Source organism: Patiria miniata, unplaced genomic scaffold, assembly GCF_015706575.1.
Source record: "Patiria miniata isolate m_02_andy unplaced genomic scaffold, ASM1570657v1 HiC_scaffold_1, whole genome shotgun sequence".
Taxonomy (NCBI): Eukaryota; Metazoa; Echinodermata; class Asteroidea; order Valvatida; family Asterinidae; genus Patiria; species Patiria miniata.
This window is the reverse complement of record NW_024037047.1, coordinates 30,506,822-30,613,963: the sequence shown is the minus strand read 5'-3', so window position 1 is coordinate 30,613,963 and position 107,142 is coordinate 30,506,822. Positions and strand designations below refer to the sequence as shown.

Below are 107,142 nucleotides of genomic sequence, written 5' to 3'. Positions count from 1 at the left end.
CCATCAGTTTGAGTTAAAACAAAAATGTAGCTTTTTTTGTATTAATCAATGGAGCGGGTAATTTGACCTCAAAAATTTGCGAGATTTTACAAGAATACAGTACTTCCAGGCACCATGAATAGGATCTACAACGTGTGTAACGTCCGATTTTGGGGTTTATTTTATGTCCTGACCTGGCCCATCCAATCAAGGGGGCGATAAATGGGTACACGTATTTCGAAAGAAAAGAAAGCATTACAGTTTACAGCATAAGGGAGAATATTATTAAGGGAATAAATGTGCGCTCCGGAGGTTTTTATCACTCTGTTTAAGACTGCTTAGAGTCTGGGTGCTGATAATTACCCGAGCCGGAGGCGAGGGTAATTATCAGCACCCAGACTCTAAGCAGTCTTAAACAGAGTGATAAATACCGACCGAGCACATACTTATTCCCATTCATAAATACCTTTTCGGTAAACAAATTTCAAATAATTCGTTCAAAAAATCCCGATTTTGTGCAACAAGTTCACTTCATGCTTTTTGAAACATCCCTCTAGCAAAATAATGGAGTGTTCAGCTGGCGAGAAAGATGTAAACAACCCTTTTATGGAGATTGACGCGCGTGTAGCATGTTCTGCGCGATGTCGCGCAGAACGCACCTGATGGGGCGTTGCATTTTGATTTTAGAACTATAAAATTTTGACTCGCTGGTAGTGTTGCGCATGCCTACATGAGGATTGTGAATGTTCAACCAATAAAACGGTAAGAGTCACTGGATTTTTAGGAGTCCATATTTTATTGTGACACTGGAAAAGTGTTTAAGACCAGCTAGCCATGTCTTTATCATCCGTTTAAGACCGGCCACGTGACGGGCTCTCGACCAATAGGAATAGCTAAACTGTCTTAGGTATTTATGAATGTGAATTGATGACTATTATAAAGTTGAAATGGTTGACCTCAATTTCTGTTCAATTGATCACGCAGTTAACAACTGGGTAAATTTATGCTAACACGGGGGTCTGTGACTAGACTAGTCAGTGTTTGGTACATTCACAGAAAAGTGAAGGCGAAGCTTACATGCACTATTACTGATATATTAACTTGATATGTTTTAAGATTGTCCTGTGAGAAGTGCAATATCTTCATTTTGTTAAACTGCAGCTACTTGATACTCTGATCCAAGGAGTCAGATCTCTGTTATTTGTTTCATGAATATTTATATCACTGAAATGGTCTTTTTAATCTTAACCTAAATACAGGTTGAGTCAAACAGAAAGTGATCGAGTTTTTTTTTTTTTTTTTTTAATATGTGGCTCACTTCATTTAATAAAAATGACATAGGAATAAAATACATGTTATTGACAACTAACTGTGAACATTTCATGTAATTTAATGGTAAAAAAAAAGGTAAAGGGGACGAACCCGTGTTCACAGGAACGGAGTGCCCATCTCTCTTGCAAAGTGATTGGGCCAGACTCGAGTCCATGAAATGCTTCTGTGGGGGGATCGCACCTGGGTTGAGAGGAGTAATTGAGGTAAAGCGCCTTACTCAAGGGCACAACACGCATGGCCACGGTAGGGCTCGAACCCACAATCTCACGATCATGAATCCTGTGCTCTACTGCAGTCTGCTAGACCACATGTGCCCACAATGTAATTTGCATACTCTAATCACAAGTTATCTCTAATTTAAAAGAAATACCACACAATTCTGCTGTCCACCACTGATCATTTACCGATAGCCATGGATGAAAACAGACAAAATCACCATCATCATTTCAGAAAAAGACTTACCGTTAGCACGGAATTTTCTGCAACAGTAAGCAGGGATTTTTTACTAACGGTAAGCAGAGCCATGGAATTGGGCCATAAGCATTGCTTTGCAGGCTTGTTTTGTTTGTTGCTTTGGGTAATGCGCTCATTTCATTTTGTTATATTTTCCAAAATACTTTATCGGCATGTTTTACTTTTATTTTTGAAAAAAAGGGGGGAAAAAAGAGTTCTACGTGTTCAATATCATATGTACTTTATGTTATTGCATGAAACTATATAAATATCTATACTCTGTGATGTGTAATTAGCTGGTTAAAATCTACACACATTATAAAGAGTGCTTTGTAAAGATATAATTCATAATTTACGAGAAAGGTTTTCACCAAAGAGAAATATTGTTGGACGTTTTTATCATCGTCGTTTTTGTAGAGATGTATTTTAGAATTTATCTTCAAATGGAAAGTGGTTTCTTCACATTTTTTGTACGAAATAAACACATTGCCTCATCCTGTACGTCTTGTTTGTGTAATTTCCTGAATTATTTTTTTTTATCAGATTTTTTTTCAATTATTTTGTGGAAAAACTTTGAGTGAATACGTGTACTTTGATATTGAACTTGTGTGTCTTTTTTTTTAACGAAATTAAACACTCCTGAAGTTTGACTGAATTTATATAACCGTTGAGGGCGCTATACTTCACTGCCGTTCAAGACGTTCGCTCGTACCCCCGCCCTCCTGTTTGCAGGGCGGGTACGAGCGAATTCAAGACGTCAAAAATAACTTTGGTGTTAATTTCACCCCTATTAAAAATCATTGGACTACGGGAAGATTTAAGGGTTTTTTAGTAGTATATGCATGTACATGTACTTGTAAAGTGAAATCTCACGAAGCGTGACAGTTTTATTCTACTGTCCACCAGCACTAGTCCGAGTAACTTGGACCCAACTTATCGCCTTTTTACATTCGGACATACCTTTGGTGTGGCGATATAGTAGTACTATCGCCAGACCATGTCCGAGTGTTAAAAAGGCGATAAGTTACTCGGACTGCACCAGCACCAAGTTTGAAGTTTTTGACTTTGAGTTGGTACCAAGTTTACCGATGAATTTTGTAATGCAATCGTTATCAATTTAAAACGAAAATTTAAACTGAAAGATTTCATTTGGTACAATTTCCATAGAAATAAATTGCCGGCTGGCGCTCATTATTTTATCCCTCACGAAGACTCGGTAACAAATTGTCCTAAGCTATAAGTTGTAGTTTTCGCTGCAACCAGTGTTTTCCTGATTCACTCTGCTAAATTGAACTAAAGAAAGTTAAAACTTAGAAAGTTAATATTCAAAACATGTCAAGGTTTACGTCAGAATTGCTCTCTTTTTTTTTACGGCGAACTCTTATTTCCCCATCGGTTTTCACACCCGGGGGGGGGGGAACTTGGGTTTAATATCGAGCACTTTCCAGACAAGTTTTGCCTCCTTCCCCGGAACCAAGAGCTAGGGTTACTGACGATCCGGTACTAAAATTTTCTTTGAAAAGAAGGTGATGCATTGGCGATAAATGTTGGCGATTTGTCATTAATTCCCATAAAGAGCTGCCAGGCTAAACTCACTGTCGGGTAATAACGGCAGCAAAGGGCGCACTCCACAAAGACATGAACCGATCGCCCAGCTAAATCGACTCCAATCAATTTATTTTTCAATCATGAAGCTTTCCTTTTGGCAAGTCCACACACACATATCCCGGAAAGAAACGGGGGGGGGGACGTATCGCTATAATGCTTTTTTTTTTTTAATAGTTGGTGGGTGTTTTTGTCGGCTTTTCGGCGTGAACACAGTCACAAAGCGATCGGATTACAAAGCGCGGAATTGAAAAGCCACAACTCGCCATCCAATTACACTGGTTGAATGCCTTCAATTCTCCGCGGCAAGAGGCTTGGAAAGATGGCACGAAGAGTAGTAAAATCTGTTTCCTGTGCTGATGTTTGAAATCTCAACGTTGTGGAGGTCAATTTAACCCCAAATAAACCATTTAGATTTAACCCCTATAAAACTCAGCGCCAAAAAGGTACGACGTGCCTTCGTTTATCATCATTGATTCAATTTGATTTACTTGCTTCATTTGAATGTGAGAGTATTGTTGATTTACATCAGTTGAAATTAATAATGAATAATTGCCTTCAAAATTTCATTCATTACTAAGTTACCTGAACCTGAACAAAATATGTTGCCTGATGTTATTTTTATGAACAATGAAGTTGTTATTAAAAAAAAATCTATATTAAAGTACAATGAACCATTGATCCATATACCAAATTAAAAACCACAATTCCGGGGGGGGGGGGGTATTAGAAAAACAGAATCCTATATTTTCGCACTATGTTTTTGCCCTGGTTTTGACAAAGTGATAAATTACTTCATCCAGCGGTTTTCTTTGATCTCTGAAGCAGAACCATTGTCGTAATAAAAACTCAGTAATTTGTGATTCTATCCGTGGGCACCGCTTCATGACATGCAATAAACTATTAAGGCCACCCGGTGTCTTTTTGGAATTTATTCTGATATCTAGCTTTTATAAAAGAAATTTTGGTAAAAGAAAAAAAAGGGCGGTGGAGAAAAAAAAATATGCCGAGTAATATAATTCGAGGGCGGTCATTGTACATGTTTTTTTGATCACCCGGCCTCGACTCGCGCATGCACAATGTGTATCGGCTCGAGTGATAAAAACGGAACACCGCATTTTGTACACACGCATTGTACACATATTACGTATGCATACAAACTGTATACACGTACGTCCGTACACACGCCGTGTCGCCGCATCATATCAACACATAACATTTTGTAGTGAAATCGGGTAGCTGCGTTGAGAAAATGTTCCCGAAATAACTGGTTCTTCCTCCAAAATCTCCTAGTTTTCCTGCTAGCGGAAAGAAGGGGAGCGATCATCGAGGATCTATTCTAACAGCCCGGTAGTCTCCCAACTCTTGGATTTTTGTGTGCGTGCCGTGATTTTGACGAGGAGAAATATGGCCGGGCTCGCGAGCTGGTGGTTCTTGGTCGGGGTCTTGGTATTCACCGTGCACGGAGGTGAGTTGTGTACCGTGTGGTGTGCGTTTGTTACGGTATGTTCAGTGGCCGTGAACACGGTGCCTAGTCGTGGTCGCTGCGTGGTAAAGGCTGAAGTCTTGTCAGCAAAGTGCCGTTTCGTGCATGGTGTGTGGGGGGCATTTCGGTTTTTGAGTTGTTCATGCATGTGTGCGTCCCTTAACATCAGGATCAGATGTCGTTTGTCATGTTAGTCTGGAATACATAGCGAAAATTTAAATGTTTGAATTGTTTTTGAAATTTGAGATGAGAATGTGTTCTGATCCGTACGTATGCAAAACAAACTAATCTGTCAGATCAATATTGGCATCAGGGCCACTTTGTTGTTAAATTCTTAACCTACTTTTAAACAAGATTTTCTATTTTTGAAAATGTTTTGATTAAGTGCAAACTAGATATTTCACACAAATGTTTTAATAGTCATTGCATTTGTACGTAAAGGATTAGTTGACAACCAAGTAAAAATGACATTTTTTTTTCTATTCATTTCTCACTTTTTTTCATGTGAAATTTAAAGATATCCGTTATTAATCTTACAATATTTACTTTTCAAGTACCAGCAGCATTTGACCAGTCATGCCAGTTGCCATTTGCTAAAAACTTTTCATGTTTATTGAAAAGTTTATTACATAATTTTAATACAAATATACTGAGCAGAAATAATTTTTTTACGAGAGGTGTCAAGTATCAAAATTAATTGTTGGAATAAAAACAGCTGTGACGACTTCATCTATAGGAATAGCACTGATAATATGTCAACAGTGTTTGCCGATAGCTCAAGAGCGGTATGATTAAACGTAACTTGGTGTGCACATTTTACACCTATTAAAAAAATTGTTTCACCAAATCTGGAAAAAATTGTTATTCCTAAACCGCCTTTACTTTTTTGTCCAAAACTATGCTGCCTTCGACTAATTTTGTTGAGGATGTATTTCACCTTCACTTCAGTGTATGTTTGCTCAGTTTCAAATTTGTATACCCGCTTTTTCTTGTGAAGTTATTCCAAGTAATTTCCGCTGCAAAGACCATAGCGTCTTCGTGTCTAGATCCCTCCCTCAACTGTCTCCATGAAGAAAAGGATTCAGGCAATAATCTACAGAGCATCTTGCTTCCCTTGGCCAAGATTAGTGTAGTTTCTTGTTACATCTCCGCCCCTGACTAGTAAAGGAAAACACTTCTTGGAGTGGATTCCGGATTTGACCTTCCCCCAGGGACTAAGAGTGGAATGTATCCATACTGGTTATTATTTCAGGCCTGTTGTGGAACCAGTGTTCTGAGTTAGAGATCTTTGTTGTGGTTAAAGGGCATTTGTCTTCAACTTTTCTTGGGAAAGTTGTCGTACACTTTCTTTCGTAAGACACTTTTTTGGATAATTTTTTTGGGCGTAGTTTGCAAACTTGGTTTGGTTTTAGACCACCGTTCTTTTTTTTTTTTGAAACTGTACAAGTGAACTCAATGTTCAACTTAACCCAAAGTTCAATGCATAGCCGGCCTACACAGCAGAGCCTAGAAATGGGCGACTGTTTCTCCATCTGGAAAGGTTTTATACTCAATAGGAGGTATTCTAGTAATAGTGAGGTGTTGACATTCTTACAACGCCGACTTGTTCAGGAATTCGGATTCCTAAGTTACTGAAGGTTTCTTGACTCCAGAATTCCGTGACTGACGGAGGAATTGTGGCCAAATTTAAACTTGATAGAGTTAACCCGGTTCCACGCTTATGAGGAACAGTATGGCTAGTGTTGAAGTTAATGGTTAAAAGAGTGCATTTTTGGATACGGTAAAAGAACAAAAGAGAAGAATGCATATTTTGAAATGACACATTTTTTTGTACTCAACAGAAAGCCTTTAAATATTGTACAAGTTTGTGGATTTCCCAGTGTAAACTTTCAGGATATTTAGTTTTCAAGTCTGATCAAACAACTTGGGTTGACACCCTCCGTGGTAGAATTTTAATGAGATTACCCTGCCTGTATTGTAAAGGGGTCCTCTGATCCTTCTTTGTAGACAAAAGAGATCTACATCCACAAGAGGAAAATCCCCTCTTGTTCGGCTGATCAATGTGGAAATTTCCCCCCATACCGAGTTGGCTCATCCTACCCTCTTGAAGCACTTGGTATTCATTGGGTAGGATCTTGAGCCCAGGGTACTAAAGGGGTGGTAATAAATGGTTGCGAATCAATAGACCGAGTCTCAAGTACCTGACTAGAAAGGGTTGGGAGATCCACCTTACTAGGGAAGAAAAAGTGACACTTCAGTGCATCAATGGTTTGGGTGGGGGATAATTTGTAAGGTTACATACAATGTGAAAATTAAAGGTAGAGTCCATCATTTGTATAATTTGTGCATTTGTGTTCGTTTGAAGCAACCGAAGTGCTCAAAATCTAAAGAATGTTGCTGAACAACTAACCTGATGAAGATTTAGCTCAGTGTATGCTGTATGTTCCCAGAAAACAATATTTCTGGGATCTCGATTTCAAATCAAAAGTTGACGAGTCTTGTTTTGAATCGCGCCCGAATTCAGCCGATTGCAGCTACGCGAGGTCTCGCACCGAACAGACGAATTATAGTAACCGGGCGCACATGTGCGTCCGGTCCGGCCAACCCGGGTTAAAACTCTTGCCAGGGCTCAAAACAGTAGTATTCTAGTACTGGTAACCGATAAACTTGGTTTGTACAAAACAATTGTGAAACGATGCAGGGTTGAACGCAGGGTTGAAAAATATTTTAAAAACCAAGCCCGGGCACTCGGGCAGCACTGGGCTGCTCAGGTTTGAGTTCAACCGGGATTGAGAGGCTCTAGTATGAAAAGGCCTTTTAAGATGGCAGCACTTGGCTTGAAATGAATGTGTGTATACACTGCCAGCCACTTCCAAGTGATTCAGATCATGGACCATTTAGATGCAGTCCTAGTGCAGGAATGTGGTCTGGTACCACCGGCACTGTCTGGAAATTGACACCTTTAAGGCCTCAGACTAACATGTTTGGAAGGTTAGGAAGTAAAGCTTGTGATGAGAGGGCCCTCACAGGAGTATAAGGGCTCGTACTGTGTGCGCATGAATCAAGTTGCTCTACAGTATGTTGCCCGGATCTAGGCAAGCCCCTCAGGGGGAACAAGTGTACAGTGAGTTATTGTGTGATTTGTGGTAGACCCATGGCTCAAAATCAGTGGAGCCGGCCATTGCTGTATAAATTTAGTTTGTGGGTATCAAAATGTTGTTCTTTCAAACTTTTGACATTTTCTGATTGCAAGAAGGAGGTCTGTGAATGAACAGTTCGTCTACACATCATATGCATGCACTGGTTTATGCTAGTTACCGGTTCATACCAGTACGCACGGTACATGGAGTAAACTCTGAAAGAAATTCATTCATTTTGAATGGCTGTGCACAAAGCAGTATTGACTTGGAGTCAGCACTTCACCCTCTTTTTTTACATTCACACACTAGAAAAATCTCGGGGTTGACGCAGGGTTAAAAACATGCAGCTTTTCAAACTTTTTCAACCCCACGCCAACCCCGCGTCAACCCTGAGATTGATTTCGCACCAGGTTGAACTTGGCCCTGCTTCCAACCAGTCTTGAGATTTTCAATTCCGGTTGAAAATTTCAATCGGGTTGGCACGAAAAAAAAGTGTGAAATGACGGGGGGGTTTAAAGGGAAAATACAACATTTGCAAACATCAAAAAATAAAGCTACCAAATCATTTTGAAATACCTTGCTGGACTGTTATTGAATGACAGTGTAAAGCATCCTGTCAAATCCTGGCACCTGGTATACTGTCATTTTCAAGAAAAGTGGTATTTTTGTATCAATTTCCAACGCTGATCGGCCGACCAGCGTTGGAAAAAACTGGCTTTTTTTCAAGTACTGGCCCCAGTTGACCATCGCACTTATTTGCAATCGGTTACACACCTATGAACGGGTAAAGGCCAGCTAGACTGGTTCCCTGACCTTACAATTCCCCAATGTGTGTAAACTGCTCTGTTTCTTCTTAAATGGAGTCAGGGAACCAGACTACAGGAAAATGATTGTTTTTCTTGGTTTTTATAGCATTTTCGAACCCAAAACCTCAAAAAAAGTCAGTGTAACTATATTTGCTATATATTTCCAACCCCCCAATTCCATCCATTTCTGAAACTTACAGCAAAAGCAAATGATGTATATTCCCTTTAAACGCAGGGTTGAAAAAGCAAAAACTCAATCCGGGGCGGCACTGGGTTCGCCCAGGGTTGAGTTCAACCCAGGTTGAGAGGCTCTAGTGTGAAATTTTTAAAGCTTTTTTGGGTAACTAAACTGATTAGGAGAGAACTTGTGCACAGAGTATATAATTAGGACTTGTAAATTAATAGAAGAGAATCTGGATTGCAAAAGAACCGACTAATCTTTAATCGTGTTGGAGTTTTGATTCATCTCCATTCCTCTGTTGTGGGGGGGGGGGGTATTTTCCATTTGGTCCCTGTAGGGATGCCACAACCAGGGCAGATACGATTTCACCGGAACTGTCAGCACATGATTGCTTCCAGAACTCCCGACATAATGTGTGCCATGCATTCAAAGTAATGTCACCGCCGAGTATTGTAAAGGCACATTGTGTGGATTATGTGTCTCACAGAGGTTGTTAAAATGGCTTCAGGCCTCCATGGTCTTTATCTCTGGCTTTGTTTTGAATTTGGGTGATTTATGATGAACACCCCGTTATCTGATATGTTTTTTTTTTATCTGTAAGATGTTTTTCTCAACGTCTTCCAAATTTAACTCCCAAATTTGACTCCCACAAGAATTGTATAGCGAGCAAGTATTATGAATATGTCTCCATAATTGTGATGATTAAAAAGCTGGCTCCTTGCCAGAGACAGTGGCTCAAGCTTTTGTATGGACTTGTGCCTTGGTTTTATTAGCACATTTGCAAATTATGCAATAGTCATGGTACTGTATTATGTATGTACTCTGGTTTTTCTGACTTCTTTCAGTAATGAACATGACACAAGCCTTTTACCGAATTCACAAAGCTTGTTTTGTACCGCTGGGAATCAGGGAATCACTCCCTCCACCTCTCTCTCCCTAGGATTCCATTCGTCCAAAAAAACCCCCAAAAACTGGTAAATTTTTCTACTTTTATAGAAATTTAGTTTACAATGTTCTACATTTGTACTCGCGAGTACTCGACTACTCACAATTACATGTACTTGACTGCTCACGATTACTGGACTACTCGCAAGTACTTTCTTTGCGAGTACTCGAGTAGAAAAATCCACTACTCGCCCAGGTCTAATGTTTTGCATGGCAAAGTGAACATTTTTAAACAAAACAATTGAGATTGTTGCATTCCGACTCGGTGAGACTATGATTCACCACCCCAGCCCTAGAAAATAAAAAGCCAATTTCATCAACTTGGTTTCTTTTAACCCTAACGTACCTAAATCCATCAAAATCCACACCCCTGTTTTGGAGGATTTCGGCGGAATCAGGATACCTCCATATTGAACAAGTGGGGGATTTTGGTGGATTCAGGACAATAAGCCTAGCGGTACTGCAGGATTTTGATGGATTTAGGATAGTCTCCATATTGAGCAGTTGGGGGACTTTGCTAGATTCAGGATCTCAACAGATTTACTCCCGGCTAACTGTTGGATTCTGATGGACTCGCTGGCCACCAACATATTTTTGCATGGCAAAATTGATGGATTTTGGTGGATTCAGGATACTTTCTAGTAAAATACCCAAGGGGTTCTCTAGAGGGTTAAATTAGGCTTTCAATGAATGCAACACATGCACACTGGACTGCAGATTTTTTAAATTTTTTTTGTGGTCACCGGCAGAAAAAAAAACCTTTACTGTGTAACCAGGGTGTTACCGTGTTGCATGTTTTTATGCATACCGATAGCTTGTGTTATTGATAGGACTATCCTTTTTGCGCTGCGGAACAGTTGAACACTGCTCGGTCAAATATCAGCAGGGGACGGGTGCCAAAGCTGACACGGTCACCAGCTGAGAGGCTGGTACTCTGACACCTTTCCAGACACAAAAAAATGTGACAGGCCGGATTTTACTTTTTTTTTTTTTTTTTTTTTTTTTTTTTTTGGTGGTCCACACTTTTGAACTCGTCATGGAAAGGCACCAGGGTATGATCCATTTGTGGCTTTTGACACCCCAATGCATCAATTTTTTTTTTCTTTTTAGTGGTTGTTTGAGTTGTTTGTCAACGAATGATTTGGCCAGTATTGTGTTGCAGTATGATACAAAAAGGGCATTCAGACAGCTCGGGCGCCTGAAAAGATACATAGGTTTTTATGTGTAGAAAGGCTTACCAGATCGTTCAGAAGAATGCCTGAAGCATACTAACCAATTTCCAAAATTGTTGCATTCGCACAATCAAGGAAATAGTTCGCATGATTGAGGAAATAGTCGGCATGATTTAGCCACTGGAATAATTGTTGTCGCTTACAGGGCTTATTAGATGTGCAATAATCTTTAAAAACGCAATTGACTGTTTTTGGAATTTTATTCAACAAAAAATGTTAGAAAATGGACCACCTGTATTACTAAATTGCCAATTTGTTCCAAGATACCGGTACCACCAGTATGCTGATACATACATGTACATGTACATGTGTACTGCAGTAATTTATTGTCTATTTGGCCATGACTGGGCCATAGTCAGACTCCATGGCCATGGTGCTGTATAATTTGTGTGTGTACATGTAGCCTTGGTGCAGTATTAAAATAAGCATGAAATCAAAATCATTTAAGCTACCGGTAATCTTTAACCTTCCACTTAAAGTTTAACTCAAACTGTGGGCTTTGAAGCAATGTACCAGAAGGCCTATATGAGAGGATGTTTTGATATAATTTTCATGATTTGATTATCATTGCATCTTACATGTAAGCACCGTCTATCAGAATTTTCAATAATTGATGTATATCAGAAATATCCAATATCGAGAATATTTGATATATTGAAATCCCATGTAACTTATAAGTAAAAGTTAAAGACCATAAAGATGACACTTTGATTTCAAAAAGGGAAAAAAATTAAGTCCCAATTTTCCGCGGCTTTCTCTGGAGCATATTGCCCAAACTTTTAAAACAAATCTCAGCACTGACAGTTTGTCCAGAACAGGCAGTTTCTTTTGAGGTTTTACATTGGGGAGACCGCGAATTCCAGCGAAAGTAGAGCACAAAGCGACACCGCTGGAATTTCGCAATGTTTTTATTTTGAGTCACTAGCACAAGTTGCCGCCGAGTTTTATTTTATTCTACAGCAAACGTTAAACACAAAGTAAAAGCACAACAATCTGACGACAATCTGACACATTTTCAATATTTTTGATACCATTCCTCAATATCGAAAATTTCGATGTGTTAAAAAAATTGCTATCGGCGATATCGATATCAGAATAATATCGAGTAATATCGATATATCGACCGTGCTTTACTGTAAGTGAAACTCAAAATGTCAACCAACTTATATTTTTTCACCTTTCAAAAGTTATTTGTCTATTGACCAAGGGGTAAAAAGCATCGGCAGGCTCTCCAAACTTTTTGTCAAAGGTCAATGGCAGTAAATGATGTCAACATCAGGGCATTCTGTCCCTTGCTCTGGCTTGGAGGTGGCCCAAGTCAATCCATTTATTGCAGTGAATGGAGTTAGCTAGCTAGCTGATCTATAAATTCCTGACAACGGCAAACCATCAGTTTTCATTATACACTGGGGTCCGGCAGTGTTTCCCACTTCCCGGTATCCATTGTGTTGGTCCCCGACCCAAAAGGACTTCAGTGGTTCCCAATGCTCTGAGGTTTTCCCTTCTTCTTTGATTTTTATTTCATGGGTGTAAATTGCCTCCAAGTCACAGGCTTGGTAGACACAATGGTTCCTTCATCTAGCTCAAGCCTCCACCAGATGAAAAGACAGCCCCCCCCCTGGCTCCCTAGGGTACTGAAAAGCTGTGGCTTCATTACAAGAGGCAGGATCCATACATGGCCTGCCCAACACTTAATTTTTGGCTCATTCTGTCAAGTGTACTGTGTTCTTAGTTTTTTTCCCTGGACCTGAGGGGGCCGGTTTTGTCAGTTCCCTGCCGTGATTGAATATGATTGAGTACCTCCCCCCAAAAAACTGGCAACTCCTGGAGAAAATTGATTAAAACAAATCTCCAACATGATTCTGAGATTTTCTTTGAAACTCTAAGTTATATTCCTGCGTGACTGAAAGTTTCTCCCTGTATTTTTTGTTTTTATATCCCTGTGGCTTGAATTTCGATTCTAGGTTTCCAACAATGCAAACCTGCATTCCTCCCCCCCCCCCCAACCCCAAGAAAAAGTAATTTCTTATTGGTAGGTACCGTACACTGTAATATACCCAGCCATTTTTTGGCAGCACCTGTGGGAACCGCAGAGGAGAAAAGAGCAGTTTTGGATAATTGGAAACAGTAAAAAAAAAAAGTCATTTAAAGTGAATAGTGGAATGACTGTACGGCCCTTCCATTCATCTGTTAGCCTGGGTAACTGTTTGCGAAGGGCTTTTGTTGGGCGTTGAATGAAACTAGTCCGGGAGACTTTGAATAGGAGGCCAGTATGTCGCTAACAAAGCTCGGAAATTGACTAGCTAATAGGAGGGAAAGTCGTTTTTTTTTTTCAGTTTTTTTTTTTTTTTCAGAATGAGGGAAAGAGTATCAAATAAAACAAAAATTCCAACCTCGGCTGGTTTTGAATAGCCGGCTCTCCGTTCTAGTTCACTTCGCCGAAATTGACTTCGGCGGCGGCGAGAGTGGGGGGGGGAAATGGAGGAGAACGCCGGCGTTTGCAGGCAGGCAGCGATCCATGACGGCATCTGAATAAGCCCAGGAAAGCGTGTGACGGCTTTATTCATGAGTGCGATTGCCTAGGTATTAACAAGCGTCGGCCCCGGAATGAAAAATAGGGTGTATCCAAGACAAACTGGCTTTATGCTCTCGCAATTGTTTTTTTTTTCCATTCGGAAGAGAGAATTATAGAAACTGTTTATATTGTGTGGAACGGCCGGTCTGACTAGGCCGGTCTGACTATACGCCACTGGTTTAGCACCTGTTATTAACAGTTGGGGATGCATTTGTAAGCCCTCGGCTCTGTAATTTAGTATGAAATTGAAAAATCGGTGAACCGTGGCAAAGCCCTTCTGGCCCAAAATAACAGTATAAATCACAAAAGCAGGACAGAGTTTGCAAATCAAAGCATTACATGTATTACATTGTACCACTGCTTGTGGCTTCTTGCACATTGTTGGGTACGTTACAATATTTTCTCTATTTACATTTATTATATTTACTCTTCGGTATTTGAACATTCTTTCCACTTGAAGTCTAAGGTCTATTCTGTTTCGCTGAATTAAATTCAAATGTGAACAGAATGCGAATACTGATAACTTTACATGTTGACAGTAGAGAGTAGGATTGTGCAGAAATTTTAAGACCAGTGATAAAGTACATGTACCGGTACATACCGGTAGTTGTTACATGTTTAATTGATAGTCACACTTTTCATACTGTATACTGAGTGAAATGTGTGCACTTACATCTGGCTATGCTAGAACTCTACATGTTGCCGGATGATTAATTTTATTTGTAATGTCTTGGCTTCTAGGTAATATTCAGTAACATTGGAGATTTCACAAACTCAAGTTCAAAAGCAAAATGCTTCTTTGGTATCATACAGCCATTGGTGTGTTTATTAAACAATATTGTGGGTTCTAGACAGTTTCTTTTTCTTCAAAGTATTCTTTCGGAACTTTTCAGCAAAAAAAAAAATTAGATTTGAACCTCAGTTTTGGTTTTGGTTTTTTTCATCTCTGATTTGAAACATTTTAAACTTGAGCGGACAGTTTTGTACCTGTATGGCTATTCAACAGAAAAGCCAGATCATTATGACACTACCAGTAGATGGTAAAGCCACACCGTGCTTGGCTACCGAAATGGAGAAATTTCATACTCGGACCAGAGTACGGTACCAGGTCTTTATTGACAACACAAAATACTGAAAGTCACTAGGTCTGTACATGTACAAACCTACATGTATGCTTGTATACATGTATCGGTAGTTGTTGAAGCATTGCTTTGTACGTGCTCAAGTATACATGTACACGTTTTTTATAGTACAAATGTACATGTACATGTAGGCCTACTTATGAATCACAAACATCACAATACTGATCTCTGTAAAATTTGCTGCCTTAACCCTTTAATCCCCTACAACTTTCCAAACAGGAAATCAATCCCCTCTCCTCCCCCCCCCCCCTTCCTAAAGAAAAGAAAGACCATCTTGAATTTCCAGCGGCCTTCCTTTCTATTTGGAGAACCTCCACTGTCTGGAAACCAAGCCACCAAAATCCAAAGCGTGGTGAAGAAAACACTAGAAGTAGTAGTGAAACTTGAGTCTCATTGGAGGTTATTTGATGCACTGTTGCAATTACAGGGCCTACCCATTTGTTGTGGTAGTGAAAGACCCACCAGACTTCAAGGTTGGCTTCCTAATGTCTTGATTCAAAATAAAGAATCAGTAAAATTAGGGATTATTGGTGGACATCTATAGTACTTACCATAGTATGTCTTGCAACATGTACATTGTTGCAGGCATTGAAGACATTGTATCACATTTGTATCACTTTGTATTACATTTTCTTGAGTATGTATTTATTTTTGAACTCTCCTGCTTCTGAAAAGTCACAGAAAGTCAAAAGAATCAATCCTCTTCCCCTGCCATGCCTTTTACACAGGCTAGTCACCAACAGTCAGATCATATTTCAAGCAAGCACTGTGACTAGTCAAACCACAAAAGCAGGCAAGTGGTAGGCACAGCTGGCTTATCAATCACCTACAGTCAGAGTATCAAGTTACATTAACAGTCACAGCCAGTCATTCCTGCTTTTTGTAGGCTGGGAGCTTTTAACTGTTAAAAACAGTCACTTGACTGATTTTGACTTAAAGGACAACTTTGCACAGAGTGTATGTTTGCATAGGAGGGTTTAAAAAAAAGTAATTTTATAAATAATTAACGTACCACAAGTCCACAACTCTACTTTTAAGAAGAGCATTGTTTATTTTCACAAAATGATTTCTGAGTAAAAGCATTCAGGCTTTGCATTTTTATAAATTCAGTTTTTAAATCTGATTATTTTTTAATAATGAGTAACCACGTTATGTCCAGAAGCTCCTCGGCACAGTGTCACAACATTTACAAAACTTAAAGGGATGTTAATTAATTAATAAAAAAAACCTTTGTAAAATGCAGCCTTTTTCTCAAAAGAAGTTGTCTAAACTACATGCATCCCCCTCAAAAAAAATAACCACGTAGCAGCCACCCACGTGTTTCCCTTTTTTTAACCAAAGCTTCTGGACACAAAGCCATGGCTATAATATAATTTCCTATAAATGTCTCCTTAAAAAAAATCCAACAGCTGAAGTTTTTCAAAAATTGCAGAGGACAAAGCCACTGTCTTCCATGTGAAAGTGAGAGGTTTCAAAGTTGGCATTAAATCACTTTTGTGACCAAAGAGGCCTGGCTTGAAATTTTTACCATGCCCCCTCCCCTCTCCCCAATTTATGTTACCCCTGATTTCACAGTTATACCCCATAATTATTACCATGCAGGGGCAGTAATAAATGGCCTTGGAATGGCCAGCAATAAATTTTATTGCCCAAGTTTTTTTTCTTTTCATTTTCACTTCTGTGCACCAATCACAAAGAGTTTTACAACTTTGTTTGGCCAGAGTGTAATCCTCATTTTGTCACATGATGTGGAATGTTCCATTTGTAGCCGAGGGAGGAGGGGGGAGGGGCTTGTTAAACTTCATAATGCTTGGATTAGTGGAATGCAGAAATAAATGTAAGATTTTAGTTTTAAATATTGTTCTTCCCCACTGTTCTCTCAAAATATAAGTTAGTTGCATTTTTATTGGAAGTGCTATTTAAAGGGAATATACATCATTTGCTTTTGCTGTAATTTTCAGAAATGGATGGAATTGGGGGTTTGGAAATATATAGCAAATGTAGTTACACTGACTTTTTTGAGGTTTTGGGTTCGAAAATGCTATAAAAACCAAGAAAAGCGATCATTTTCCTGTAGTCTGGTTCCCTGACTCCATTTAAGAAGAAACAGATCAGTTTACATACATTGGGGAATTGTAAGGTCAGGGAACCAGTCTAGCTGGCTCGTACCCGTTCATAGGTTTGTAATCGATTGCAAACAAGTGCGATGGTCAATTGGGGCCAGTATTTGAAAAAAAAGCCAGTTGTTTCCAACGCTGATCGGCCGATCAGCGTTGGAAATTGATACAAAAATACCACTTTTCTTGAAAATGACAGTATACCAGGTGCCATGATTTTACAGGATGCTTTACACTGTCATTCACTAACAGTCCAGCAAGGTATTTCCAAATGATTTGGTAGTTTTATTTTTTGATGTTTGCAAATGTTGTATTTTCCCTTTAACATTTGTAAAATTTTATATTCGTGTAACACAATATTTGTCATTCACATGAAAATGAACATCCACTTGTTTACATCGTTGATGTGTTCATGTATTTGGTAACCAATTAAAAAAAAAACAATAATAAAGTTAAAGGTACACATAAATAATTTATAATAAATAAATAATTTTGGAGGCTAATCATCCTTACTCACAGCTGAGAAGCTGAATTGCGGAGGACGTGACTACAACATGATCGAGCCGCTGGCATGTAAAGCCGCCTTTGGCAGCCAGCCACATCAAGCCATTATCATAACCACGGAGCCACAGCCTGAGATCAAACGTGTTCAGTTTTTTGGGGGGAGGGAGGAAAACCTGAGGGCCCGGAGAAAACCTTCGTGGCACAGGAGAGAACCAACATACACCTCTACTCACATTTATGGTCCGCAGCCGGGAATCGAACCAGGGCCACAGTGGTGAGCCTCATGCACTAGCCACCCATGCCACACATGTAATACTGACCAGAAAGATATTTTTAATAAAACCCCAAGAATCAAAAGTCAAATAAAATTTAAGTAAATGAGTTTATAATAAACATTGTCATAATGTTGTTCACGTGTGAAATGCAGTGCATTACTACGTACCATTACAGTACACAGCCTTTTTTTCTTTCTAATTCTCAAGATACCGGTACCGCCATAGCAGCCGGCTTGTATCAACTCCGCCCATCAGACGACAATGACAAAATCCTAAATCAAAATTTATGTTCCTGAGGCACCAGCAGCTCTAGATCTCGGGTAGTAAACCTTCCACTTGAGCAAATTACACCGTCAAATAGTGCACCAAACCATAAAAAAAAAAACTGACAAAAAGAAAGAAGAAAAAACGAGTGAGAGACAAAATAGAGAGAACGTAATAAAATACCACAGTTGGTGCTTGGAGGGAGGGGAAAATATAATCTGCCAACTTTACCATCTCCGAAACTGACCTTTGATCATATTAGCGGCGGGCTGGTTTGCTTACCTACCGGGAGAGTTTGGAAAGGGGCGATAAAACCCCGTCAGCGACTACAAAGGCAAACGGTCGGCTGCCGCCCGGCCATGTGCAAAGACATCAAGTACAGCGCCAGTCATTTATTTTCCGCTCCGAAAGATTCATGGTCTTATTCATACAACTTTTTTTTGTGTTTCTCTTTTCTTTTTATTCGGTTCTCTTTAGATACACGACCCAAAAGTGCAGGTCATTATTAAGGCCACTTTTAGTTTTATTTTAGTGTTTTGGGTCTTTTTTTTTCATGTCGACGTTACAGACGGCAGACTTTTATCAAGGATGCGTTCATTATCTGTTGCCCTGAGACAGTCTAGACTGGCGCCGTCTTTGCCAGAGGGCTGCGAATTCTTATTACTTTCACACCTCGTTGTGGTTTTTCACAAAAACCGAAATTGGCGAATTAATAATAAGGCAAACTGGTGTCCACTGTTTGGCAGATAGGTGATAAAAGAATTTAAAAATGGAAATATATACAATGTACCGGTACATCTATCACTTGACCTCAGGACAGACTCAAATATTAATGCTGAGTTGCAGGAGAAAAATTGACAAATTCCAGTGAACTCCTTAAATACTTGATCTGTCATGCTTGTATACACGTATCTGTTCTTGCATATCGTTAACCATTTCTTCTGATCTCATAACTTTAACCCTAACCTTCCCATATCCTCCAAAATCCTCTTTGCAAAATGGAGGATTTTGAAGGATTGAGGCAGTATGGCAAAAATGTGTGGCTGATTTTGCAGGACGCACTGTGTCAAGGTCTTGGGCTGGAGCTTGTGTTGTTTATTTGCTCAGCCCTGTATAAATTTAGGCCTAGATTATACTTGAAATCCTCCGCACTGCTCCAGGATGTCACTGGCTCTGCCCCAACATATTGACAGTGATTACTGGAGGATTTTGCAGGATTGAGGCAGTGGTCACCCCTCCAAGGACCACATTCAAGAAATATCGGAGGGTTTTGCAGGATTGAGGTTGTATCCTAGTTAGCAAAAATGCCTAGGAAGTTAGGGATAAATTATTAAACATCGAATTGGGACCACATGGAAACAAATGTGCTATTTCAAGTATCATGTACATGTGTAAGAGGGTGAAATTATGGCCAAGCATTGAACATCACCAGCCACTTACAATGAACCATTTTTTCCAATCAAAAAATAGGTGTACACTCAATTAAAATTGCAATGTGAGTGCATTCTAAGCGCATCTAATTTTTGTATACATTGTAGTTCAATGTTGCCAGCAGTTTTGTGTCATATTCTACACTCGGTGGGGTACTTTTTTTTTTACAGGGTATTGGAGAGTAAAAAAAAAATAAAGTCCTCCAAAATAAATTTAAATTAGGAAATAATTTTCTGATTGCATTCATAATTATTGGTGACAGGGTCAAATCCTGTCAATCCCTCCCCCCTCTCAAATATAAAAAAACCCAAAAATCCTGCAATGGAAGCAGCTGGGACTCGTCACTGTGACAATTAATTTCTCATCGCCGTGGCAACCTGTGTGCCCTGACGACAGGCAGAAAAAAAGATGCCCTGCAGCCCGGAGGTACAGGGTTCATTGGACGGTAGAATGTTCCACCCCATTGGGTCATGTCCTTCCTTGGAACTCCTCATCGTCAAATCCTTTGTTCTCATGTGATTTGTTTAGGCCTAACATCCAACTCCTTTCCCTCCCACGTTACCAAAATATTTGTTTCGTGTCATTATGTTGTGATCTGATAATGTGCAGTGCACATGTTTTTCATGTGTTTATGTGAACAAAATTAATGCATCCATAGATATGAAATTTCAGTGTTTTTTTTTAATGTAGTTGGTACCTCCTTAAACCTTTCCCAATCCTCCAAAATTATCTTTGCAAAATGGAGGATTTTGCAGGATTGAGGCTATTATGACAAATATATGTGGCTGATTTTGGAGGATGCACTGTGTCAAGGTCTTGGGCCGGACCCTGTGTTGTACATTGTACATGTACGTTTATGCTCAGCCGTGCATAAATTTAGGCCATATTCGAAATCCTCCACACTGCTCCAGGATGTCACTTGCTCTGCCTCAACCTATTGGCAGTGATTGCTGGAGGATTTGGCAGGATCCAGGCGGTGACCAGTCACCCCTCCAAGGACCACATTCAAGAAATAATGGCTGATTTTGCAGGATTGGGGCTGCATGCATTTTTACATGGAGGCAGTTGGAGGATTTTGCAGGATTGAGGTTACACCCTAGCAAAAATGCCTAGGGAGCTAGGTTTGACAAAAATGTAAAACTTAACGGTGATTTGAGTTACCAGTGCATGCACTGGTACATAACCCACTGCCCCAACCAAAAAGTTAACAAAATTTTGGAGAATTTTTTCCAAATGTCATGAAGGTTTTTTAAGTACGTGTATATATGGACAAATGGGACACTGCACCTGATATATTTTGTTGTACATATTTGTAATGCATTTCGCCAGCACTTAAAATTTGAGATTTTTGTTGCCAAACATACATGTAATCATAATATTTGCTGCTAAAAATCATGGAAATTATACATACTTATAGGTACAATAACATGACATGTACATTTACCCTAGATACATAGATACATTATGTACAGTTTACATAATACATGCATAAATGCATGGCATTAATTTACAGTACTTGTAACAAAGATGTGCAGGTCTTCGCATAACAATCTTGGCATCTCCATACCTGGGGGAAGGGGGGGGGGGGGCTCTTGTCAAAAAAGGTCCCTCCTAAAGATATCTGCCTGTACATGTACTTCCAGAGCACAAAGGCCTTGAAGTGTCATCAAGTCAGCCCTTCCATAAATCCCTGAAAATAACAAATTATTTTTTCCTGTTTCAATTCTCTCAAAGTTCAACTGCATCCCTGCGCCTTGTCGAGTTCAATTTGTGAAGATATGAATCCTTTGCAGATCTGCCTGTTTGGGGGCGGGGAGAACACGGAGTTATTAGTAATACAGCAATTTTTTTTTTTTTTAGAAATAAGCTGATGAGATTGTTTCGCTAGGAAGATTTTAATAAAGGTATCATTTTTTGAATACTTGCCAAACCTGCCACTTTATTGTATGTGTGTGTGACAATCAGACGAGGCTACAATATTTACAGGAAATTTGTTCTTCGCAATCTTCAAGGAGAAAACTACATGTACCGGTACAAGCAAATTTTTGTACTGGAAAACGCATACAACGTTCCTTTCATGGCCAATATACCTACCGGTATACATGTTTATTGTCTGTAACTGTGCAAATCTACAATGTATTTAGTACCATGGAGGAATAAAAACACATGATAGTACATGTACATGTACATACCATACACTGTACATGTACCAAACATGTACAGTGGCTTAGCAGAAAAATGCTGATCACAATTTTAGTAGCACCAGGTAACACTTAAAGACCATGGGCTCCGTACGCCGACGAAAGAGGGCGTCCTTTTACCTAGCAACGATGTCCCATCGGCGGGACATTTCGCTGGTTGACGCGCACTGTTCCTTGTGTGTGACGCACGTACACCAGGGGATTTGTACTATGTACATGTACACGCAGTGGCCGCGCTTCGCGGCAAATGAGTCAGTCAGTCGGTCACCCCCAACTGTACTCTCTTTGACGGTGAGGGGGTACTTGTGAACGGAGCGGATAGGCGGTGTAGGCCTAAAGATGACACATTGATTAAAAAAAAAAATCTTAAGTCCAAATTTTCCACTGCTTTCTCTGGAGCATATTGCTGAAACTTACAAAAAAGGAAGAAAAAAATCTCAGCGCTGAGAGTTTGGTTTTCTTTTGAGGTTTTACATTGGGGAGACCGCGAATTCCAGCGAACGCAGAGCACAGAGCAACGTCGCTTGGCATTTTGCAATGTTTCTATTTTGAGTCACAAGCACAACTTGCTGCCGAGTTTTATTTCATTATTATACACCAAACATTAAACAAAAACTTAAAGCACAAACGGGAGATTCATTTTGACGATAACCTGACTCATTTTCAATATTTTTGATATCATTCCTTGATATCGAAAATATGTACATGTACAGTTTATAGATTTACATGTACCGATACAATGCATAATCTACCATTACGTCTAATTCCTATCATACACTGCTGGGTACATAAAATTTGATTTGCTTTTTCTACTTACCCACATGTAAAACCTACAAACTGACAAATAGCACCTACAATGTAAGTACCGGTATAGTAGGCCTAGTACATGTACATCTCAAACTGCATGGATGGTAAATAAATTAGGTAGTCGTGGCTATTCAGCTTTGTGCATTCCTGAACCATGTAGTCTGCAACTTTATACTTTTTGCAGATGACAGTCTACACAAGGTCAAAGGTTAAAGAGTTGCCATGTTGCTTTGATCATTTTGTTGCTTATAAATATAATCTAAACTCCAGCAATTTGTTTTGTCGTGTATCTATATTCTTCCCGGACAATTTTTTTACAAGCCTATTTTTTTTCTTTGTGCATTGCATTTATTAGTTTTATTGAGATACTATAAAATTGGAAATCAACCAATGAACATGGGTACCAGCTGAACTGTGACAAATTAGGGGTCATTGACTGGTCCCCACATCTTCAGTACACATATTGGTTTGCCATAGTGGTTGGGTACCATCGAAGGTCACACTGAAAATATGTACAATTATGTCATAAAAGCTGATAAAACCAAGGTACATGCAATGCAAGCTTAGGCCAAAAAAAAAAGTTTCTGGTATGGAGCTTGCCCAAAAAGTGGTGATTTTTTTGCTTCAAATGTCTGCTGATGACTGCAAATGGTGCCTGACTAAACTTAGTGCAAATATATGGAGTCCAGAGAGGCCACATAAAGCTTATTCTCGACCATAACCCAATCTAAAAACACGTTAAAATTGTGCAGCAGCAGGATTCCAGTCAAACCAGTGAGTTTGGCGGTTTTGAAACATCATCTTTCATTGAAAAAAAAACTGTTTCATTTTGCCGACGCGCATGGCTACGGCGACGCGCGCGCATACCAGAAACCGGAGACTTTTTTTTTTGGCCTTATGTACCGTACATCAATACAAATCAAGGCAAATTCTCGGTGCATTTCAGTTTTTATCAAGAATTTTGTTGTGGAAACTGTCAGAATTTTGTTTCAAAAATCTTGCCGCAAAGTTGCTACTGACGTTCCAATATAATTCCAATTAACTGGTTACTTGTACCATGTCCTTGCACAGTTCACGCTTTCGTGATTCGATCAAATCCGTCATACGCAACAAAGGGCTAATTTGCACGGCCAAACCGGATCCTTTTTTTTTTTTTTTTTTTTTCCTTCCTATTTTTCATTTAACTCAAGCACCAACAAGCAGCCCGCAGCTTTCACGAATAAAAAGTGCAGTGCCCACAAACACAACACACACAACCACTTGACACAAACGACATGCAAGTCACGGAGCCTTTTTTTTTTTTTTTTCCAGGGTGCGACACAAAGTAGCAGTTTTACACAAAAGAACTTGAAGTGTAAGGTAGCGCTTCACACTGGTTTGCATTGAGTCATGACATCACATTTTTCTGTCGCTTTATTTTTTTTTGTCTGTTTGTGCACACACACACACACACAGTGGGCAGCCATAAACCAGATAAACTCATGTTCGAACAAGACGCCCTGAATGAAAAAACGCCAAGTGCATATTTGAGGTCAGATTTTAGCGTCAGATAAAAAAAAAATTTGAGGGATACAACAGCGGCTGCTAGATGCAGAAGGCTACAGACGAGGGTGTGTTGTTGATACCCAAAAGGGCTAGCAATAATCATTAATCGGTTATCTGTATTCCAAAGGTCGTGTCATTAGTCAGAGGTTTCTGCCTTTTCTTTTTTTTCTTTTTTGACTTAGCTGTTGTGCTTATGCACACATGCATTGTGCTTCCATGTTCTGTACTGCATTTGTACAATGGGCCGGTTTGAACAGTGCACAAAAAGAAGGCCACAAATAGACTTCTTTAACCCTAACTCCTTAGGCCTTTTTGCTAGGATGTAGCCTCAATCCTGCAAAATCCTCCAATTGGCCTCATGGAAAAATAGCATAGCCTCAATCCTGCAAATTCCTCCATTATTTCTTGAATGGTCCGTGGAGGGGTGACCACTGCCTGAATCCTGCAAAATCCTGCAGCAGTGACTGTCAATATGTTGAGGCTTGGCCAGTGACAATCCTGGAGCAGTACAGAGGATTTCAAGCATAATCCAGCCTATATTTATGCATGCATGGCTGAGCAAAAACAACACAAGGTCCAGCCCAAGACCTTGACAAAGTGCATCCTACGAAATAAGTAACGCTGTTTTGCCATGTAACCTCAATCCTCCAAATTCCTCCACTTTGGCAAAATGATTTTGAAGGATTCAGGGCGGTTAGGGTTAAAACAAGAAATAAATACCGGTAGTAAGAAGACAAGGTGAAATTGACCTTCCTTATAAATATTCCCAGAAATTATGATTAAACATTCAGTAGGCCCTATATTTTTATATTAATTATAAAATCAAGACTGCAGAGATTTTACTCAACCAATGAGCTTAGTATTTGGTTCCAAAATTCAACCCCTGTACATTTTGAATACTATAGGCCCTAGTCAATTACTTTGATTACATTTTTGTAATGGATTAGTGACTATCGTCAAAGTTGTGCAAACAGAAATGAGTGGGCTCTTTTCTGGCCAGTCTCTTCAGATTTTTCAATCAGAAAAATTGGATATGAAATCCCCTTTAAAATCAACACACCCTCTCAAGAATTTTCACACCAAATAGACTCCATTTCAGCCAAGTCAACATACATTCTTGTCTGCCAAGGGCTAAGTGACGACAAACAAAAATACTGGCACGCATTCCAATTTTTATGCCATCCAGCACAACCCAAATTTTTTTTTCAAAGATGGTTTCTTTCGATAACAAAGCCGAAAAGAAAAGGAGAAAAAAAAAATGCCGATTGCTGATCTCCGAACAAAATAATAAAATTTACGATCCGCATCTTTTGGCCGTGGGTCCGGGGCCATCAATCACGTCAAACCTTGGCCATGTGTTTGATATCACAACTGGACCTAATTGGCCCAGCCCCACTCCCCGAGTATTAAAAAAAAAAAAAAATGGCAAAGTTTACCTGGCTGTTTTCTGGGCAAATAACGGGCGATAAATTTCCCCGATTTCATGCCGCAGACTCGCCATCCATTCCTAGTCAGATTTGAGGATGTCAGCCCCGTTACAAAGTGCCTTCCCTCAAGAACCGGGGAGGGGAAAAAATAATAACACTACCGGAATCGCCAAGCAAAGGTAGCGAGCCATGCACTTTTTAAAAAAGTACAATCAACCCGTCTTTTTTTATTATTTTATTTTAGCTTCTGTTTTTCCCCCCAAAGCGTTGATTACGTATTTGCACAAGTGTTTGCAGACCTGATGGCCTTCGTGTGTTTATTTTACGTTTGATATTTAAAAGAATGACAAATTGCTGTAACAACTCATTTCTCGCATTTTGTAGTGTCTGTGACGCAACAAGGGTTTTTTTTTTTTTTAAGTAGAGGAGTACCAGGAGTTGTTTTTTTTAACTGAAGGCTAACAGTATTTCATTTTTCAGAAAGCAATTGGGGCAAAGAGAGAGTCAGTACATTGTGAATGTTATTATTATTTTTGTAAGCTTTTTGGGGGTTTGTGAAACATCTGAAGAGATTTTTTACATGTTTGAGGTTGTCAAAGATGATAAGGACAGCATTACAGGGAATATATACAACATTTGCAAAACGTAAAAAAACAAAACTACCAAATTATTATGAAAAACTTGCTGGACTGGGGAGTGTTAGTGAATGACAGTCTTTTAAAACATCCTGTAAATCATGGCACCTGGTGTGCTGTCATTTTCAAGAAAAGTGGTGTGATTTTTGTATCAATTTTCAGTGCTGGTTGGCCGGCCAGCGTTACAATATTCAGTTAGTCCGCAAATCGATTACACACTTATGAACGGGTACAAGCCAGCTACACTGGTCCCCTGACCTTTGCTTTGCTTTAAAATACTAACCCCCCAAATCCATCCATTTCTGAAAATTACAGCAAAAGCAAATTACTCCCTTTAACTGTGATACAAGTGGTTGGAATATTAAAGCCAGAGTCCATCATTTGCAACTATCCAAAAAGTAACTGGCGTAATTATTGTTGAAAAACATACTTGGTTGACAGATAGTAAGGGGACTAAACTCCCTGTGAAATTATTCTTTCTGGCAAGCTGTCATTTTGAAAAAAATCAACAAAAGAAGGCCTTTTCAACGGTGCTTCTTAAGAAGCACCATAGGAAATTCAAATTAGTACTTTGTTTTGTTATTCAGCTTAGCGCGCGCAAGCATTGGCACGATGCACACACACGCACGGTTGCTATAATTCGTCGGATCAGTGCGCGACATCGCGTAGCTGCAATCAGCTCAGAGAACGTGTCTCGGACGCTGAATTCAGGCCCAATTCAAAACATGATTCAGCAACTTTTGATTTGAAATTGAGATCCTAGAATGCTCTTTTTCTCGAAATATACAGCTGAAGCTGAGCTGAAACCTCATCAGGTTAGTTGTTCAGCACCCTTCTTTAGATCTTGAGCACTTTTGTTGCTTCAAATGAACAAAATGCACAAATTACAAATGATGGACTATACATGTAGCTTTAATTGCTAAGACATTGATGGTCAAGTACAGTATGCAAGACTGGTTTACCATCATAAGTCGTTTTCACAGATCAACACCAAATGAAAACCCTTTTGGTTACTGTGGTGATACTTTTGAAGAGAAGCGATAAGGTACCTGCTGGAGTAACTGACACATAGCGATGACTGACCCTGTCACGCTCCAGTGCACAACAAAGATTTACACTTGACCCCTGACCTTCATACATCACTCAGGTTTTAGTCAGATCATTGGGTGCCTCTTGTGAGCATGGTTGGGGTTAGTGTGAAGGGAAAACTCGCAGACCTGTGCAAAAAACGAACAGAAGTTGATCAATTTTTATTTTAAGTTTCATGGGAAGGATTGGCATTGGGGTACTATGCATCAACAAAATATACAGGGTGGTCATATGAAACAACAACGCAACCTCATACTTCCAATATTCAGAGACCTAAATCATTGATATACCGGTATGTGCGGCTAGGAAATTTTGTTAGAAGGAATATGATACCAAGAACTCCCGATTTGGTTCAGTAGTTTTGATTCCAGTGCCATTTTTGTGAACAAAAGTCAGGGGTTAAGATTCATTTATTTTTGTAATCCTTTTGTTCACTGTGTATAATCCTAATTGGAGCCCCTGACTTTGGTTCACACAAAATGGCACTGAAATCAAAACAAATCGGGAGTTCTTGGTATCATTTTCCTTCCAACAAAATTTCCTATCCATATCATTATCAATACTATTGAAGGCCTCTGAATTGTCGAAGTATCGGTACATGTATCAGGTTGTGGGGTGTTTTTTTTTTACAACTCTGTATACATTGGTTCAACCCAGAGTTACATAAATGTAAAGGCAAAGTTTCTCAAAATGTCCACATCATTATTGGGGGGGGGGGGGGGGGGTGAAGAGAAGACAGAAATGTTAGTGTTGCCTGGTGACTGATCAGCTTGCAGAAATAACCAAATCAGTTGAAAGTTTGTGGTAACTTTTACAGACATCAGCTTTAATACCTTGTTGTGTTGTCAAGGCTGAACAGATTATGATAATGTTTATACCCCTTTCCCTTACAATTTCACATGTAGTACAGGGTCTACATCAATTATTGATGTAATGTGAACAGTCAGTTCCAGTACCTAGAAAAGATACATCGCATGTCACTCTTTTTGAAAAAAATGTTTGTTCTTTATCCCTCAAGGTGTGTGGAAAACATTATACTTGAGAATACAAGATTGTTAGGATTATTTGGTTCTACAAGATAACCTTTGCAATGATTGCACATGTTTGTTTGACCAAATTGAATCCAAGAACAAAGTAAATGTTGCAAACATCATGCAGAGGAATGTTGTAGGAATGAGTCAAACTCCTAAACCTGGTAATAGTATTAGCAAACAGAGCACTAGGCTCATGTGTGTACATGTCTTGCTGAGTGCATGTTTACACAGTGTTGTCAACCAGGCCTGTATCATTTTACCCCACCCCAATATTTATTGCAGGAAAAATGTAACAAAGGGGCCCCGTTTTTCAACATCCATGGGGAGTAAGTGGGCCACAGCATACCCACAAAAGTATCAATGTATCTGTTTTCTGTAGATATCTATTTACACAAAGACAACTTGGGGCATACACTATATTTTTGATATACTGCAATGTTTTTTTTTCTCTAAAAAACTTGTCCCGATTTTTAATATGTAAGTGTGTAAATCTGTTGTTGCCACGCTTTTTCAAGATATTGAATTTTTCGGTTGATGTAAGGAGGAATTTGTAAACACCATGTTACGACCGGCGTATACACTAGGCGAGTGTGAGAGATGTGTCGCAGATAACATGGATTCTTTACGGCATACCTAGGTACCAGTAATGTGGGGAGATGTATGGCAGTTTGGCAGGTGTTGAATGTGTTGTCAAAAAAATTTATGAGTGATTTGATTATTGCCGAGAGCTGGGCGCTGCATGGTGGGCTTGGGGAGTTGATCTTGCAACTGTGGTAATGGAAATTCGTTAGAGAAGTTAGATTAGAAAATGCATTTCAGCTAAGTACGGTATACATGTATTTGGGTGTTTGTTCTCTGTGCCATGTTATTGGGCCAAAAAAAGTCTTGGTTTCTGGTATGGAGCTTTCCCCGGAAGTGGTGCGGCGACACAGCTTTCTTTCTTTTTACTTTGTTTTTCTTCAAATGTCAGTTGACGACTGCAAATGGTGCCCGACTAAATTTAGTACAAAATGTATAGGAGCCCAGATAAAGCTTACTCGATCGTAACCCCATCTAAAAACATGTTAAAATTGTGCAGCAGCAGGATTCCAGTCAAACCAGTGAGTTTGGTGGTTTTGAGACATCATCTTACATTGAAAAAAAACTTTTTAATTTTGCCGACGCGCATGGCTACGGCGACGCGCGCGCATACCGGAAACCGGAGCCCTTTTTTTGGTGGCCTAACCCCCTTTTTCTGCTATCTAGTTACGTCAGATATCCCACAGATAAACACCTATAGAAACAACTTATCTAAAGAAATTTTATGACCATACATTACAGAAGATCAAAGTCTTCCAAAATAAGTTTCCTAGAGTCGTCTACTAATTTCTTTGTTCAATTTTAAAATTATTACTTGACAAATTCCTTGAAAAACTACAAATTAGGATTGTAATTGTTCCACTTTTGGCAAGAATCACTCAAGAAAATAAAAACAGCCGAACAGTTTTGAGGATTTGCTTTTTTGCTTTTTTGCTTTTTATTGATGTATACTCAAACTCTCGGAGTACAGTGATACTTTAAGTAAGCAGGCTTAGTTAAGAGATGACCTAAAAAGTTCTAACTTCTGTTGCTGAAATCAGGAATAACCCAAACTGACAGCTACATCTTGTAAACAGTCCCTAGAATGCCAGACCTAAACTTTTGAAGGGAAAAAAAAAACCCTAATAATTGAAACGGGGAGTGGAGGCCAATGTAAGAAACAGTCTGAGACAAGTGACAATAACAGAGCCTGCATGGTTGCTGTCCATCCAGTAGGAAATACGGCCACGACCGGTCACAGGTCAAAAGTCGTCAAGTTCAATAGACTCACTGGGGACTGGTAGGCCCATTGTGCCCCTGGTCCCATTGGGGCTTTTCTTGATTTCTTTCAGTAGGCGAGGAACTAGAAGAATCGGCGCTGGGGCTGAATATTGCAAATTGCAGTCTCCCCGAAAAATGATCTATTGGTGTTCGGAGACCCTCGTTTGGTTTCGAGTGACAAGGGTCGTGTCCATTTCGTAGGAGAAAAAAAAGAGTGAGGTACCGGTATAGAGAGAGAAATGGATGATGCTCAAATGCATTTGTGTTGTGTCAGTGGATGTGATGAGTTGTAGAAAAAGATCAGGTAGAATTGTAAAAGGGGTGTTACTTGTAATAGTGTTGGATTGAATGACCATAGATGACAGATTTTTTTTGAGAAGATTCATGTAGCTGACAGATTTCTTTTAAAACATGATGCTGAACAGTTTGCGAACAGATTTGGAATGTTACGGTTTGGTGAGATACATGCATGGACATGTAGGCCTTTGTGTACATGCACTCTTTAAATAATAAAAAGAAAATATTTAAAGATGCATTTGTTAGATACATTGAGAATGTTAAGTTATTGTCAAATGTCAAACACGAAAGCAAAGTGTTATTAGTGTGAGTTTGGAAGAAAAAGCCCTACATGTGAATGATGAACTGGGCTTGAGCCAACATTTTATAAAAGTGGAGCAGAAACTAAAACAAATCACAAACGTTTGTACTGAGACATTAAAACTGAAAGTCATTCTTGCTTGCTAAATTGGCTTATTTGTAAATAAAATTCCCCTTATATCAGTCTTAATCATGCATGCATGTTTTAATGATAACCGAGACAGATGCTTGCTCTTTCAGTTCTCCTGACGTTAACTGTTTTTCAATCTTTTCTGATACAGGTACAGAAGCCAAGTTCCGTCGCAGCGACATCCAGAGCGAACCCTGGGCCGAGTTTCCGGTGCGTTTCACCCCGCTCGACAGCCAATCGGTGCTCCTGTCCAAAATGGCGTGGAACTCCAGCAGCGCCTTCCAGTCCGGACCCAAGCCCAGCCGGGGGACGCTCTACGCCGACCAGATGGTGGGCATCATTGGTTCCCACTCCGGTGCGGTGGGCGCCGGCTACGGCCCGTTCGTTGTGGAGAGCAGCCTGGAGCGGCACGCCAACGATTCCCAGTCGCTGGGCTACGATGTCATGGCCGAGCTGGCCACCCGGGAATTCATCTCGCCCCACAGCTCACGGATCCAGGTCCTGTTCCTGTTGAAACCAAAGCATCTGGGGCAAGGTGGACCTGGGACACTGCCTTGTCTGCGCGCAACAGCCCGGTACTCTGCATCAGAGGCAACGGCTAGTTGTACACCATCAAGCCGGTCCCTGTCCTGTTTAGCGCAGATTGTCGTACCACCAGCATGGTGGCAGGATAAGGAATCCACCAGCATTCAGACGCTCACCGTATCCTACTCCGTGCACTCCCCATCAAGCTGCTCGCCGGGCGCCAGTGATCCACCACTGTTCCCCGAGCGTAGTCTGGGCAACGTGCAGTTCCAGCAGCATCAGGAAGTACTGACTACCGTCAAGGAAGACAAGAACATCTGGCTGTACGTGCCGAAGACCGACATAGCCATTGGAGAGAGATTTCAGATTTCCGTGGCCATTCATCGGAACTTTACGGCTCTCGGCTGTGTCATCAGGTGAGGAAATGCATAGTCTATCTTGTCCTCAATTAGAAATTGACCTTACAACCAAATATGTCGTGAAATTTCAAACAGCTTATAATCCTTCTCTGCCTGTCTAACAAAACGTATAAATCCACCATCACTGGATTTGATAATAATAGTAAGTGGAATTTATACAGTGAATAGTGCTTTCCACCAAGGGTAGGTTTCAAAGCACTTCACAATTATTAACCCTGTCCACTTTTCTGCAGCAGAGATCAGGGCAATCTGGTCGCCACCCTCATGTACATGTACAATGTACCATACCATGGCACGTGGGTTGAACTACATGTAGTCTTGGTTCCAAGATGCCCTTAGCGGTGGAAAGTCCACAAAAGACGCTTGCTAATTTCGTATCTGCTCAGAAATTCCAAGCAGAATCAAGGCCGTAGGAAGCGGTACGGCAGGTACGGCTATAGCCGTACCAATAATAACAGGCCTATTTTTTAAAAATGTATACAATGCCTTGCATGGCCGGCCCCAAGGGCAGATCCAGATCACATTTTTTTTGGGGGGGGGGGGGGGGATTTGGTCCCCCAAAAAGTGGGTCATAAAAGGGCCCCCAATTTTTTTTAATTTGTTTTTCGTTTCTAGATGCTCTGCGGTGCGATCTGAGGCAATTTCTTGTACTTGTGTTTTCTTAAAAAGAAGTGGTTTTCTAAATGAGAAAATAGCAAGGAAGAACCGGTTTTGTGCAAGCAAAATTCAGGGAATAATCCGTTGAATTTAATGTCTTGTTGGAAAATTCCAAAATCATTCAAAGAAAGTAATTACGGCTGTGAATCAGAGTTTATGAAGGGACGGAAAGTGGGATTTGCTATCAACAAGGCCGTTTGTCATTCTTTACCTTATGGGATGTGAATCAATTGGAGAACGAGAGACTCTGGGAGCTGATGTATTTTTCTTAGAAAGAGAAAAAAACTTAACAAATACGCTCGGAAGCTCAATCATTGTACATACAGTGATACACTGGTATCCATACCGGTGAATTAAGTCTTAAATAAACGGAAATCTTCCCTACAAGCTGGTTGCAAAAAAAAAAAATCTAAAAAATACATCAGCCCGCAGAGCCTCTCGTCCTCCAATTTGATTCACATCCCATAAAAGGTAAAGAATGAGGAACGGCTTTGTTGTTGCTGATAGCAAATCCCACTTTCCTTCCCCTTCATTAACTCTGATCACGGCTGCAATTTTTTTGAAATGATTTTGGAATTTTCCAACAAGATATTTAATATCAACGGATTATTCCCTGAATCTTGCTTGCACAAAACCGGTTCTTTCTTGCTATTTTATCAGCTATAGAAAAACCACTTCTTTTTAAGAAAACACAAGTACAAGTCTGAGGAAAACTAAAAGTCATGGTCAAATTCCACTTTAGTGCATGGCGACATCTAGAAAGAGAGTCAAGCTACAGTTTTGATGTGATGCTTGTGATGTAATTTATCAAATTTGATGACCCACCCACTAAAACACAAATACATTTCATTCAAAAAGTCAGGGGAAAGTGGCCAAGAAATGCCTCAGATGCACTACAGAGCATTTAAATCCAAAAAAGTTTTGCGAGGAGCAAATGTCCAAAACTTTTCACTACGATAGGCCAAATTTTGACGATTTAATTTTGACGATTTATGTAAAGTTCATAAAGTGACATTTACTGGTTAAACTTGCAGTTGTGCAGTGCTCCAAAATGTGTCTTGTACAAATTAGTGAAATTACGAAGAATAAAATTCCTATATTCATGCACATGTATTTCTGTACAAATATTGATAGTGTTGGGATGGGGAGTGGCTTTTGGTTACATTTAATTTGGGAGGGATTGGGTCAAATCCTGGATCCGCCTCTGCAGGCCTGCCAACTCTCACGCATTGAGCGTAAGACACACATATTTCAGGTTATTCTCATGCTTTAACGCCGACATGGAGTTTCTTACGCTAAAAAAAATTTAAAAGATGATTGACTCCAAACTTGAAAATGATGTTTAAATGATGATAGCTCAAAAAAGGTTAAAGTGGTCAGAAATTGCCTTAGATCGCACCACAGAGCGTCTAGAATCCAAAAATTATTGGGGCCCTTAGGCGGGCCCCGAACCCCACGCCGTTAGGGCTTCGCGCTGCGCGCTCGTATCAACTGAGCTCTCTGCCCTGAGATGAGCCTGACCAATATTTTTTAGCTTCCTACAGGCCTGAGCAGAATTGTGTGTGCATTTGCATGTTACGTAAGCATGTCTGGTTCCGTACGTACATGTACTGGCACTGCAGCTTGCAAGCAAGACTGTAAGCGTTGTTGGGTAAAATGTTGACCGCATGGACAAAGCAGTTAATTTGACAGCAAAGAAACTGGGTCTTGGAAGGATTAAAATCAGTGCATTCATCTATTTGGATGTGGCCATGATTCAATTGAACCGTACGGACAACCGGTTAGCGACTAGTGCCATCGATTGCACGTGTACGGTACGTCGCTCGACTAACAGTTTTCGGAAGAGCTCTTTTGTTTCCACCAATCTGCATGTGCTGTTATTTTGCATGTTAAGTCACGCCCTGTTGCAGTGCAAAATTCCCAAGATGTGTACGTGTACTTGTACAAAGACTGTGCCCTTGGATTCCTGCAAAATGGTGTGCAGGGCGATTAAAAAAAAACGATACCCAAATGTTGGGACCATGCACTTTCAAAATCTAGGACATGAAAGCCCAATTCATAAGCTTTCTTTTAGTACAAGAATCATTCAAATCACTCATGTACTTTTCAAGTTACGAAATTTTAAACACAACCACCGTTTTAAGGTTCTGTCCACGGATCACAAAAACAGTTCAGTGTTCTTTCAGCAAAAACGAAGACAAATCACATAGGGATATTATGTGTGAATTGTTTTCGTTATGCTGAAAGAACGCACACCTTTTTTTGTGATCCGTGGACAGAACTATAAAACGGTGGTTGTGTTTAAAATTCCGTAACTTGAAAAGTACATGAGTGATTTGAATGATTCTTGTACTAAAAGAAAGCTTATGAATTGGGCTTTCATGTCCTAGATTTTGAAAGTGCTACATGCAGAACTTCAATAAAACAATAGTCCCGACATTTGGGTTTCGGGTTTTTTTTTTTTACTCACCCTGTACGTGTACATGTACATGTACATGTATGTATTGGGAAGATTCGGGTTTCCAGCAGTTATTCACTTTTAATCAAATAAAATTCAACTACGGGAGGCAAATTCATACAAGACGTATACAGTCCTGAGTTGGTGCATGTACTGTACCGCACTTGTATTCTTACTTGAGGTGGGCATGCATTTTTAATACACTGTATTCGTCAAACTCGAGAGGTAAACTCATGAGTGCACACATACGATCTGCTTAGAGAGTAAAGCACCACTTCAGTTATTGTCGCATGCAGTCGTTTGGTTTTTTTCAGACCGCATGCATTTGCAGTGTAATATCTGCCTGGAGTGTTTATTTTCCTTCGGTTTACCAGCTTCAGAGCCTCTTGTTTTGTTTGGTAAATTAACCTGATCGGTTTGCCAAGTGTCCCTTACCTGCAATGGTATCACCTTACTAAATGTACCGTTACAAGAAGAGAGGCCGAGCACAGACCAACCAGGCACTTTGTAAATAAACTCTCTTCTGTGTTTCAAGAATAAGACCTTGTACCGGTAAGCTCGCTGCAGGAGTTGAGTTGATTAAGAAAGTTGTATTTTTGGGGGGTTACTAGAAAGGACGTAGACTTGTCTGAGTCATTTTCAACTTTTTAAAGTAGACTAAAAGTTGAAAAAAAAAATGAAAATTAAAGGTGTACACGGGTGCAAACTGAACATTGAAGAAGTCAAATACAATGTGCAAGGAATCTCTTAAGAGAATTTTTATTGAAAAATATTCAATTTGGGAGAGTTTTGGTGGAAAGTATTTGTAAACAAAGGCATGTTTGCTGCAATTAAACTAACAAAGGTGTCACATGCACGTGTTTGTTTTTAATGTTTTCAACTGTTTTATCCATACATCATGACAATTCAAGTCACCGACAGGCTAATTACATTGACAAAACCCAGATGCAGGTTTTTTTTATTCTTGGTGAAACAGTGCTTCTATAAGACAAGCCTAACCCCCAAGGGCCTTTTTGCTAGGAACCTTCGTCAATCCTCCAAAATCCTCCAAAATTTTTCACATTATGTTCAAATGAAGGTTACCCAGCGCCTCAATCCTTCAAAATTGTCAGACAGCCCTGCCTCTCAAATTGCATTCATCCTCAATCCTTCAAAATCCTCCTCCTTTTCAAACACCATCCTCAATCCTCCAAAATTCTCATGTGCTAACACACCATTCATCCTCGATCCTCCAAAATCCTCTTGTTTCTCAAACACCATCTATCCTCCAAAATTCTCCAAAACCGCCAGGAGGATTTTGGAGGATTGAAAGCACAAAGGCACAAAGAGATAATTTGTAGTTCTTGTACACACAACGGGGTTGGAAATAAAGAACAATTACAGTATTTGTTTTTCAAATTGGGTTGTTACGTGCGTAGACGTACATTGTAACAGAGCCCCTTCCGTACCGATCAACTTGCGCCTTGCTTTGCTCCACATTTCATCCAGCCCGACCACAAGAAGCCACACTGGGCCAGCCAAGCAAAGGTGGCAGGCCCCGGCTGTAGACCCAGCGAGTCTCGTACCCTGCCTCGCCAAGGGGAGCCAACTTGAAGCCGCCAAAGAAAACCAAACGTAGTCAGCGGGGTGGAGTTCAGACCTACCTGGTTGCTCTCTCTCGGTGTGCGTGGCTGGGTAGATTGGCAAGAAACACTGTTGCGATAACATTGATTTCTGTCTCTCTGTCTTCGGCAAGCTTACTCCCTGCTGCTACAGCCGCTGGGTTTGGGAATGTTGTTTTTTTGGTACCACTGGTTACACGTGACTAGAAATTGTTTGTCAATGACTTTGGGATCTAGGATGTGACTGTGGGTAGCTCTTTCTTTCCCCTCCCCTCCTTTTTTCTTTTTTTTAAACTCCTAGCAGAATCTTATTTTCCACTTAGACTAAGATTTTCATTTACAAGTAGTAAAAAATGAACTGTCTATCTTGTTTTATATTAAATTTAATTGGGCATGATGCATGATTTTTTTCCTTATGTGTATGAATGAGCCATTTCTATGATTTCTTTTGTACTGACAGGTATTTGGCCAAGCAAAAAAAATAAACCAGTTTGTCATCTTCCTTTTTTTTCCCAAGCCGCCTCTTTTTTATTTATTTTATGTTCTTCCAGGAAAATTGTAGCTACTGGTATGTTTGCAAGTTTAAAAACTGTTTAGAAAGCATACAACTCATTTAGACACAAAGTACATTGTATCAGCGAAAGATTAAAAAAAATGGAACCATCTCAGAATATCCGTCATCTTGAGAAAAGGGAGACGAAAACAAAAGGCTGCCTCCTCCCTTTTTTTAAAAAAGCCTGGAGGAGAAGTGTTTTATTTATTTTCTCGACCCATACCCTAACTGCCCTGAATCCTTCAAAATCCTCATTGCCAAAGTGGAGGAATTTGGAGTCCTGATTGAGGTTATCGTACATGGCAAAAGTGCGTTACTGATTTCGTAGGATGCACTTTGTCAAGGTCTTGGGCCGGACCTTGTGTTGTTTTTGCTCAGCCATGCATAAATATAGGCCTGGGTTATGCTTGAAATCCTCCGCACTGCTCCAGGACGTCACTGGCCAAGCATCAACATATTGACAGTCACTGCGGCAGGATTTTGCAGGATTCAGGCTGTGGTCACCCCTCCATGGACTATATGCAAGAAAAGTTTGAGGATTTTGCAGGATTGAGGCTACATCCTAGGAAAAAGGGGTTAAACATATAAACACAACATGTATCGTGATGTACATCATGTACATTGTATGTAAAAAAAAAGGGCACGGACCTTACATTACAATTATAATTACATTATAATTGTACCAGTACATCATTTGCAATGGTTAGTGATAAAAAAGCACAAACTGGTATTTCAAAACTGAGCTGACTTGTATTTTTCTTGTTCATTCCTTAAACAGGTCACTGACAGCGAATTGCCGTCCATGATCGTACCTTTGTTCTGTTTATCTGGTCCGCAAACGAATATTTATTTTAGCGTACGTGCATGCACATGACCCAAATATTCATGCAGCAAGTAATACAAAGAAAACACCTCTAAATCAAATCTGGAGAAAAAAGACGAAATGACAAAAAAAATTGTGTCAGGAATAGAAAGGTCTTTGTAATGGGCAGCTCATTGTATATTTGCAGATCAAATCATTGGCCCCCACAGGACTGGAAAAGTAGAAGCTGGGAGCGTAAATATTTTGAATGTAAAGATTCCGTTACAAAGAACATTGCACTATTCAAAGCTTCATTCAGCGCAAAATATGGCACGCATGTGTTGACATGAAATAGATGTTAGTGTTACTTAAAGGTAGAACAACATTTGCAAACATCCAAAAGCAAACTACCGAATTATTATGAAATACATATGTATGTACCTTACTTGACTGTAAGTGAATAATAGTCTCAAGCATCCTGTGAAATCATGGCACCTGGTGTGATGTCATTTTCAAGAAAAGTGGAATTTTGGCATCAATTTTCAATGATGGTCGGCCGACCATTGTTGGAAAAACTTATTTGTTTTTCCTTCAAATACCGCCTCCAATTTACTAAATTTAGTTACATGTAAAGTCCACATTTTGTTTGCAATCGGTCACACATCCGTGAACGGGTGCACTAGCCAGCTAGTCTGGTTCCCTGACCTGACAATTCCCCGACGTCTATAAATTGCTCCTTTTCGTCCGAAATAGGGTCAGGGAACCAGACGACATGAACAACATTTTTTTCTCATGGTTTTTCCAGCATCTTTGAACACAAATCTTAAAACAGATCAGTGTATACATGTGTAACAATGTTTCCTTTAAATTACTGGTACTACCGTAGACCCCAAATCCATCCATTTCTGAAATTACAGCAAAAGCAAATGTATAAATTTCCTTTACAGGTGTGCATACTTTGAGATATTTTTTTCAGCAAGAGTTTTGTTTAACTCTCTTATATGATGAAGTACTAGTACTTCATATGATTAAATTAAATAAGTCCCTGTACCGCCCCAGACTGCCTGTCTGTTGCCACCAGAACCCGCCCGAGCACTCAGTGAGTGAAATTTTATACAATCTAGTACAGGTGTTGGTGGATTAAAACAATTCATAATATTACAAAATCTATATGAAATTTATACTTTAGTGGGTGGAACCAGAAATTCTCAGGAAATAACTAAACATCTTGCATTGAAATTAAAATGATAGGCCTATTATGAAGGATCTTGTTTAAAAACAATAATAATTAACCTTTTGTAAGAGGCAAAGTTTCTTGTACATGCCGGAAAAACCTTCCAATAAATATAGACAAAATATCCAAAGTCTAGTCAATATTTTGGTAAGGAATTTCGATGTTTTTAAGCCTTGGCAGGAGTTTCTACATGTCACTTTGTGGTTGGTCAGACGGTCTGAAAGTTGGTCGGTAGGTCTGTCCCCGGAAAATTGACCTAAAACGAGCCCCCTAAGTTTCCCCTAAAATATAAGTACCAATTGACCAAAAAATTGACCAAAATTCAATGCCGTCGTCTGTACGCATTCTTGGCGAAAGTTTTTGGAACACGCCCCTTTGTCTTATCAAGCTTATCGCGCTTGTTAGGCTACAAACCTCCAGATGCTGCCATCCACAACCCCACCAAAAGAATGAGTAATTTTATTCATGGAACCAAATTATACAGGGTGAGTAAAAAAAACGAAACCCAAATGTGGCGACCATTGTTCTAGTGAAGTTCTGCATATAGTGCTTTCAAAATCTAGGATATGAAAGCCCAATTCATACATGTAAGCTTTCTTTTAATACAAAAATCATTAGAATCACTCATGCACTCTTGAAGTTACAGAATTTTAAACACAACCACTGTTTTAAGGTTCTGTCCACGGATCACAAAAAGTTCAGTGTTCTTTCAGCAAAACGAAAACAAATCACATGTGTGTAAATTGTTTTCATTTTGCTGAAATAATGCACACCTTTTTTGTGATCCGTGGACAGAACTTTAAAATGGTGGTTGTGTTTAAAATTCCGTAACTTGAAAAGTACATGAGTGATTTGAATGATTCTTGTTCTAAAAGAAAGCTTAGGAATTGGGCTTTCATATCCTAGATTTTGAAATGGGTAGATGCAGAACTTCAATAAAGCAATTGTCCCGACATTCACCCTGTGTTGAGAAGGTATTGCAGGATAGTTCAGGTTGCCTTCTTCAAAACCTCTGAAAACCTGTTCTTCTCCCCTTGGGCCTCAGGCTAGAAATGTAGAATATTCCACAATTTGTTTCTTGAAATAATATTAACCTACATCCGACCTCATGCAGAACCACATACAAATGTACGCAGAGTTCACAGAACTCTCCCAATATATTTTGTTCTCCTCCTGTTCCTTCCGTCCTTAAGTGAATAAGTGCTATTTGTTTCTGTCCTCCCTCGCAGGTCATGATATCAATAAAGTAAAACAAAAATGCCTTTGTTCGCCCAGTCCCTTCTTCCAATTAGGCGGCCTAATCAGTCTGTCAGGTGTAATTGGATCGTAAATAATTCACGGTCAGAAAGAAAAAAAAATTCGCTGGCCGAACTCGGAATCGGATTGGATTTTTTTTTTTTATTGGCTGAACTTGATAGATTCCAGTCCTCCGGCTTTTCTGTCCCTTTCCCTGACTCCCAGAATAACTTCCTTTTTTCTTGAGAGCGTTATTAACATGGTGTGTGGCTTTCACTTCTCATTGGAATCGCTCAACTCAGATTTAATTTCTGCCCTTTTTTTCTCCCCCCCCCCCCCCATCTCTCTATCTCGATAATGTAAAACCTTGTTAGCTTCAATCAGCCAGTAACTACATCAATTCCATTCTACTCTGTACACAGCAGGACTAATCCAATTTGTGGTAAAGCTTTTATTTTGTTTTTTCTTCTGGTATCGGTTCCACCTTCATCCGTTCTGGTTTGCCTTAATCCAAGCCCATCCAAAGGAGACGTTTTCTTGTGTTCTCGTTCACCTTGCAATTTCCGTCCCTGGAAAGCTACGTACAAACACACTCAGTTATTTTCCAATTAGGCTCGGGTGATTGGTTCAAATTGATACACTCGCAATGGGAAAGGATAGTGCCTGCCTTTCAAAAAGGAAAAAAAAAATTGAAAAAAAATTGGGGCATTACTGAAGAAAAAAAATTCTTGGCCTCCCAGGAGAAGGGAGAGTTAGTGGGCAGTCCCTTCGTCATCGTTTTTGATAATTACACGGTGCGAAGGAATCAGCAGGTGCAGAGAACCGGCTAAGGGAGGGGACCGGGCAACCCACTGCTTTCTGAGACGCGAACGCATCACCGCACCAGCAAGGGGCAAATTTGGATCTATCAACACTTAATTTGCCACATTTTTTTTTCTCCCATTCTCTGTAACACATCAGTTTTGTTTTTTTCAGAAACTGTTACACTTTCCAATTTTTTTTTGGTTTGTTTTATCAAATCCATTGCCGGCACACCACTGCTCAAGAATGTCGTGCACTTTTGCGCAAATATTTGTTATTGAGACTTGCTCCTTGGGCGATAATCATGCGCGCATTTGTTTTGATTAAATTTTGGGGACATTTACTGTAAATGTTGGGTGGGCGGAAACGGCAACATTGCCCCCGCGATTAGCAATCCACTCAAAGTGCGACTGTCATGAAGTGTGTACCTAACTCCCTGATTTACGAACTCTAATTTGCTTAGCCACCACCCTGTCACAATTTACATCCCTGGATTAAAAAAAAAAAATTGCCTCTTGTATCCTGTCTCTTTTTGTTGATCATTGATGCTTGGAATGAAAGAACCAGACTATTGTGCTCTGGTTACTTGTAAGAGTGTTGAATAGGCTTTGCGTAGCAATTAATTCAGAGCTTTTCATTTCAAGTGAATCGCTAAGCAGGCTTGTGGTCACTGGTTGGTAGGATTATACAAAAACACGGACCCCTTAGTGGGTATCAGATTAATAGATTAAAAAAAAACAGTCTTTTGAACTGCCTTGTTAACTCCTGTGGTGTACTTAGAGTTGAGGTCTTTCTTTTCATTTCCAAGTTTGGGGCTTCTTCGGAGGTGGATCACACATCCTGGAGAGAATCTTGGCCATGCAATAAAAAAATTGTGTTTCTCCTCCTTGGCAAAATAAGAGAGGCAAGGAGCACTAGCCAGCATTCTATTTTCAGCTTTAGTTTTGATAGGTTTTTTGGTGTGAATACTGATGTTTGAAAGTTCAAAAGAAATTGATGTTTGCATAAATTACGTTGGAGGGATTAAAAAAAACAGGTTTTCATGTGTGATGTTCTTGTCCTCATATAAAAGCAAAGAAATACAGCAAATTACCGGTACTTACAGTACATTATGAGTGCAGTGATGATATTGCTGTGTTACTCTCCATACAGAAAGTTGTGTTTTCTTTACTTTCTTATACATGTCTGCTTTCCAAAATTATTCTGTCATTTTAAGATGACTTCTTTTTAAAATTTAACTGTTAAGTTATTTGTACAGGTCTATAAAGTTCTTTGATTTTTATAAACTATTGAAACTACAAATTCAAAATATAAGAGAAAATTGGAGAAAAAAAAATAGAAAATAAAAAATTATAACTAAGGAAATACAGGTGAAAAAAGGTAATAGGCCCCTATCTGCCAGTACCCCCTCACCGGCAAAGAAGGTACAGTTGGGGGTGACCGAATGACGCCATCTTGCCTGACTGCAATTTTTGCCGCTAAGCATTGCCACTGCATTTCCATAGTACAAAATCCCATGGTGTACGTGCGTCACACACAAGGAACGGTGCGCGTGTCAACCTGCGAAATGTAGTATCCCGTCCATGGGACGTCGTTGCTAGGTAAAAGGGCGCCCTCTTTTGTTGGCGCACGGAGCCCATATTGTACAGAAGCAGGAAACTGAAAATTTGATTCAGTGTAAATGGAAAGACATTGGGAAAAAAATATAAAAGTCAAATGTAGAAAGAAGTTGGGAAAGTAAATGATTTGTTTTGAGTCTTGAAAATCAAAAGTTAGGCCATCAGCCTGGGGTTTGGTCAGTATCAAATCAGGGCATAAATGATTACAGTGCGCGTACGCAAGGTATACCGCCCCTAGAGTGGTAACAAGCATTTTGATGGACATTTTGAAAAAAAGGGTGATAGCACCCAAAAAAGCTGCCACTGCTGCAATGCTATCACATATTTCCCAACTCTGGAGGTGTATACCTTGCCAAAAATCGCTTTGACGATTATTCCCCTCATTTGATACCGGTGGCCAACATTTTGGACCGAGGCTGATGGCCTAAGTGTAGGCAGCTCAGCAAGACACATTATGTACCATACCAGTACCGAAGAATGGCACATTGTATGTGTATCATCTAATTATCTTTTCACAGGGTGACACAAGCTGTAGGCGAGTCATATCAGGCCAAAGTTCTTAATCCACAAACAAAAACAAACCCATTCCAAAACTTCCCCACAACTCAATGGTCAGTTGGTCAGTGGCCGTCTTTGATGTGGTCACTCCTCTGCACCTGCATGCTGACACTGTGGTTCATGACATGGTCAGTCCATTGTCTGTCCTATGGTCTGACCCTTGCTTGACTAGGAATTGAAGGCACTGTCTTAAGAGTTTGGCAAAAGAGTTTGGACCCATGCATTCGGCACAAACATCAAAGGAAACACCCCTCAAAAGTAGAGATAACACCCCTTGTGTGGTTCAAGCCTGTTGCTGTTGACTCATCCCCGAGGATTATGGGATTATGACCGTGGTCAGCATTGTGCAGACAGGATGTATTATTTGGACACTTTAAAGTCAGTGTTAATGACACACCATCGTCAATAAGAGATGAACTATGACCTTTAACCTTTGTACAAAAGCTACCTCACCATTTTTTAGGGTATTTGTGTGGGTTACTTAATTGAATTTAATTTGCCCAGCAGGTATACCTGGTACAGAATTTTTGCTTGATGACTAATATCAATTGATACCCGGAAATTACCCACTGGCAAAAGAATGGCAAATGGTAATGAAAAAGACTTGGGATTTTTTTAGTAGCCGTAATAACCACTCCTTTTGAGACCATGAACATAAACTCCAATCTACTTAAGTCTGGAATTTGTGGTGATTGGACTCTGACAAGATGCAATTCCAGCTTTGAATTGCTGCATTAAGTGTGGTTAAACGACAAACTTTAGGGGGAAAAACACATAAACAGGTCATTTTCAGCAGTTAAAACTTTTTTATCAGATGGTTTTTTCTTTTTGTCATGTACTGGACTCCATACCCCTTTTCTTGGATAAACCTGCAATATTCATGTATCATACACATGTACAACCGTACACTGTGTTGCCATTAGGTACATCATAGAGCAAGTACATGTTGCCACACAGGTACCGTAGTAATAATAATGAGTCATGCTGTACATCCAAAGCCCAGGTATTTATGACCTGTGGTTTATCACTTAATGACCTTACCATATCTTGTCTGAAAACCAGGGATCCATTTTACCTTGATCATGCCTTGATCAAGCCAAAAGCAACGCATTCGTGAGTACATGTACATCATGTACATGTACTTGTACATGCAGTTACAAAAACTCATGTCAGACAAAGAAAGAAAAAGTTGGGAAGGGGTTTGGGGCATCTTGAGAACTAGACATGAGCTGAAAGATTTCTGAGTCATGTTTTGCTGTGTTTGCATCAATAATTGGGGTATTCTGTATTAAAAATAACCGTATCCTGTATGAACTGTGTCAAAACAGTGTTGAATGCAAAAGTGCATACCGGTAGCTCCACAATTGTACATGTTTACATTGTATTGCCTGTTTAGAGTAATTTAAAGGCTTTCTTAGTACCCATTTTCTGTTGAAGATTTTACATTCCCTTACATTTCTGTTCTGCCTTCAGATTTTTGTTGCAGCCATGCTCCCCATTTTAACTTCAACACTACTTGCTTACGAACAAAATAAGATCTGATTCCACACATAACAAAAAACTTGGATGGATAGCGGATAATTCTATAAATTTGGGGTCCAAAAGTGTGACATTTTAGTGTTCCTGTTACACCCGACCTGAGTAATTTGCCATACATGTACCCAGTACAAGCAGCATTAAAATTGACTTCAAACTATTTTTTGGGGGGCAGGAATTTTGCTTTCAATACAAAATCTTATTTCAGACGTAACAGGAACACGAAAATGTCACACTTTTGGACCCCAAATTTATAGAATTACCCACATGCATCTGAGTTTTTTGTTACTGGTTCACGGTATACATGTATGGAATGAACTAAGCAAAGAATGGAAAGCAAAGAATAGGAACTTATGGAATGACCCATGTACATGTAGCATTAGAAATGTTACGAAATTGCCATCGCGTGAAAGGACACAATGCTCCAGTGTCAGATGTCCCTAGTGAATTTATCTCTATTGATACTTGATACAAATGTATCAAATTGGCTGTTTTTGAGACTCAGATCAAGTACACACTTTCAGAACTCAACAGTCGACTCAAAGTTGAAGACATTGAATATGTACCTGGGCAATATTTTGTAAGCATCGTTATCTAATTAAAAAGTCACTTGACTAACCAATCATGTTTGTTTCCAATCTTTCCTTGTTTCTCTTCAGGGCCAAAGCAAGGCGTGGCATTCGCGTGATTGACGTCCACCCAGCCAATCAGAATGCATGGGACATCTCATACCGGGTCAAGCAAAGGGGCGGTTCCACCATGGTGACTGTACTGAGGGGTGGAGCTACAGGTGCCCCGCCCACAGAACAGAGGTACTTAAAGGGACACCAATACAAACTTCTTTTTTAGAAATCTGATTTAACAATTGATCAGGACCCAGACTTCATGGAGTTGCCGAGCCATACATTTTGATAAGGAATTTAATTGATACGTGCTAAGCAAAAGTAAGCTGAGCACCATTTGCAAGTAATATACATCCCATGGTAATTTGGCTGGTAACCCGGTTTTGCTCAGCAAACATTTCTGTGCTTACATGTATTCGAATTACTTGGCTACAGCTTGAATTACACACGCACCTACCGGTATGGCAGCGGCTGCAGCCACTTTGGACCTTTTAGAAATTGGCCCCAGAATACCAGTAGATGTCATGAAGCTGCATACAGGAAGTATTTGTTTAGCAAAACCAGGTTGTCGGCAAAATTGTCATGTGATGTACCGGTACATACTGCTTGTGAATGGTCCCCAGGAGATTTCTGCTCACCACATTAATTTATGAAGCAATATTTTCTGCTAAGCAATATTTTCTGCTAAGCAGCTGCATGAATTAAGGCCCGAATCTTATACATGTACTTTCTATTACATGTACATGCATTTACTATTTAGGTTGATGGAGAGCCAATAGCACATGAAATTTTACATGAAGCGCTTTTTGTGAGCAGTTGGCAAAATGTCTATTGATTTGATTCCAGAAGCCCCAGCCGTACCGGTACATACATGTACATGTACGCACGTTCAAAATTTCAAGTGATTTTCAGTAACTTTAACTTCAAAAAATTCCTTCCCTCCAAAGTAGGCCTACATTACTCAAGAAACTGATGGCGTACGCAACTCTCAGATTTAAAGATACTTGAGACTCTTAAGAAAAAAATAAGACGGTCAATTGTGGCAAGCTGAGGATTCTGTGACATTTGAGTCCCATCGTGCCTATCTCCTCGACTCGATGAAATCGTGATCCGAAAAGTTGACTCTAATCCTCCGAACCTCCGCTTTTGACCTGCTCACTATAGCAAGACGGGACCATAATCCCCTGGATGTGCATTCAGAGTCCAGAGCAAGTCACCCCACTTTAGGGAGATATACGAGTGCTCGCTCACTGATGTAATCAACTCGATTCCCTCTTCGTCAAGAAACGAGGGGGGAGAGAACATTGAACTTGGTTTCTTACATTTTGATGTTTTGGAAAATAAGTGGCCGGGAAAAAATCCTTACTACATGTACAATGTATGTGGTGGGTTCTTGAAGAGTGCCCCCACTTGGAACCGGCAATTTAATTAAACCCTCTGCAATGACTTACCGGTATTAATCCTAACTCCATATGCACTTTTGCTAGGATGCAACCTCAATCCTGCAAAATTCTCCAACTGCCTCCATGTAACAATTACATACAGCCTCAATCCTGCAAAATTCGCCGTTATTTCTTGAATATGGTCGTTGGAGGGGTGACCACTGCCTCAATCCTGCAAAATCCTCCAGCAGTCACTGTCAATATGTTGAGGCAGAGCCAGTGACATCCTGGAGCAGTGCGCAGGATTTCAAGTATAATATAGGCCTAAACTTATTAGTTCAGTCGGAAAAGGGGGGTATCGTGCACCCTCGGAAATCAATTTCTAATCAACGTTTCTAGGTCAGAAAAAATGCGTAGAAAACGATTTGCTATGTTAAAAAATTCAAAAAATGTCCCACGTATTGTTTTTATGCAAATTAGTGCCGCCATTACCGAAAAATCTATTTTTAATTATATCTCAGCCAATATTGCAGATAACTGAACGAACTAGGTGTCTAAACCCATGTTTTCAAGGTCAGAGATCACAATAAAACTATTCTGGAAGTGACCACATGTGTCTGTGGCATAGGAATATGCAATTAGTGCCGCAAATACCGGAACGTTATGTTTTTGGCATATCTCGGCCAATATAGCACATAACTACACCAGTAAGGTGTCTAAACCCATGTTTTGAGGGTCAAGTATCATTAGACGACCATTCACGAAGTAACTATGTGTGTCTTTGGCATGAAAATATGTAAATTATAAAGTGTCGGTTTATCCGCTTTTTGATTTTTAGCCAATATCTCGGCCAATATTGCACTTAACTACACAAGTAAGGTGTCTAAACCCATGTTTTGAGGGTCAGGTATCATTAGAAAACCATTCACGAAGTAACTATGTGTGTCTTTGGCAAGTAAATATGTAAATTCTAAAGTGTTGATTTATCAGAAATTTGATTTTTAGCCAATATCTCGGCCAATATTGCAGCTAATGTTAACATAAGGGTTTTTGATAAGCAATAATGATCAACGTTTATTTTAAGCCATCATATTCAAAATAAACTGTAATATTGGCTGAAATTGAATATAATTTGGCTGAAAATCACTTTTTTGATAAACCGGCAATTTAGAATTTACATATTTTCATGCCAAAGACACACATAGTTACTTCGTGAATGGTCTTCCAATGATACCTGACCCTCAAAACATGGGTTTAGACACCTTACTTGTGTAGTTAAGTGCAATATTGGCCGAGATATTGGCTAAAAATCAAAGAGCGGATAAACCGACACTTTACTATTTACATATTTTCATGCCAAAGACACACATAGTTACTTCGTGAATGGTCTTCTAATGATACTTGACCCTCAAAACATGGGTTTAGACACCTTACTGGTGTAGTTATGTGCTATATTGGCCGAGATATGCCAAAAACATGATTTTCCTGTAATAGCGGCACTAATTTGCATATTCCTATGCCACAGACACATGTGGTCACTTCCAGAATAGTTTTATTGTGATCTCTGACCTTGAAAACATGGGTTTAGACACCTAGTTCGTTCAGTTATCTGCAATATTGGCTGAGATATAATTAAAAATAGATTTTTCGGTAATGGCGGCACTAATTTGCATAAAAACAATACGTGGGACATTTTTTGAATTTTTTAACATAGCAAATCGTTTTCTACGCATTTTTTCTGACCTAGAAACGTTGATTAGAAATTGATTTCCGAGGGTGCACGATACCCCCCTTTTCCGACTAAACTATATGCACGGCTGAGTATAAACAACACAAGGTCCGGCCCAAGATCTTGACACACGGCATCCTCCAAAATCGGCAACACACATTTGCCATGTGGCCTCAATCCTGCAAAATCCTCCATATTGAATATAGGATTTGGGAAGGTTACATGTATGGTACCAACCAGAGCATTTACACAATGGGAACTTTGTTCAGGCCGTAACACAAATGATTTGTCAAAGTGAATATCAACTCGGTAACTGCTAGCATGTCCCTCTCTAAAGCCACAAATTCAGTTGAAATATTAGCAAATCAGAATGTGATTACAGGGTACGTGTCTCAAAAAAGTGCAAGCAGATATCCTTTAATTTCTCAAAAACTACTTAACATGAGCATTTCATCTTGATGGAGCATATTAATTATACTCTTATGTATAATCAGTGAAAATGCCATGGAAATCCGTTCATGCAAACCAGAGATCTAACAGATTGTAAAAGGCTGTGGGTTTTCAACCATTCCAATGGGATTTACACAGTTAGTGATATCAGTGCATCGGATTGTCATGGGCCTTTTTTCACTCTGATGTACATTAAATTAACTTCCCGGTAGGTGTAAATCCCATCCCATTGGAAGGGGTGAAAACCCTTTTATAATCTGTTAGATCTCAGGTTTTCATGAACGGATTTCTATGGCATTTGAACTGAATGTACACAAGACTATAATTAATATGCTCCATCAAGATGAAATACTCATGTGAACTAGTTTTTGAGAAATTAAAGGAAATATCTGCTTGTACAACTTTTTGGGAATACCATGTAGTTTACTTCAAAAATATCAAAAATGAAGTACATGTATTTTGTAATATGAAGCTAGAATAATAACATTTAGGTATCATCACATCTGTATTAAGTTCACACACTCACAAAATCGAAAGCCTGCGTCACATGTTTGTGGTGAACAGGCTTGAAAATCTCAAATAAATATACAAAAGCTTGTTACTAGGGGAAAATGTACAAGATTTAATACTTAGTTGTCCAGGTTTGTTTAAAACTGGAGTCAAAGTGGGTTGTATTTAAGACCCCACCGGGACGCTATAAATACTGCACTGTCTTTCTTTCTTTTTTTCAGTTCATTTGTACGCACTTGAACAAAATAAAAAGAGAATCTCTCTGGGTTTAGCGACGCCAGCAGTCCCCCAGAAGTATTAAGGGTGGGCTTAAGCGGAAAATGAGTTCAGCCAAACTTTTCATCCGGATGATGATATACTGTCTTATTTCTCAGACTGCATGTCGCTTTGGGGACAGCCCTTTGTAACAAGGGAACCAGTGGGAGACCGAGACTTGACTAGCGTTTCCCAGACCAAAATTATATCGGCAGGAAATGCACCAGGGGACAAGCAAGTAGGGGGCAAAAATTCAGACCAAAATTTTTGTTGGCGAAAAAAAAAGATTTATGCTTGATGTAATCAACTCACTAGTTGAACTTGAAGTGGGGCAAGTTCTTCGAATTTTTTTTTTTTTTTTTTTTTGTTGGCCGTAAGGTATGAAAATTAATTTCACACCCGAGAGTTGGTCGCTCAGAGCTGGACGAAGTTTCTGGGAATTTAGTCGACATTTATGAGGCAATGTGTTAGTCACAAATCATTCCCCGGGACGGATGTGTGAACAGTCGTAAAATTTGGAAATTGCTGAACAGAAAAGGTTCAACAGATGAAAGTTAAAACTAGAACAGCCTTTTTGGTTGTTTAACTTCTGAACTTCATTGTTCATTGAAGACAGAAATAAGTACAATGCTCAATGGTTCTGTTAGTACTTAGTTTTAATTCTAACAAACAAAACCCTGAAACTAACTCCTTCCGACTGTAATTTCACTCCAATTTCCCGGGACCCACCACCGTTATTTTCCAAAGTCCCAAACTTTCAAAGGGAGTCCTTTGCGCAACAAAGCATGCCGTATTGCAAGGCAATCCTTTCCAATTTGAACTGCCTGCTCTTTGCCTTGATCTTGGGGCTATAGGTTTTCATTAGCAATAGCTTCTCATTATACCTCTGCCGTAACATCCGATATTCCCGCGTTTACTGCTCCACATTTTTTTCCCCTGAACCCCTTTTCGGAAATTGAGCAGGAAAATAGAAAAATAACTCCAGTTGGGCAGCAATCAACCCGGAGTTAATGCAGTTCAGGAATAGTAAAGCCCCATGGGTACGTTGGGCAAATTCAAAATTGTTTTGTGCCAACTCACTACAGTTTGTTTTCCTGCATTAAATTTTGCTTGTTGTTTCCCGCATTGGAGTTGTTTGTCCCATCTTTTGATGCAATTCCATTTTTCAAATAAAAGAAAACATTTATTAAAGTTGCGTTCTCTGTGTTCTTCAACAAATTTTTTTTTCTTCTATTAATAACTTTACAATTTGTATGTTTTATTCCAATAAGAAAAACCTCTTTTTCCTTTTTGGACGCCTGCAAACGTCTGAAAAAAGAGTTTTGTTTAAATAACAGAAACTTATTAAAGTTGCATTCTCTGTGTTCTTCAACAAATTCTTTCCTTTTTTTCTATTAATAACATTTCAATTTGTATGTTTTTTTCCAATAAACCCTCTTTTTCCTTTTTTGACGTCTGCAAACTTCTGAAAAAGAGTTTTGTTTTGGGCACAAACAGATCCACTTTGCAAGCAGACTGGTTCCCGGTCCATACCGGTACATTATTGATACCGATTTTGGGGCAGGAACCAGCCCACCCTGCGAGAATGGGAATTAGTATCTGGCAGCCAATAATTTGAAATTGAAGGTACATGTAATAATTCAATAACTAAACATGGGACTTTTTTTTTGTGGTCGATGTCTCATTCAAAAGTGAATAACTTTTGTAATTGCTAGCAAAATACATGTAGCAATTTTGAAAAGGAATCTATTTTTCGGGATGAATAGCAAGGGGTGTTGCTCTTGTAATGCACAACAAAGGTGCTACTCATTATTATGAGTATGAAATTTATAAACCATTCTGTACGTACTGGCACATGTACATGTATGGATGTATGTGTATGTTGAGATGGTGAAGTTCTAGAATTTTTATGTGTACCTTTGAAAATTACTGATTCCCCAGGGGCAGATCCAAGAATTTGTGGGGGTTCAGGCCCGTCAGATTGATTTAAAATTTAGTTTGTGTGTCAGAGCAGGGGGGGGGGGGGGGTTTGCTCAGTAATTTACATACTACGGTATATCAGCTTTATACATGTAACAAAATGGAATGTGAACCCACAACCTCAGTGAAACTAGTGCAGATGTCTCAGCCACTTAACCACAAATGTCAAGAGCCTCTTATTCCAACAAGATTACAAATACATGTAACATTCTCAAAAACTCTTTTTGCATATTAAAGTCAACATTTTTCCATTTCATCAATGTCAGAATAAGTTCCATGAAAATAGGAACGTTCAAGTTTGCTTCGGAATTGCGTCTGAAATGATCAGTAAACGGAACAACAAACATTCAGTACACCTAAAAGTTGTCCTACCAAATTACCCGAACTAACAGCATTGAAGTCATTTTCTTAAATCACCCTGCACAAATCCCTGTACTCATGGTACTCAAGTTTTTTTTATCCGGTTGGATCAATGCCTCAGAGGGTCAGAAGACGGGAAAATGAAAACAGCCTGTGCAGGTCAAACGAGGTCAAGTGTGCTCATGGCAGTTAATTTGGTGCGATGAAAGAAATCGTCCTCCACTCTTGAGGGTATTTTTTCCCCTTTTTTCTACCAACACCAGATTGTGTTGGCTCCCCTCTGTAAAGCGAATGGCGCCTTTTCTGTATTCCCCTCGGTGAAAAACCTGCTAAATAGGAGTCTCTGATAAACAACGAATCGGAGGGGGGAAAATGGAGACTTGACTTTTTTGTTTGGAGGGGAATATGTGGGTTTTTCACGTACAGATTTTGAATAAGATTGTCTGTTGCGATAAGATCGTGAAAGATAGCGGCACGCACAATGACAACACATGCCTATGTCGTCGTGAGATTGTTATCGTGAACATTCCCAGAGGGAAGAAATGTCAACAAGGACTGCAAGCTTGCATGCTCACTTTATTTTCAACTTCTGGTTTTTGGGTTTACCAATTTTAATCCCCTTTTCTACCCATACTCAACTAGGATTCTGAGGATTTCTTTTGTTAAAGTGACGCCGTTTATTTGGGCAGGGCGTCAACACGCTAGGACTGTGATGAATTTGTCTTGACATGTAGCTCAAAAATGAGGTTTTTATATAGTTTGGTTGACCTTGTTTTTTTTTTGCTTGAAATATTTCAGATGATTATCAAGGGTACTTAATATTTTGCACAATAATTGAAACTAGGGCAACAGACAGGTGTGGCAATGGGAGAATATCAGATTAATAGCAACCAGTCCTTCACAGCTTTCCAAAGTCTTGTCAACTCAACGGTGCTTAATTTTTTTTGCAAATAAATCAGAAATAGGACAAATAAACATGTTCCAATTTTAACCCTAACCTACCTAAATCTTGCAAAATCCTCTTTGCAAAATGGAGGATTTTGCAGGATTGTCATGAGGCCACATGGCAAAAGTGTGTTTCTGATTTCTTAGGATGCACTGTGTCAAGGTCTTGGGCCGGACCTTGTGTTGTTTATGCTCAGCCGTGCATAAATTTAGGCCTATATTATACTTGACATCCTCCGCACTGCTCCAGGATGTCACTGGCTCTGCCTCAACATATTGACAGTGATTGCTGGAGGATTGTGCAGGATTGAGGCAGTGGTCAGCCCTCCAAGGACCACATTCAAGAAATAACAGAGGATTTTGCAGGATTGAGACTGTATGCTATTTTTACATTGAGGCAGTTGGAGGATTTTGCAGGATTGAGGCTACATCCTAGGAGGATTTTGCTGGATTGAGGTTACATCCTAACAAAAATACCTAGGGAGATAGGATCAAGGATGTGACGTTTACACGTTTAAACGAAACAAATCCTAAATCGGTTTACAACTTTTTCAAAACGTTTAAACCAAACCTACAGTTTTAAAAAAGGGACCTACTGGTACGTTTACGCAATCTTTCTTCCTTAAACATCCATAGTACAGATAATTAACAATATTTTCAAACCTACTAAATCAACAAAACTTAGAAGCAACGCAGTACTTGATTACATTTGGGGTATGTACTGGTAAGTCTTTGTAACTCTTTGTTGATTTATCATGTCAGTCATGCCAGTGTACAGACATACATGTACATGTAATGGGCAGGTGTATGTGAAATGGCTTAATGTTTAAACGGTATTCAAAACATTTGCTAAACGTTAACAAAAGTAAATGCAAAGTTAATTCGGTAATGGGGTGGCTGAGCAGAAGATCATGCTTGGCAAATTTTGTGTGGTTAGCAAAAAAAGAGCGGAGAACCTGTTACAACAATATCCATCACATGACACTTTGGCTCGTAACCGGTTTCTGCCAAGCAAGTAATCTATGTGCTTAGCATATTTCAGTGCTAAGCAGCTCTGTGAAATTGGCCACTAAGCATATGGATGCTCCACAAATGTGATGCGATCAAACTACTGAGTTGTTTGTCAGGAACTTTCATTTGGAGATTCAGGCCAAAATAGGGCCACGTCATCACATCACTTCATCACATCTCTTGGTGTTCTGACTTCCATAATTTTTGGACTAAAGATGGTACCAGCATGCAGTTTTTCACAGCCGTAATACTGAGATTGTGCTCTTTTCAAATCTGTTTAAAAAAAAAAATTGACCAGGGTCGACAAATGACTCATTTAGCTTGATCTCATCACAAATTGGCTATAGTCTGAACCTATGTTTTGCATTTTCACTACTGATCAAATTTCAGCGTACATGTACATGTGGTTATGCAAATTTCAATCCTCCAATTTTTCAGTGCTATTCAGGCCCTGCTAACGTTTTTTTTTCTTCATAAAATAATGTTTCAAAATATAATACGGTATTACCAATCAAATGGTTTTGTTGGTTTTCATTAATTCCCCACAGTGGAGCTTCAGTAGATGTTCAAGCATTCACCGTGGAGTTTGAGATTGAGAACACAACGTCGAGCTCTCGTCTGGTCAACTGGCGCATTGACTACGAGCAGGAGCAGCACACGACCACTGTCGTCACAACCATACCGGTGGCCTCCACTTCTGGGCAGTCCATTATTCCTGTTGTTTGGGTAAATTCTTGAAATGTTCATCTCCATTTTCTTGTTCATGTGTTGTTTTCCGGTGTTGTTCTAGACAGAGAATGTCAGGCAGGGGTACGTGTGTTCAAACTGCATTTCCAAAGTTGCACTGAACAAAATGTATTCCCTAATATTTGAAAATTAAAGTTTGATGTTCAAAACATTTTGGTGCGACTACCGGTTCGTCAGAAGATTGACTGTTGCGGTCGTTCACAACAACTGCAGGGTCGAGTGAATAGAACATGTGCATGATGTCTTTGGGTAACTTTTGGTTGGGTAAGTCCCAACGGGTAACCGACTCGACTCGACTTGAGTCAAGTCCCAAAGGGTAACTGACTCGACTCAACTCGAGTCCCTCATCAAAAGACAAGACTCAATTCGAGTCACAATTGTTGGCGACTCAACTCAACTGAAGTCTCATTGGGTAACTGACTCGACTTGACTCGAGTCACTGCGACTAAATGACTTGACTCAACTCGAGTCCCTCATCAAAAGACTTGACTCAACTTGTCTTATCCTAACACTCGAGTCCCAAAATATATTACGTTTGTGATGACTTGCCTTTGTTTACTTTGCGTTACTGTCAAGTTGTGGCCGCTTATCGCGTTCAAAATATACGCCATATCACGGAGTCCCACCTCGTTGTTTTATCACGTAGTTCACAAACTACTATCCTGGAAGCAGACTTTAAACGCATATCCCAATACTTGTGTGATTTCTTAAGCCCTTAATGGAACTCCTGCTTTAGAAAATTAATCAGATATATTTCTACATGAATATAACCAGAAATAGTTTCGCGTACACTTTGCAATTTGGTTTTGACATTGCCAGCGTATAAATTGTTCCAGACTCGAAGCCAAACAAGAGATAAAAACGAAGTTTCACTTCAGGTTAACTACGTAGATCTTTACTAGATCTTTCATGTTCCTTCTTCCTTCTGTAATTTATTTTTAAAAAAATTTTACACAGTGACTCAAATTGACTCGAGCATAAATTTGACGCGACTTGACTCGACCACACACTGTGACTCACCTCGACTTGACTTGATTTTCTTGACCTAATGATTCGACTCCACTCGAGTCACTTCCTTAAAATGACTCGACTCGACCCGAGTCACAAAATTCAGTGACTCGTTACAAGCCTGGAATGAAGAGAAATAAAATACATCCTGCAAACAGCACTTGTAGTTGGAAAATCCCAAGATTAAGTCGATTTAACATTGGGGATGGGCCGTCCTTATTTTTTTTATTTTTTTCGCTGACATGAAAGTACACGGGAGATGGTTTTGGACAAGCCACTGTCTCACCAATGCCTGTCGTCCCTGCCTGCACTGACTGGGAACCATACCAAATACTGACATTTCACAATACCCAGAATTCCTGCTTCAACGACTTGATAAGCTGTTTCAAGGCTGCGCCGGCACCGCAAATAGAATCCTGCCTCAAAACTGGAATCCTCCCTGGTGCCAGAATGTTATCAGTTGCAGGCCTGTGACGAACAAGTGTTGAAAAGACTGTCTGGCGATTTGTAATTCTCTTTGATATTTTTTTATTTTGGTATTACATGTACCTTACCAGGTGTTAGCTAATGACCGTCACCGTCTTAGACTCTGACACACCCTGATTAGGGCCCTGGTCAAAACGGACATTGTTGTCTCTGGCTACGACTGTTTGCTGCGATACACCAGTGGCAAAACCCATAGCCGTGCGTACATGTACAAATACCTGATACCTTATCTGCTACACTTGTCTTAGTTTCTAGGCTATTGAAACTTTCGGACACCTCTTATTTTTCGGCTACCATATCCCAACAAGTGTCTGTATCAGCCTAAAGTACTGGTGGCCAGATCTGAAATTTTTTTTTTTTTGCATTTGTAGTGGCCATTTGTACATAAGCATGGCCACTACAAAAGGCTACAGGTTTTCATCCTTCAACTGTTTTTTTCTTCAATTTCAACAAAACAGTTAAAGGTATTGAGCTTCTACAAAGGAGATTGAACCATTGTGTTTGTATAAAATTTGAGCCTCTGAAAAACAGCAACAACCTATTTTGTCTCATTTTGGTAAACGTTTTGATCAAGCCCTGGCTTTGCCTTTGCTGAAAGTTCCAGAGTTGCGATTCCATGCAACGAGCTAACCGCCTTCTCAGGATTGTGATCGCTATTCAAGTTTGAATTTCTTCGGCCACCAACAGATTCAGGCATTCAGCACTGCACCACAGGTGTTGAGCGTTAGTAAGCGCGACTCTCTGAAGAATTACATGTAACTTTCAAATGTCCGTCCTTCCAACCTCCCTTCCTTCGTCCCCCTTCCACCCCAAACCCGCCCTCAATTTGGAGCCTCTGTGTCTATCAGCCCCACCGCTAACACCTGTCTTTGATCCGCACGAACAGTCGTCACCAGAACTTGTCCCGACTGATTCATCTGGTTTGCTAAACCTACCTGGAGCGCCGCGGCGCCGCCATTAATTACCGTGTTGCCAGTGCGTCGTGCGGGGAAGCGTGACATTGCGCTTTTCCGGATCCAACAATGGGTTGCGGCACTGGGGCTCAGTGTCATGAGGCTGCCAGGCACAGAAGTTTGCTTTGCAGAGAAAACTATTTGTTTAGCAAAAACAGGTCATAGCAGTCAAAATGTCACAATGTTCCTTGTGACTGGTTTACAGATGATTTGTGCTTAGCATGAAAAATTTGCTAAGCTGTGTTTACAGATTAACTTTTTTCTGAAACTGTGGCAAGGATCTGCTCTATGTCTGGAAATACGTGTACTATGAAAGTTAAAAGATTTGTTTCATCTGTCAACTCATGATCTCAGAACAACTGCAGTTCAGTGTTACTCATTTGAAATGAAAGTAAATTTCACTGACGTCAGATACTTTAATAGGAAATTACTCAAAAAAATTGATGACTTCCGGTCTTGATGGTAACAGGCCAACATTAACTTTAGGGTGGTCAGCTTGCAGGCTACAATATTCGTCGAAATGTTTCACTTCTAATCTGGCCAGGGTTTGAAAGAAAGCCAGAATTTGTCAAAACCATTTTGTACTTTTTCAAAGTCTTAGGGGCCATTCAATACGATCGATGTGTTTAAATTTCAATTGGGGGGGGGGGGGGCAAATAACTTTGGTGGGTGGGTCAGGGGGAAAAAAGTTCGAAATTGAAAAACATTGATAATTTTGAATGGCCCCTCAATGGCACATTGGGTGAGGATTGCAAATGATTTGCATATCATTTGCTCTTGTCATTGAAAAAAAAGACTTGAACATTTTCTAGATTTTGTTGATTGTCAAAATTAATTACTGGTATATAAAGTCTGCGTCGACCAAAAACCTTTCTTTCTCAAATTTTGTGTATATTTCTTGGAAAGTCTCTACATGTACCTTGCTTTTTTTTTACAAGAAATTATCAAAGCGGATATATCACCAAACTTTAGGACACAACTTTGCTGTACATGTTTATTACATGTATTTACATTGAGCGTATGTGGTTTATCAGCAATACACATGTACAATGTAGCTGTGTAACATACCAGTATGTGGTGGAGAGTAAATTTGTATTACGTGCATGCACAAAAAAAAGACAACTTTAGGCCAAAAAAAAAATCTCCGGTTTCTGGTACGCGCGCGCGTACTACAGATTTGAAAAAGTTTTTTTTTCAATGAAAGATGATGTCTCAAAACCGCCAAACTCACTGGTTTGACTGGAATCCTGCTGCTGCACAATTTCAACGTGTTTTTAGATGGGGTTATGATCGAGAATAAGCTTTATGTGGCCTCTCTGGACTCCCATATATTGGCACTAAGTTTAGTCGGGCACCATTTGCAGTCATCAGCCGACATTTGAAGCAAAAAAGTCGGTTAAAAAAAAAAAAGCTGCTTCGCCGCACCACTTTTTGGACAAGCTCCATACCAGAAACCGGAGACTTTTTTTTTTGGCCTTAAGAATATCGATCAAAAAAGACACTATGAAATGTATTTGTTTTAATGTACTCTGTGTGTTTTAGTGTTGTGCATTTACGCGTAGTACATGTACGGGAACCGGGTACCCTATTGGAGTAAAACACGGGTACCCGAGTTCCCGTAAAAGAAACTTAACCCCAAAATTCACATCCTAGAAGTGTCTGAAGGGCTTTATAACTTTACAGTGTAAACTGCAACTTTCATGAACGTCATCTGTTGCATGTTATAATGCACATACATATAAACGTTAAATCTGTTTTGATTTTCCATGTCACCTGTTTTCATTTTGAAAATTCCACAAAAGGCATTCAAAACCTTTCTTTTTCATTGTCTGAGAAGTAACGAATTTGTAAAAGTTGGTTACGGGTACCCGATCCTGTAATCTGGAAGCAGTTCCTGATATCGGCGGTCGGGTACTGGGGTACCCGGTCCCAATGCACGCCCCTAGTGTGTTTCAAAATTCCCCAAGGATTTCCTCAGTTAACAAATGGAGCCTGTGAAATTCTGGCTGCGGGTAACGATCTTAAAATAGGCTTTATGCCATGTTAAATGGATCGTTTCTCAGTCTTTGGCATAATAGCCCGTTTCCTGTTTCGCTGTTGTACAGGCGGATGACGTCGTCAACACAGCCGTTCTGAACAGGCAGAGGGTGTCGCTACCCATGAGCGTTGTCACGGTGACACAATCGGGACAGGTGCAGAACATAACGGCCTCTGCGCAGTGCACCAGTCTGGATCCTGACGTTCTCAAGGTATTATATGTGGTTACAAAATACGGGTTTGGAGTGCTGCTGTCTTGCTAGGGCTCTGACCACCGTGGTTCAGAATCCTAGCATTTTCAAAAATCTTGATTCTGTCTACAGCTTCAGCTTAAAGAATAATTCATAAATACCTAAGATAGCCATTCCTATTGGTCGACAGCCGTCACGTGGCCGGTCTTAAATGGATGATAAAGACATGGCTAGCTGGTCTTAAACACTTTTCCAGCGTCACATGAAATTTGGACTCCCATGAAATCCAGTGCCTTTTAAGTGCGTTTCATTGGTTGAACGTTCACATTCCTCACGTATGCATGCGCAATACTACCAGTGAATCAGTATTTCATGGTCCGAAATTCACACTACACCAGCCCAGCTGCGTTTTGCGCGACATCGCACAGTACACACGACGTACACGCGACGTTACCTTGAAGGTAACAAGTTTTGGAGGGGCATTCCACATTATAGTCAGAGGGGTGTTTTTTTTTAAAACATGAATTAAAATTGTTGAACAAAATGGTTGGCAACGTCTAGTTTTTGACTTGTTGTGAGTTTTGGACCGAAAAGCTAAGGTTTTTTGACCGAAAAGGTATTTATGAATGGGAATAAATATGGGTTCAGTCTGTATAAATGCTCTGTTTAAGACTGTAGGGAGTCTGGATGGGTGATAATTACCCATCCAGACTCCAACCGGTCTTAAACAGAGTGTTATAATACCTCCCGAACACACATTTATTCCCTTATTAATTAGTTATACGTGTAATTCTAAAACCCTTTAAGTGAAATTTCTGGGGTATGTTCTTCTTAAATTGTTCTATGCATGTACCGAGTTTCACAATTTTTCGTCACTCGATGACCAAGGGAGGAGGGGGCCTGGTCAATTAAAAAAAAAAATTATCTTGTAGAGAGGTGGTGAAATCATAAATGCTGCCCTCTTGTGGCCAATACTGGTAATGCAGCTATTTTTTAGAAAGTAAATTCATTGTAGGAGAAAATTCACAGCTTAGATGTATATTCGGCAGTTTATTTTATTTTTTTAAGTGAAAGACCTTTAAATGGTCCATTTAAAGTTATTTTTTCATGCACATATTGTATCTAGCAAACCGAAACCATTCTCCGTCAACAGGTCATAAAACCCCTTTTCCAATTGTAGAGCAAGGCCACAAATTGTTAACAAAATGGCCATCTGTCCTTCAGCGTTAAATTAGCTTGCAACTGGGCCAGCATTTCTGAATTTTAATGGTGTAGCATACGGTGAAATAACTCCAGTTTTTTAATCACTTGAGTCGTAAAAAAAAAATTATCCAAAGAATTTTTCATGGGATGTTATTCCAAATTGGCAATTTCACAGTTAATGGTGTCGGAAGTTATCCAATTTGTTGGGGGGAGAGAACTGCTCTCTTTGTTTGATATTTGCTGGTCGGTAAAGCCTTGATGTATCAAAAGAGGCGAATTTCAAAAGTAATTATCTTAAAACTCCACGAAATGTTTATGATTCGAGTGGTGAAAACAAGCTAGTCCAATCTTTTCATGATGCTTACAAGTGTTGGTTTGACATAATTGTCTATTTTCTGGTCAACCCCCCCCCCCCCCAAAAAAAAAAACGGGGGGGGGGGATTAATTCAAAAATTTAACAACTTAAATTGATATTTGAATCATTTATTTTATTTATACAAGTTTTAATACTAGTTGTAGCAGGACTTGTTTTGAAAATGTTGTACAAAACGTGAACGTTATTTGAAGTTATAATGAACTGCAACTTTCACCCCAAAATCACATTGAAAAATCATACCTCTCTTTTCTTCATCCTTTCCCAGAATCTCAACACATTTATCTGCTGAAAAGATATGAAAACATCCATTATCTGCTTTCAATGGAAATGCCGTTAAACATTTTAGTTTCTTATATTCCAGAAGTTTGTAAATTCCACTGGATATTTCCTTGTGGTCTTTATTAACCCTAACGGAACTCAACCCATCAAACCCCAGCGGCATCTTTTGTTGGAATCTGTCTGGATGGGTACAGTACCCCTAAACTGACAGTCTTTTACATTGGGTTGGGCACACCTCCAGAAACAAAGACAGAAATACTTGTGTGCAGTTTCCCATATGGTGTTGGAATTTGCAAGGATGTGTATGGTTCCTAGTAAATCATGCAAGGGAGTTAAGGTTAAAGGCACTATCAGACTGTTGATTTTTTTTTACCAAACATTAAGGAGTGTTCCTTTGTGGTAAATTGTTTTTCTTACCTCATGTGGAATTTTTTGCCAGAATCAAATTATTTTGGTAAAAAAATCATGACAGCTGAAATTTTCCTGAAGTTTTAATTACCTCAATAACTTGAGCAAGGCATTTAAAAAAAATTTTGTGAGAATGGAGGCTGAACTTTTTTAACCACAGGTCAAGCAAGACTGCAGTGCAATCTACGTGGACGGGACCGAAACGAGCGGCGCCCTCGGGAAGAAGATTCGCGTGTCGTTCGCTGGGCGGGAGGTGTACAGGGCATTCAATGTCTGGTACCCTGAGTTCCCACTGGAGGTGGTGCTGTCTGATCCCAAACTTAGCCTGATCAGAGGCTGGAAGATCCCGACTACTAATGATCGGTGAGTTGACAGAATTTCAGAACTATATATTCAGTTACTAAATGAGCATCGACTTATTATGTAAATTTTAATATTGGAATAAGCCAACTCAAATATGCTTTTGAATTATGATTTTCTTTTGCTCTTGGAAGGCACTGAGCAGAGAGTGCTAAGGCCCCCCCCCAAAAGTCTCTGGTTTCTGGTATGCGCGCGCGTCGCCGTAGCCATGTGTGTTGGCAAAATGAATTTTTTTTTTTTTTTCAATGTAAGATGATTTCTCAAAACTGCCAAACTCACTGGTTTGACTGGAATCCTGCTGGTGCTCAATTTTAATGTGTTTTTAGATGGGATTACGATCGAGTATAAGCTTTATGTGGCCTCTCTGGACTCCCATATATTTTGCACTAAATTTAGTCTGGCACCATTTGCAGTCATGAGCCGACATTTGAAGAAGAAAAAAAAGTAAAAAAAAAAAAAAATGGGGCAAGCTCCATACCAGAAACCGGAGACTTTTTTTTTTGGCCTAAGTTCATTTGTGAAGAGCAATAGGTTTTTACCTGTTTGTAATAGTGCGAGGAACGGTAGCACAATCTGCATAGACTAATCCAGCAATCACAATAACTCTAATGGCGCTGTGCTCACTAGCATACAGTCCACCTGACCATGTGATTTAAACAAACTTATTGGTTGAATTAACAATGAGCACGGGCATACCACCTGTGCATGAACATGGTGCAACCGCAGTAATGGCTTCAAATGTGCATACATACATGCTTGAACAGCGCCCCCTAGAGCCAGAGGGAATCTACCCCCTCCCACCCCCATACCCCACCCCTCTCCCCCTTTTTTTAATTTCTCAAACTGTTGGCCCACCCCAATCAGACAAAAACTATTTTTGCTATACATGTATAATTTAACAACAAAATAACAATTTGTATACAACTTTCTTGCTTCAATTTTATAAGTTCGTTTTGGGTTATGATAATGAATATCAGGTCCAGACGGGATACTCAGCAAACCTTGGACTTGGGTGCGGAGACGCTAGGCCTCCTAGGGCCAGGCAACCTGCAGCCTGACACTGGGAGAGACAACACGGCCAAGGGGAAATGTAAACTGAGATATCAACAATCCAAGGTGGATGTGTATACCAGGTTCTACGCTCCGCAAGCTAATACTGGTGAGGAGTCTAGTCCCTTAGGTCATTATAAGTTATCCCATGAGCATGAGTGGAACCCAAAACAATGTAGTGCATCTGGATTCCATATGCCACAAGGCTAAATGGAACAGAGACACGCTACATTTTCTGTGTTCCAAGTGCAAGTGGAAAAATGAAGTTATCTTTAAAGATATAGTCCATCATTTGTAATTTGTGCATTTTGTTCGTTTGAAGCAACAAAAGTGTTCAAAATCTAATGAAGAATACTGAACAACCAACCTGATGAAGATTCAGCTCAGCTTCAGCTGTATATTCCGAGAAAAACAGCATTCTAGGATCTCAATTTCAAATCAAAAGTTGCTGAATCATGTTTTGAATTGTTTTGAATTGCAACTATACGTGATGTCGCGCACTGATCCGACTAATTATAGCAACCGCGCGTGCGTGTGCGTCGTGCCAATGCTTGCGCGCGCTGCGCCGAATAACAAAACGAACTACTAATTTAAATTTTCCTACGGTGGTTCTTAAGAATCACCGTTGGAAATGCCTTCTTTTGTTGATTACTTCAAAATGACAGCTTGCCAGAAAGATTAATTTCACAGGGAGTTTAGTCCCCTTACTATCTTTCAACCAAGTATGTTTTTCAACAATAATTACGCCAGTTACTTTTTCGGATGGCTGCAAATGATGGACTATAGCTTTAAAGGGAATATACATCATTTGCTTTTGCTGTAATTTTCAGAAATGGATGGAATTGGGGGGTTGGAAATATATAGCAAATATAGTTACACTGACTTTTTTGAGGTTTTGGGTTCAAAAATGCTATAAAAACCAAGAAAAACAATCATTTTCCTGTAGTCTGGTTCCCTGACTCCATATAAGAAGAAACAGAGCAGTTTACATACATTGGGGAATTGTAAGGTCAGGGAACCAGTCTAGCTGGCTCGTACCCGTTCATAGGTTTGTAATCGATTGCAAACAAGTGCGATGGTCAATTGGGGCCAGTATTTGGGGAAAAAAAACAGTTTTTTCCAACGCTGATCGGCCGATCAGCGTTGGAAATTGATACAAAAATACCACTTTTCTTGAAAATGACAGTATACCAGGTGCCATGATTTTACAGGATGCTTTACACTGTCATTCACTAACAGTCCAGCAAGGTATTTCAAAATGATTTGGTAGTTTTATTTTTTGATGTTTGCAAATGTTGTATTTTCCCTTTAAGTGGTCTTGACACACAGTAAAGATGGAACAAGCACATTGTAGGAACTTTTTTTGAGCAGTTACATGTATGCTTCATGTATTACGTTTGCCTGTAGCAGGAATACCACGCATATCTTACAATACGTGGAGTGAGAGATGGATTGTGCAATATACATGTAGGATAATATCACATTGCTGTTGCCATGGATCGACCAATCAGGATTACAATTTTGTGGTGAATTTGATAAATAAAACACTTTGTGAAAATGAGGGTGCTTGTTTAGAAGGAGTCACGTCAGAGATACTCTCAATCCAATATCCTCCAAAATTAAGTGCACGAAACTCTTTCAAAAGGAGGTAAGGCCAAAAAAAAAAGTCTCCGGTTTCTGGTATGCGCGCGCGTCGCCGTAGCCATGCGCGTCGGCGAAATGAAAAAGTTTTTTTTTCAATAAAAGATGATGTCTCAAAACCGCCAAACTCACTGGTTTGACTGGAATCCTGCTGCTGCACAATTTTAACGTGTTTTTAGATGGGGTTATGATCGAGAATAAGCTTTATGTGGCCTCTCTAGACTCCCATATATTTGCACTAAGTTTAGTCGGCATGGTCGGGCACCATTTGCAGTCATCAGCCGACATTTGAAGCAAAAAAAACACGGTAAAAAAAAAAAAAAAGCCGCGTCACCGCACCACTTTTTGGGCAAGCTCCATACCAGAAACCGGAGACTTTTTTTTTTTGGCCTAAAGTAAAGTTAAGATAAATGTTCTTAAACAGTGGGTAAATGGTTACTGAAACTTCTGTTATCGGCATCCCTTAATATTTACCAATTAACAGGCGAGTTGCAAGCAGCATATGAAGAAGCATCCCTCACCCTCCCTCCCTCACAAAAAAACCTTCATTTTGAGGAATCAATTGGACAATTGCAAATAGTCATTCCCCCTAAATTTGAAATGTTCTGTGATGTCCTTTGATAATTTGACAGTTCCCCGCGTGACTGGGCACAGACAGTATCTGTACGGAGACGACATACGCCACCAAGTGACCCATCACACCAGACACCAGCTACTCACTGTGGATCCAACCATTGCCCATGTGGAAGGCACAAGGGTCACCGGTCTGGCAGAGGGCATGACCCAAATCCAGGTGAGATTGGCAATGAAAATTTAATAAAAAATAGACATGGGGTACACCAACACCACAGAAATTGTCTATTTCAGGCGTTAACCCTATCCCACCTCAATCCTCCAAAATCCTCCTGGCGGTTTTGGGGGATTTTGGAGGATTGAGGATGAATGGTGTTTGAGAAACATGAGGATTTTGGAGGATTGAGGATGAACGGTGTTTAAAGAGGAGGAGGATTTCTGTGATGGTCTTGTGTTGGTCTTGGGATCATTTTGTGATGGTCGTGCGATGGACTCAACTATAACACTGTCAATTTCATAGAGCTTTTCGATAATTGGTAATTACGCATACTTCCAAAAATTGTTTAAATTCTCACAACTCTCCAAAGTGTTTGATAGCTTATTTCATCATCTTTACTTTTCTGTTCTTTTTTTGGGCGTTAACCGATGACTTTTGGGAGAAAATTCCATCCAAAAATGATCACCCCTAAAAGCAGCCCTGATCCCCATCACCATTTTGAAAATGGATGCCTACACTCCATTCCAAAATGGAGCCTTCTTAGGGCCTAATTTCATCCAAATTTCACAGAAATACGAGCTCGCAGTCCTCTGCACGGCTTCCACCCTTCTTTTTTACAAATCCTCAAGTTCATGTCCCTCAAAATGCTCTAAAAGCTGAAAATTTGAGGGCATACAAATCGTGATTTGGCCCGCGTAGGAAATTCTGGGCCTACAGATCTGCACCCTTTATGGTGCTTATGTATACCGCCCTCTGTAGCCCACTTCATGAAAGTCCACATTTGGTTAATGCCTATATCTCTTTTGCCCTTCGGAAGTTCATTTTATTAAACAGTAATGAGACTTGTCAAGGGTTGAGTGGAGGCGTGCCCTGCTAGGGCGTCCGGGAAAGTTTTTGAAATGTACGATGCTTTCTCCTGCATTGTAAGGCAATTTGAGAATACATTTACGGTAGGAACTTTAGCATTCCATTTATTATTTTTTGGCTCCATTTGAGTATTATAGTATTAGTCAGCGGCTGACAACGAGGGGGGGGGGGGCCCAAACTAGATCTGCCACTGCCAAGTAAAATAATGGTAGCTGGGTTCTACCTTCCCCAATCCTACAGAAACCCCTAAAATATCCTAGTGGATCTGAGTAGGTTTAAAAAGGTTAATCGTTGTAAACTTTTCTTTTAGCATGTTTATCACTTTCTCATTACAAGTCTCCCTTGCAAAACTTGGTCAAAAATTCATTTTCTTTTCTGTTTCCTTACATAGGTTGTTGGTCAAGATGGGCAAGAAGTTCTTGGCGAAGCCACGATCTCAGTGTCAGACAACAAAGTGGAAGTGATTGAACTCCATGTTGGTCTAGTCTCCGGACTCACCATGCAGTCGGTGGCTCTGGGTCCAGAGAATGGAGGCAGAGACAGGAGCCTGACTAGGGTCACCTCACACAAGGCTCTGTTTGCTGAGTTCCAGGTTAGTGAACTTTTTGGCCTTATCTTGAGACAGATTTTAATCCTCAAAGCTGATTGGTCAATCCATAGCAACAGCAGTGTTCTAACCTATGAAGCATGGTTCATATTGTACAGTGTGAATCATGCTCTCTTGTTGTTCACACTTTCTTTTTGTTGTTTTCTTCTTCTTCTTTTTTCTCCACTATTTCGTTGGACTCGGTCAAAATTGTGTGATTTCAGTTTTGAACATGTACCGGTATGCTCCATTGGAGAATATATGAGGAACATCATCATAGGGAGAAAAAGGCAAGAAATGTAACCCAAGATTGAATTGAATTGGATGGAATTGGTTTATTAACCCTAACTCCCTAGCGTCTTGTACTAGGAACTGGACCAATTCCATCAAAATCCATCAATCTCTGTGCGTCTAATACAAAACTGTATATGACATAATGGAATCCACCACTGACACACTGGTTGACATTCATGGACTTGCAACACATGGCTTTTATCACAATAGCAGTACAGGAAGCTAGGCAAAATCAATGGGACACCCCTAGCACTGCTTTAGGCCATTAGGCCCAAGTCCATCATACTCCATCAATATTTAGTCACACCAGGCCTTCTGGACCAAGTCCCCAAAAATCCACCAAAATGGGGGGATGGATTTTGATGGAGTTGGGGTGGTTTGGGTTAATGGTCCCTCACAGCCACAGGCCGAATTGCGGACACATGTACAATAAAAAATATATGTAAATCAATGCATAACTACAAGTGTAAAACAGTTCAATCTCATTATAAAAAATACTTTAAGAATAAAGAAATAATATCACAAAAACAAGCATCCAGAAATATAAATTGAATAATTAACTAAAAGCATTGAATTTATTTAGCAGTTACTGTGCTTAACAGGAATGTGTAATTGTCCTTATCCGAGCCTGTGTGATCTTACCCATAAGTGGGCTTTGAGCTACCAGGCTAACCTGGAAAAAAGACCGCAAGACAATGATGTGACTGTTACTTTTCTGTTACTGAAATCCTATTCTTCCCAAATCTGTGACTCTGCTTTAATTGCTTATGTCACTGTTTTTTAAATGTCTTTGCATCATAGGAAGCTGTCATGGATGCTAGACTAGAGTTTGACGACGGTACAGAAGTGGCTTTACAAGACATTGACACCAAGCATTTTGAGGCCGTCATCACCACCTTGAACCCAGAGATGGTGGCTGAGAGCCCAGGGTCGACACCCCACCACCCGACGGTGATTGCCATCAAAGAGGGCTCCACCACCCTCATGCTGGAAGTCGCGCTGCCGCTGGAATGCCAGCGACGCAAACGCAACAGCGCTGTCGCATTTGACGTCATCCCCGTCAACGTGTCGTTCTCCAACCAGCCCAAGCAGTGGTGGCCGAACGGCATGGATGAGGATGTTCTTGGAAGTGCAGATAACGCAGGAGGACGGATCAAGCTTACACCGGAAGCGGGTCTCGTGGATTACGGCGTCATCCGCGGGGATTACGATCCCAATGATAAGAGACCAAAGCACGGGGGAGGCGGGGGCGGAGGAACAAAATCAGAAGGCGGGATTATATCCATCCCCATCGACATTCCGTTTCCTTACGACCCCATCGACGATACTGATCAAGAAGCTGATACCATTGTGGATGCCTCGGATGATGAAAACAGCGATTATCCATACACGGAGGAATCTCTAAGTCCCTTGGAGATTGGCATGTACGTCGTCTTGGGCATCTTCTGTATTGCCATCTTAGCCTTCATGATCAACTGCGTTCTTTTCATGGCGCGCTACCGCCGTTCCAAGAAGGTCCCGGATCCCCTAGGAGGCACCTATCCGCAAAACTGGGTCATGTTTGGGACGGAGTTTGACGGGAGGACATTACCAGTTTCACACCGTAACGAGGAGAGCATCCCTATGAGGGATTTCCGTGATGACAGTAACCACGGCGATGGCGGCAGCCGGGGGGAGCACACTTGCACCGAGAGCGAGGTGAGCATTGAGCGGCACAGCGTGGAAGATGACGAACGTCATGGAGGATGCCCTGAGGAGGGATCGCGAGACGGGAACAGAATGGCTGCCAGCGAGGATAGCGAGTCCCAATGCCACCACGCCTCCTGCACTGACCTTGACGAACGCGGCTGTTGCGTCATAGCCGAAGGCACAGAGACCGACCCGTTCATTCCATGCCAGTGTCAGTGCCAGTGTCACGAGGAAAACAGTGACAGCATCAACAATGACAGCACAGCTGAAGAGCAGGACAACGAATCAGAGTGTGCCGACAACGAACGGACACCTTTAAACCGCCCAGACCGGTCCCCGGTTCAAAACGATACGCCGTCAGCTGGGGCCTGTTGTGACCTCCCAAGTGGGGGGAGGGACACGGACGCACACAGCGACACACAGGGTGACACACCCAGTGACACTCACTCAGACTCGGAGCTGAGGATAACGATAAATCCGGGGGAGGAGACCGAATCTGTCAACAGCAGCTTGAAATCACAGGAAGATGGGGAGCTAGACCAAGCGTCAGATTACCTTAATAATCAGCCTAGTACCTGCTGATAGACAAGAGATTAGTTTATTTAAAAAAAAAAAACAGCCAATCTCTGTGTTCAATATGTGAACACTTCACCAGTTGGGGCCAATTTCACGGCGCTGCTTAAGCACAAAAAAGTCTGGCTTATATAATAAGCAGGTTATCAGCCAAAACTCCATGTGATTTTCATGCTAAGCAAACAACAGCTGAAAACTAATCACGAGCTGTATACATGTACATCACACGGAGTTTTGGCTGGTAACCTGCTTTTATAAGCCAGACTTTTTTCTAAGCAAAGAGCAGCGCCGTGAAATTGGCCCCAGGTTTGTGTTAAAACCTATTGGCACTTTTGGCAAATCACAAATTCCAACTCGTTTCAATTATTCAGTGCAGCTTCTTTGCAGTGTAAATCAGTTTAATGACCTGTTTTCAAATATTCAGTCAGTCCGATAACAAAATCAGATTTTCAGGTTTTTAGTTTCAATTTCTGCCAGGATTATCCAAGATCTTGCATCAGTTTTTTTATTTGACTACATGGGGCATCTCATTGTTAAACTGTGGCTAATTAGGGGAAAAGGGCGTTTTAGTCCTGCCTGATTTGATAGCTGTTGTGGTTAAGCCTCAGGCACTTATTACCTTTTTATAACAGATGGGAAGCCACTCCCTAGTCCTTAGCTGTGGCCCGAGCCATAGCCAGAGGGGTTAGCCGTGTTCAAACGAACGTCACTGTTTTGCGAACGGTGTATGGCACTATGGTGTGTGGTACGCCATGTTCTAAAAATCTGGTATGCACATTTGTGATGCGATCAAGCTAAATGAGTCGTTTGTCGGGATTTTTCATTTGGAGATACAGGCCAAAATAGGGCCAATTCATCACATCACTTTATCACATCTCTTGGTGTTCCCACTTCCATACTTTTTGAACTAAAGATGGTATCAGCATGCGGTTTTTACAGCAGTAGTGCTGAGATTGTGCTCTTTTCAAATCTGTAATATTTTTTTTTGTTTAACCAGGGTTGACAAACGACTCATGTAGATTGATCGTATCACATTTTCTGTATTGTAGCATTTGACCTTTCAAAAAAGTTACCACATATACAGGATGGTGCAAACGGAAGGAAACCCTTTTTTGACAGCAATTTTCACCTATTTGTTGAGCATATTTCAAGAATTCAATTTAATGGTATTAAAATATTGATCTTTAAACATAAGTGACGAAAAAAATGATTGCAAATGCATATTTTGTCTCTGAGATATGGTAGTTTAAAAATGTCATGTGCCAAACCTGTTTGTCCACGGACGGCTTTATTCCATCCGCTTGACTGAGCTCCAGAGCTTGATTTGAAGACAAAAACACTACACTAGACTTTATACACTGTCACATGGACAACAGTGATTTTGGTGACTTCAAATTAGCATAATCACACTATTCTTGCGATTTTTGTTAAAGATTTTTTTTCACCATGTACATGTATGGTTGAAAAGCTATACTGCACTACATTGCAAAAAAAAAAGCCCAAATATTAAAGATAAGTAAGTAGGTTAAAATTCTCGTCAAAAGTGGGTTTCCTTCTTTTTGCACCAACCTGTAGTGTCGATTTAACACTATTTTTAAACATGTTTTGGCATTTCCTTATAAAGTGACAAGGCAGAATGTCTTTTGAAACTTTCTCAAATGCTGACTTTCAATGACATCATTATTTTAAAAAAAAATCACCTTAATGTCCACAAGAAGTATTCCAATCCCGATTTCAGGTTTTTACGCTGTATCCAATGAGTATTTGTCACAACTGTATTAAACCAGTATTAAAATCAATCTGTATTTAAGTAATACTGTACAAAAGTAAATAGTGTAAAATAAATGTACATATTTATTATTATATAAAAAAGAAGTCATATATTATGAGATTTTAACCAATTTTAATCGAGGAAAGGATGAGAAACAAAGCATTTTAATATTTTTAAACTTAGTGTAAATTGTAGTATTCAAAATCATCAGAAAAATTTAGAGATTTTTTTTTTTTATTCTACCCAGCTTTTTTTTTTATGGTGCTGAGTGTGAGAGTATATCTCGCCATGTTTCCCTGTCAAGAATCGTTCTCCTAATTGAGAGATTTGAAAATTTGTCCACATTTAATTGATTTGATTTTTTCTCACCCATTTTTTTCCCTCCAAATTTGATAGAATTTACCGGTTTAACTTTTGCCAATTTGGGATTGGTTTTTGTATCAAATCAAGTTATTACCAGTAAGTCATGTAAATTCTGTGATTTATTTATTTATACAAAAAGTGGAGTAACAACAACAAGTATTAAAATCACATAATTTCTCTGACCGTAACAATACAATGCCTTTGTTGGTTGAATTCTGCTTTCATATAAATTTTCCTTGTTATCAATATCTGCTTTGAATTCCAAATCCTGAATTTTCAAATTTAAAATGTCACATTAAATTTTACACCCCCCCCCTCCCCAATGCATTATTTATTAATCCTGTTTCTAAATATCCTACAGCCCACTAACTTCAAGGTTTAAAATTTTAAAGAATGATTGTGATTTCTTGCCATCCAAGTTTTGGGCCAAGTCTGTAATGTATGCATTAAATTCTCCCCTTTCTTTTTATCAAACCATGTTGTACAAAATGCCAAGTCGATTGTACAATAAATCTCCGGTGTGTAGTTTTTGTACTATGGAGGCGAATGTTTGTTTATGTATTCTGTGTTTTCTGTGGACATCTCTGGCATACGTGAATAAACAGAAAAAAATATGATTCGATGGTTATTGAATTGTTCTTGCCGGCTATTGTTTATTTTTGTGATGATTGTTTATTATTATTTTATGTCTGACATAAGCCTTTAATTAGGTTGATGGCAATTTCAGTTTCATTGCGCATATTTGATTTTCGAAAAGTGCAGGTATGTACAATTCAAGGTTGAGTGAGATGGCGATAAAAGTTGCACTTTCACTGCACTTTTTCCCGATTGTGATTTCGGTACCGCAAGAGGGCGCTAGAACAATTTCAAATGCAGATGAAATCGAAGGAAATTGAGTTCTAGAGAGATAAGGTTGAGGAAAATAATTGCTTCCTGTTATTAATTATCGGAAAACTTGAAGCTTTAGAAGAAAAAAGACTGACTGGAATCGCGATCCTGAAGTAAATCCTTGTTTAACTTTTTTAAACAAACAAAAACTTACTGCACTGATAATTGTTCAGCTATCAGCTACCAATCGTTTATGCGGAAGCTACGAAGTACGATGCCTGTCTGGTTCACGTTTTGGTTGTATTAGAATCAATATTTCATTTCGAAACCCCAAAACATGATGTAGTGACCTAGTCATTCATGTAATTACTCATTCGAACAAAAGAGTGCATTTTCAGAAGTCGAATCCTATAGCCAGGCATGAGATTTTTCAGACTTTTGTCTGAATTCAGACTATTTGAATCTGAGAGAAAGGCATTATCCGAGTATAGAAAAATATGCATCTTTGAGACTTTTCATTCAAGTTTCAGACGTGTTTTTTTTTTAATTTGACAAACTCATCCCTGTATAGCTGACTAGAACTGAGACCCAAAATGGTTTAATTGGCACCGCCAGAATAGTAAAATAAGTTGGTTTCCCCTTTAATGGACAATGGACAAACTATATATTACTTGTTTATTCATGTACAGAAAGCAATACTAGTTATGAATTTTGCCCCTTTTGTAGAATGCGATTACAGTGTATATCGCGTGATTGATTTTACAATAACAAGTAGTCTTTTGTTAAAATGTTTGATTTGTCATTGCTATAACAGGTGCGTTAAAAAAATACATTTTTGAGGTGCGAGTTGTTTTAAATTTCGGGAATGATGGAGGAAATGAAACGGCACCTTTGTGTGGGTCAGCAGTGACGGTGTGGTATAGCAATCACAGAAAACTACAATTCATCTTTGTACTTTCGTTCAGGAAACGGCCAATTAGCAAGGCTGGGAAATATCTGCGCAGTCACATGACACAGACAGCGCGCTATGAGTATTGTCCGGCAGATATTGTCATTGGTAAGGATACAAATCGCCACACTTTTTTTGCATTGTTAACTGTTCGCGGAACAGCTGGTGTCCCGGATTTCACGCTGATGGCGGAAACTGATCGCTTTATTATCGGCATCGATCTGCTCGGGTTTTTGTTTTTGCGGTCGATCAAAAGTGCACGTGAAGATACCAGCTCATTAGCATAAAATTACCATAAAATGAAGCTGTGTGCTTAAAGGGGCTCACTAAAGTAATAACTCTAATAATTATTAACAGAAGCACGTCTTAACATGTAAATCCAACACGACAGGACAAGGCTATAATAAAGCTGGGCCTAGGGAGCACAGAAGGTAATTCAACTGATTCAAAAAGACTGTCATTAAAAATCCACAAATCGCTGTGACTTGACTTAATTATCGCCTACGCATTTATCATGAAAGTTCATCGGAACCACACGGCGCCAGAATAATGCACAATGTAGACGGAGAAGATGTTAGTTACAAGACATACAATGTGTGTACCAGTGAATAGACAAGCCCGTCGAGAAGCTGGTACCAGTCTAGCCACAAGTTCCAATGAACACTTTACCTTACTTTCGATTTAATATGGCCGACTCGTGAGACCAGCATAAATACGACATTCTAAGATGTGGGTTAAGTTATATAATTAACGTGTTGTAATTATGCAAAATAAAGGTAAAGGGAATATGACACGCAATAATAACTGTCTTATATTACTAATGGAAATTGCGTTGAAAAGACAGTTTCATAACTGTTTTCTTTTCTTCCAAAAAGTACAGTCCATGAAACAAAATTACAAAAACATTACAACAAGTAATTTGAATTTATGCAATCATTTAGCGCGGTTTTCCCAACCATAATATAAATCTCCTGTTTTGTGTTTGATATATCTTCGAAGATCAATTAAACATAAATTATATAATAATGAAATAATAATACAGTCGTCTTGCTCATTCAATAGACCAAGTATTTTGTTAACCATGTTGCTCCTTTAAGCACCAGGCCAGCATCTATTTATAGCTCGCCACGCGAGAGTGAACCAACCGCCTTTGTTTGGTCGCATGCGGGCTGAACGTGTACGTGTGTATTTTCGTCCGGTCTCTCGAAGTATAAACACAAGCACGTGGCACACGAGCGCATTCAAACTGCGCAGACAGTTTGCTAAACTTAGCTCACCATTTCTCGCACATAAAGGACTCTTTGGCCGTTGTGAAACACTGCAGTTGAAAAGAAATAGTCTACCAGTGGATTTCTATCAGGATTTGGTCAAAAATTTGAAACACCGGAGATGTGGAGTGCTTTTTTTATGATTTCGTGAAGTGTCGTCTGCTCCGATGTCAGTGTAGTAGAACACAGTGAGCACTACATGTGTACGTGTATGCATTGTGTGTAATATTAATATCCAACCTTTTTTGTGAGTGAAGGCATTGCTATTTCATCTGGACGCACATTTTGAGTAAACTGCTGCAATTTCTTGAGGAAAAAGTCATACAATCTGCTGCGGCCCACTCTCAGTGGTATTTTGCTCCGGTGACGAATCTACCATTATAAGACTAGAGATCTCAAACTTGTCTTGGACGATTGTTGAAGGCACCGAAGATGGTTTTCATCCCACTACAGCGGTCCATCCTGAAAATAAGACAGGTAAGATTTTTTTTTATATTTTAAAAACTATAAAAAAAAAATTATGAAAAGGGAACTTAATTATGTAATCAGTCATAAACGTTTCGGGAAAAAAACTCTTTATGTTGTTGTTGGGTTTTTTTTTTACAAATTATCTTAATTGATGTAGGCCTACTGAGCCTGGCTTTATGCAAGCCGTGCCCTGCCATTGCTTAAATTTACGAGGTATACTTTTTGTCGTGTTTGTATCTGTGTTTGCATGGAAATTATAAAAAATAAAATCACTATGGGTCAACTTCGAGGAAAGTAAATACATATAATGGTATTGCACTTTGAAAGTTCGCTTAGATTCATTGTTCAAATTTGGAATGAACGGTGACTGATAAGTGCATGGTTCGGCTTGAGTAACCGAGTGAAATGGAATTTTATTTGAGGTTCTGTGGTATAATCCAGCACTTTTGTTGTTAAAAAATTGCAGGGGGTGGGGGGGGGAGACAAAAGTGAAACAGAATCCCACGTTCCAGCAGAAAGACAAAAATTATCTGTAGATAAAGATAAGTCCAGTGTGAGTGACTGAGAACGGAAGTTGTTAAAGGTTTGCTCTGGGTCAGTAAAAAAAAAAAAAGGTTGATGTTCAAGGTCATGACTCTGTGTTGCCAGCACGATGGGACTATTCTGTTGTGGTAGCATAAGTAAAAGCATTTTGGTACTTTGTGTGCAGACCGTAAAGACATTTGAAAAAAATTGTCCAAATTGAATATGACATGCATGCTTGACTATACTTTCCGTTGGGAACAGAATAGGTTGCCAAAATTTTAGATGGGACAAATGTAAACCATATAGGCCTACTGGTATCAATATAATTATGGCTGTAATATTATAAGCCATGATAATTTCGTCCAGGAAATACTGAATTTGACAGTCATGTGCAAATTGAGATAAACTTAATTTCCGTAGGCCTAGTACAAGTTTTGGCACTGGGCTGTTTCTACTGGAAGAAAATGAAAAAATATGCAACTTTCATTGCATATGCGACATATGCGACCTGCATATGCGACCTCAGCTTGTGAGTCCAGATGTTGAACCTACGGTGTAGGCCTATTACTGGGGCGAACCAACAAGATTTTTTATTAACTTTCCCCTCCCCCCCCCTCTCAAAAAGGTAAATTCCAATGGGTATTGTTCGAAACGTTTTCCTTGCTCAAATACTGTTGCTGTCAACAAGCACGGTCATCTTGCCATTAACCAATGAGGACACATGCATTTGACCTCTGTCAAGGGAAAGGTCACCGAGGTCAAAGGTCAACTGGCCCCTATTCCAACGCCGGTGAACTCAACTAACCCCAAATAACCCCACAGGGAACAAAATCCATTATCACTTCTGAAAGCCCATGCCACTTTAGACCAATCCAAACAACCTGAAAGCCCATCGTTTCAGATTCCCATGCAGGCTGATATTATTTTGAAGGGGAAAAAACCTTAGATCTTCGAAGATTTTTAGCGTGGTACCATCTTAACTGTCAAGTTATACTGCTAAGTTAGCGTGATACATAGGCTATCTGTTTCCACCTGAATTTAAAAAAGAAGGGTCAACTTTTTCTTCGGACCAGTTCCAATCATCTTGCTGAGCCCTTACCCATCGTTCCACGCCCGCTGCTAAATTCAATCTTTCCCCGGTTACCGTCCTCTGATCCTCAGTCATCATGATCCATTTTTAAACATCTCTGGGCCTTGACATTTGTCAGTCTGCCCCCCCCCCCCCCCCCCCCCCCCCCCCCCCCCCCCCACACACACACACCCACCCGCGCGCGCCCCTAGAACTTTAGAGAGAAGAACCATTTTAAATCGTTGTGCTGCGCTTTGACAACGATGTGTTCAAACACCGCACTTGGTTTTTCGTCAACTGTTCAAACAAGAAAACATGCCAACAAAGCAATGATTACTGCAGGATATGCACTCCAAACCTGTCTGGGGAGTTTGTAATTTCCCCCAGGGCTATTGCTGCTGTTTATTACATCACAATAGTGAATCGCGCAAGCCATAAACCCAAGTACATTGTACACTGACACCTGACACCGCGTGTTGCACTATTATGTTACCTTGAACCACGTTTTAATTGCCGTGGAGCGGTGACAAAGGGGAGTTGCACTAGCGCCCATTCCCCCCCCCCCCCTCCAAAAAAAGTAGGCTGATACCCCTGACCCCCAAACCGTCCATGGATATACGGCAGATAAGAAACGAGTTGACCATATATGGACATTCTTGAGGAAGCCAGGGGTACAGCCCAAAAACTTGGAGACAAAGAAGTACCATATAGCTAGTGGACCCTCTATATCTGTGGCACTTTCTAGTTGAGCAGTGAAGATATTGTGTAGACAAAGGGAACATGAGCATCCTTCTCACCTTTGTATCTTTTTGATTCTTGAATGCAGATGGCTTAAAACTTAATTACATTATGGTCGGCGTCCATGCATGCCGAGCCAAAGTTTGACCACTTCTTGCCGTTTTTTCCCGGTGCTGTTTACTGTATGGTCAAGACTGGACGACTTCTCTGTCATTGTAAATATTTCTTTGGGTTTGATGTAAGTTATCTCATCGGAGGGCAGTATTTCCTGCATGGTACATCAAAGAAAAGTTCAGCCAATAATTACTGCTGGGGTCAAAACTGACATAGATACCCTGTCAGTTTACAAACGAGCCGACCAGGTGTCAAAATGCAATCGTACCTCCACCTGCGTCCACTAGTTTCGCGTATGCCTTCGCAAATCTCTTTTTTTTCTAGTGAAGTGGGCAATATTATAATTTATATAATGAATATTTCTCCTTGTTCCAATGCACTTTCCATTGGCCTGCTCTTTCTCTAAGGCCGTATAGACTGCTTCGTCCAAGTTCTGTGAAATTGAAAAGGAGGTTCCGCCAAAAGGGTTCCTCCAGGTCCCGTGCCCTCCCCCTCCCCCGGAAAAGGGGGGTATGAGAGCTCGCAGGAACCAACCAACTAACCCTCAACCGTTTTAATATTTATCTATATAATTTGACAGGACCTTAGACCATGGAGCTATTAGTTAGACGTATAGGGAATTTTAGGGATGCTGAAAATAGCAGGCGCAGGCCTTGTAAATTCAAACTTCAGAAACGAATTTTAGTAAATACCAAGGCAAAATTCGACAGCCATAAACTCAAATTTATATTCTAGTTTCTCTTTCATATTATTATGGGACTACGCTCACTCCAATGACAAAGTAAACTTGAAGTTTCAGCCAGTGAAGTAATTTCCCCTTAGCGTTCTTTTCTGGAGAAATTCCAACCGAAACGGGGCACGTCTTAATTCCTAATTGGCCAGTTTACAAGAACAAAAAACCCAAGTGATAAGGAAGTGTGCAATTTTTGGCTTGGCTGGGTACGCCACACACTGACAACCATCGATTACGAACTCCGCGCTCAAATCTGGACCGGCCACATTTTGGACTTCAACTTCCGAACTTGGAATTCTCTCAAGTTTCCGGGTTGTTGTTAGGAATTTGAAGCGATGAGATAAGGGGTCAGTTCAGAGTTGTCAAAACAATGATCATGACGAATAAAATGTCGCAATGAAAATAAAATACATCTCTCTAATTTTGGCTGTTCATTATGACCAAGCATTTCAGGGCACTCCGGAAGAAGAGAACACGCCTGGCGTGTAGGCCTGTACCAAGTTTGTCCGCCCTGTACTGTTGGAATAAAAATTGAACTCAAATAGATTAATTAAACAAGCCCATGCACGAATAGATTTTTAATTCCTTTTTATTAGATCTTATGCGGAGATATTTATATTTGCAAGCGAGCAAGACATAATTAAAATACTTGTGCGAAGTGTTTGCTGTAATGATTTAAATAGGCCTTCAAATGAAATTTTATGAACCTTATGATATTATTGGCAAACAAAACCCACGCAATCCGGAGAGTGTATATGAATGGAGAGGATTGTAGAGATATCGGGAACATTATTTTGGGTCTTCATTTTGTGCAGTTTAATATAACAAAAGATTGAGCCTATAGATACCATTGATATTGACCAAAGAATTATATCCAAGACTGGAGATTAATTGTTCCGTTTTCAAAAAATACGATATAGAATTTATAATATTTTATGAAAATATAATGTGGTGCCATTTATCAAACTTGAATTGAACTCAATGAGATTCGCGAAGTCATCATGGGTTCTGCATACCGATACTTTCTGCAACTGCTGAATTGATAATGGGGCCTACCTGTCTGTGCCCCATCTACCATGTATTCCTAAATGTGATATGCGCATCACACATGTGTCCATATAAAAAGGTGTTGTCACAATTTCCGCATCAGCATTGTACGTGCCATTGCAGAATATTAGCAATTCAAACACACGTACATGTAAGTGCTATGCATATTGGACTGTCTACTTAAGATCTTTGAAGATAGGCTGTATCCTTAATAATGTAGTGAAAGATTCGATATTGAAAATAATCGCTTGTTATTGCATGACGAAAAAGCCAACAATGTTGCACAGAGAATGATAGTCCGGGGGAGGGGTGTCTTGACCGTATGTCCCTCAGGCTCCCAACCCAGTCCCTAATTATCCCCCTCCAAATTTTACCCCGCACCCTGCGAACCAATTAACTCTTAAGGTGTATGTCTACTTTACCCCCCCCCCCCCCCCCAAAAAAAAATGGCAGGAATATTGAAAACACACAGACAACATTTTAGGAACGAGCATGAAAGTTCATTTCCCGTCCCATTATTATTTCAAGTAAATAATAAGGTACATATTTGGGACTTAGATCGTATCAGGAGCATGCGACACCATCACGGTGTCTTGATAAAGAAACCGTGATGGTGTCGCAACTCCTGATACGAGCTCTGTAACTTAAGGCCCAAAAAGGTATCTGTTATTTACTTAACATTTTGGGATGTTGTAGCCTATAAGCCACAATTAATTCTCACTTGAAGACCTAAAAATATACAAAATGTGCAATTAATTCCATTTTTAAATTCTGCTTCACCGAATCCATTTGGGGGGCAATACAACCTCGCTTTTATTACATGTAGTTTTCAAAATCTCCATCTTACTAAAATCATTTAACCCTTCTCCCAATGGAATACGGAAATGTTACAGTGCTGAAATCTGTAGTTGACGCTTACATTAAAAGGATAGCTCACTTCCATGCACTCCATTTTTAGGTTGACAGAATGTCACATTCTATATAATCAGTTCGGCTATCTTACCCCACTAGACTGTATGTACCACCCCCTAAAGATTTGAGAATGGGGTTAGGGAACCAGACTACCCCACCCCCTTCCCTATGGGATGCGGAAGTTATAAGCTCGGGTTCAAATCATTATCAGAGCTTAATGAAATTGCGTTTAGAAGAAATCAAATTGTGCCAACTCAAATTCGTGCCAAGTTGCTAAAAGGTCACACGTTATGTGACTCGTACAGTACCAGGAACTGCAGCCTTTGGCAGACTTGCTAACTCGATTGATAAACAAGAAACGGAAACGAAAAGTTAAATGTGGTTTTCCGGGTGACTTTTGAACCATTTTCGTTGCAGGGAAAAAAGATATAAACTCGGAACTTCATTTATTTATTTATCTGTTGTGCCCACTGTTCGTCTATTGTCTTTGATGTAGTATCACACTGAATAACATTGTCATTGGCGTGAAAACTGCACCGAGCAACCTTAAAATGTTTGAATAACAAGGATGAATCTCGACAATTCTTTGTAAATACTTGTCATGTCTGATTACTCAGTCACAAATGTATTAAGGCGAGGCTAGCTAAGGTCAGAGGTTAAGGGGAGTGGACGAACACAGCATAAATATCGCTGTTTTATGTTTCACTGCTTTATAGATATTTTTTCCCAAAGCGATCTACATACACTCTGGTATGTGACGACAACATGTATGTGATCTCTTCATGGTGGTGATGATGGAATAGGGTGGGGCTAGCTATTAAGGGGGGACTTCAATTTCATAACAGAAGCCCCAACATACAGCCTTGAAATCCCTCTAAAAATCTGGAGGGACCCGGTAAACATTTAATTTATACGCTGTTGTCAATGCAGAAAAATGCATGTACACACCATACGTGTACGTATTTATGCATGCATGACATTATTGTGAGGGTCCAAAATATAAGGGAAAATTTGCTAAAAATATTGCGGGAACCGGGATGTTGAGAGTCTGTGTGTGGAGCTCCGGGAAATTAAATTATTCTTCTTATTGTTTAGGATTACTTGACCCGTTCAATCGTTGATGCATAACACCCCCTCCCTACCGTCTAGCACTGGTTACCGCCCATGGATTATGTCCAACACGACGCCCAACTAAATACAGGAAGGGTTCCCAATAATCATATAACCCAAACTCCATTGTTGAAGTGTTGACCCAACCCCCACTCTATCTACTGACCATCTCAAATGCCATGTCCAATTTAGCCGAGGGCGCGAGGTCAACTTGATCCTGGGGACGTGTATGATTATTAAGCCCAGTTACGTCATAGCGGTATTACGTCTTTTAATGATTGCGATAATCTCAACCTCGTGCCTTTGACGTGGCGGCTTTGCGCCTTATAATGGCGGATTTCTGGGGACACGTTTCGATGACGCGTGTCCAGATTAAAAACCCGACTTGTCGAAACTAATCAGACCCAAGTGGCGTAACGAGGGAGGCGTGCAGACTTGCCTCCCCCTCCCCCCCCCCCCCCCCCGGACAACCGTTGGATGACCGACCAAGAACAGAAACCCAGTAAAGTGCTCATTGGAGATTTTATTACCCTGCCTCTGATAGCAGTGAGTTCACCTTAGGCCAAAAAAAGAAAGTCTCCGGTTTCTGGTATGGAGCTTGCCCCAAAAGTGGTGCGGCGACGCGGCTTTTTTTTTTTTTTTTACCTGTTTTTTTTTTTTTTTTGGGGGGGGGGCTTCAAATGTCGGCTGATGACTGCAAATGGTGCCCGACTAAGCTTAGTGCAAATATATGGGAGTCCAGAGAGGCCACATAAAGCTTATTCCCGATCATAACCCCATCTAAAAACACGTTAAAATTGTGCAGCAGCAGGATTCCAGTCAAACCAGTGAGTTTGGCGGTTTTGAGACATCATCTTGTATTGAAAAAAAAAACTTTTTCATTTTGCCGACGCGCATGGCTGCGGCGACGCGCGCGCATACCAGAAACCGGAGACTTTTTTGTTTGGCCTTAGACACTTTGATTTGGTATGATGCAGTCTTTTATCTGTTTAAAAAGAGTCTGGTTGGCGTAGCGGTACTCTCTTCGCCTTCCACCGCTGCGACCCGAGTTTGAATCCTGCCTGGCCCAATATGTGGATAGGGTGTTCAGTCCCTACCTGATTACGTAGGTTTTCCTCAGAATATTCTTCAGGGGTTTTCCTCCCACATCTAAAACTGTAATTTCTTCAAATTGACTCCTCTTTACTGGGCCCCATGGGAGACCAGTGGATTCCACTGAATGGGCTACCCAGTCAAAATAAAATATGTACAAAATAATAAATCACCAGTTAGAACTCAACACACTCTCAAACTGACATATACAAAGTTCAAAATGGCAGGAAAAAAATGCGGGTTTTTAAAGGAGAGTATTAAACGCACACACAAAACTACATTGACGTCTTTTGATTTAAGTCCATTTCTGCAAAATGTCAAGTAAATTAAAGCATACTCTATTGTCGGCCTATACTTGCATGTCTGTGTACATGTGTGTAGTAAAGTTAACCCATATCAATTCAAAACGATTTAACAAAACGTACGAAATATGAAGAAAACAAAACTTTGGTTCAAATACATGTGATGTCATGTTAATTAAAAAGTGTTAATCCATTCAAACTATTTTAACATGCTTTTGATTATTTTGCAACCAGTTTTTGTTATCTAGTTAAACGGATGCAGATTTTGGTTTTTAGTTTTTGAGGTAAGAAAACCAATGTCCAGTTTATCTAGCGTGAATGAGTGTGAACATGCAGCTGAACACAATGTGTAACCCACTGGTCTCAGCGAATTTTGATTTTGTGTCCGACACCCATCAGCTTTGCGCATTATTTTATTGAAGCTGTTTCGAAGGGGCGGGCGGGTTGCTCCCCACCTCACCCAACCCCAACCACCACCACTTCTAGGCAGAGTTTTCCAATGGCAGAGCTATTTATGGCAGAGCAATGGCCCAAAAGTCTCCGATGCCACAGTGATATCTAAGTTCAACAATATACATCTGGTAAATGTTGTTCCTTCTTTGGAGTTTTATCTTTTATTAGTTATCAGTTTGCCTGTACAAATCACATCAACCGTAGATACGGGCATAATAAAGATTAACCGTCTAGTCCAGTATTCTGGTAATCGGTGTTCCGTAAGCGAGTAAACATTAATGTGCTGGTTGCCGCATGGTTTGATGGTGTGAACCTTCATGGTCTGAGGATCTGTGGATAGGCCTACATGTTGGATTTCAGGACCCATGGGCGCAACAACAATCGCACATGTCGATTGTTGATGGCGATTTGTGGCTCCTAAAAAGAATCCATGAAACCCATTAAAAGGAGAAATTATCATTTCCCCCCAAATGTTTCATTATTTATTGGGAGACATTATGTATAATTTATTATGTCACTAAAATATAGGATCTCACCTAGACCTATACAGCGCCAGCTCCTCCTTTGTTTTGCCGGTGTATAATGGAATATTAGACTCTATATATGAAATACGGAGTTCCGGTAATTGTTTGCGCATGCCGTGTATGACAGTGACAGGTCGCATTATGAGTCCATAAGGTAAAGAAAGGCCAGATTTAATGGGATTCCATTTTCATATGACACCAGCACACGATACATCTCTATTTCATTTGACGGTGTATACATGTAGTTCTAATGTAAATTTTCAAAGATTTAAAACCGATTTTTCATTTGTATTAATCCAGAAAGTAACCGATCGAATTATTATCAAAAAGCTTACTTGGAATAAAGATCGCACTGGTACTAAACACCTCGTGAAATTATTTCGTCTGGCTTGCTGTCATTTAGAAGAAATCAAGAAATGAACATGTTGGTGATTGCCAACTATTGGTCAATGAACTGATATTTGGAAATACAGATTTATACAGACAAAATCGTGTTTCGTGATAAAAAGGTTGTCCATGGTTTTTCACTGTTTTTGCGAAAAGAATAATATCCACTGAGCTGAAACTTCAACACGGACCTTAACATTGAACATTCTTCTTTGGATTTTGAGTGTTGTTATTGAAACGAACAAAACGCATGAAAGCAAATGGTCATATTAGGCCTATATATACCGTCTTTTAACATGCATACATTATGTTCGACACTCAAGATAATAACACCATTATGTTTAGAAAAATATCGTCAAGGATTAAGGATGTTTTTGTTGGGCGATCTCACAACGCTAGTAAGAATGGATGTGTTTATCATTGATATACATTTGACTGTATCTCGTGCCCAAAATTAAACTGATCCTTGTGCACTTGACCTCCGATTTTCCTTTTTTTTTCTCGAAAACCAGTCCGCCTTTCAGACCCCAGAATTTGGCCAGGTCAGTCCCTATTTTATTATCGTTTATCTCCGCATTACAATTGTAAACAGAAAACCACGGGAATAATTTAAGGACACTACAGGGCAGTTCAAAATATCGCCACTGACCCCAACAATCGTATGGCATAAAAACGAGACATAAAAATAATATTAACATCTCGTATTTCTTTGAATGGCTGTACGGGCTGTATGCGCTTGGAGACAATGCACTTTTGGCGTTCGTTGACCATAAATTTGCATAAACAGGGTTGAAGATTATTGGAATTAAAATGCCGGTCATTTCGAGCCCGAAATATGATATTCTTACATGATTATGAGTCATGAGTATTATTTTCCCGACTAAAACTGATTTAGGCTATGCGTAATACGACAAGGCAGGGTAAAAAGCCTACTGCCATTATTTATGCAAACCACACTCGTTCATCAACACCAAACTGAAAAACAGCCAAAAACATATTACCAGTATTTTTTTTGGTAATTATCATAAATCCCTAAAACTTAAAATCTCAAAATTCATTTGCATAACAATGGCACACCCGCATATCGCTAGTCTTTACTCAAGGACTCATGATAAACCCCGGGTCGGTAGCCTCTAATCAAGCAATCCTCCTCATTCAAACACGTGGGTCCGTGGCTGCGATTATGAATGCATCATCGCTCACGTACGTCAACACAGTACAATCGTATCAGCGCGTGTGTGTATGCGTGTTCTTCTATGGGATCTATACACTTGTCTCTTACTAGTATACCGCAAGAGGATGGATGCGTTGTGTCTGATCTTTTGATCAGTTAGCACAGCGGGATAAACTGGGAGAAAAATTGCCTTTTCTGCCAAAAAAAAATCATCCTTTTCAGTGGAAAGATGGTGTTGCTTGCTGTGCAGCGAGCGATCGTCTTGCTACGAACGGTAAGTGTTCCTCCATGGTGTATATATAGCTTCAGGCGTAAGCTAAACCTGTAGGATGCTATCTCTATGCATAATCAGTAGACAGTACAATATAGGCCCGTTCCGCATGCAACGGCATTGTTCGTATTGATTAAATGTTTGTGTGTTTCAAATAAAGTGTTGCGGTGATCAAACCATGTACATTCATAGACTAATGTTGCATCGATTATCAATGATTAACCATGGTTTTTTTGGTTACAGATTAATACATTGGTGAGCTATAGATGCATGGTTATGTTAATGTGTACACTGTATATTCTGTACGCGTGTACACATTGCACGGCTTGTACCATGTATGATAGTTGTTACCTTTTGTTTACTTACATGACCACTTTATCATCCTGTTCACAGTTGATTTGTTTGCTTTCGCTAGTTTAGATGACCAAGTTGAACGCTTGAACAGTTCAGTAAACGAGAATATCACAACATATTGGCACAGGTTCAGTATGTGCAGTGGATATTTGTTGTTGTTTTTTCTAGTAACGAAACAAATGCATTGGTGTTTATTTTCTAGCTTTCCAAACATTTTATTCCCTTGATTGACGGAGTATGGGATGATTCTCTGCCCATCAAACTGAACCGGAGGAATTGTAAAAGATGGACTTGTTTCTCTGCAAAATTAGTGTGATCAGAATCAGATGTCTCGCGCGTGACATATACTTAAAGATGATAACCGTGCGCTCTTCAAAAGTGGAGTTTGTTTTCTCCTAACGAATTTGTATTGTTTTGTTTTAACGCAAAACTACTTTATTCCGATTTGGGGCATCTGCCCCCCACTAGACCCAAGATCCTCTGAAAAGGGAATTCGTTTTGCGCACAAATGAACCCACCCTGCAAGAGCCGAACTATTGTCTGGCAGCCAATAATCACATTTTTGTGAAGAAATCATTCTGTAACTAGGCCTAGATTTTTCGTTCGATGTCTCATTGAAAAGTGAATGACTTTTATATTTATAAGAAAAAAAGCAACTGAAAAAAACAAACATGTTATATATATTAAATATATTTTGCTGACTAAAAACATGAAGATGAAGATGAAGAAATCTATTTTTTTGAGGTACTGTAGTGAAACTCGAGAATAACACGGGGAACTCGTATTTAAATAAAATATTTTACTGCACGCACGATCGAGTCATATTTGATGCATACAGTGTGCTATGTGTTTCGGCCTTCCAATTTTCCTTGACTGTTAATGAGAAACGCATGTGTTTATTTTATCCTCTTCAAATTGACAAGAATTAAAGCTAATACAGAAATTAGTCATCCGTTGCAATCCACCATGCGGGTTTGTACATTATGAAATCATTGGTGTATAGCCTAAACAAAATGACATAATGCACTTTCTTTTATCAATTTATGAAAAAGTGCATGTGACCTAGCACCTGTTTTCAATTAATTTGGTAATCATAGCTAGCTGTTATTATAATATCTGTTGTATTAATGGCATTTTTCTCATTAATATTAATAATAATATTAATGGGTACTTACAAAGCACACACATCCACCTAGCAAAAGGCGCTCATGGCGCTATACTAGTAAAGAAAATACACGATAAAACAAACAAGAACTAAAAACAATGTGTACTATGAACAGTCTGACAAGCAGAAGAGCTTTAATATTATGTCATGTTGTAGGCTAGATTGTGTTTATTGAGCCGTTTTGAATGAGCTGAGAGATGTGCTAGATCGGATGTTAATGGGGAGACTATTCCAAAGACGTGGTGCAGCTATACGAAAAGATATATATTAATATACATTGCTTGTTTTTCATCGGTAAACAATTTCCAGTGTTAAAAAAGAGGAAACTATTATTCCAACCTTTGGAAGATTGCTGCAAGTTGATGATACTCTCTGAAAAAAAATCTATAAATGATTGATTAAAACTTTGTATTGGGAATAGAAATTCTTCATGAACGTTTTTTTAAAAGGATAGGATAACACGTGGTTTTCGTTCTGAGCGCCACTTTGGGACTTTTTTTCATCCGATCGGCTTCAAACCTGGCACAGACTTTTAGACCACAATCTGAAAATTCAGGCTGAATCATGACGTCATGATGACGTCATCACGAGTCACGTGACGTCATCCTAAAAGGGCATTTTTTAAGGCCCTATATCTACAGAACCGGAAGTCCGATCGGGTCCAAACTCGGTATGCATGTATTCCGGAACGTGTTGTAGACAAAAATTGCAGTGACGTCTGGATGACGTCATCGTGTGATTTTATATAAAAATATTCAATGTTTGAACCTTTTAGGTATATCTCATCAACGGAACGTGGTAAATACAAAATCGCTTTTGTAATAGGTTTGTTAGGTCTTAATTATATAGATAAACACAATTTTGAAAAATGTGTGACGTCACCCCGCCCTGCAGCTTGGGCCTAGGACGCTGGGCCGGGAAGGGCTGGCGAGCTTCACAGAATCTTGTGAGGGACGGTGGGGATGGCATTCTGGGTAACTTATCATGGCTTATATCTAAAGACGTAATTAAAACTTCTGCAGCTGTTTAAAAGGGTGTAGGCTAGTCTGGTTCCCCAGACCCCATTGCCCTTTGGACTTCAAAAAATATATTTAGGTGCATGGGCCGGGAAACAGTCTAGTTGGAGGCCAGTAAATCGGCCCGAAATTGCCTACGCCGGCCAAATCACGATTTGCATGCCCTCAAATTCTTCAGTATTTGAGCAAATTGTAGGCCATGAAGTTGAGGGTTCGTAAACAATAAGGGTGGAAGCCGTACACAGGACAGAGAGTTTGTATTTCTGTGCAACTTTTGGGATGAAATTGGGGCCCTAAAAGCGCTCTTTTTTGCAATGGAGTGTAGGCACCGTTTTTCCAAAATGGCGATGGACTTCAGGACTATTTCAAGGGGTGATCAAGTTTCTCCCAAAAGTCATCAGAATACCCCCAAAAAATGAAAAGAAAAAGGAAGGTGATCAAATAAGCTTTAGTTTTGATGTGTGTCTCAAACACCTTGGAAAGTAAATTGTGAGTATTTTCCCTAACTTTCTGAAGTGGGGGCATTTATCATTGGGGTCTATGGCAGTTTATTGCAGGCCCTATAGGGGCACTGTCAAAAGCGGACACTCATGGACTCTCTCGGACAGTAGGCGGCGCTCTTCATCCCTGCCGTCAGACGTGCACGATTTTTTTCCGACAGGCCGATGTCGCCGCCCTGATTTTGCTGCTATCATTCAGCGTCCCCGCCTGGCTCGCTCTTAAAATCTTTAGCCCGTTGCAATTTGCCACCCTGCAACAGATGCAACATCAGGCGTGCAGGGGCGGATCCAGGAATTTTGGCGGGGGGAGGAAAGTGCATTAAAGTAATGTAATGCTTGAAAATTATCAACTCAATTTGAAAATCTATCTCTCAAGATTCCCCTTGATCTGGGGGAGGGGGGGGGGGGTCCCCCACCTCCATGGGCGTCGCCCGGACTTTTTCGGGGGTCAAAAATTTTTTTCCCAAAACATTCTTGTATTTCTCAACAAATTCTCGATTTATCAGTTACAGAGGGGGGGGGGGCAGGGGTTTTCCATTAAAATTTGGAATTGGAATGTGTTCCAGGGTATTTTAGGAGTCTTTCCAGAAAGTTTGGAGCATTTTCACTTGTGGAAGAAAATTGACAAAAATTGCAGGAGGTTAGCCTTACATTTTCATAAAAATTTGACAAAATATGAATTTCTCTTTAATGATATACCTGTCCCTACATCGAGTGGGAATGTGTTCGAGGGTCCCTTAGGAGTCTTTCCAGGAAGTTTGGAGCAATTTCATTTTTTGACCAAAATTGACAAAAATTGCAAGGGGTTAGCCTTACATTTCTCATAAAATTTGGCTAAAATATGAATTTCTTTTTAATGATATATCTGTCCTTGAATCGAGTTGGAATGTGTTCGAGGGTCCCTTAGGAGTCTTTCCAGGAAGTTTGAAGTTTCATTTTTTGACCAAAATTGACAAAAATTGCAAGGGGTTAGGCTTACATTTTTCATAAAATTAGGCTAAAATATGAATTTCTTTTTAATGATATATCTGTCCTTGAATCGAGTTGGAATGTGTTCGAGGGTCCCTTAGGAGTCTTTCCAGGAAGTTTGGAGCAATTTCATTTTTTGACCAAAATTTACAAAAATTGCAAGGGGTTAGCCTTACATTTTTCATAAAATTAGGCTAAAATATGAATTCCGTTTTAATGATATATCTGTCCCTGAATCGAGTTGGAATGTGTTCGAGGGTCCCTTTGGAGTCTTTCCAGGAAGTTTGGAGCAATTTCATTTTTTGACCAAAATTGACAAAAATTGCAAGGGGTTAGCCTTACATTTCTCATAAAATTTGGCTAAAATGTGATTTTTTTTTTAATGATATATCTGTCCCTACATCGAGTGGGAATGTGTTCGAGGGGCCCTTAGGAGTCTTTCCAGGAAGTTTGGAGCAATTTCATTTTTTGACCAAAATTGACAAAAATTGCAAGGGGTTAGCCTTACATTTCTCATAAAATTTGGCTAAAATATGAATTTCTTTTTAATGATATATCTGTCCTTGAATCGAGTTGGAATGTGTTCGAGGGTCCCTTAGGAGTCTTTCCAGGAAGTTTGAAGTTTCATTTTTTGACCAAAATTGACAAAAATTGCAAGGGGTTAGGCTTAAATTGCTCATAAAATTAGGCTAAAATATGAATTTCTTTTTAATGATATATCTGTCCCTGAATCGAGTTGGAATGTGTTCGAGGGTCCCTTATGAGTCTTTCCAGGAAGTTTGGAGCAATTTCATTTTTTGACCAAAATTGACAAAAATTGCAAGGGTAAGCCTTACATTTTTCATAAAATTAGGCTAAAATATGAATTCCGTTTTAATGATATATCTGTCCCTGAATCGAGTTGGAATGTGTTCGAGGATCCCTTAGGAGTCTTTCAAGGAAGTTTGGAGCAATTTAATTTTTTTACCAAAATTCACAAAAATTGCAAGGGGTTAGCCTTACATTTCTCATAAAATTAAGCTAAAATATGGATTTCTTTTTAATGATATATCTGTCCCTACATCGAATGGGAATGTGTTCGAGGGTCCCTTAGGAGTCTTTCCAGGAAGTTTGGAGCAATTTCATTTTTAGACCAAAATTGATAAAAATTGCAAGTGGTTGGCCTTATATTTTTCATAAAATTATAGGATTAAATATGAATTTCTTTTTAATGATATATCTGTCCTTGAATCGATTTGGAATGTGTTTGAGGGTCCCTTAGGAGTCTTTCCAGGAAGTTTGGAGCAATTTCATTTTTGACGAAATTGACAAAAATTGCAAGGGGTTAGCCTTACATTTTACATAAAATTAGGCTGAAAGATGAATTTCGTTTTAATGATATATCTGTCCTTGAATCGAGTTGGAATGTGTTTGAGGGTCCCTTAGGAGTCTTTCCAGGAAGTTTGGAGCAATTTAATCTTTTGACCAAAATTGACAAAAATTGGAAGGGGTTAGCCTTACATTTTTCATAAAATTAGGCTGAAAGATGAATTTCGTTTTAATGATATATCTGTCCTTGAATCGAGTTGGAATGTGTTCGAGGGTCCCTTTGGAGTCTTTCCAGGAAGTTTGGAGCATTTTCATTTTTTGACCAAAATTTATAAAAATTGCAAGGGTTTAGCCTTACATTTCTCATAAAATTAGGCTAAAATATGAATTCCGTTTTAATGATATATCTGTCCCTGAATCGAGTTGGAATGTGTTCGAGGGTCCCTTAGGAGTCTTTCCAGGAAGTTTGGAGCAATTTAATTTTTTGACCAAAATTGACAAAAATTGCAAGGGGTTAGCCTTATATTTTTCATAAAATTAGGCTAAAAAATATTTTAAAAAAGAATAATGATATATCTGTCCCTAAATCGCAATGGAATGTTTTCCAGGTTCCCTTAGGAGTCTTTCCAGGAAGTTTGGAGCAATTTCGTTTTTGGACCAAAATTTACAAAAATTGCAAGGGGTTAGCCTTACATTTCTCATAAAATTAGGCTAAAATATGAATTTCTTTTTAATGATATATCTGTCCTTGAATCGAGTTGGAATGTGTTCCGAGGTTCCTTGGGAGTCTTTTCAGGAAGTTTGGAGCAATTTAATCTTTTGACCAAAATTGACAAAAATTGCAAGGGGTTAGCCTTACATTTTTCATAAAATTAGGCTAAAATATGAATTCCGTTTTAATGATATATCTGTCCCTACATCGAGTTGGAATGTGTTCGAGGGTCCCTTTGGAGTCTTTCCAGGAAGATTGGAGCATTTTCATTTTTTGACCAAAATTCATAAAAATTGCAAGGGGGTAGCCTTACATTTTTCATAAAATTAGGCTAAAATATGAATTTCTTATTAATGATATATCTGTCCCTAAATCGAGTGGGAAAGTGTTCCAGGGCACCTTAGGAGTCTTTCCAGAAAAACGCAAAACGGTCGAAGAGGTGCAGGCGCGGATCTGGGGGAGGGGGGAATCCCCCACCTCCATGGGCGTCGCAAGGACTTTTTCTAGAGGGAGGCAAAAATGTTCCCCAAAAATACTTGTATTTCTCAAAAAATTCTCGATTTATCAGTTAAAGTGGGTGGCAGGAACATTTTGCACCTCCCCCCCCCCCAAACTCATTAAATTTACACCACTATGACTTCGAGCCTCATTTTCTCTTTTTTTCTCATTCTTTAAAAAAAAAAAAAAATTTATGCTTGCCCCCCTTGCGATGCCCATGCCCAGTTCTGTCAAAAAAAAAATTCATAGAATTCCGTGAGAAAAAAATGCGAAACACCCCCTCCCCCTTTCTGACACGCTTAAACTGTTTACTGGTAATAATGTCCACTTTGCACAAAAATACGGAAATCGGCAGCTTTGTTAGGGGGTATATGCATATTCTGTTAAATAGGCCAAGTGTTAGTATAATAGGCTGTATAATAGGTTTACTTTTTTTGTGTCAGTGCAGGGGAGGGGTTCCAACCCCCCCCCCCCCCCAAAAAAAGAAATTGCTCAGGATCCGCTCCTGCATGATACTGACTGTAAAAAAAAAGCAAGTCAGTAAAAGCCCCATGCAATGGATTTTTTCCAATTCAACCCTTAATGTACATTCATGTATTCCACTTGACTTTGTTTTTCATTTTGAATTTCCAGTTTTAAGGGTGATGGACTTTGTTATCTTGCGTTTTCCCCCTATTTTGCGAATTACTATATTTGTTGGGAACGTTCACAATTAAAGAAACGTTATTTGAAAGATGTAAATAATATTTATATTACAATGTACATCTTTATTTTTCCCCGGTATAATATGGCGTTTTTACGTGAAATTGGAAATTGCGCCATTAACAATGGTAGTCATATTGATCGAACGAAACTTCGTTTTAAGTATAGTCAGTTATGATTCATTGATTCATGACATAGACCTCTGCTTCGTTTTCAAAACTACTGTACATCTGCCGAACAGATGTAAATATCAAACTAAAACAAAGTATAAAAGATAGAGGATAAAAAAAAATCAAAAAGTTATGTGCTAGTCAAGCTTTCAGGGATCGGTCTGAGCCATAACAATGCCCCAGCCAATCCCTTAGTTCTCTTCCGGGGTCTCGGCGTCCCCGACCAATACACACTTCCTTCCCTGTCCATCCATATAACCCCGGAGGGCCAGGCACCATGTAAAAGCAAAGAGCTAAGGGAGGAACAGGGCGGCCCCTAAACCTTGATCCTCCGAGTGGACCAAATGCCCTGAACCTGTACGAAGGCGCCAACCTGGAACTCGCGGACAGTACCAGCAGCAGTGCTTACCGGTTAAGCTAAGGTACTGTTGGTGTTTTACGACGGGAAATTAAACATCTTATATAATGACTGAACGAGTGCGATTACAACCAAAAAGACACCGACGGGATTCGAACCCGTGCCCCGCGCGATGCGTGGACGGCGAATCTAACCACTAGGCCATTCGGCTTTCTTAGAGTTCTTCTCAGAGAAACGTGGCACATTGGTGGGTACATTTTACCAACATCTATTTCTTCCAAAAGAGGGCGCGCTACACAAATAGTGGTCACCACCGTAAAGCAACGCGGATACCGATCTGCCCAAACGAATTGAAGTCGGCCTTGAATGAACAAAAATAAACACACTTTGTGGCGACAATAACTCAAGAAAAACACATTGCACTGAATTGAAATTTCGTCCTATAATTGATCGTGATATATGACACAATAAATTTGCAAATCAACAGAAACCGTTGCAGAAAAAAATTAATACAACAAAAACAAAAGCTACAGTGTGTAAGGGCACTCCGGTACATTTTACCAACATCAATTTCTTCCAAAAGAGGGCGCGCTACACAAATATTGGTCACCAGCGTAAAGCAATGCGGATAACGATCTGCCCAAACGAAGTGGGCTTTAAATGAACAAAAATAAACACACTTTGTGAAGACAATAACTCAAGAAAAACACATTGCACTGAATTGAAATTTCGTACAATAATTGTTCTGGATATGGGACTTGAATGGTTTGAAAATCGACGGGAACCATTGAAAAATAAATTTATTATGATTTAAAGAAATACAGTGTACTAATCGCGAAAAATGTAATCCGAATTCGAGTCACTTTTAATGGAACAAAAATAAAGCACTCTTTGTGGAGACGATAACTCGAGAAAAACACATTGCACTGAATTGAAATTGCGTCCAATAATTGTTCTGGATATGGGACTTAAATGGTTTGAAAATCGACGGGAACCATTGAAAATTAAATTTATTATGATTTAAAGAAATACAGTGTACTAATCGCGAAAAACACATTGCATTGAACTGAAATTGCGTCCAATAATTGGTCGAGATATGGGACACAAAGCGTTTAAAAATCTACGGGAACCATTGAAGCATAAATTTATTATGATTTAATAGGCTTGTGTTGCCAGTTATGCTTAGGATCCAGTCAACATCTCAACCCAGTAAAACAAATAGTTTTATAGTTATCGTGTGACATAGGTGTGATTGTCCAGTAGTAAGTCGGGCTTCTATAGACCCTGACTTCACTTTGGATGAGTTTTGTCCGTGTTACTAGAAACATATTAACGCCGATTATCTGTGTGTTTTCTCTCAATATTTAACAGGCTTGTGTTGCCAGTCATGCCCAACCTAATTTGTTGTCCGCGATTTGGGAGTGATGATCGGTTTTTTTTCCCCGTGTTTTTTCTTTGTGGGATAGCTTTTTAGAAACATACAAAAGTGATACTTTCTCATATTAACGCCACTTTGCGCTACGGCCAAGTATACGCGAAAGTAATAGACGATTCTAATAAATGCACGAATGAACATTTTTCCACATTTGAAGTGACATTATTCATGATATTAGAATAGGATAATTATTATTACGGGAAATGGGTAATTTGGGAGACATTCCCATAGACTTTTGCACAAATCTTTCAAACTTCAATGTGCCCTAACCCAATATTCCCTTGTCCTTTTCCCACGAATTTCGGTATGTTTACTAATTAGACCACGAGCAACAAATATAATCTAATTGCGACAGCAAAATCTTGCCTCTAAAGGGGGCTGTGACATTAGGGAGACATGGAAATGTCTCCCTAATGACCGATGTCTCCCATCGTGCGAAGAAATTACGATACGTGTCTCCTTAAGGATACCTTTACACATATTTGTTTTAGCGTATGACTGATTATTATCTGAATTCAATTCTGAAAATTCCACTTTTCCCAAATCAGCAGGAAGCATATTCTGGCTTATATCTACAGGTTTTTATCACTAACTCAAAAATGCATCACCAGAATAGTTTCTCGATAAAGGAGTCATCTTTTAGGTGAGCAAAATCCATCAAATGTCGCATAAAACATCGCAATGGAATCTGGTAGTGTAAACCATTGAAACACAGAATCGGACCCCCGGGGTCAATTGTGAGTGTTTCCCCGACCGTAGTGTGTAACCTTAACCGATAACTCGTGGGTCAAGTCGCAGCGTGATAAATCCCCCGGGAAGCACCGGGCAGTTCGTTTCCCATAGCCGCCCCGCCGGTGATAAACTACTTGCGTTTGTCGGACTCGTAGTCTCGTACTATATCTTCTTAGTATATCACGACTACTTTCACTTTGGTTTCGGAGTAAGAGCAGACGACAGCGTGCAGTTCGGAGTGTTTGGTTTTGTTGAGGATTTTGTCATATTTTGCAAGAAGTGGAGTCTTTTGAGGAAGCGGTGCCTATATACAGGATGGATATTCTGCGTAAAATGGTAATATGATGATTTTTCTTTAAAAAAGATTAGTCATATTTGTATGAACGCTGTAGCCTACATGTAAATGCTATGCCGATATTACTTGGCAATTTGGGTCTTTGTACTGTGTCTTATTGTTTTCGAATTGTTTAGGTTTCAATTTCGAATTGTTCAGATTTCTTGGAGTCTTAATGTTTTCCATAAACATCTGCAACAGGTACTTATTAACGCATGTGCTTTAGCATGTTTAGTCAACAAAATCAGCCAAGTTGCTATGACAACCATCGATTTTTAAGGACTTCCACCCCTTTTGACAAAGAAATCAATAATTTCTGTTTATGAATTTTGCTTAGTGAACAATACGTTCATTACAGCAATGTCAATTTCCCGCAAAGCGGAATTTCACGATTCTGATGAATAAAATGCTAAACGCTAACACAATGATGGACAACAACAAAATTGAGGAAAACCATTTCTTTCCATTAATGTAATGATGTATGGACCATGCTTTGTCAAGGCCGGTACTTGTTCTGTTTCCTCTGAATATCTGAACAGTGTATTGCATGCCTCAAGCTTGCATTATAATGAGTTACCTTTGCCGAAAAGCTTAAGTCCGTTTAGAAACGGGATCAAGATGACTAGGGAAAGTAACGCGTTGCCGTCAGGCGATTGTAATGTCAGAACAGGTTGTGTTCATAGACAATCACCTGTAGCTAGTTTTTTCTAAGAATACAGGGTGAGTAAAAAAAAACGAAACCCAAATGTCAGGACCACTGTTTTAGTGAAGTTCTGCATGTAGCACTTTCAAATCTAGGATATGAAAGCCCAATTCATAAGCTTTCATTTAGTACAAGAATCATTCAAATCACATATGTTCTTTTGAAGTTACGGAATTTTAAACACAGCCACCGTTTCAAAGTTCTGTCCATGGATCACAAAAAGGTAAGTGTTCTTTCAGCAAAACAAAAAACAAATCACCTAGGGATGTGTGTGAATTGTTTCGTTTTGCTTGTACCAAGTTTATAAGTGAATTATTTTAAATTCATACATAAATGTAACATAAGTCAGCATTCGAAAGTAGTTTAAAAAAAATTACATCTGCATAAAGAGCATGCCACTCTGAACCTCGTTACTTTGATATTTTGTTGTTTTTAACCTTGAAAGCTGACTTCTGTTTAGACTTTGAATGGACAGGTTTTTTTTTATCTTAAGCTCAGTAAACAAAGAACATGAACTGGTTTAAATTAAGAGCGAAATGACACACTATCTTTTATTTTTTTTTTTAGAGAAGAAAGCAAAGACATTGCTTGGCAAAAGCCAAAAGGGTGTGTGCCTTTCCAAAACTCATTACCAGAATATTCATTTACCCGCAGGCTAACTTAACAATTTCAAGAGTTAAGTCTTCGGTCAACGATTGCTGGGAAACTCCCATTTGACCCTTGGCAAACGCTGTGTGTATTTTTGTTTCGCCGTGTTTATAGTCACGGCTCGGTGCTGATCTGGTATTAGTTTGCATATCGTTTACCAATGGTTTAACGAAAAGAGGAAAAACTAATAGAATACTCTTCCTAATCAAAGTTTTTGTTCAACTGCAGGGATTCACTGTACAAATTCAGTGGGCTTCGCGAAACACGCTGTAGACCCTTAAGGTTGGCTATCGTGATAGAACGAGAAACGAGTTAGCAAAGTCTAGACAGTATAGCATATGGAACCCTTTTACAAATCAAAGTTGCCAATAAATCTCGAGTTTTCAGACAACAAGACAAAGAAACAACCAAAAAAAAAAGACCTCAGACCTGAGAAACTGGGGTAATTGGTCGTCAGGTTTCGATCGTGACGTCATGACATTAATCATCCTATTAAAAGAAAACATCCAAAAAGATTGGTTTTCGAAACTAGTGCACGATAAAGTTGCTCCTCTTGCCCCCGCCGACGGCACAGGGGTCCGGAATAAACGAAAGTCCCGCTGTTTTCTTTTATTGAGGAGTCACCGGCACCCGCTGGCAAAATGTGGATTGAATCACTTTTTTTAGAAGATATGACGTCAAATTTGGAATTAAAGACATTTGTTGTGCACCTTTTCCGCATTTACATATAAAATGCATAAAGTTTTACTGGACATGCGCAGCTACATTTGTAAAAGAAAAAAATTGCCTTGGACAGTTTAAAGTAAAACGAAAACAGTTCTTTTTTGTCAGTAACGATTTCGCAGACAATGGGGAGTAAAGGACACCCAAATGGACTGATGTCCAGTGGCGTCACCAGACTTTTCAGTCGGGGGGGGGGGGGGGGGCACGGGGGGGGGGCACCAGCATTTGATGGGGGGGGCACTTAGGTGGATACGGATCGCCGTCCTGGGGGAGGGGTCTAAGGGGAGGGGGTGGAGGGGGTGCCCCCCTCCCCTTTGGAAAATTATCGCATACGGAGGATGGGCTAGATGCAAAATGGTGCCACATTTGATGCTAAATTCGATCTGAAGATATCTCAAGAAATTGCTATTTTTGAGGTAATGATTTTAAAAACGCGCAGAATTTTGCAGAGGATAGGGGGGCACCAGCATTTGATGGGGGGGGGGCACTCGGGGGGGGGGGGGGCACTAGGTTTTCCAGGGGGGGCACGTGCCCCCCCCCCTGGCCCCCCCTTGGCGACGCCACTGCTGATGTCAAGACCATTTTTTTCAATGAAGTTCTGCATCTAGCTCAATCTAGGACATGAAAGCCCAATCAACGAGCTTTCTTTTAGTACAAGAATCATTCCAATCACTCATGTACTTTTCAAGAGTTACGGAATTTTAAACACAAACACCGTTTTGAAGTTCCGTCCACGCACGGATCACAAAAAGGTAACAAGTGTGTTTTTTTCAGCAAAACGAAAACAATTCACATCCCTATTTGCAAGTCCATGCAGTCCGAATGTAAGGTCAAAATGTAACAAGCGGATGAACATTGTCGCAGTACATTTGTGACTTTACTTTTGACTGGATTTGTGCGAATATGTATTGGATATATCGTCCTTTTATCTCAAGACCACCCAGATTTGTTATGGTATGATATGGTATGGTATTTGACCCCAAACCCGCCCACATAAACGTTCGAGATAGACTGCCAAATGAAGAAATAAACTGTGCTATATGCTAGTCTACATGTATGTATTTTGTTATGCCAGAATCACGTTCAAATTTTCTCACATCAATCCTCGCCATAGTACGTCCCGCTCCATTACCCTTTCCACAAGCACCGTGCAGACATCAACGCCTGTTGTGTTGCAAGTTTTGATTTCTGACTATAATCCCCAACACAGTCAGAAAATGTTGGCCTCTGACCCGCTATCGCGGCAGGGAATTTTTCATTGGTCTCCCTTTTGATTTGTTTTCTTTATTCGATCCACGTAATCTCCAACATTTCCTGGTAAAAAAACAATACATTGCCGCAGGGTAAAAGTTGTGAAGAATATTAAAACGGTGTTTAGTAAAGATCATGAACTCAAGGTATTTGTTGGTACTATATACAGGGTGACTGGGTGAGTAAAAAAACCGAAACCCAAATGTCGGGGCTTTCTTTCAGTACAAGAATTATTCAGATCACTCATGAACTTTTCAAGTTACAAAATTTTAAACACAGCCACCGTTTTAAAGGGAATATACAACATTTGCGAACATCTAAAAACAAAACTACCAAATTTTAACAAAAAAACCTTACTAGGATGTTGGTAAATGACAGTCTAAAGCATCCTGTAAAATTATGGCACCTGGTGTGAAGTCGTTTTCAAGAAAAGTGGTATTTTTGTATAAATTTCCAACGGTGGTCGGCCGACCACCGTTGGAAAAACCTGACTATTATTCAACTACTGCTCCAATTTACCATATTTTCAGTCCAAATTTTGGTTTCTATTGGTTATATGTTCATGAGCGAGTGCAGGCCAGCTAGACTGGTTCCTTTACTGTACAATTTCCGGCATCTATAAATTGATCCATTTCATCTTTAGTGGAGTCAAGGAACCAGACTACTTGAACATTTTTTTTTCTTGGTTTTTCCAGCATTTTCGAACACAAAACTTCAAACATGTCAGTGTAACAATATTTGATCTATTATACTAACCCCTCATAAAGTTAATTTTTGAAAATTACAGCAAAAGCCAACGATGTACATTCCCTGTCCACGGATCACAAAAAGGTACGTGTGCGTTCTTCCAGCAAAACGAAAACGATTCACACACGATTTGATTTCGTTTTGCTGAAAGAACACAAGCTTCTTGTGATCCGTAGACAGAACTATAAAACGGTTGTTGTGTTCCGTAACTTGAAAAGTACATGAGTGATTTGAATGATTTGTGTACTAAAAGCAAGCTTATCGATTGGGCTTTCATATCCTAGATGTTGAGAGTGCTACGTGCAGAACTTCACTAAAGCAATATTCCCGATATTGGGGTTTCGCTTTTTTTTGGACCCGCCCTGTAGTGTGTTTTCCCTAGTTTGCTTCTGAATATTACCTCTATTTTTGAGGGTTGTCTACGACGGAACTACAACGGTACGTCTTGATTTGCATGTTTCCCTTCACAAATTAGTTTGTTTTTCGCCCGAGGTGACATGCAGCAGACGCCACGCCCCGGAAGAGAGTTATTTAGGCTAAACCATTGTCTGCACGTGAAATTCGATTATGATATGCCAAGGTAGAGGTTTGAATTCTGAATCACGGTAGACGGAGTTTCAAATTAGCATTGAACCCTAGGGACCAAGTACTGTATGTGGATAAAATAAAAGGAAAATGTGCCAAAGGTGATATATTTATATAGACCATGCATGCCACAGTCTTGTTTACGCAATTCAGGGTCACATATTTATGCCTTTCACCAGGAAAAAAAACATTCTAAGATGCATACCCCTCGAAATGTACGCGATTCAATAGTGAACATAATAATCATAATTTATACATAATTATTGCGCAAATTCCATAAGAATATGATCAAATGCGAATCACAATTATTATCGCTGTTCATTAGGAATGACACCCTGCAGCAGCTGGAGATCCACGCAATATGGTCTCTACCTTCACTCCTGCAAGGGCCAGAGGCAATCGTAGTCAAGTGCCTTGCCCAAGTGCACAAGCACCATGTTTCCTGCCAGGGTTCGAACCCATGTACCACGTGACACGAGTCGAACACCGTAACCCTTGGACCACAGCATCCCACATACTAGTATTCAACAATGTGAGAAAAACATGAAAAAGACACTTTAGTGGCCGTTTTGCCTGTCGGAAACCGAAAGCCATGACGTCAAAGTTGACATTGTCGTGCTAAACACTGAGAGCATCGACTTGACTGGGATCTGAATCGGGAAGTCGTAATGCCACGGGGTCAGAGATATTTCACTTGTCGTTGGTGCTAAGTTTCAGCATGGGGACGAATGTACTAGACTAGAGAAGAGGAAGCATTCAGTACATGTACATTAGGTTTTGAGCTTTTGCTAACTTGAATGGTGCATAAGCTAAAGCCCTTGTCATGTCAGATAAAAAAAAACTGCGGCGCAGTAATCATGTCCACGCTATGTACATGTATAAAGACGATGGTTTAAACGCTCGCGATGCTCAAAAGCACAAGGGTCAAGTTCGCCACTCTTATGGCTTCTGTTTCCATGGCAATGGTGACAGACTAAGCCACGCATAAATAATGAAAAATGCTAGTCCAAACCTCGGGTTCGTTCTAGCTACGGCTTCATCGCTGACTGCAGAATCGTTTTAAAGCATTTTAATGTTCAAACTAAATAGAAATATTCTTGAATTTAGCGTAAAAGTATATAACTTTAAGATCTCAGCCAGGGTCGATCAAGTCCGGGGCCCAAAAATCTCTTGTAGCCAAAGAAATAGGAGACGAAACCAATGTTTGGAAAAAGGCTATTCCATTATCCAATAGGCATTCCAATCTCTTATTATAGTCGCATGAATATGAATATATTAGCGTGCCTCAGTGATGTTATTGTTATTAGTCATGTATAGACCATGTGAGTTATGAAAAGGCCTATGGGGAGACTATAATACGCAATAACACATCACGCATCGGTAACATCGATTTTTTTCCCCCGGATTTTTCTTTCAGGGCTTTCGATTCCCGCCTTTTGTCAGGCAACTGTATGTCAACAAGTGGGGAGATGTTCTCGCGTTTGGCGTTTCTGCTCGCCGTTATAGGCACCATACCAGGAAATCGTAGGTTTATTCGTTCGTGACGAAGCATAAAAGTCTGCTCTCTAAACGATTAGGTGCGAACTTGTATGAGAACCCTGTGCTGCACGCACAGATGCTCTGGTTGAATTTTGATTAGACATTTCCGCGTCTGTTGTTGATTACACCAAGGGTATATTTTTTCTCTCTCTCTGAGGAACATCTTGAAGCGAAATGGATACTCCTAAAGACGTTAAGGTAGGATGGGCTCGTCCGTATATGCCATTGTACGATACAGTGTGATTTTGATTTTACTTGCGCATTGCCAGAGTCTACCTGTTGATTTCGTTCTCTTTGCTGTTTCGCATGAAGGCGCTGAAGCTATCTGCTGGCCATTTTAGGATATGAGTGGAAGCTAGTAATAGGTGCTGCCAGTTTTAGGTGCTGCTAGTTTATATGCTGGATACTTGATGTAATAACGTCAAATTATACCACCAAATCCCCTCGCGGAAGCCAGGGAGTGAGTCTTTTCTGAGCTGAGCTGCGTTGGCAATACAAAAATGAATTTATGGATTTTCATGAAACCTCATATATAGCATTGAGCTGGAAGTTATATAAACTGCGATATAAACGTCACTGTGCGCTTAGTACTAGTTTGCAAACGAGTCACCGTTTCCAGCGGGGACAAGCTCGGGGCTATGTTTACCTTCAAGAAATCAAATCGCAGCACTTCACATCCGTATACTTAGCAGAGTATATCTTGCCCGAGTCAAGTTATCATCCGGAAACTATTAACCTTTAAATCACCACTGTGACCTAGACCTTTGACCTTTTGACCCCCAAACCACTCCGAACTTGCCTGGCCCCAAGTCCAACCCCCTGCTGCTGTTAGAATCCCAAATCTCATTTATAACTCAAGTTATATCATCCGGAAACCGTTAACGTTTAACTCACCACTGTGACTTGGATCTTTGATGACCTTTTGACCCCAAAACCAATCCCAACTTGCCTTCACCCAAGGGCAACCCCCTTCTGAAATTACAATCCCAAACAACTTTTCTAAGTTTAAGAAAATCACAACACTAAGCACAGATTCTGAACTTAGGAAGCGGAGATGTGAATATTAATAACGGAAGCCAGTTTCAAAGACAAATTGTCTACGTTACCATTGTCACGTACGTTAAAATCCTTTTCTCTTTTTAATTCACATCAGGAGGTTACGGAGAAGGACATCGATCCAGCGGACATCCCCTTCGGCCCTCAAAGCCCCGCCCACACCCGAAGCAAGCGTCTTAGCTCCGGTGAGAGCCTCTCAAATTCCTCCTACTCAGGCGCCTCTTCCAGCTACTCCCGGACCGACTCGGGCTCAGAGTCTGACTCCTGCTTTTCCGAGGAGTCCGAAGACGAAGATGGAGCAGCGAGGCCTGGGGAGGACGGGTACCCGGTGCCATACCGCCGGTACACCGAGAGCGTCACGCTGACGGAACGCGCGCCGTACCAGCGTCGACACTACGGCTTGGAGTGGGTGATCCAGGACACTCGGCGATCATTCCGGGAAGAGGTTCGCCTGCAACTCGGCGCCAAACCCACCACAACCTACAGCACTACCACTCAGTGCTTCATCAACAGCAAGTTCCGCAGGTACCGTGACGCCGTGTACATGATCCCCGGGGCTGCGATCCTGTCACCCCCGAAGACATTCACCACTACCGTGGTGGTGTTTCCCAAGTTCCCTCGGAGGAACGTGGTGAGTAGTTTGGAGCATCATGCGGGGAAGACCATCAAATGGTACCGGGTGGCTGTCGAGCTTGAAGCTAGGGACTTCGTCTCCGTCAAACTGGTCCATCTATCTTGATCTGGAGTTAAACTTTTATCGTTGAACAAAGCTTCTGGTGTTAGGCTTGATATCACTGGAATCAACCACGGGCCCACTCGACTCTAGTGTAGAACTCGTCCAAGCCGTTACTAGTTGAACATTGGAGACAAGAGTCAAAAGGAGATTCAACTCCGCCAAAAAAACTATAGATTCTATACCCAGTTCTAGATGTTTATTGTAAAATATTGATCGAAACAAATATCTATATAGAGGAATTAGAATAGTACATGTAGTTTAATAATCCTCTGTAAGATGTACAAGACTTAGTTTCCCTGGTGCAGTTTCATGGAACATAGTGCTTATAGCAAATTTTCGGGGCCAGAAAAACTTCAGTGCCCGGCAAAGTTGTCTTTGCTTGGGTGTTTTCCAAACCTCGGGTTTGTTCCAGTATGGCTACATCACTGACTGCAGAATCGTTTTAAAGCATTTTAATATCCAAACTAAATAGAAATATTCTTAAGTCGTAAAAGTATACAATTTTAAGACCTCAGCCAGGGTCCATGAAGTCTGGGGTCCAAAAATCTCTTGTAGCCAAAATACGAGACGAAGCCAAAGTTTGGAAAACCCCTCAGCTGCTCCCCAACATTGTCTCCGGATGCTTGCACACAGGTGTGGCGCTAATTTTGTCCTATGACGAAGTCTTCCATAAAAGCGAGTAAATAAATTCATCTCCGTAACCGACTGTTTATCAGGACTGTCGTCAGTTTGAGTTTTTTTAATCACTTTTGATTGAAAAACGTTCTTGATTATGAATTTTGTGTCGCTGGTAAAAGGGCCGATGACGTGTGAGTAACTGATATTTTTAAAGGTTTCCTGTCGTGATTTTTCTTTTCTCAATAACTATGGATTGGTAAACTGTTTCTGATTATGCATTTTTAGTCTATTACGTTAAAGAAGGATGACAAGTAACTGACGTTTTACGTTTTTAACTTGAACAAAAACAATCGATCGATAAAGAAGGTCGTTATACTGGACAGCTATTTAAAAATAAATGACGAAGTAGGTTGTGGTTGTAGATTTGTAATATACTTGGTGTTTTATCTAGAACAAAATCACATCAATGATAAAGTTGTCGTTTCCAAATAAATTATTAATAAAATGGTGGATATTTTATTTTAATGAAATTTCACAGCAAGATGAAACTTAAATTGATTTTTTTTTCAATCAAGGAATGAAAATATTTGATTGACCATAAAAAAGTGACTAATTATACTCAGATGATCATTCAATGGAGATTATAATTCGAATGCATTTTGAATATCCCACACCGAATTTGACCCTATTGTTAGGCAAAAAAAAAATCTCCGGTTTCTGGTATGCGCGCGCGTCGCCGTAGCCATGCGCGTCGGCAAAATAAAAAAGTTTTTTTTTCAATGAAAGATGATGTCTCAAAACCGCCAAACTCACTGGTTTGACTGGAATCCTGCTGCTGCACAATTTTAACGTGTTTTTAGATTGGGTTATGGTCGAGAATAAGCTTTATGTGGCCTCTCTGGACTCCCATATATTTGCACTAAGTTTAGTCGGGCACCATTTGCAGTCATCAGCCGACATTTGAAGCAAAAAATTAGGTAAAAAAAAAAAAGCCGCGTCGCCGCACCACTTTTTGGGCAAGCTCCATACCAGAAACCGGAGACTTTTTTGGGGGGCCTTAGGGCTGGTGATTAAGAAATGGAGTAGTATATAGCGCCACCAACGGCGGTATCTCGCTAGTACTTTTTGAAAATTTGATTTGACAGTGATTAAAAAAAAAGATACTATATATTTGAAGGATATGCTGCGGAAATTATTACCCCTAACAGTCATGAATCCTTCAATTTTAATTGATTTATCACACACCCTACAGTAAGGGATTATTTTAATACATATTTATAGTTTGAATCTGAAAGCAAATTCACCACGACTTGGGGCGGGGGGAGGAGTATTAGTACCAGAAATTCCCATGTGCTACGGCCCCGGCTATAACTTTTGTGAGATAAAATATGCATTTCATTGAGGTAAAAAAGTTGTGTATTTATTTCAAGTACTAAAAGACTTTTCCATTTTAACGGGGGTGCGGACGCTGTATCAGCGATGCTACAGGGCGAGTCAAAAACAGCGAAACCCAAACATCGGGACTTCTGTTTTAGTGAAGTTCTGCATGTAGCACTTTCAAAATCTAGGATATGAAAGCTCAATTCATAACAAAAATCATTCAAATCACTCATGTACTTTTGGAGTTACGGAATTTTATACACAACCACCGTTTTAAAGTTCTGTCCACGGATCACAAAAAAGTGTGCGTTCTTTCAGCAAAACGAAAACAATTCACACACATCCCTATGTGATTTGTTTTTTGTTTTGCTGAAAGAGCACTTACCTTCTTGTGATCCGTGGACAGAACTTTAAAACGGTGGTTGTGTTTAAAATTCCGTAACTTGAAAAGTACATGAGCAATTAAAATGATTCTTGCACTAAAAGAAAGCTTATGAATTGGTCTTTTGTATCCTACATGTTGAAAGTGCTACATGCAGAACTTCAGTGAAACAATAGTCCTGACATTTGGGTTTCGTTGGGTTTTTTTTTTACTCACTCTGTGTAGTGAAATCTTAATTCTTTGGACCGCGGTCTGGAGACCTATTTAGGAAGGAAAGGTCGAGCAGTTCTATTTTTGTCCTATCCTCGATAGGGCGAAAAACAGGAATAGGTTGCCCAACTCATGCATGCAGGTCATTTCTATTTTAGGCCAACCCAACAAACTATAGTCTTAATTTACAACAATCTGGTTTTGGTAATATTTTTCCCGAGAAGAAACTAAAATAAGCTCGTTTTCCGCCTCGTACTTGTATGAGGAATTTCTCAATCCAAACTTTCGGTTATGGAACGCTTTGTCAGACAAAATGACAATCCGTCAAGAGTCATAAAACTTGACATTCCATCAAAACCTAATTTGTCTATCGGCAAAAAAAATATTGCCTACTTTTTATAGACCTTTCTTAATTTAGTAGTCAACCTATCACGTGGGTATTTGGTTTTATTGGGGTGGGGTGATGTGCTAAAATATGTAATTTTATTTATTTATAAATATATATATAGTTTGTGTTTGTCGCGTAAACTTTTTCAATAAAGTTTAAAAGTTTGCTTGTTTATTAGGCCGATATGTACGGCCAAATGTTGGGGCGGAGCTAGGGTGACAAATGTGGGAGGGGCTATTTGAACTCTCGTTCAAGATTGGCCATTGAACAGG

At 39.8% G+C, this 107,142-nt stretch overlaps 2 protein-coding genes across 5 annotated transcripts; both read left to right on the top strand.

The window, feature by feature from the left end:
- The first annotated feature begins 4,484 nt into the window (after positions 1-4,484).
- On the top strand, positions 4,485-69,680 carry LOC119728628 (transmembrane protein 132E-like). Its single transcript, XM_038200943.1, has 10 exons — positions 4,485-4,837; positions 30,923-31,712; positions 45,430-45,582; positions 54,564-54,741; positions 59,315-59,458; positions 61,864-62,066; positions 63,041-63,222; positions 65,387-65,547; positions 66,803-67,003; positions 68,093-69,680. The coding sequence occupies exons 1-10, from the start codon at positions 4,777-4,779 to the stop codon at positions 69,560-69,562; spliced, it is 3,543 nt and encodes a 1,180-aa protein (XP_038056871.1). The 5' UTR covers positions 4,485-4,776; the 3' UTR covers positions 69,563-69,680.
- Positions 69,681-74,647: 4,967 nt separating this feature from the next.
- LOC119728606 (refilin-B-like) lies at positions 74,648-105,040 on the top strand. Of its 4 annotated transcripts, none has more exons than XM_038200915.1 (2): positions 74,648-75,209; positions 103,254-105,040. In XM_038200915.1, the coding sequence occupies exons 1-2, from the start codon at positions 75,165-75,167 to the stop codon at positions 103,893-103,895; spliced, it is 687 nt and encodes a 228-aa protein (XP_038056843.1). In that variant the 5' UTR covers positions 74,648-75,164; the 3' UTR covers positions 103,896-105,040. The 4 variants fall into 4 exon arrangements, with proteins under 4 accessions (XP_038056843.1, XP_038056836.1, XP_038056859.1 ...); XM_038200908.1 differs by lacking the exon at positions 74,648-75,209 and adding an exon at positions 85,495-85,654; XM_038200931.1 differs by lacking the exon at positions 74,648-75,209 and adding an exon at positions 95,722-95,906.
- The last annotated feature ends 2,102 nt before the right edge of the window (positions 105,041-107,142 follow it).

What these genes read in the sequence shown, in the direction of transcription:
- LOC119728628 (XM_038200943.1), top strand. Translation starts at nt 4,777, where the DNA reads ATGGCCGGGCTCGCGAGCTGGTGGTTCTTGGTCGGGGTCTTGGTATTC. An exon ending in GGTATTCACCGTGCACGGAG is followed by an intron (nt 4,838 to 30,922) that starts GTGAGTTGTGTA and finishes TTTCTGATACAG; the next exon opens with GTACAGAAGCCAAGTTCCGT. An exon ending in TGGATCCTGACGTTCTCAAG is followed by an intron (nt 59,459 to 61,863) that starts GTATTATATGTG and finishes TTTTAACCACAG; the next exon opens with GTCAAGCAAGACTGCAGTGC.
- LOC119728606 (XM_038200915.1), top strand. Translation starts at nt 75,165, where the DNA reads ATGGTTTTCATCCCACTACAGCGGTCCATCCTGAAAATAAGACAG. An exon ending in CCATCCTGAAAATAAGACAG is followed by an intron (nt 75,210 to 103,253) that starts GTAAGATTTTTT and finishes AATTCACATCAG; the next exon opens with GAGGTTACGGAGAAGGACAT.